The following is a 142,883-nucleotide window of genomic DNA, read 5'->3' as shown; positions in this document are numbered from 1 at the left end:
GGGGGCGAAAGCCCTAATAAGCAGGCATATACATAGAATGAAGGCTACTGCTAAGCTTGTAAGCCGCCCTGAGTCTTTGGAGAAGGGCGGGATATAAATGGAATTAAAATAAATTAATAATTAAATAGGTTTTCAGCTCTATTTCCCTTTGGTTGATGTGGTCAGGTTTTCCCCCACCCACCCAGATTTGGGGCTGAAGTCAGCAAGAACCTTTTCTTTCCTTTGTCCCATTTTCACTCTTTCTGCAAAGTGCTTGTAGCTTTCCTTTTTCCACGCAGGCCCTAAGGAATAACTGGAGCATCTAGCACGTCTCAGTATGATAAAGGGCAAGCTAACACATAGCATTTACATAACCCAAATGTTAATAGCTAAGAGTTGTGTAACAGCAAAGGCAATGAAAAACTATGAAAACTTCCTACTGCGGTTCAACCACAGAAGTGGCCCAGAGCCAGATTGGAGTCGAAATCCAAATTGCAAATTGAAAGTGGACTCAAGTCCACTTTTCATTGCAAGGATCAAATTGCACTTCATGATTCAGTTCTTAAAAGTATGCTTAAAGTACTTATTTTAAAAGGAATGAAAAGCAACTGTGGAATGGTATAGCCTTCGGACGAACTGCTCATTTTAAGGGACAAATGGAAAAGTGTGCTGGAAGATTTTTGAGCGGAGTGGGGTCCCAGATGTTTTTTCTTCAACATAGAAAAGTAGATGCTTTAATTACACCTTTTAAAACATCATTAATATGTCATAACATAGTTTTAGCCTCAGTCAAACAGACTAAGATTTGAATAAAGGCCTCCTTTCCAGATTCATTGAAAGGCAGAAATTAATTATTGAAGAATTTTTCTAAGTACAGGTAATCCTCGACTTAACAATAGTTCATTTAATGACTCTTTGAAGTTACAACAGCACTAAAAAAAGCGGCTTATGACCATTTTTCATACTTAGGACTATTGCAGAATCCCCATGGTCATGTGATCAAAATTCAGACACTTGGGAACCGACTCATATTTATGACAGTTGCATAAGGTCATGTGATCACCTTTTGCGACCTGACAAGCAAAGTCAATGGGGAAGCCAGATTCACTTAACAATCATGTTATTAACTTGACAACTGCAGTGATTCACTTAACAACTATGGCAAGAAAGGTCATTAAGTGGGGCATAATTAACTTAATGAGTGTCTCACTCAGCAACAGAAATTTTGGGCGCAATTGTGGTTATAAGTCGAGAACTACCTGTAATCATGCTCCACCATATTATGGTAATCATTTTTAAATAGTCGGAATATCTTTATGAATTCTATGAGGTTTGCTATTTTTAGTGTGGTAGGTGGTCCTCATTTAATGACCATGTCAATGCTACTAACATTGGATGTTTTGGCATTGACAACAGATGCAAATGTAGCCATCTTTTTCCTTTCACTTTTAGAATTAGATGATGCTGGAAGGGGGGATGTGAATGAGAGTTTAGCTAGACATACCAACACTAAACATAGCGTGAGAACCAAGGTTATTGAACTCAGAGCTGATAAAGAATTGGCAGGGCTGGAGAACTGGAGAGGAAGCCCGGGCTTCAAGCTAATTGGAGAATGTGATTTATGACTGTTAATTGGAGGAGGGAAATGTGCTTTGATACTAGGTACTTAGGGGAGGGGAATTCAGTTTTTGGCTTCGATTATGCAGTGCCGATGTTACGTTACTCAAATAAAAGATCCTTCAAGGTAAACAATGCCTCAAAGTTCTTTTGAAGAGTTTCATCTGTCGGAACCATGACATGTTCAGCGACCATTCGAACTTACAACTGTGCTTAAAGAGTAGTAGTAACAACCGGTCCTCATATTTATATAGGTTGCAGTGTCCTGGGATCATGTGATTTCCACTTGTGATCTTCTTTGTTAGCTTCCTATAAGCAAAGCCAATGGGAAAACCACAGGGTCTCAAATGGTGTCATGATGCCCTTGCTTAACAATCCAGTGACTCACTTAATGACAGCAACTGGGAATCCTGGAATTTCTGTTCCTAAGCAGTGCAGTCATGTGACAGTGTTTTAGGACAGTGTTGAAATTCTGATCCCAATTACCATTGTTAAGTATTATCTGTATTATCTATGAATGATTGATTTGAAGACCTCTGACATTTTTAAAATGAGATTGTAGGCTCTCTCCTTTATTTCAAATAGCTGCCTTTAAGGTTTACTTCATTTTTTTAATTTTCTTGGTTTTGCTCTTGTATTTCTTTTGATATGAAAATGATAAAACATAAACAAATTTAAACCATTTTTTTAAATCCTTATGAAACTTTTTCAGATTCGTCCCTTTTTCAGGTTTTCCCTCCCCCCCCCAAGAAAAAGATGGTCACTGCAGGTATTATATGCTTCAGGTAAGCTAAAGTTATGAGACATTATGTGTAATTCAAATTCAGGACCATATGCCCGGGAAGGTAAACACTGCGAAATCCAAATCCATTGTCTATTGAAACTTTTCATAATCTTCAAAGGGAGATTACACTACTTGGTAACACTTTTTGCAGTTCCTCACTGGGCAATTCTGGAAGTTGAAGTCTAAGCATCGTAAAGTTGCCAAGGCTCAAAAAACACTGATCGAGAGATTCACACAGAAGTATTATAAATATGGGAGTGACAGTCAATCTTATCTCCCCAACTCTTAGTCTCAGGAGGCTGTGAAACACTAGAATCACACCTGGAAGCAAAATTTAGGATGGGTGCAGATAAGCAAGCTGGAAGTTAATCCAAACAAAACAATTGTACTGGGGGCAAGCATGCAGCTTGTTCTGAAAGAGATTGCATTTTCCCCTCTCTGATTTGCTTTGATATTGAGATGGCTGTCAGCATAATTCCTGGGCAAGTCCATTTGGTTAAAGAAAAGGAGAAAACAGAAATAAAAGGTAGGAAGGTTATCTGCTCAATTGCTGGCAGGTCAGGAAACATGATAACATTTTGTAAAGGTAGAAATAGATTATAATTTTAAAAGCTTATTTATATTTTGCATAACTTATTAACTAAAATTCTATAAGAGCAAAAGAAAAAGGACAGTTTCAAAGAGGATTTTTAATCTGCATCTGTTTACCCAGAACAGAAATTACTATGCAAATCCAGAGGTTCTCCACTTGTTCTTGTTACTCAATGCGCCCTATCCAAGAAAATGAATTTTAATGGGGGGAAAAGCAAAATTTTACATTTAGGCAGGAAAAATGAAAGGTGTAAGTACAGATTAGGTGAGAACTAGCTCAAAAACAGTAAGTGTGAGAGGGACCTTGGAGTCCTAGTGGATGATCACTTGAATATGAGCCAGCAGTGTGCAGCAGCAGCCAAAAAAGCCAATACAATCCCGGGTTGTATAAACAGAGGCATAGAATCAAGATCACACAAAGTATTAGTACCCCTTTATAAAACCCTAGTAAGGCCACACCTGGAATACTGCAAACAGTTTTGGTCACCATACTACATAAAAGATGTTGAGACTGCAAAAAGTTCAGAGAAGAGCAACTAAGATGATCAAAGGCCTGGAGACTTGAACATACGAAGAACGGCTGCAGGACTTGGGTTTGGCTAGTCCAGGGGTAGGCAACCTCGGCTCTTTTATGACTCATGGACTTCAACTCCCAATTCCAGTATTTGAGGGGCTGCCACAAAGAAGAGGGGATCAAATTATTCTCCAAAGCACCAGAGGGCAGGTCAAGAAACAATGGTTGGAAACCAATCAAAGAGACAAGCAACCCGAAATTAAGGAGAAACTTCTAACAGTGAGGAGAATTAACCAGTGGAACAGCTTGCCTCCAGAAATCATGGGCGCTCCATTACTGGAGGTACTAGTACTACTAATAATTGTTATTTTTATTTAAATGTATGGGCTGTCGATTCTTTCCAACTCAGGGCACTTTACAACCTAAGGTCACTAAAAATACTTCTCAGAGATAATGCTTTCAAGCCATGAATCTCCTTTCTTGTATCTTTGCCCTGCATTTTAAATTGCTAAATATAATACCTCACACTTTTGCCTGTTGAAGGACATCTTCTTCCCCTCAGGGGTAGGCGACCTCGGCTCTTTTATGACTCATGGACTTCAACTCCCAGAATTCCTGAGTCAGCTATGCTGACTCAGGAATTCTGGGAGTTGAAGTCCATGAGTCATAAAAGAGCCGAGGTCGCCTACCCCTGCCTCAGTCCAATCATAAAAACCATTGGGACACACCAGGCAAAATGATCAAAGTGAGGGATGACACCTGATGCTTAGTAAATGTTCCATGCACCCATAGAAAAATCCTTACCCAAATCTTCCTAATATAATTCATTGAGTTAATCAGCAAACCATTTCCTGGCCTTTAATGAGTTTAAAAGGCCATGGGATAAAGTTCACTACTGTGGGAAGTCAGCCCCCCAGAGAAAGAAATATTAAAAGGGCAGAAAAAAATATATTTCCTAAAAGGATCTTAAAGAGGCAGAAAAGCATGCCCAGTTTTTCTTAATAGCCCCAAGTCTCCCTCCCCCAAGCAGAAACCAGCTCTGTAGAAATGCAGATACAGAAAGACTGGAATCAGGAAACTGGGATTAGGAAGAAAGATCCCTAGAATCAGGGCTTTTTTTGTCATAGAACGCTCAGAACGGAGTTCCGGCACCTTTTTTGGATGGAACCTTGTAGGCTAGGCAAGGTGGGTTGTATGACATGTGTGAGTTCTGGCACCTTTTTCTTTTACAAAAAAAGCACTGCCTAGAATCAACACCAAAAATCTAAGAGTCATCAGCCATAGCCCCAGGGAAGCAGGATATGACCCTTGGGACATAATAGGATTAACCCACCACCATCAGAATATCAGAATATCAGAAAGGCACACTCAGACTCAGGTCAAAGTTCATGCCACAGGAACAACTCCAAACAAAAAGCTTCAGAGGGTATAAAAGCCCACTCCCTACATGTGCTCACTCTTTTCTTCCAGAGCCATCTTTCTGTCTGGCTCTGCTCTTCAATAAACTACAACCTTCTTTCTAAAGCAGTCGCCATGTTGTTTATTCCCGGCTTGGACTGAACCATGATGAAGACTTTTCCTTCAACACTACCCAACCAAAAGAAATGGGGCTGACACAGACAATGAGAGAACGTTCGTTCTGGAATCAAGCAACGGGGAGGGGGGAAAAAAACTGGCTTCAAAGGAAAGCATATAAAGTTGCAGGGAGTAAACTCTTGGTATGCAGTACCAAGAGAAAAGTCCCAAAGCCAGCAAAATAGCAGTAGCCTTCCATTCTGGTGGTCTATTGATTTTATTCAGGGCAGCAACCCTGGATCACTTCTTCCCTCCCAATCATGCCTATCCTCTCATAGCCTCCTAAAACAAAACTGACACATTTGCAGATGACACCAAGCTGGCAGGAATAGCCAATACTCCAGAAGATAGGCTTAAGATACAGGAGGATCTGGACAGACTCGAACACTGGGCACTATCTAACAAAATGAAATTCAACTGTGAAAAAAGTAAGGTTCTACATTTAGGCAGGAAAAATCAAATGCACAGGTATAGTATAGGTGGTACCTTGCTCGATAGTAGTAACTGTGAGAGAGACCTTGGAGTCCTAGTGGACAATCACTTAAATATGAGCCAGCAGTGTGCTGCAGCTGCCAAAAAAGCCAACACAGTGCTAGGCTGCATTAACAGAGGGATAGAATCAAGATCACGTGAAGTACTAATACCACTTTACAATGCTTGGGTAAGGCTACACCTGGAATACTGCATCCAGTTTTGGTCACCACGATCTAAAAAAGATGTCGAGACTCTAGAAAGAGTACAGAGAAGAGCAACAAAGATGATTGGGGGACTGGAGGCTAAAACATATAGGGAACGGTTGCTGGAATTGGGTATGTGTAGTTTAATGAAGAGAAGGGTGAGGGGTGACATGGTAGCAGTGTCCCAATATCTCAGGGGCTGCCACAAAGAAGAAGGAGTCAAGCTATTCTCCAAAAGTGCCTGAAAGCAGGACAAGAAGCAATGGATGGAAACTAGTCAAGGAGAGAAGCAACCTAGAACTAAGGAGAAACTTCCTGACAGTTAGAACAATTAATCAGTGGAACAACCTGCCTCCAGAAGCGGTGAATGCTCCAACACTGGAAGTTTTTAAGAAGAGACTGGACAGCCATTTGTCTGAAATGGTATAGGGTTTCCTGCCTGAGCAGGGGGTTGGACTAGATGACCTCCAAGGTCCCTTCCAACTTATTATTATTATTATTATTATTATTATTATTATTATTATTATTATTATTATTATTATTATTATTATTATTATTATTATTATAAATGGTAGTAGGAGCCAGGTTTATTTGGTAAGATTTTGTTTATTCTGAGTTCAAGCTTGATCTATTGAGGAACATTGCGTCATGCACTTTTTCTCAATTTCCTCAAGAAGAAAAGGTCACACAAAACATTTACATGGCAGCTATTGTTTCTGTTCCTAAACAAAAAAAATCACTTCAAAAATTTGGTAGGTAAAAAAGCCATCTTTAGCTGACACCAACTAGAATTCATTTTTTTTTTAAATTTTCATCATCTCTTTAAAAAGAAACAACACTGTCCTTTTCCCCCCATTTTTCACTAAGTTGGTAAATATTTTTACTGGGCGAAATGTCTATGGAGATTCTTAATCATCCAGGTCATAGTTTCAAAAGGCAACTGGTTTTTCTTGGCCTTTTTCCCTTGAAAACATTTCTTCTCACCCAAGAAGCTTCTTCAGTTCTGAAGAAACTTCTTGGATGAGAAGTAAAACATTTTCAAGGAAAAAAACCCTACGATGTTTAAGGGTTCTCCTAAAATTGTCAGGGAAGAAGAAAGAAATCAAATGTTTATAATGTCCCCATTTCTGGAAATATAATTTTTAGTTCTATACTTCTTCCTAATGAATACTCTAGAGATTGAGGGCCACCATTATCTGGTCTTTGCACTTCCCAGTAACATTTTTAAAAATATTATATAGATACACTCTCCTTTGACATACTTCAAAAAACTGTTGATTGTGTAATTTCTACTGAAGCCACCAAGCAATTATCAAATGCATTATGAAGTTCTCTTCTTCATCACTAGTTTTTTAATTGGTAGTTACTTCTTTTCTACTTTGCTTTTGTATTTTTATTTTTGTGTGGTTTAAATGTTACAATTTGTGCAGTAAAGTGATGCAGTCTGTTCTTTTAAGACTAGTTCCAAGTCATCATACCGAGTTTTGAAAATGTTCCAATCCTGGGAATCAAATCCTATTGGAATTCTAGTCATATCAGAATAGTAACACTTTTAGTTTTTCTCGCAGTGATGAAATGAATAAAAGTGGCAATTGTGCAACACAAACAATTAGCAACATTATCTCACTCATTCTTTTCACCCCAAAATAATAAAAAAATTCCCCAACACCCTCCTACTTTCCTTTAGAAATTCACAAATTCAGGTCGAGAGTCTTTGTGTTTCAATTGCTGGATTTAATTCCAAATCTTTTCTTCACACAATCTTCTGCAATCTTCTTCACACAGGGGGAAAAAAAACCTGGGGGAAAAAAAAACTAAAGTATGCAGCACTTCATAGCAGCCTAAGCTGAAATAACACAGCTGCAAGGGGGAAATTTTTTAAAAAAAATAACAGAAATCGACAAATAACAGACAAATTGCCTGTTCTTTACTCACAGAATTTTAGTTGGCTATTTCCAAAGCAGCTAACGATTCTTGCAAATAGCAGTTAACCTTTGTAAGTAATCATAGAATCGTTTCTCACAAAAGCTAACTACTGCCTGTGTTGCAACTGGAATGCAAAAGTCTTAGGTTAATAAATTAAATTCCTGCTCTGGTGGGTTTCTGCTTTATTTACTGTCCCTCTGCAGAAGTTCACCGGGACAGACCTTGTTCTTCACCAAGCTGCGGTTGGCAGGGCAACGTCACTTCTTCTTCGTTTCTTTGCAAGCCACAACGTAGCGCTGAGCTACGTTGAGAGGGGGAGAGTAGCCATCCGCATAGCTGGTATCTTCAAAGAGGACTGAGTAGTCGTCTTGCGGCTGAGGCCAAGAAAAAGAATGGATTTTGTTACCTCCCACAGGGGGATGGATGGCCATGCAGTCATGCTCTCCACTGGATTATTAAGCAGCTTTCTTTTCATTCTTCTCCTCACCTCGTCCTTTTCTGTCTCTCCTTCTTCTCCTTCTTCTTTCCCACTCTTCTAGCCACGTCCACATTGCACTCCTGACATACTGAACCGTCTTACTAAAAATAGACAACTGCATCTTGCTGATCCCTAAGGCTTTTTAGACCCTAATTATGAATGGATTGGGGAAATTTTGAAAGATGTTGAGCTTTCCTGCTTTCCTGTATCCAGAGCTAGGAAGAACATGCCCTGATACATGACTTCATAGCAGTCATTTACCAACCCTTGCTGGAAAAAAATTATTTGGTCTTTTAATCTATCTGATCTATCTATCTATCTATCTATCTATCTATCTATCTATCTATCTATCTATCTATCTATCTATCTATCTATCATCTATCTATCTATCTATCTATCTATCTATCTATCTATCTATCTATCTATCTATCTATCTATCTATCTATCTATCTATCTAATCTATCCATCCATCCATCCATCCATCCATGCTTCTAAGATGCTTAACTTGAAGTGTGTATGTGTGTGTGTGTCTATATATATATATATATATATCCCAAATTTCATAATTAGCATAAGATATGTAATGCATAACAATGAAGTAGCAACTCCAAACATATGCCTCTGTATTCACATATCTAAATATTTTTTTCCTTCCACATACTAGCAACTTAGCTACTTCACCATCATGTCTCAACACATTTAAAATAGTTGTAGTCTATCCAGAATGCAACATCTCCCATGGTTGCTACCAGCTAATTGTGATTTAGTCTCTTTTTTTTCCTTAGATAGCTTGACTTTCAAATCTATTTCCTTTCTATCTGCACTACTAATTGAAGACAGAGACTGATAATCTGGCTAAACTAGCAATACAGTAGCTAAGGGACAAAGCAATGTAACACTGACCAAGTGAAATCCCAGTGCTGAGTAAAACAATCAAGGATTTTGGATTTGGCAAAATGGGATGGAAAGAGAACAAATAACTTGAGAGCAAATTCTGTAAACAATTTCCAGAGGTAATTGATTTGGAGAGAAGTCAACCAAGCAAACCAGAGACAGGCAGAGATCCTGACTGATAATCTGTAGTTGTCAGGCTCCTTCTCTCATTCTCTATTAAATTACAATTTAACTTTCGTGAATAACGTTGATAGATTTCTTTTGTCTTTTTAAAACTTTTGCTCCATCCACACCTGGTTCTATCTAAGCCAAAAAACTCCTGACACGTTATTCCAGGGAAGACAAATTACCTTGCCTAATAAAAGAGACTAGGAGATATTAGCAACCTGTGGTTTGATGCTCTATTACAGTATTCCCCAACCTTTTCGGCTGGGTGGTCGAGTGGGGGAAGAGAAGGGATGGTTTTACATGTTTGTGCCACTTTCACAGATGCAGCTTTCTGCACGGGCACACGTGCGGACACACATGCCCACTTCCACAGCCTGGTTCCAAATGGGCTGTGGCCTGGCACTGGGCCATGGACCGGGGACCCTTGCTCTATTAGCATCAACAGAGTTACTCTGTAATTATTACCTAGAGAACAGCTCAGGAGAAAGAGCTACGGGCCAGACCAAGAGGTTCCTTGGCCCAGGACTCAAAGAACAGGTCAGCTTTTCCATAAGGTAGACCTGCATCAGCCATTCTATCACCAGCTGGAGAAGACTACAGTTTGGAGCATTTACTGAGGAAAACTCCTATGGTCTCTTTCTTACCCGCTGAGGTGGAGCGTGGATAAGGGCTCGGTAGAAGCAGGTCGTTTGTGGGTACAAGGCCAGGACCAACTGGTCCTTCTGGAACAAGGCCTCGGGGTCTGTTTCAGGATTGGCCTTCCACTGAGGTAGAGGGATGATGCGACGTCGACTCAAGGTATGACGCCTGCGGAAAAACAGAAGTCAAGATGAGCAGATTTCCCACAAACGTTCCCATAATTCAGGGCCAAAATATTTGGGGAGAGGGGCTGAGGGGCACAGGTGAAATTCGGGAAGCAGACTGGGGAACACTCAGGGCTAAAACCTGCAACATTCTCTTCTGAATATTTTCCCATCAAAGTATCAGGATGACTCCAATCCTGCTGGACTTTCACAAGGCCATGAAGACCTGGTTGTGTGCTGGGGCCTGGAGCCCCATGTGTTAAGGGCCCCATTTCTTGGCTATTCTATCTATCTATCTCTCTCAGTCTGTCTGTCTGTCTATCTATCTATCAATCACAATAGTTTTACTTGGCAACCATATTGAGCATTTTTTACTTGGCAATCATAGAGTATTCTTTTTATGCACCCTGTCGACCCAAATATGGGGAATATATATACATATACATACACATACACACACACACACGTATATATATATATATATATATATATATATATATATATATATATATATATATATATATATATATATATATGAAGGGATGCGGTGGCTCAGTGGGTTAGGACGCTGAGCTTGTCAATCAGAAGGTTTGGCGGGTCGAATCCTGAGTGCCGCGTAACAAAGTGAGCGCCTGTTACTCGTCCCAGCAGTTCAAAAGCACGTAGAAATGCAAGTAGAAAAATAGGGACCACTACGGTGGGAAGGTAACAGCGTTCCGTGCGCCTTTGGTGTCTAGTCATGCCGGCCACATGACCACGGAGATGTGTGTATATATATATATATATATATATATATATATATATATATATATATATATATATATATATATATATATATATATATATATATATATGTATGTATGTATGTATGTATGTATGTATGTATGTGTGTGTGTACACACACACACACATATATACATACACATACACGTTTCATTTAATTGTAAATATAATTAAGGTTAAATAAAGTGAATATAATGGCACTACTGACTACCTAATTCTCCCTTTAATCACTTTAGAAATTACAGGAAGGGTTTGGGAAATCTCTGGGTGCCTTGTTCAAAGCTTCTGGGCCTGGGGCCTGACACAGTGCACCTCTGCCTTTAGCAATCCCTTCATCACTTACTCTTTTCCTTCTTCATCAATGTCATCCACCTCATATCTGAAGAAGAGAAAATGGTGAATAAGAATTCGAAGAAAGCCATATAGAATGCCCACAAAGTAAAATTAACCAAGATGAACTCTCGCACATCCATTTGCATTCTTTTAGAATGATGACCAGCTGTCTGTAAGGAGTATAAATCCTTCCATTCCCCACCATCCAGTGAGAGCTGAAGAAGCTTCTTGCGAGAAGCAAAATGTCTTCAAAGAAAAACAAGAAAGTCCAGTTGCCTCATGAAAAAGCATCTTCGGGATAACTATGACCTGGATGACTGAGAATCTCCATAGACTTTTATGCTCAACAGGCATGAAGCACATATGCACCATGCATATACACATTCATACATACCGTAGTATCACCGAGTTTATTCTCTTTCAACTCTTGACAAGTCCTCCGGGCTTTGCATACCACAATTTTTTTAATGGTATTAATCATCATCATCAAGTAGGGCAGACTGATTTTGAATACGCACAAACTCTGGGTGACTATATGGGGGAAATCTATTGTTTTCTAAGCAACGTTTCTGGGAGTGGTTTGCCACTGCCTTCTTCTTGGGCTGAGAGGCAATGATAGCCTAGGGTCACTCAGTTGGCTTCTGTGCCCAAGGCAGGTGTGGAACTCCTAGTCCAGCACTTCATTAGACCAAGCTGGCCTTCAGTTATCGAATATACATACTTCAAAATGACTGTTTCCAAGACAAACAACCCGTTCTTAATTAGCAAAAGCAAGAGTCTCTATGACACTATCACAGTCCCCCGTATGCTCACTTGTTGGTGGCATGATTGTAGCTCACAGCCTCAGCCAAGATCCACTGTTCATCTCCATCAACAGCCTTGACGCGAGCTGCTACTTTATCTCCTGGTTTGGCCACATAATCACTAGAGGCGGGGATGGCACCGCAAAGGGGAGGCGGCCTGCACGAGAAACCAGACAAAAAGTGCCTCTTCCATGGCTGAAGAGGGACTTCAGGTTTTCAGGACCCACCGGACCTTCCCAACAATTACTTTTCTCCAGGCTTCCCAATCCACAATGGAAGAGTCATGGCGCTCTGCTGGAGAAGAGTCATCAGCACTCCACGGCGCATGGTTTTGCGTGGCGGTTCGGAGTCATTGTAGAGGCCAGCAATCTTGGCAGCTGTGTGAGGAGAGGGAAGCAGACCAGAAAGGTTTGGCTACATCTAACAAATTATTAAGGATGCAAGTATCTCAGCCAGAAGTCAATACTGATAGACAGATGACAAAACAGACAGAGAGAGACAGATGGTAGAAATCAATATTGATAGACAGAGAGACAGACAGACAATCCAAGGCAAAACCAGACTTATGGCTTAAGCTTAGAATGCAACACTTCCAATACTCCAAGGGAGTAAACTTTGCAGGTAGCCTTCCGGCCTTCAGATGAGCCTGTCAATCATATTCACTTCCATATCAAAAACATAGTAACTTTTATGTTCTACAACAATATGGAAGAAGAGAAAGCACCGTGTAGACAAATTTGAAGGGAAAGGGAGATATAATCTAAATACAAAAGTAAAAAAAAAAGAAGGAAGAAGAGCTGAGGTTGTAAAAACTTTTCATTCCCTCGTCACAGAAAATTGTGACTGTATCAGTACAACAAATTTCTCACTTTGTCTTTATGAACTGCACACTCCTGGCAGAAGCCAAGTTTATGGCAGTGAATTCCTTCTAAGTTTATTTCAGAGGTGTCCTTGAACTATCAGGGGTAAGTTCCAAATTCTGGGAAAGAATGTCCACTTTCAGTTATAAACTCTCACTTTCGCTCATCACCCAGTCTGATGGACAGCACAAAGCTTCCCGCCCAATTTAAAGTAAGATTTCTGAGAACCGTGGGCTTATCTCGGCCAGCTCAGCAGATGCTTAACTGGGAAGGCATCCCAGTGCAATTATTCATATTAGGAAAAGGGCTGGTGCGCCAGACATTCAAGAAGAATGCATTGAGCATCATTCCTTAACCTACCCAGGCTCTGTTTGGGTTTACATAATGCATATAATTTGTGAAATGTGGCACAATAGTTTGCCATGAGTCAGGTCCCTGTAGCTTGTTCCTAAAATATACTTAAGACAAACATTGGCTTAGAATGATTGCTTTAACTCAGCAACACAAGCCAATTAGCCTAATCAAAACACTTCATCTTTTCCCTATTTTTCTACCTATGTCTTGGAAGGAGCAAAGTATTCTTATTCAATTTCTTTCTGGCACAATCTGATTAGGATGACCAGAACTGGGCTGCAAAAATATAGAGAACTACTAAATGGCAGCAAGGCAATAAGGCATTATATATCTATATGCTACCATCTAGAGGATGACTAAATGTCTGCAGTCCCGATCTGACAGAACTAGATTTGTCTACAGGTAGTTCTTGACTACAAGACTTGGACTGCAAGGCGATCAAACCGGTCAGTCCTAGAGATCAACCCTGACTGCTCTTTAGAAGGCCAGATCCTGAAGCTGAAACTCAAATACTTTGGCCACCTAATGAGAAGGAAAGACTCACTGGAGAAGAGCCTCATGCTGGGAAAGATCGAGGGCAATAGAAGAAGGGGACGACAGAGAACGAGGTGGCTGGATGGAGTCACTGAAGCAGTAGGCGTGAGCCTAAATGGACTCCAGAAGATGGTAGAGGACAGGAAGGCCTGGAGGAACGTTGTCCATAGGGTCGCGATGGGTCGGACACGACTTCGCAGCTAACAACAACAAGTTCTTGACTTACAACCATTTGTTCAGTGACTGTCTGAAGTTTTGACAGTGCTGAATGAATAGTGGTTACGATTGTTCCAGGTATCCCAGCACCCTTGCAGCTATGTGATCTCAATCTGGGCTCTTGGCAACCAACTCATACTTACAGTTGGGTTGCTGCGCTGCGCAATCCAGGATTGCCATTTGTGACCTTCCCTAATGAGCTTCCCCATCAATGGAGAAGCCAGCAAGGAAGACTCCAAGTCCCTGGGATAAGTCTCCCCCACCCACATCATCTCCCCAATCTCGTATCTTCTCGTACACACTGGCATCCCTGCACACAAACCCCTCAAGCTTTGCCTCCCTTGCACCTCACCCCTCACCTGGAAGCAACCGCTCACCTACCTGTTTGCTTGCAAACCACTTGTGACTTGCAACCCCCTGCAGGCTTCCCCACTGACTTCAGTTATGGCAAGCCAGCTAGACGTTGCGAGAATATCCTTGCCTAACAATGGCTATCATTCCGTTAATGGAAATTAATGTAGAGATTTGTTGTCACTAAGCAACGCAGCCACAATTTATGACTGCGTCACTTAGCAACAGAAATTTGGGTCCCCATTGCTGCCGTAATTTGAGGACTACCTTTATTAACGGAAGACAAGTCCACACCAAAAATTCATATGCATCCTTTTCTTAAGGCCGCTTGAATAAATAAATAATTAAAACTCAATTGTTTAAAACTTTAAATCTTGGGATAGCACCCAGCATTTTTAAAACAGCTCAAGCATCCCCTTTTCTCACAGCTTGGCAACACTCACCAATTCGCCGTTCTTCCAGAAGAGACTTTATCTCAGCAATTTTGTCCAAGTCCTTGCGTAGGATGCTGGGTAAATAGGGCAAAGAAGCAACAAGAGTAATGAAAAGGAATCACTGTCTCTCATTAGAAGCAGGCAACTTGATTGATACCATCGACCATGGTATCTTGCTGCGTCGTCTTGAGGGGTTGGGAGTGGGAGGCACCGTTCTACGATGGTTCTCCTCCTACCTCTCGGGCCGTTCGCAGACGGTGTTGGCAGGAGGGCAGAGGTCAACCCCAAGGCCCCTTAGTTGTGGGGTGCCTCAGGGGTCAGTGCTCTCGCCCCTCCTGTTCAACATCTATATGAAGCCGCTGGGTGAAATCATTCGTGGTTTTGGGGTGAGGTATCACCAATATGCGGATGATACCCAGTTGTTCATCTCCACCCCAAACCACCCCAGTGATGCCCTCGATGTGATGTCCCGTTGCCTGGAAGCGGTACAGATTTGGATGGGAAAGAACAGGCTCCGGCTCAACCCGGCCAAAACTGAGTGGCTTTACGTACCAACATCTCGTTTAGTTCAAGAGGTTCCATCTTTGATTATAGGAGAGATATTACCTCCCGTTGATAGAGCATGCAACCTGGGCGTCCTCCTGGATTCACGACTCAGTTTTGAAGATCATATTGGAGTCGTGGCTAGGGGGGCATTTGCCCAGATTCGCCTGGTACACCAGTTGTGCCCCTTTCTAGACCGAGATGCCCTACGTACAGTCACCCACGCACTCGTTACCTCCCGTATAGACTACTGTAATGCTCTCTACATGGGGCTACCCTTGAAGACCACCCGGAGGCTTCAACTGGTGCAGAGTGCAGCTGCACGGGTAGTGATGGGAGCACCCCGATACTCCCATATTACAACCCTCTTGCGTGAGCTGCATTGGCTACCGGTTGCCCTCCGGGTGAGATTTAAGGTGCTGGTTCTTACCTTTAAAGCCCTACATGGCTTAGGCCCAGGATACTTGCAGGACCATCTGTTGCCGGGAACGAATTCCCATCGCCCAGTACGCTCACACAGAGAAGGCCTCCTCAGGGTACCGTCGGCTAGACAATGTCGGCTTGCGACCCCCAGGGGAAGAGCCTTCTCTGTGGGAGCGCCAGCCCTGTGGAACCAGCTCCCCCCTGAGCTTCGGATGGCCCAAGATCTCCAGTCCTTTCGCCGCGGCCTCAAAACACTCCTTTTCCACCTGGCTGACCTAGACTGACAGGGATTTTAATTATATTTACAATTCTAACTTTATTCTTTAATTTATTTCAAATTTTATTTTTAATTTACTGTACAGAGACCTTTAAGTTTTGATGTTGTTAGCCACCCTGAGTCCCTCGGGAGATAGGGTGGGATATAAATCCCATAAATAAATAAATAAATAAACTTAGATATACTCACTTGCATTCAGCTTCTGCATCAGCCTTAGCTGTTGTATAGAGGCCACGTAATTTCGTCCGATAATACGGAGAGACTAGACAGAAGAAATGCAGGTAATATTGAGTTCACAGAGAAATCTAGCTTGCCTATTGTTCTAAGCCAAGCTTGCCTCATCAAGTTTGTGGGAGTATATTAAAGCCGACTGGATTAACACAACACTGTGAGCCATAATCTAAAGTTTAGAAGTGACATACCAGGCTCACCTGACATATTAAGCTAAAATCAAATATAACACATTACATATACTAGGCAAAATCCTTTTTTAAAAAATCTCACATAGAACTGGGAAAGATCCAAGGCCTAAAGAATATAACCGACAATAAGGTCACTTGTTCTGAAATGTAGGAACAACCCAACTAGTTTAATTTTCTACAATAAGATGTAAGATGTTCATTGGGAAGCCGATTCAGTAGCCTAGAATTCAGGGGTAGGCAACCTTGGCTCTTTTATGACTCGTGGACTTCAACTCCCAGAATTCCTGAGCCTGCTAGCCTAGATGAAGCACTCTACATTATGTATAATTCTGTATATATTCAATCTGTTCTCTGTTTATCCTTTTTTTAATAATTAAAAAAGTTCCCTGTTTTATTACTCAGTGCAGGGTTAAGAGAGCCATAAATGAGGTGTGAGTAGGAAACAATAACAATATGTTTTGGACTAGGTATATATTTCAATGACATAATCATTCATTATTCATTATTGAAGGAGCCTTACTGTTTCGGTCTGCAAAATGTGCCATATTATTTTGTTGACCTAAAATCAGGGGGAAGCACAGATTGTGAATATGTGCAGATGGTCCCGTTATCTTAGGGTACTTGCAGAGTCATTGGATGCAGAGTCATGGAAGATCAGCAAGGAAAACATCCAATGTCCCAAGTCACCTTTAGGGAAACGCCCCAAAGGAACATTTTTAGCTGTTTCTGCTCTCTCCTTTCTTATCTGTGGTGAGCCAACCTTTCTGGGTGAAGTCTTTATCTTATGTGTGCCAGCTTTGCTGGGTGAATTGCTTATGTCAGGGGTGTCAAACTGCTGGCCCACGGGCCGGATGCGTCATGGCAAAACCGCACCCATCCCATTGCCAGAAATGGGGGGGAAAAAGTCTTGACACGTTGCAAGTTTGACACCCCTGGCTTATGTAATCAAAAAAGTATAATTACAAGGATTTCTTGCCATTCAGGGCTTCCCGCCCCCTTTTAGAGGCCCGTCTTTGTTCAGCTGAATAAACACGTAAAGCTTAAAAGGCAACTTCTGGTCTCTTGCATTTGTTACCAAGCCACACCTCAGATCCTGCACAACATTTTCATTTTCAAAACACACTTTGCAAGTTGGTCTCTTGTGAGGTAGAATGCAGGAATGAGTGAGGAGCCCTACCGAAGATGAATAAGGACTATCTTCTACCAATTAATTTCATATGTACAAGCAACTACTAGCCAGAACATTTTCCAACTCAAATTCTTCTAGAAAATTCTCACCCCTCCAAGGGAAAAAAATTAGCTTTAGCTCCAAACCTTTTGGAGTACAGCAACGAAATTGTTTAACACATTTCTCTAGCCTGTTGCCTTTTCGATGCAGCATACAATGGCTCCCACGGCCTACAAGCTTCAGAACATCCATGGCCATTGTCACTGTTGGCAGTTGTTAAACAATGGTAACTGAATACACTGGCTCAATTAGCAATAGCACTTAGACTTATATACCACTCCATAGTGTGTTACAGCCCTCTCTAAGCGGTTTACAGAGTCAGCCTATGGCCCCCAACAATCTGGGTCATTTTATTTATTTATTTATTTATTTATTTATTTGTTTGTTTGTTTTTATATACCGCCCTTCTCCCGAAGGACTCGGGGCGGTGTACAGAGCAAGGTAAGTATACAGTAAAACAATAGTAAAACAAATGAAACCCCAAAATCTATCAGGCCAGGCCGGCTTGCTGGAATAGGTAGGTTTTTAAGTCACGCCGGAAGGTGCGAAGGTTGGGGGCCATCCGGATTTCGGCAGGCAAGCCGTTCCAAAGGGTTGGTGCACCCACCGAGAATGCTCTCCCCCTGGGGGCCACCAGCCGGCATTCTCTGACCGGTGGCACCCTGAGGAGGCCCTCTCTGTGGGAGCGCACAGGACGGAGGGGAGTTGACGCTGGCAGTAGGTGCTCCTGTAGGTAATCCGGACCCATGCCATGTAGGGCTTTGTATGTCATCACTAGCACCTTGAATTTCACTCGGAAGGCAACTGGAAGCCAGTGCAGCTCACGGAGGAGAGGTATAATATGGGAGTATCGGGAAGCCCCCCAAAGTGTTCGTGCAGCTGCACTCTGTACCAGCTGAAGCTTCCGAGTGGCTCTCAAGGGCAGCCCCATGTAAAGAGCGTTGCAGTAGTCAAGGCGGGAGGTCACAAGTGCATGGGTGACTGTACGCAAGGCATCCAGGTCCAGATAGGGTCGTAGTTGGCACACCAGGCGAACCCGAGTGAAGGCCCCCCTGGTCACAGCTCCTATGTGATCTTCTAAGGAGAGCTGTGAATCTAGGAGGACACCCAGGTTGCGGGCCCTATCAACGGGGGGCAATAACTCACCCCCAATATTAAGGGATGGAATACTCTGAGTATCCTGGCATTTTACCTACTTCGGACGGATGGAAGGCTGAGTCAAGGTCAGGAACGAACCCCTGGCTATAGGCAGAGTTTGCCTACACTACTGCATTCTAACAACTGTGCCATCACTCTTTTTTATTTATTTATGAAAATGACTCTCTCATCTAGCAGCTGGGGAATGTGGTAGATTCAAAATGATGCCTCAGAAAAGGTTTCTAGGGAAGGGGTTACAAGATTGGCATTTTTTACTCACTCTTGTTCTCCGTCTGCATCCGTTCATGTGTTTTCTGGATATTCACAAGATTATGTTCACTTCTTGATCGTTCCTCCTAACAACAAGAGTGTTTCTGGTTAATTTTTTTTAAACAACAGGGTCTTTATTTTCGCACATAAAGTGTATTCCTTGAGGTTATCACACCACACCAGTTTCATGGCCTCCTCTCAGCATTATGGTACAGCCTCTTTGGTGCATTACTAAAATAAGATATAGCCCCAAATGTAAAAGACACCCTCCCTCTCCAAAAAAAGCCAAAGAATAGCCTTCTCCTTTTGTCTTCATTGGCCATGACAAGCTAAGTAGACTTCGTGTCACATACAGACCCAAATATTCCAGGAAGAAAAAAAATCATGTTACCTGGGTCTGTTTGATAAGCTGGTGCAATTCTCCTAGGAGTTCAGCAATCCTAGAATCGGCTGATACCAAAGCCATGTTGCTAAAAGAAATGTAGGGCAGGAGAAAGGAATTTCTCTCAAACCAATTGTCATTTTAAAATTCTGGACAGACTGTACTGCTAAATCTTAAAACATTAATAAAGGGAAGAATACAGTATTCTTGGCATGTCCTACATTTGGTGCAAATAACAAATGTCACAGAAATTTTGGACTCATTTGTGGTTGTAAGTCAAGGATTACCTGTTTGGACTTTAGAACACTGTCGAGAGGCCCTCCTTTATACAGGGAGATAGGCAGTCTAGAAACATGAAATATAAACAAACAAACAAATAAATAAATGTTTACAATTTGGGAAAGTTTCTATCTTTATTAAGCAAACTAGCCACGGGACCACCTTCACTTTATATTCCTGTGTTTATACTTGCAGAATAAACGGAATTAAATGTACTTATTTTCTGAATACTCAGCAGATGTGAGGTGCATATTTTAATCTAAGAGCAGAGTTTGCTATTTTTAATTGACCGTTTTAATGTCTTATTTGTTTTTAGCTGGAAGACCCATCCTTCTGGAAAGCAATTAATACCCACATGACTTCCAACCATTGTTTGTAAATCCAGTATGCATGCTTATAGGGTAAGATGCATTCGGACCACTGCGATTTATGTACTTTCTGTAAAAAATGTATAATAATAATAATAATAATAATAATAATAATAATAATAATAATAATAATAATAAGAAGAAGAAGAAGAAGAAGAAGAAGAAGAAGAAGAAGAAGAAGAAGAAGAAGAAGAAGTTGGAAGGGACTTTGGAGGTCATCTAGTCCAACCCCCTGCTCAGGCAGGAAACCCTATACCATTTCAGGCAAATGGCTGTCCAGTCTCTTCTTAAAAACTTCCAGTGTTGGAGCATTCACCACTTCTGGAGGCAGGTTGTTCCACTGGTTAATTGTTCTAACTGTCAGGAAGTTTCTCCTTAGTTCTAGGTTGTTTCTCTCCTTGACTAGTTTCCATCCGTTGCTTCTTGTCCTGCTTTCAGGTGCTTTGGAGAATAGCTTGACTCCCTCTTCTCTGTGGCAGCCTGAGATATTGGAACACTGCTATCATGTCACCCCTCACCCTTCTCTTCGTTAAACTACACATACCCAATTCCAGCAACCGTTCCCTATATGTTTTAGCCTCCAGCCCCCTAATCATCTTTGTTGCTCTTCTCTGTACCCTTTCTAGAGTCTCCACATCTTTTTTACATCGTGGTGACCAAAACTGGATGCAGTATTCCAGGTGTGGCCTTACCAAAGCATTGTAAAGTGGTATTAGTACTTCACGTGATCTTGATTCTATCCCTCTGTTAATGCAGCCTAGCACTGTGTTGGCTTTTTTGGCAGCTGCAGCACACTGCTGGCTCATATTGAAGTGATTGTCCACTAGGACTCCGAGCTCCTTTGAACATTTGAACATTTTCAATGAACAGTATGACCTTTCATTTCTTACACCCGAGGAAAATACGAGTATCTGGCATCTCCTTTAAGATAACAACTGTTGTGTCTGTAAATAGTTGCAAACAAGGAGAATAGCAGATTGCAATATAGCCTGGTTTAGAGCGGGAGATTCTGGTGCAATCATTGGTTACAATAAACAAGAAGCGGGAAAATAGACTCCGATGATTGGTTACAGTTCAAACAGTTCCACTATAAAAGCTTGCAACATTTGACAGTTGACAGTTGACTTATGTGTATTCAATAAACTCGTTCATTATAAAACCACTCTGAGTCCTCGTCTATCAGAACCAAACAATTGGCGACGAAGGTGGGATAGACAGAAGACCAGAGAATCGGCGAAATTGTTGCGCAAAGGCGGCAAATTCGAAAGCGTGTCACAGTCAACCGAGCGGCCGCGGCGGAATAAGAAAAATTCTCCGAATGGCGCAAATAGGGTCATTGAAAGAATTCGACCCAAACTTCCCAGAGGATTGGGAAGAATACATCGGTCAAGTCGAAGGGTTCCTGCTAGTGAACGGAATCACAGACGACCGGAAGAAGGCGGCAGCATTATTGACAATTTGCGGCACACCGGTTTATCGAATCGCTGTCGGACTGTGTCAACCGCAGCCGGTCTCAAGCGTGCCATATGCCGACCTCCTAGCCAAACTAAAGGTCCACTTCACACCTAGGAGATCTGAACTCTTCTGGCGGCGCATTTTCGAGAAAAGGAACCAGAGACCGGGAGAATCCATACAAAAATTCATTGCTGCCGTCAGGGAAGCCGCAGTACGATGTAAATACGACAATTTAGAAATTAGAATTTGGGACCGAGTAGTACTGGGCTTGCGAGACGAGCAGCTGCAAAACAGAATAATCGCCAAACCCACCGGCGATCTGCAGGAAGTGTTGGATGAACTTCTAACGTACGAATCCACCGGGTATCGCGACCCCCCCCCGCAGTAGCATGGCAGTGTCGGCCGAGATCAACCAAGAAGGCTATGTGGACTGCGGGGAGGTGGACCAGCAGTGGGAAGAAGATATCGCTGAAGTCTCCAGATGATTCGGAAAATTGGCGCCTAACCCATCCCGAAGTGAGGGGCCGGAACCTAACCGCCGTCACCAATCCGCAACACCGCAAAGACAAGCGATAGGGGCCCAACGACCATGGAGGGACACCACAACCAGACCGCGCGACAACGATATCCAAAACCGGTGTGGCAGCTGCGGAGGCAACCATCCCCGCGCCTCTTGCCGATTCCGTACCGCAAAATGCAGAGCGTGTGGGAAGACCGGCCACATCCAGGCCATCTGTAGGAGCCGGGCTCGCGACAACCGCCTTCACGAAGTCGATGTGTGGCCCGAAGGTAAGGTAACCCCTTACTTTAGTGGCAAAGAGACCCCTAGACCCAGGGTTAAAATTCCAAATCTAGGGGATGTGGCGCGTGTCAATCGCAGTAGGAAAGGAAAAAATAGCAATTTTCCAGAAGGAAAATTAAAAATCATAGTCCATCTGCAAGGGGTTCCTTGCAGAATGGAAATTGACTCAGGGGCTTCAGTGTCAATAATATCCAGTGAAACCCTTGAAAGGATTGAACAAATAAGTGGAAGGAAAATTCTACTTAGTTCAACAAAAATTCAATTAACCGATTTTCAAAAAACCCCAATAAAAATAAAAGGGAAGATTAGCCTTAGTGTTAAATTTAAGGGGTTTAAGGGGGTTTTAGATTTAATAGTCACTGAGGGACAAAGGACTAGTTTAATTGGCCTTAACTGGTTCCCAGCCCTGGGCATTTGGATCGGGGGAATAAATTCAGTAATTAAAAATAAGACCCTCGAATCAGTCTGCAATGAATTTGCAGACGTATTCGATGGATCTCTAGGTAAATACAAAGGGCCCCCAATTAAATTTAATCTAGACCCCTCAGTAAAACCTATCAGGCTTAAGGCCCGAAGGGTACCTTTCGCCCTGAAGGAAAAAATCGAGGCCGAGCTCGACAGGCTTGTAGGCCAAGGCGTCTTAGAACCTGTTGAGGGTGGTTTGTGGGAAACGCCAATTGTCACACCCCTCAAACCCAATGGGGATGTGAGAATCTGCGCTGACTACAAAGCCACCCTGAACATTGGAATGAAAAAACATGCTTACCCGGTCCCGACGGTGAAGCAGGTCCTCGCCACGATCCAGGACGGCGCCATGTTTGCCAAGCTAGACTTGGCGCATGCGTACTTACAATTGACTGTTTCTGAAGAGGCTGCAGAAGCACAGACGATTGTTACCCACAAGGGGGCGTTCCGAGTCCACAGACTGCAATTTGGTATTGCAGCAGCTCCAGGCATCTTTCAAGAAGTGATGGAGAGGACCTTAAAGGGCATACCTGGTGTATGCCCTTACTTTGATGATGTCTTGATAGCTGGAAAAAATGAGGAAATGTTAGTGGAGCGGCTTGAACAGGTATTGGGAAGATTTAGGAGGGCTGGATTGAAACTAAAAAGGGAAAAATGTTGTATTGGGGTTAAGTCCACTGATTTCTTGGGGTTCAGGATAGATAAAAGTGGAATCCATCCTACCCCTGACAAAATTAAAGCAATTAAATGGGCTCCTGAACCAAGGAACAAGGCTGAACTACAAGCCTTCCTTGGCTTAGTAAACTTCTACCATACATTTGTGCCACACAAGGCTGCCATTGCAGAACCCCTCCATAGACTCTTAGATAAAAAGACTCCTTGGCAGTGGCTGAATAAACATAGAGTTAGTTTCCAAACTTTAAAGGACATTCTTTCCAGCCAATCAACAGTAACCCATTTTATCGAAAATAAACCAATTTATCTAGCGTGTGATGCTTCACCTTATGGTGTGGGGGCTGTTATCAGCCACTTAGACAACCAAGGGATACAAAGACCAATCGCATATTATTCCCGGACGCTAACCAAAGCAGAGCGGAATTATGCTCAGATAGACAGGGAAGCATTAGCAATAGTGGCAGGAGTAAAAAAGTTCCATGACTACCTTTATGGTAGGAACTTTACCATACTGACTGACCACAAACCCCTATTGGGACTGTTTACCACGGATAAACAGACTCCCCAAATCATGTCACCCAGAATGCTGAGGTGGTCCATTTTCCTCTCGGCATATTCATTTTCTCTCCAATACAGACCGGGCAAGGACATGGGACATGCTGACGCCCTTAGCAGACTGCCATTAAACATCACTGAGGAAGACCCTGCCCCTGTGGGACAAATAATGTCCCTACAGGACATTCCTGACTGGCCTTTAACCGCTAAAGATATAGCTGTGGCAACAAATAATGACCATACTTTAAGGAGAATAATGGCCTGGGCCCTGAGTGGGTGGCCAAATGCCAACCCTGATGCCAAGTACATTCCCTATTTTAGAAGAAAAGATGAACTGTCAGTTCATTTGGGATGCTTACTGTGGGGAAACCGTGTGGTCATTCCCGAAATCCACAGACCAGCTATTTTATTAGAGTTACATGAAGGGCACCCAGGAATAGTACGTATGAAGGCGTTGGCTAGGAGCCACTTGTGGTGGCCAGGACTGGACAATGACATTGAGGAATGTGTTGCCAATTGCCATTTGTGCCAACGGTCTAGGCCGGAACAACAACACACTCGTACGCATAAGTGGGAGTTAGCTAGGAATCCTTGGTCCAGGATTCATATTGACTTTGCTGGACCTTTCCAAGGGTTAACATTCCTGGTAGTAGTGGACAGCTTCTCTAGATGGCTAGAGGTAGTACCAGTCAGTTCATTGACTTCAGGTAGAACAATACAGGTATTAAGGGGCCTCTTTGCCACTCATGGGTTACCGGATGTAATTGTGTCAGATAATGGGCCCCAATTCACCTCTGTTGAATTCCAGGATTTCCTCAAGGCCAACTCGATTAAACACAAGACATCAGCACCCTTCCACCCATCCACCAACGGCTTGGCTGAACGAAATGTGAGGACCACAAAAGACGCCTTAAAAAGAATCATTCGGGGCGACTGGCACCAAAGACTGGCCGAATTTTTGCTGACCCAACATACGACCCCATGTACAGCTACCGGCAAAAGTCCAGCTGAAATGAGGTGGGGAAGGAGACTAACCACCAAATTGGACAGATTACACCCTGACAGACTCCTACCAAGTGCTGAACTGGACATTCCAAGTAGAACATTTAAAGTGGGGGATTTAATCTGGGCCAGAAACTATGCACAAGGGGACAAATGGATCCCAGGGGTGGTTACTGAAATATTGGTTCCCCTGTCTTACACTATTGAGGGGGAAGGGAATAGGATCAGCAAGACACATAGATCAGCTGAGAAAGAGAACTAGTGGATGTTTGCCAGTAGATGGGGATCAAAGTATATTTGGGGGGAACTTTACATCCAGGTTCAGTGATAACAACACGCCAGATAGTGGGGTAGCAGAAACGCAAAATAACTCATTCCCTGGTAACCAACAACAACAATTTAGTCAAATTGACTGGGAAATACCCCTGCGGAGTAGGCCAGCGATAGCTGATCTTCAAACACAAACAAATCCACAGAACAGCAACAGGGAAGCGTCAGAGTCAGGTAGCCAAGAGTCCAGGTCCAACAGAGGCAATCAGCCTTGCAGACAATCAGAAAGAAGTGACCCTAGCAGCCAGAGCAATAGATACCCTTCAAGAGTCCATAGGCCACCAAAATATTTAAAGGATTTTGTATATAAATAACAACAACTGGGGGGTAAGGGGTGTTGTGTCTGTAAATAGTTGCAAACAAGGAGAATAGCAGATTGCAATATAGCCGGGTTTAGAGCGGGAGATTCTGGTGCAATCATTGGTTACAATAAACAAGAAGCGGGAAAATAGACTCCGATGATTGGTTACAGTTCAAACAGTTCCACTATAAAAGCTTGCAACATTTGACAGTTGACAGTTGACTTATGTGTATTCAATAAACTCGTTCATTATAAAACCACTCTGAGTCCTCGTCTATCAGAACCAAACAACAGCATGGATTTCTCATGATGAAAGAAGGGGCCATCACTACATGTTGCAATGAACCCGATCGACCACACGCCGCAGCATAGAATAAATCAGGGGTCTTCAAACTGGACCACTAAGACTTGTGGACTTCAACTCCCAGAATTCCTCAGCCAGCAGGGCTGGCTGAGGAATTCTGGGAGTTGAAGTCCACAAGTCTTAAAGTGGCCCAGTTTGAAGACCCCTGGAATAAATCCTCAACATGCAGAAGGAACCAGTAGGGGGCGACACGGTGCAATTATAATTCCCTGGATGCACGAACTTCTTCACCCCCTTACTCCAGTAAGTTCCCATTACCGCGACAAACACTTGATCCCCTACCGTTTAAAGTCCGTGCCGAGAGTGGCAGAACAACGCTTGACGCAGCCTTGCTAAACCATAAATAAATAAATGAAGGCGGCACGCGCGCCTAAAAATGACGCAGAAACCTCCGCACAGGGCATTTCCTACAGCTAGGCGTCTAGCGCATGCGCCCTAAGTTGTCGGAAGTGGACGCATGCGCAATTCACGGAAATCAATTTCCCCGTTTACGGGCTTTATTTTGCTCATGCGTTCGTAGACTGCCACCTAAAAAAAAAGTCACCCCACAATCCCCCCTCCTCCAAAAACAGTTCAATCCATTTCTGTTTTTCTTCCCATTTTTTTTAAACGGAATGTTTAAATGTGGAACATGGTCATGAGCAGGGGGTCTTCAAACTTGGCTCTTTTATGACTTGTGGACTTCAACTCCCAGAATTCCTCAGCCAGGCACAAGATGTAACCAAGGGGACCTCTAGGGCGGGACAATGAATTAAGCTGGGGGGGGGGAATCCATCAAAAAGCAGGAGTTTGATTTATTAACCTAAGCAGATTGCGTTCCAATGCAACACAGGCAGTTAAACTTTGTGGAAAATAATTAATTACTTCCAAAAGTTAACTACCATTGCAGGAAGCCTCCTGGGAATTGTAGTTTTTCTTGATCGACGCGTGCTGTTTACTTTCAAGCGTGGATTTGCTGCGGGCCGCACGGTGGCTTAAGTTTTCAAACTTTGAAGCTTTTGAGACGTGATCGCGGTTCATAGAATACTAATGTTTTCTAAAAAGTTGTTACTTCGTGTGCAAGTCCGAAGGAGAAGGTAGAAGGGGAAAGAATATACCTTTTCCTATGGGGTTTTCCTTAATACTCATTTAAGTTTATTTCCTAATAAGCGTTACAGAACTGCAAGAATGAAACCTAGTAGGGAATTAATATGAAAACAGAATTACAATAGCTAGTCGCAAAATCAAAATATTTTTTCCCTTACCTTCTAAAAAAAAGCTGGAAATTAAGTGTAAAAAATGAAGAAAGATTCCAACGGAAATCGGTTTTTTTTTCTTTTTTGTAGCAAGCATGAGTGCGGTGGATTAATGCAATCGTAAAACAAAACTAGCAACAAATACCAAGAGAGATTGAGATACATAACCGGTCAAACCACATTGTGGAACAGCTGGGACACCAACAAATCAACGTTGTTGGCACATGCCCTTCAGGATTATATTCCATGTATTGGATGAAATGGACTGTGGTCCACAAGAATTTATGCAGAATAAAGTTGCAGAGAACCTATTTGCAGCACACCTTCCTTATTTTTACAAATAACTCAAGGCAGTGAACATACCTTCCTCTTTTCTCCACAACAATAATGGGCGGGTTAGACAGAGAGAGAGAGAGAGAGAGACTGCCCCAAAGTCATGTTTATCTTTTGTTGAAGAGTTGATTAAACAGCTAGAAAAGTTCTTGACAGTGTCATTTAAAAAAAAAAAGACAAGCAGATGCAGGAATCCTCAAATTACCGTGACAATTTTATTAGCTGCACTTTCAAGCTTGGATTTGCTGCAGACCGCACGATGGCTTAACTTTTCAAACCTTGAAGCTTTTGAGACGTGATTGCGGTTCATAGAACTGGGTATGTCCAGTTTAATGAAGAGAAGGACGAGGGGGGGACATGAAAGCAGTCTTCCAATATCTCGGGTTGCCACAAAGAAGAGGGAACCAAGCTATTCTCCAAAGCGCCTGAAGGCAGGACAAGAAGCAACGGATGGAAACTAATCTAAGGAGAGAAGCAACCTAGAACTAAAGAGAAACTTCCAGACAGTTAGAACAATTAATCAGTGGAACAACCTGCCTCCAGAAGCAGTGAATGCTCCAACACTGGAAGTTGTTAAGAAGAGACTGGACAACCATTTGTCTGAAATGGTATAGGGTTTCTGCCTGAGCAGCGGATTGGACTAGATGACCTCCAATGTCCCTTCCAACATCATCATCATCATCTTCCTTCTTCTTCTTCTTCTTCTTCTTCTTCTTCTTCTTCTTCTTCTTCTTCTTCTTCTTCTTCTTCTTCTTCTTCTTCTTATTATTATTATTATTATTATTATTATTATTATTATTATTATTATTATTATTATTAATTATTTTATCTGCTCTGTTAACTTGGCAGGCTTAACTTGGCAGGCAGTTCCTGTCATTGGCCAGTATGATGCTTCCCTCCCCCCATTCAGGATAGTTTACAGCCATTACTCAATTCAGTATGTTCAGGAACAAACTGTACCAGCCCAGCACTATTGACGCTAGATAAGTTATTATGCTACAGCACTAGATGAACTGAAACTGGTAGTCGTCAGAGTCACAGGATGGCAGAGTTCACACCAGAAGTACTGTAGTTTGCTGCTGCTTTTATAGGTAGTTCCTCGGTTTACAACCATTCTTTTAGTGACCATTTGAAGTTGCAATGGTGCTTGTACAACTGGTCCTCGTGTGGTACTTACAACTGTCACAATATCCCCATGGTCACGTGATCAAAATTCAAGTTCTTGGCAACTGACATGCACCATATTTACAGTGATTTCAGCACCCCAAGGTCATTTGATAATAAAGTTGGAAGGGACCTTGGAGGTCATCTACTCTAGCCCCCTGCTCAGGCAGGAAACCCTATACCATTTCAGACAAATGGCTGTCCAGTCTCTTCTTAAAAACTTCCAGTGTTGGAGCATTCACCGCTTCTGGAGGCAGGTTGTTCCACTGGTTAATTGTTCTGTCAAGAAGTTTCTCCTTAGTTTTAGGTTGCTTCTCCTCGATTAGTTCCCATCTGTTGCTTCTTGTCCTGCCTTCAGGCGCTCTGGAGAATCACCATTTGCAACCTTCCCAGCTGACCTCTGACAAGCAGTCACCAGGGAAAACTGGATTCGCTTAAGGACCATGTGGTTCACTTAACAACGGCAGCGATTCGCTTATTAAGCATGGCGAAAAAAAGATCATTAAAATCAGGCACAATTCACTTAACAATCACTTTGCTTAGCAGCAGAAATTCTATTCCCAATTCTGGTTGTAAATTGAGGATTAACTGGAAAAACTGTTGCAGCAAAACCCTCTTTCTTTTAAAACATTGTCCAGATCAGTGGTTCTCAGCTGAGGGCCATATGGTCCGCCGGGGATTCTGGGATATTTCAAGAGAGTCATAGCCAGGAGAGGGAGCACAGAAAAGTAAATGTATTTTGCAAAATGCAAATAATGTCTTGTTCACCTCAGAAAATGTAGCTATTACTGTCCTATATTTGCATTCAGGAATAAAACCTGGGATGAGGGAAAAAGATTTGAGGAACACTGCTCTAAATGATTAACAATGCTGTCAGGTCTGTTTTTATAATGGGTGCTTGCTTCCATGAAGTATTATTGATTGGTGTGCATTTGTGTTAACTTATAAAGTATAACAGGTAGTCCTTGACTTATAACAGTGCATTTAGCGACCATTTGAAGTTACAACAGCACTGAAAAAAGTGACATAACCATTTTTCACACTTAATGACCATTGCAGCATCCCCAGGGTCACGTGATAAAAAATTGAGACGCTTGGTAACTGACTCATATTTATGACGGCTGCAGTGTCCTGGGGTCATGTGATCCCCTTTTGCGACCTTTTGACAAGCAAAGTCAATGGGGAAGCCAGATTCACTTAACAACTATGTTGCTAATTAAACAATTGCAGTGATTCACTTAACACCTGTGGCAAGAAAAGTCATAAAATGGGGCAAAACTCACTCAACACATTTCTCACTTAGTAACATAAATTTTGGGCTCCATTGTGGTCGTAAGTCAAGGGCTACCTGTAATGTGAATGAAAGAAATAACAGGAAAAGTAGTATAGAGCTATGACATGGGAACTGTGACTCTGCAGACGTACGCTTCAACTTTCATTGAAGACCCTCAATAGGGAGTTATACATTGGCTACATCTAGGATCTTGATATCTGTATTAAGGGGAAAAAAAGAAATACAAAACAATTGTCACATTCTGTATAAAATTACACTTTAACAGTTCTATCCGAAATGTATTTGTGCAAAGATCTCTTTTAGTTATCATGCATAGCAGCAAAAAATGCATGATTTCCAGAAGAAGAGACATATAAGCCAATCATATGTTATTACAACTGCTTTTGTATGTTCTTGATGACATATGTATTTAAACATGAATCTATACCAGGTTTGAAGGCTTGTCAGCAAAGAGTAGAAGCTGTACATTGTAGGATATAAGTAGGAAATTAATTTATATTCATTTAATTATATGAAGGCATGGAAACATTTTTTCTCTGTTATGAACTTTTTTTTAATATCTTGGAGGAGCGAAAGGAAAAGTGGAGTGAGGTATTTGAAAAACAATTCTACATCTTTCACTTTCTCCCTATGTATTTCCTTTTTTAACCTACTTTTGCAGCTATAAACTTGGGGTTATTTTTCTGAGTTTACTTTTTCTAGAGGATGGAAACATAAACAGAAAACATAAATCCAGAGGAGGGCTTTTAAAAATATATTTAGGTAAGACTACCTCACATCTTTGCTACATGCTTATAATTTTGTTTATTTGTTTATTTAAATTAGTTTGCTGCCCAGCAAACAACAGGGTAACTGGGCAGCAGCCTACAATTAGTTAGTTATACCTTTCTTCAGCCTATTGACTGCTAAAATGAATTTAAGTGTTACCTAAGCTTCATTCCTAGCATGCATATATATATATATATATATATATATATATATATATATATATATATATATATATATATATATATATATATATATATATATATATATATATATATATATATATATATATATATATATATATATATATATATATATATATATATATATATATATATATGGATCTTTGGTTATTCGGGTTTTTCCCCGCGTAGAACTAAAGGTGTAGGCGCAACGTTTCGACGGAATCCCATCCGTCATCATCAGGCTGGTGGCTTTAGCTTCTTTCTTCTGGGAGAAGCATGTGGCTCTTCTCCCAGAAGAAAGAAGCTAAAGCCACCAGCCTGATGATGACGGATGGGATTCCGTCGAAACGTTGCGCCTACACCTTTAGTTCTACGCGGGGAAAAACCCGAATAACCAAAGATCCACATACAAACACCCGCGAAAACATATATATATATATATATATATATATATATATATATATATATATATATATATATATATATATATATATATATATATATATATATATATATATATATATATATATATATATATATATATATATATATATATATATATATGTATCTTCCTGTGATTCTTTGCTTGAATGAAGTATTTTTGGCTACTTAAGCATAAACCCATTCTTCCAAAAGTTCAGTTTGGCGATACCTTAATTGTGATAATTATCATTGATTCACATAATCTTACTAGAAATAGAATGATACTCATTTTCCTTGCGTTTATTCCTGCAGATATTTTCATGAAGTAAAACAGGTGTAGGCAGAACTGTATTATGTAAATTTATGTGAAATGCAGTAGATCAGGGGTCTTCAACCCCCTGTCCATGGACCGACCCCAGTGTGCGGCATGCCAGAAACAGTCACCCCCATCCGCAGAATGTAGGCACCACACGAAACCATGCCCTTTCCAGTCTGCGGAAAACCTCTCTCTATGGAACTGGTTCCTGGTGCCCAAAAGGTTGGGGGCCACAGCAGTAGATCATCAGTTACTTCTGATTTCCAGTTGTGTAACAATATTTGCATGAATTCAGTTCATCTCAAATTCAGAAAATGAGCTCCTAGGTTCAGAATATGCTCAGAGGTACCCTGATCTTTAACTCAGGATTCACATTAACACATAGTCTGGATTGTTCGTTTGTTTACTGCAGGGAGATGTATAAATCCAGTCCTTGTGGTTTATAAATGATTATAAACCAGAAGGGTTGGCTCAACTAAAATCGAACAAACTGTATTATAACTTAATATAATCTGCAAACTCAGCCATTTGTGGCTTTGACAACAAAATTGGCTGAACATTGTCCATGTCTTTTGTACCCAATTCTGATTAGTGGATCTTGGACTTGTAATAAAATGAAATAAAATCAAATACATTTGTCAAGCATTCCATGAATTTTATAACATAATAAATAAAATAGTATGTTGATCTTAAGCTGTGATGGCCTTGTTAAGATAATTACAGTGATTAGCACTAATTATGGCTTTATTAGAGGCAACATAAGTCTGTACTTTGCTTCATTAAAATAAAATGTAGACTTAATGTTTTATATCTGCATCCACAAGAATGCAAATACAATTACAGTATATTATGCCATTCTCAAGAATCATGCAGGCAACGGTTTTCCCTGTGACCATCTATGGAAGAAAAAATTGTACTTTGAAGAGAATTTATGCATTTGAACTTTGGTATTGGAGAAGACTCCTGAGAATCCCAAGGATAGCCAGAAAAATAAACAAATGCATCCCGGGGAAAATGAATTCCAGAATTCCCACTCAAGACATAAATAATCCTATTTCAGACACATTATGCAAAGACCCAGCTCTCTGGAGAAGGCTCTTATACTGAGAAGGAAAGGAAGGAAGGAAGGAAGGAAGGAAGGACATAGTCAGTAACAAGATGGAATCCAGTAACAAGATGGAATGGACTATAGACCTGAAGGACCTGGTTACACTTGATTGTCCTGGAGAACATTGTCATTAACAGTTAATGCCAACTTGACAGCACATAAATTAATAATCAATCGCACCCTTCTCATACATGCTTATGAAAAACATGCTTATGGGCATACGTGATTCTGAAAAACCATGCACAAAAATATGCATTTATTACACATGCTGCATTGAAAAATCAGACATGTGGAGTCTTCCCCAGACTCCTTTCTCAACCTATCTCAAGCAAAACAATTGCTGCAAGAAAGAAGAATGAGGAAATGAAACTTTAAAAATGCAATTTCACTTTCTTTAGAGAAGAGAAAATGTAGATTGCCAACGGTAAGTATACTATTAATACACCAGTACAACTTTCTTGTGAAACAAAAGCAGAACTCAAAGAGCCGGAACTGGGGAAAGAAAGAAGGAACAATGAAAAAATGGTGATCAATGTTTTCTGATAAAGACCTCAGCTGCCCAATAAAAAACAAAACATCGCTGATCCCAATATTACTACACTGCAGGCTCTGATTATAAAATGGAGCTTGGATTTCTTTGTAGTGTTAACATTGTTAGGTGGTACAAAAGGAAGCCATGTTTACTCTGGGCTAGCTTTGCCAGTTTCCAGAAAGGACGCATCTGGTGAGAGCAATCAACCAATGGAATGGCTTAAACATAGAACAATAGAGTTGGAAGGGATCTTGGAGGTCTTCTAGTCCAACCCCTTCTTCAAGCAGGAGACCCTATACCATTTCAGACAAATGGTTATCCAGTCTCTTTTTGAAAACCTCTAGTGATGGAGCATCCATAACTTCTGAAGGCATACTGTTCCTTTGGTTGACTGTTCTCAGAGAAAAGACAGCTTGCCTTCGGAAGACCTCCAAAGTCCCTCCCAACTCTTATTATTCAATGTTCTATGTCCTAGGACAGCTTTCATTTGACTTCTGCGGAACCAACTGCTTAACAGCAACCATTCCTTCCCCTTCCCCTTTCTATAGCACCCATTCAGAAGCCCCTGGACAGCATACCATGTACTATTGACATAAAAGAAGCAACTCACAAAAATATTCCTCCCCCATTTTATTCATTTATGACATTTTTAAGGCTGCCCAACTGAACAATAAGGGACGCGGTGGCTCAGTGGGTTAGGACGCTGAGCTTGTCGATCAGAAGGTCGGCAGTTTGGCGGGTCGAATCCCGAGTGCCGCGTAACAGAGTGAGCGCCTGTTACTCGTCCCAGCTTCTGCCAACCTAGCAGTTCGAAAGCACATAAAAATGCAAGTAGAAAAATAGGGACCACTACGGTGGGAAGGTAACAGCGTTCCATGCGCCTTTGGCGTCTAGTCATGCCAGCCACATGACCACGGAGACGTCCTCGGACAAGCGCTGGCTCTTCGGCTTTGAAACGGAGATGAGCACCGGCCCCTAGAGTTGGAAACGACTAGCACGCATGTGCAGGGGAACCTTTACCTTTACCTTTAACCAGTGCTTTTTTTGTAAAAGAAAAAGGTGCCGGAACTCACACATATCATACAACCCACCTTGCCTATCCTACAAGGTTCCATCCAAAAAAGGTGCCGGAACTCCGTTCTGAGCGTATTATGAGAAAAAAAGCCCTGCCTTTAACTGAACAATTGCAACTCTGTGTGCAATCAAGGGGAAAAAAAACCCCACATAGGATTAACTGGAATATACCTTAAACTCCTCCAGATAGAAACTTCAATCAATTCGATCCCACCTTCTCAGGAAGACTATCAATAAAAACAAAGCTAATGCATTGCTTGCCCAATAATCACCAGCTTGGTGTCAGATGCTTGTTTTTAAAGATTTGCAATGCCTTCTGGAACATCTTGAATGAAGGAGCTACACACAGCTGCAGGGGTAGCATCTTCTATCACGTGAGGGACAACCACGGAGAAAGCTCCTTTCTGGACCTCTCATGGAGACAAGACCTTAAACAGGGCTTCTCAAGATGTCACCACAGGACAAATAGTGATTTTGGATACGGTTATTCCTAATGTATTTCAATTTTGCAAGCTTTAATGGTAGAAAATCTTGCTTAAATAAAGTTTGAAAAACACTGCTGTAGATGAACTGTATCTACATGGAGATGCAACACTGAAGTATAATTTGTGCACATAAGTGTAGTGTAGATCTGAATGGGGATGAGTAGTATCTAGATCAGCATCTAGCAACAGATCTCTGCATGATTAGCACCTATTTCAAACAATTAGTTGTTTGTTGTTGTTAGCTGCGAAGTCGTGTCCGACCCATCGCGACCCTATGGACAACATTCCTCCAGGACTTCCTGTCCTCTACCATCTTCTGGAGTCCATTTAAGCTCACGCCTACTGCTTCAGTAACTCCATCCAGCCACCTCATTCTCTGTCGTCCCCTTCTTCTATTGCCCTCAATCTTTCCCAGCATTAGGCTCTTCTCCAGTGAGTCCTTCCTTCTCATTAGGTGGCCAAAGTATTTGAGTTTTAGCTTCAGGATCTGGCCTTCTAAAGAGCAGTCAGGATTGATCTCCTCTAGGACTGACCTGTTTGATCGCCTTGCAGTCCAAGGGACTCGCAGGAGTCTTCTCCAGCACCATAGTTCAAAGGCCTCAATTCTTTGGCGCTCAGCCTTTCTTATGGTCCAACTTTCACTGCCATACATTGCAACTGGGAAGACCATAGCCTTGACTATACGCACTTTTGTTGACAGGGTGATGTCTCTGCTTTTTAGTGTGCTGTCTAGATTTGCCATGGCTTTCCTCCCCAGGAGCAAGCGTCTTTTAATTTCTTGGCTACAGTCCCCATCTGCAGTGATCTTGGAGCCCAGGAAAATAAAATCTGTCACTACCTCCATTTCTTCCCCATCTATTTGCCAGGAATTGAGAGGGCCAGATGCCATGATATTGGTTTTCTTAATGTTAAGTTTCAACCCAAGTTTTGCACTCTCCTTCTTCACCCGCAACAAGAGGCTCTTTAGTTCTTCTTCACTTTCTGCCATTAGAGTGGTATCATCTGCGTATCTTAGGTTGTTGATATTTCTTCCGGCAATCTTAATTCCAACTTTTGATTCATCTAGCCCTGCCTTTCTCATGATGTGCTCTGCATATAAGTTAAATAGGCAGGGCGACAGTATACAGCCTTGCCGGACTCCTTTCCCAATTTTGAACCAATCAGTGGTTCCGTGTCCAGTTCTCACTGTTGCTTCTTGACCCGCATATAGGTTTCTTAGGAGACAAATAAGATGGTCTGGTACTCCCATCTCTTTAAGAACTTGCCACAGTTTAGTTGTTTACCAATAGTAATACAGTAACCTCCTAAAATCGCACTACTGAAAACTTTTGGATACGCCCAGAGTGTTTTATGTATAGTCATATTCCATACAGGGTTGCATACATGCCTATATAATGGGCATCCACAGGGTGTCAAAATATTCAAAATGGTGGCTGCAACTGCAATTGAAGTCCAATTGCTTTTTACATACATATGTGACACACATATATGATTCATATATCTAATTTGACTCCCTCTCAACTGGAAAATAGGGGTATGCCATCCAACACCTTTCAATTTTTTCTCTATTACATGAGCAACAGCAGCTCCAAGGTGAGATTTTAGACAAACTGGAGAAAGTTTGAGTATCAGAAGTTACCTTTCATTCTCTCAAGTAGAGTCTGCTCAAAATGCTTCCCCTTTCTTCTTTTCCTGTGCCTGATCAAACTGTTTATTTGTTCAGTTATGTAATAAAGAAATTGATGCACCATGATTGGTTTGCACTGGGAACAAAATACCTGTGCCCCTAGACCAGGGGTCTTCAAACTTGGCCCTTTTATGACTGGTGGACTTCAACTCCCAGAATTCCTCAGCCAGCATTCCTGGCTGAGGAATTCTGGGAGTTGAAATCCACCAGTCATAAAAGGGCCAAGTTTGAAGACCCCTGCCCTAGACTCTAGATTTCTATTGAATTCGGGAGGTAAAACCTCACAAATTATCTTTTGATGGGACTACTCAAAATGACCCAGATTTGATGCGTCCAAATTAATACCTAGGTTAGAGAAATTAGTAATGGATTTTTTTTAAAAAAATTGCTGAACAGTTCCTGATGGAGGTGGGTGAGAAAAGACAGTGTTTGTAGAGAGAGAAAAAAAAAACTCACGAGTAAGTCACCTTGGAGCTTAGCGATAACATTGACTCAGTCTGTCCTTGTGATTTTATTTGTTTGTCTTGGACATAGTCCAGACCAGAGCAAATATCTTAATAGCCAATGGAAAATGTAAAAAAAAAATAAAGCAGCAGACAAAGGGGGCCCTGTCCAGGGGGACTGCAAAGTCCAAATGGGGCAGACACTCCTAGTGACAGGAGTATCACAATAAAAAGAAGACAACTCAAGGATGTTGCTGTGCCAAGGAATTTGGTTCTATGATGGTAGTGGTGAGGTATCTCTGTTGAACGTTTTTTACATTTCAGAAGATTTAAAATCCAATTTTTTGACAGCTGTTTCTTTGGATGACTTGGATTGAAAGCACCACGATTCCCATTCAGCACTCCAGTGGTAGGAAGATGAGAGTTGTAGTGAAATTTCTGCCTGGTTTGAAAGCTTACATAAAATGCAAAATGCATCCATGGTTTATATTACTAACACCATTTTGCAGCAGTACTGCAATGAATAAGAATTTGATAGGCTTAAAACTCAACACTCCAAGCCCAGAATAATAATCCAGTGCATGCCTCTCAGTCCAAATAACAATAACAATAACAATAACAATATTTTGTTAGCAAATGGAAGTTTAAGCAAAAGACTTTTACAGTTCACAACCGTTTTTTTCACATGTACTTTTGAAAACAAAACAGGAAATAGAATAATTTTGCTCAAGGTGCTACAAATTTTAAATTGATCTTTGTTTCTAACAAAGCTACCCTTCTGGAAGCCCACCTCGTATATCCCTAGCCCCTTCCCCTTAACAAGTGTGAGTAGCCCATATTAAGGAATGGTGAATACATATTGAAACAGTGATGAGCAATTTCAATTTTCACCAAAGGCAGTAACGCCCAAAGGATGTAAACAGATTACATACATGTGGGATGTAAACAGATTACATACACGCCTAAACACCGCAGCACATGGAGGATTGCTTTCATTTATTTGCAAGACAAATCCACATAGCTCACAGCCAGTCAGAATCGGAAACTATGGTGTTATCTAATTGTTAGCACTACTTGTAGAGAGAGGCCTTACAGAAGAATCTTCCAATTGTTGTTATTCTCAAGCAAGGTCTTAATGAAACCCTAAAAAACGTCTGCTAGGCCAGGCTCAGGACCATTGTCTGAAGCTAAACTCCCATACAGTATTGGCTTGGCATCTGTTGATCAGCCGTTGCATCAGCTGTTTTCTTGCCTGCAGCTTTAAGGGGTGGGAAAAACTGATGCAATTGTGGGCGTTCTTGGAAAAAGAGATATATAGACCGAAATGCAGCCTTCCCCCACAAACAAACAACCTCGGAAGATCTGTTGCTGCTGCAGCAAAGCGTCGCGTCGCATCGCCCTGTTTTGATTTGTTTTTTTTTTTGTCTCTTCTCTACCATCTGGGACCAAGGGACGGGTCATCATGTCCACCTCTTTCGTCCAAGCCGAAAAGCTGCGCCCGACGGCTTTCGAGGTGGAATATTTTGACCAGTACGATTTCTATAGCTTGACCGACAGATACAGCGGTAGGTGCGCTGGCAAAGCTGCCAGATGTGGGGTCCAAAGAGGGGGAGGGGGAGGGAATTAAAGTAGGCTAGATTAAAAATCAAGAGGTTTTAAGGGACTATCAAATCAAGAAAAGGGCACAGGGAAAGAAAAAAAAGAGAGCAACTTGGGCGTTAGGAGGTGGGATGTGGCGTCGCTTAAGTTTGGATAGGGCAGCCGTGGGGCGTGGCAAGGAGGAGAGATAGGTGTACCATTGCACCATCGTGGCTTGCATTGCATGCCTGTGGTTAGATTGTAATCGCTCCCACGCTCGAGATTGCTTGTTTTGCAAACTGCATTAACGCGAAATTTATTTATTTATTTAATGGGACTTATATGCCGCCCTATTTCCCGAAGGACTCAGGGCGGCTAACAACAATAATTACCTATTAATCCCGAATTTGTCTTTCCGGTTAGATGTCTGATTTCACCTTCATGCGTGTATTGTAAGGAACGTCACTCCCGTAACACAGAAACGGGAATCACTGCAAAAGTGCTTTAATGCATACTGATCTAGATGAAAAAAATACTTGCGGCTCTACAATACACCGAGGAGGGGATTGAACGTACTCGCATAATCCATAACAAACTATTTCTGAAAGCTTGTGGGCCAGCCATATCTTGGCTTTACGATCTGACAGTTGTATAGTTTGCTAAATAACCCATGGCTTCACAAAATTTGTGAACCAAGACACTCTCCAGATTCTTGGATTTGGTTAGGTATGTTACGTAAATCCAGGCATTGTTAATTAACCAAATTTTCTGTTACTCAGTTACAAGCTGTTGAAAGTCTTATATCCACAGAAACAGCACTGCTTACACATTTATGTGTGCTTGGCACATGATTCTCGATATGACTGGCAAACATGGCTTTGGTAAAAATAAATACATAATTTATGTTTTAGCTCTAGTGGCTGAGAAAAAAAAAACCCAGTAACCTTCCAAGTGGTCTAATTCCTAACCAAAAACAAATAGGCTGTTTTTCATCTCATTATATATATATATATATATATATATATGTATGTATGTATGTATGTATGTATGTATGTATATATATATATGTATGTATGTATGTATATATATATATATGTATGTATGTATATATATATATATATATGTATGTATATATATATGTATATATATATATATGTATATATATGTATATATATATATATATATGTATATATATGTATATATATATATATATATGTATGTATATATATATATATATATGTATATATATGTATGTATATATATATATATATATGTATGTATATATATATATATATATGTATATATATGTGTGTATATATATATATATATATATATATATATATATATATATATATATATATATATATATATATATATATATATATATATATATATATATATATATATTTAAAAGGTCATAGCTTCCTGAATTTGCATTTTAAAAGAAGCTGTAGAAAAATCAACACTAGTGCACATCCGAGTTCCAGCCACTTTTTCCATCTAGGAACAGGCCTATATATGGCCAAAAATGAGTCCTTACAACTCATTTTCCTGGAAACTTTCAAAGCTATTATTATCCTTCCTAAAACATTATCCTCAAATTAGCGCTGGCTTGTAGAGTTTGGCAAGCGCACACCCTAAAAATAACCCTCTTAAAATCTGTTTTGAGTAGATATAGAGCCAAGTTTTTCTACAGAGCCACAGAACACTTGTTCATGCGGTCTGAAGTTTATGAACCAAAAGTTCGACAAAATTTCTTATTTTTTGCTAAGTCCGTGTGAAAAGGGAAGGTAGTTTTTTTTCAAGCTGATTGCAAAGGGAATAAAGTATGTAGTGCATGTAAAAAGCAGCTTTGAGTTTTGATCATGTGGTGATGGCTGCCCTCTTCACCTTGTTTTTTTGACATCCTCTGGCTCTTCTTGCTCCTCCTCCTTTGCTTAATAGACAGGGAGAGAGGCTGGAGTTGACATTCATCAACATCTAGTAGGAGTTGACGTTCAACAACATCTAGTAGACTATCGATTATCTTATTCCTGGGTTGAAACAAAAGCACATGTCAATGGCTCTAGGTAATTAAATGTTGTCCTGGGGTATCCTTAGGTGGCTCTTCACGCAAAGGCCGATCCAAGAAAGAGGCTGAGGACCATACAAATCGTCCAAATCCTGGTGGCCACGAGCGCAAGATCGTTTTGAAGCTGCAACGCACAGAACAGAAGCGAAAGGCGACAACCTCCAAAAAATGAAAAAATGCAGGTGAGAAGTCCAGTCTTGGGAAGCTTTAAGACTTGTGGACTTTAACTTCCAGAAACACCCCTCCCCCCCAGCCAGCCAGCCCTTTCTTAAACCATTTTTACCAGCCATTCGGACTTCACATGGAGGCTGCAAATATATATCCCTAGGTAGAAGTTGCACCCACTACTCACCATTTTCTCTTCTCTCCCGCCAGCTCTGAATCTGGTTCTCTACTCAGGTTCTGGACACCATGGCAATGTCAATGAGGATACGGAGACTGACGGATGGACGCCGTGTAATTTGGTGGTTCCTTGAATTACGGAAGATGGTAGACAGTCTTATGGCTCACATCAGGAGCGAGTGAAAATGAAGGCTGCAGTTCATCCCAAAATCATTAGGGGGAAAGAAAAAAAAACCAACCCAATGCCTTAACCATTTTTCACAATGGAAAAGCAAATGGAATAATTGTACTTAGGCTTGGAAAAGCAAATAGCCATCCTAAGCTTTTTTTTTCTTCAATATTCCTCCCCACTCCCAAAAATTCAGGATATTGTGATGTCTTAAATAATTATGAAATTTATCCTGAGGGAGGAATTGGCTCATCTACAAATGCTGTTAGAAATGCTAGACCATTTTGTGTCTTTCTCTTTAGGAAGGGGTGGAGATAGTAGATGAATAAACTTTATAGTATGGGGAAAAATGAGTTTGTAGCAATGTCAACTTCACAGAAATTAGGGGGGGCAGGAGAGTGGATCAAGAGAAACCTATATTGGGCTAAAGGGAATAGCATTAGTTCGTGAAAATGTGTGTTTGTGTTTTTCCATGCTAAATAAAATTGGCTTAACTGTTTTCTTGCAATTATGAGTGAAATGAAGCATAAACATTCAGTGAGCAGAAATAAACAAGGAAGAGAACCAAGGCAGATTTTACAATAAGCTTTTATTAAACACTCAGATCCCCCACCCCACCCCAAAAGTACCTTGGCAGTATTTGTTGGTGCACATGGCATAAAAAACGAGTCCTTTGATTTCAAGTCAGTCTGATGCCTCAGGAAGAGATGCACTTTAATAAATGATAAGTAACTTCTGACAAATAGATCTAACTTTGGTTTGTCAACCTTCATCTCTGTCACCCTCCAGAAGTTCACGCCAGCAAGATGAAAGAGCTTCCAGAGAAGCAAAGAGAATGCAAACCAATCCCCCTCCCCCCAATTTGATGGGAACAGGGAAAAAAGAGAGACCAAAATTATCTTAATGTATTACCAGAGCCAGGCTAATGTGAGTCAACTGTTTTCCTATCCCCAAATAGCAAATTCTTGCTTAGATTAAAGCCAGAGGTTAATGTTTTGTGGTTTTTTTGTTGCACTTACTATAAAGGACCCTGTTACCAGATCTGTACAGTAATGTCTCCTCCATAACATGATCAGTTACACTATTTTGCTTAAGGCTGATGGAAGCCAAAGTCCAGCTTCGGAAGGACTTAATACATAGCATCTCAGAAGAGTTAGCAAAGTGTTGTTTCTAGATGCAGCCATGATAATGGCGCTATCCCAGAATTAATGAATGTAGTGCAGTGAGATCAAGTGAGCTGAATTGGCCAAAACAGTGGCCTCTTTTCAACATAACTTATACTTCTTGGCATTGGAGGAAAAGCTGGCTTGGGGTTCCCAGTGTGTTCTGGGGCATGTTGAATAAATTATAAAGGTCAGAGGTCTGGGGAAATCTCACAGTGTTAAGTACTGAACTGGCATTGGTTGGACTATGACCAACCAAGGAAGAGACTGTTAACAAGGATCCAGGTCCCATCTTCCACTCCCAAGAGATGGTCACATAAAGGCACTTGTCATGTGAAATGGAAGGCAATACAGTCATCTGCATGCCCTTAGCATGCTGGTACATTTAGAAATATGAGGTATTGTACAAATGAGAGATAAAATTATGCTACGTTTAGCATAATAAGCTTATGTGAACTGTCACTTTAGATCACTGAGCGACTAAGGCAGCAATCCACAAGTGGTGCCCTTTACATCTTGATGCAACTACAACTGCCCATTATGATAGGAGCCAACAAAGCACATCTCTGGTTTATAATGTTGCCTATTTTAACATCAGGCAGGGCTCTGCCATCTCTAAAACCAGGAGCCAAGTTCAGCTGGATGCAGAATTGGGCTATGCCGCTACAGTCCCCTCGTAAGGTCTGAAAACATCATTCTATCCACAGGGCAGCAAACAGACCAGCAAAAATGATAACCAGTGAATCAACCCTTTCAGATGTAGGACATTAGAGGTAAGGTTAGTCGCAGTTCAAAAGGATCCAGGATGCCATCCCTATCCAACTGATCCTGTCCTACGTGAAAGAGATGGCAACTGGACTGGATCAACTGGACTTGCAAGGCTTGCCGTTGTAAATACTCTTCTCTAGGTATTGATAGGGGGCAGGGGGAGAAGAGGGGCGTGGAATCTCCTCAGAATAGGCTGCTTTCAGTTCAAGTCCTGTTCCCCAATGCTTTGTCGAAGGTATTCCTCATAGAGCTTTCTCTGCAAAGAAAGAGTGTAATTTTTTAAATTTCCTGTGCTAGTCAACCCGTTTCTCTGGTTACCACAGAATCCAAACAGGACTCCTATTCTTGACCACTTACCGTATTTTTTGGACCATAAGATACACTTCCCCCCCCAAAAGTGTGTGTGGGGGGAAATGAGGGTGCGTCTTATGGTCCGAAGGTGATCTGTATGACCAGCCCCAACCTCAGCAATGGAAAGCAAGGGAGATTTCCAGGAGCACGAATCGGCACGTGCTGATCTCGTGCTGCTGCAATCTCCCTCGCTCCGTTTCAACCTGCTTTCTGCAAGAGAAAGCCGGGCCGCAGGGCCGCCTCTGCGGGTACTGCTCTAACGCGGAGAGGGAAGGACAAAGAGGGAGGGAAGGAAGGAAAGAAGGGACAATGGGAGAGGGAGAGAGAGAGAGAAAAAGAGAAAGAGAGGGAGAGGGGGAGAGAGAGAAGGAGAAATAGGGAGGGAGAGAAATGGAGAAAGAGGGAGAGGGAAAGTGAGAGGAAGAGGGAGAGAGAGAGAAAGGGAGAGAGAGACAAGGAGAAAGAAAGAGGGAGGGAAATAGAGGGAGAGAAAAAGGGAGAAATAAAGGGAAGAGAAAGAGAGGAAGGGAGAGAGAGGAGAAAGAAAGGGAGGGAAATAGAGGGAGAGAGAGAAAGAGAGAACTAGAGGGAAAGAGAAAAATAGAGAGGGAGAGAAAGGGAGAGAGAGAGAAAGAGGGAAAGAGAGGAGAGAGAAAGAAAGAGGGAGGGGGACAGAAGGAGAGAAAGAGAAGGGGAGAGAGAGAAATTAAATTAGTAACATGGTTGTTAAGTGAATCTGGTTTCCCCACTAACTTTGCTTGTCAAAGGCTGCAAAAGGCGATCACATGACCCTGGAACAATGTGACCATCATAAATATGAATCGATTGCCAAGCATCCGAATGTAAATCATATGACCCTGGGGATGCTGCAATGGCCATAAGTGTGAAAAATGGTCATAAGTCACTTTTTTCAGTGCCGTCGTAACTTTGAACAGTCACTAAGTGAATTGTTGTAAGTCGAGGACTACCTGTACTTTATCATTTTTTTTCCTTTTTGGGGGGGAGGTGTCAAGTTTTTGACACCTTGCTGGGTGACTGGTGGTACTCGGACATTGCCTTGTCCTAAAAGTGGTGCAATGGATGAAAAGGTTGAAAAGCCCTGTTTTAGTATACTGGTACTATTTGGTTCAGAATATTTTTCTTCTTGTTTTCCTGCTCTACAAACTGGGTGCGTCTTATGGTCAGGTGCGTCTTATGGTCCGAAAAATACGGTAGGTCCTACAGAATAGAGACCAGTCGCCATGTGACAACTTCAAACCACCCCATCCAAGTTCCCAAAGCAGTAACCTTCTTAGCCAAGACCACATCCAATACGTAATCCTGTCGATCTTCCAGCTGCCGCTTCTGCTTTTTGGAGAGAGTGGGCTTCATTCTAAGTGGGACAAAAGAGACAAAGGAAGATTATAAGAAGTGTGGCGAACAGCCCTTCCCGGTAAACAGGAACATGTTCTGTTCCAGTGTCCTGTTTGTGTGTCAGGGACAACCCCTTTTTCCTTTTAATCAATAGGCTGGGGGAAAAAACCCAACCCAAATTTATTTACAGTTCCAAATAATAAAGTCTTTCAAACAAAAAAGCAGCAGAATATTTTCTTCAACCAAAAATACATGATTCAAAATATCCAACAAGAGTCAAACAAGAGTCAAACAGATTAGCAAGAACAGACCAGGATTCTCTTTGAATGTCTCCGAACGGTTGCCTTCAGCAACCAGCACCGCCCACGCCTTCCCCTTTTATTATCTGTCCCAAGACATGGCTTCTCAATGCCTTCTTCTCCTTTCACTGAGTTGCCTCATAGATTTTCTCTGCTCTGCTCTGCTGGATTGCCTTCTGCTTCTAGCGTCTCTGAGCAGATTCAGCTGTGACTCCTCTGAGTCCCACACCACCTCCTCACACAGCTGAGCCTCATGAGAAACATGACTGGAGGGGCCAGGCTGAGAGTCCTGGAGTGCATCAGAGTCTCCCTCCGACACCGAAGGCTCTCCAAACCCTTCCTCCTCCTCCTCCTCAGATTCCTCAGACTCAGCTGCTGGGAGCACAGGCTGACACTGAATCACAACAGAACGTTCTTACCTGAGAGTGTAGCTGGCCAAGAGCAGGAAGAGAATCGAGAGGAAGAGAAGACCAAAAAACACTGTTAAGGTTTGATCTTCAGGGACAAGCCTCCAGACTGATGCAACCGGTTGCTGAAAATTAGGATTAAGAATAAATGATATACTTGATATTAGCTGAGGAAAACGTAAGTTTATCCACTTGCACTTTTAAGAAAATACTAATATAAATAAATTTCTGCCAACAATGTCTGAATTCTATGGCAATAATGCACAGGTATCCTTGACTTACAACGGTTCATTTGGCGACCATTTGAAGTTACCGTGGCACTGAAAAAAGTGAATTATGACCATTTTCCACCCTTACAACCGTGGCAGCATCCCCATGGTCACATGATTTACATCTGGATGCTTGACAATGGACTCACATTTATGACGGTTGCAGTGTCCCAGGGTCATGTGCTCATCTTTAGCGACATTTTGACAAGCCAAGTCAACGGGGAATCCAGATTCGCTTAACAACTGTGTTACTAACTTAACAACTGCAGTGATTCACTTAACAAGTGTAGCAAGAAAGGTCGTAAAACGGGAGAAAACTCACTGAACAAATTTCTCAGCAACATAAATTCTGGGCTCAATTATGGTCGTAAGTCGAGGACTACCTGTATATATAATTAGCACACGCCTTAAATATAATTAAAGTAGTCAGCAAAGTACCTATAACAAATAGTCATTCTCTGCATGATTGTTTCTGGACTTCCCCATCCATAACCAAAACTTTCATTAACTTAGAGAAGGAAGACGAGATAAAAGAGAAGTAAAGGTTACTCAATTGTGGTTTTGCTAGTTACGCAAAGGGTCACAAAGTTATAATTTGGATTCTTATCCTATTACCCTAGGCTATCATCTGTTCTACTTACAGCAGGCTTTAGACCACGGGTCGGCAACCCGCGGCTCCGGAGCCGCATGCGGCTCTTTGAGCCGTCTCCTGCGGCTCCCAGCCGCCCGGTGCGCGCGCACCTCTTCGAACGGGCAGTGGTGCGCGCGCACCTCTCCAAATGGAGAGTGGCACCGCCCGTTCCGAGAGGTGCGCGCGCACCTCCCCGAATGGGCGGAGCTGCACGCGCACCTCCCCAAACCTTTGGAGAGGTGCACCTCTTCGAACGGGCAGTGGTGCGCGCGCACCTCTCCAAATGGAGAGTGGCACCGCCCGTTTGGAGAGGTGCGCGCGCACCTCCCCGAATGGGCGGAGGTGCGCGCGCACCTCCCCAAACCTTTGGAGAGGTGCACGCGTACCTCCGCGCGAACGGGCCGCGGCGTCGTTCTTTGAGGAAGCTGCCGCGGCCCGTCTGCAAAGCTGCCGAAAGCGGCAGCTTTGCAGATGGGCCACGGCAGCTTCCTGAAAGAGCGACGCCGCGGCCCGTTACGAGAGGTGCGCGCGCACCTCCCCGAATGGGCGGAGCTGCACGCGCACCTCCCCAAACCTTTGGAGAGGTGCACGCGTACCTCCGAGCGAACGGGCCGTGGCGTCGTTCTTTGAGGAAGCTGCCGCGGCCCGTCTGCAAAGCTGCCGAAAGCGGCAGCTTTGCAGATGGGCCACGGCAGCTTCCTGAAAGAGCGACGCCGCGGCCCGTTCCGAGAGGTGCGCGCGCACCTCCCCGAATGGGCGGAGCTGCACGCGCACCTCCCCAAACCTTTGGAGAGGTGCACGCGTACCTCCGCGCGAACGGGCCGCGGCGTCGTTCTTTGAGGACGCTGCCGCGGCCCGTCTGCAAAGCTGCCGAGATGGGCCAAGGCAGCTTTGCAGACGGGCTGTCGCCGTCGGGCAACCGGGAACCGGTTTCATCTCACTTTTTTAAAAAATGGCAACCGCGTGCGTCCGTGCATGCGCAAAAAACCGTTTTGCGCATGCGCAAAACGTTTTTTGCGCATGCGCGTGCATGGACACGCGCACGCGGCTCCCAGTTTTTTTAATTTGTGATGGAACCGGTTCCCGGTGGCTCTTTTGCTTTTTTAGGTTGCCGACCCCTGCTTTAGACAGTTCTATTTCTATTGGTGTAAGAATTAGAAACTTGATTATTACATATTTCTCCTGCAAAAAGAAAGAAAATGAAAGAAAAAGAGAGAGAAAAAGAAAAAGAAAGAAAGGAAAAGAAAGGAAAGAAAGGGAAGGAAGGAAGGAAGGAAGGAAGGAAGGAAGGAAGGAAGGAAGAAAGAAAGAAAGAAAGAAAGAAAGAAAGAAAGAAAGAAAGAAAGAAAGAAAGAAAGAAAGAAAGAAAGAAAGAAAGAAAGAAAAGAATCCTGAACTTTGCAATACTGGGCTATTCTTGGTCATTGGTGTATAACATATGTTCCTTAGGTTTTGTGCTGTTTTTTCTACAGCTTTTAGAAGCTGCATCAGCTTGTGTTGCTTTGTGGATGTAGAAACCTGTTTCCCACACCCTCAAGGCGTGAAAGCTGAGACTCTTAAGGATATGGAATCCAATGTCCTGCACCAATTTTTCTACGCAAAGCAAAACGAGGCTTAATTGGGGGGGGGGTACCTTTACTGTAAAGTGAGAAAAGGGTGCTTTGGGGACTCTAGGGAAAAAGACGCCAAGATACTCACTACGTATAGTTCCAGGGCCTGACTTTGCTTCTCCCCCAGGACCAAGGTCCACAGTTGGCGAGCAAATGTTGTGCCAAATATCAGTGTCAGAAGAAGAAAAGTAGGCAATAGGCAACCCACCATGCCCATAAGCATCCCACGGAGGAAAGCGCGGAAGTTGCTGTTTCTGGCCTTGCTGGGTAATAGAAAAAAGTGAAAAAGCAAGGACAGCATGTAGGATTCGGGAAGAAATTTAGCTGAATAGCATTAAATCCTGCACTGACCCCCAAAATAGCCTACTATCTTCAGCAGATGTTAGTTTCCTAGGATCTTCTCTTAACTATAATCTTCTCACCCCTTTTAAAGTGAAGGTCAATAGCCAGAACCTTCCAGTCCCAATTACATTTGAAATAACTGAATGTGTAACCATCCTTCCTTTAAAGGAGTCTAGATTATTCGTCTAAGAGGGACGCGGTGGCTCAGTGGGTTAGGACGCTGAGCTTGTCGATCAGAAGGTCGGCAGTTTGGCGGGTCGAATCCCGAGTGCCGCGTAACAGAGTGAGCGCCTGTTACTCGTCCCAGCTTCTGCCAACCTAGCAGTTCGAAAGCACGTAAAAATGCAAGTAGAAAAATAGGGACCACTCCGGTGGGAACATAACAGCGTTCCGTGCGCCTTTGGCGTCTAGTCATGCCGGCCACATGACCACGGAGACGTCCTCGGACAAGCGCTGGCTCTTTGGCTTTGAAACGGAGATGAGCACCGGCCCCTAGAGTCGGAAACGACTAGCACGCATGTGCGGGGGAACCTTTATCTTTACCTTTACCTTTTAGATTATTCGTCTACATTCAAATTCAAGGCACTTAAAGGTAAAGGTTCCCCCCGCGCATGCGTGCTCATCTCCGTTTCAAAGCCGAAGAGCCAGCGCTTGTCCGAGGACGTCTCCGTGGTCATGTGGCCGGAATGACTAGACGCCAAAGGCGCACGGAACGCTGTTACCTTCCCACCGGAGTGGTTCCTATTTTTTGACTTGCATTTTTTTATGTGCTTTCGAACTGCTAGGTTGGCAGAAGCTGGGACGAGTAACAGGCGCTCACTCTGCTACGCAGCACTCGGGATTCGACCCGCCAAACTGCCGACCTTCTGATCAACAAGCTCAGCGTCCTAACCCACTGAGCCACCGTGTCCCTTATTCAAGGCACTTACAATGCTCCATTTTTGTGGGATTTATTTCCAAGTAAATGTCCGCAGGACTTGTGCTGTAAGTTACCCAACAGTCCTTTGAGGCAGGTCAAGCAAGCAGCTTAAGAGCATGCTTTCAGTACATTTTCTACTCACTTTCTACTCATTTCCCCCCCACACACACACTGCAATCTTTTGTTTATCTCTCAACAGCTGTCAACTCAGAATCTGCCACTCCGTTATCTCAATTTATTTCATTATTACTTATTTATTTAAATTTATTTGCCACCCATCTCTCCACAAGGTGACTGAATTGGCCATCTTACGATACAAATTCACACTCCCGGTTTTCTACCCCGGATCTGATATCCCGTCCATCTTTGGTTGTAAATGTTGTAGAACCTGTCAGATGTTAAGTCTCCCACTCCCACAATGCTCTGTTCTTACCTGTCCTCTTCTAGCAAACGCTGTGTGGCCTCTTCAATGAGCCGGCAATCCCTTTCCAGGGCATTGAGTGTATGCTGCACAGTCTGGCTGATGGTCTTCTCAATTGTGCGACAGACCTCCTCAATCTGATTAACACACCGACTTGGCTAAGGGTGAGCGCATAACCCACAGTCATCTTTTTGCAGAGAATCTGTCGGCATTCTTTTTTCAGTCCCAATTTCTCTACCATCCATCCTAAGGTTCACCCATCCTTCCAGAAGCCTGGATTCCTCATGGCTTCTGCTTCAATCTTACATCTAAAAATCACTCCCAAGTTTATCACTCACCTTATTGGGGTTGGGAATGTAAATTGTAGGCATGTCAAACCCACACTTATTGAGGCCGGGACGTTTACAAAGTTCTTGAACAATTTGCATCAGCACCCTCTGTAAGACAAAAAGGGAAAAAAAAATCACACGCACACGATTTGACAAACCGCCATTCTCAATTCCTTCTGTTCCATGAGAGAGCCATTCCCCATCCCAATCTGTGCCCATTATCCATGGGAGACTTTCTACCTGTCGATCACCCTCAGCGCCTGCCTCATCGGCTTTGCTCAGATAAAAGCGTAACTTGTCTCCGTGCTCTTCATTGATCTTCTCCACTATGTTTAAGGTGCGTTTGCAAAGAGCCTGCCCCATGGGATCAAAGAAGACCAGGATGAGATCGCAGAGTTGGCCTGAACAAGATTGTAAGGGAAGGAGTTAGGTTGTTGCATACGTGGGGAGAAAATTTCCTACAGAGTCAATGCAGTCATCTACTAGGAGATTTTGGAGCACTTTGTGCTTCCTTCCGCAGACGAGCTTTATGGGGATGCTGACTTCATTTTCCAGCAGGACCTGGCACCTGCCCACACTGCCAAAAGCACCAAAACCTGGTTCAATGACCGTGGGATTACTGTGCTTGATTGGCCAGCAAACTCGACTGACCTGAACCCCATAGAGAATCTATGGGGCATTGCCAAGAGAAAGATGAGAGACATGAGACCGAACAATGCAGAAGAGCTGAAGGCTGCTATTGAAGCATCCTGGTCTTCCATAACACCTCAGTAGTGCCACAGGCTGATAGCTTCCGTGCCACGTCGCATTGAGGCAGTAATTGCTACAAAAGGGGCCCAAACCAAGTACTGAGTACATATGCATGCTTATACTTTCCAGAGGTCCGATATTGTTCTATGTACACTCCTTGTTTTATTGATTGCATGTAATATTCTAATTTTCTGAGATTGTGCATTTGGGGTTTTCATGAGCTGTATGCCATAATCATCACAATTATGACAAATCAGGGCTTGAACTCTCTTGCTTTGCATGTAATGAGTCTATCTCATATATTAGTTTCCCCTTTTAAGCTGCATTACTGAAATAAATGAACTTTTGCACGATATTCTAATTTTTCGAGTTTCACCTGTAATACACCAGTAGATCATTTCTTTCAAGCTAAGGGCTACTACAGTAGAAAATGCCCTAGGCTAAAATCTGTTCTCCCATTACCATGCCGGCATTTTCTTCCAAAACCCAAAATAGCTCTCTGGCACATTTTTCTTAAGACAGAAGCCATTCCTGGGTTACCTGTATTAATCCATCTTCTCTCGGGCACATCTATTCTCTTTTGAGGGCTAGATTGACTTGGCTATGCTCCAATTTAATAGAATTCCTCTTCAGGCACCAAGGCTATTTCCTGAAGATACACTCACCAAACCAGATCAGTGCTCCTTCCACATCAAAAGGGTATTTCATATCACCATCTACCAAGCCTGGAGTGTCAAGAAAAGTGATCAGAGGAAATTGTTTCTGCTTGGAGGTACAAATCTCAGTACTCAGGTATTCCGGCACTCCTAAATAAAGAGCAGAATGTGTGAAAATTTACTAGCAGCTTCTTGCCATTAAGAGATGACAAATACCATGTTCTCCTAATAATCCTAAAACCAGATACCATACTTCAAATTTCATTGCCAATATGAATTATTGCAGGCAAGCTGTCGATGATCAATTACCCCAACTTTTAAATACCAGCTTCCTGATCAAAGGCAATACTCATTGCCAGGGCACACAACACTGTTTTGAATTAAAAGCCAACCCTTGACTTATCTCCAGTTGCAACTAACCTTTGAAGTTCTGCAAGATCTGGAAGTGAGGATAGAGGTGGAGTGTAGCATTGCCCTGCAGGAAAGGAGTGGAAGAGCAGAAGGCTTTAGAATACATGACATTAGTATGGCTGTAGCAGATGGCTTTTAAAGTTCTTGTGAAGGTGAAGGTTCCCCCGCACATGCGTGCTAGTCGTTTCCGACTCTAGGGACCGGTGCTCATCTCCATTTCAAAGCTGAAGAGCCAGCGTTTGTCTCCGTGGTCATGTGGCCGGCATGACTAGACGTCAAAGCCGCACGGAACGCTGTTACCTTCCCACCATAGTGGTCCCTATTTTTCGACTTGCATTTTTACGTGCTTTCGAACTGCTAGGTTGGCAGAAGCTGGGACGAGTAACAGGCGCTCACTCTGCTACGAAGCACTCGGGATTCGACCCGCCAAACTGCCGACCTTCTGATCGACAAGCTCAGTGTCCTAACCCACTGAGCCACCGCGTCCCTTTAAAGTCCTTAGTCAAGTCCTATTGAGCAAGTGTGCACAACTATTTCAGGGCTGAAGGCTGCCCTTGATTTTTTTTTGTGGGGTACCATTGTGTATGCTCAAAAGTCAGATGGGCCCAGGACAAAAATAAGTGCAACTTATTACAATTGAATTAATTAAATATTATTAATTATATTGTGTCTCCTGCATTTTCCTCTCTGGACACCTGTTTGAAGCCATGTTTGGAAATCCAAACATCTGACTAACCCCAGGACTTAAGTCAAAAGCTTGCTCTAAACCACCAGCAAACTCATTGCATCATCTAGGTAGTGGGAAATCCGTGGCCCTCCAGATGTTGTGAAACACAACTTCCGGCGTTCTTCATCATTGCTTATTTTGATTAAAGATTGCTGGAATTATAGCTCCGCAACCAAATCTGCACTACCTGTGCACAGGAAGAAAACATCAGCAGGTTGGGAGAAACCTAAACCTGTTAAGGGGGGTGGGGAGAGAGGAAAAGGATGGGGAAAGAAACTTTTAAATATCTTTATATAAGCCTATTCAACAGTTCTATGTTGACTGGCTGCTGACAGGAAAACAAAACAAAGCAAAACAAAACTGGAGGAGAGGAAGAATTGACTGCCTGGAGGGAAGGGCAGTGGCTTTTGAAGAAAGGCAGGTCTTACTGGTTAAACAGCAGTAGCCATAACAGTGAAACATACAAAGCGATATTACAAATGAGCGTCTCTGTAATCTCACCGTGAGAGATTCTCGCTTCTTTCCACTAGTGATGAAAGTGAAACCCTGAGTCTCAATTGCAACCCCAGTACGTTGGATGTGTTCCTCCACATACCTGCACAAAAATATCAAGAAAACCCAAGACAAAATCTTTCTCTTCTTTGTGGGCAAGATCGTGGTTAAATCTGAACTGAAGATGGGAAGTGTAGTGTCACAACACGCTCAGACCCAATTTCCTGAAATGTCCTGGGTTGTTAAAATTGCTACAAGTGTCTCAACACCCATTTCTTCTTCCATTACATCAGCATCATTTGTGTCAATGACACAAGAAATTAGGCGTCTCTGGATTACAATCCCTTTCCATGTTTTAAAACTAGTTAGTAAAAATAGGAACTTTTACTGAAACCCAGTTCATATTCAGTATAATCAACAAACTGTATTCTTTCCCCAGTAGCCTTTAATCACTTCTTTTGACATAAAACTGGGCAGAAATACGAGAGGTTTTTTCCCCCCTCAGAGGAGCTATTTAGAGGTTCAGCTTCTCATGCTGACATCTTGCATAGAAGTCTTTCACTAGTATAATACACCCTTTCTTAAACACTGATGTTAACAAATAAATGATAACTTCACCGTTTTTTACCATACATTATAGTTAAAGTAAATTAGAAACAATTATTGCATGATCTGAACTCTCCCAAACCCCATAACCTACAGGTTGCCTGCAATTTCTTGTACAGGTAGTCCTTGATTTACAACAGTTCATTTAGTGACCATTCAAAGTTACAACGACCACTGCAGCATCCCCATGGTCACACAATCAAAATTCAGCCGCTTGGCAACTGACTTGTATTTATGATTGTTGCACTATCCCGGGGTCATGTGATCCCCTTTTGTGAACTTCTGACAAGCAAAGTCAATGGGGAAACCAGATTCACTTAATAACAGAGCCTTGGTGAAGCAGTGGGCTAATGCCTCCTTAAGTAACACCAGCTGCCTGCAATTAGTGCAGGTTCGCATCCCACCAGGCTCAAGGTTGACTCAGCCTTCCATCCTTCCGAGGTAGGTAAAATGAGGACCCAGATTGTTGGGGGCAATAAGCTGACTTTGTAATAATGCCACTTGGGGGGGGGGCAAAAGCCCTAATAAGCAGGCATATACATAGAATGAAGGCTATTGCTAAGCACATTGGTTTGTGCTTAGAGTGTAAGCCGCCCTGAGTCTTCGGAGAAGGGCGGGATATAAATGGGATTAAAATAAAAAATAATTAAAAAAAACAGTGTCCCTAACAACGGCTGGGATTCACTTAACAACGGTGGCAAGAAAGGTCGTAAAATGGGGCAAAGTTCCTTTAACAAATGTCACTCAATTAACAACATAAATTTGGGGCAAAATTGTGGTCGTAAGTCAAGGATTACCTGCACGATGGATAACTTTCTAGGATTTCCCCAGAATGCCTTGTGCCATACCACCCTCTCCCTTAAGATTTACCCAGAATGCCCTGCACTCACACCAACACCCCTTGGCTCTCTATCCTAATGACGCCATTCCCAGTTTTGACTTCCCTTGATTAATTTTCTGGCAGTCCCCTTCAGCTCACCAGTTGATAAAGCTGCTCTTCCCAGCACTGTGGTTGCCCATCACCATGACAGTCACTCTGCGGCGAGGGGGAAGCAGGGTTAGGCCCAGGCGCTCTCCTATGGTCACCAAACCTGGGAGCAGAGCGGGAAAATTATTATTTATTATTAAACTTATGGCCGACACTTGGCATATTGTTTCACCCCTAAAGAGAAAAACCCTCCCCTCCCCATTTCCCCCCCCCATCCTATCCCCTCAACTCTCACCCTGACCCGGGTGCACATAAAGCGAGTGGGCCTCCCGGAGGACTCGTTCTGTCACCGACTCCGTCCCACCCCCGACGGCGGGGTTGGCGGCTACTCGGGGCTTCCCACTCCGGCTGCCTGGCATAGTTTGTGGCGGCCAAACCGGCAACGGAATCAGCGAAGGCGACTGGGGAAGAGGGAAGGAAAGAACTACAACTCCCGAAAGGCATTTCGCGGAAAAAAGACAAGCGGGGCGCGCTCGCGCAAGCGTGCTTTTCGATCGACGTCTGTCGGCGCTACGTCGCAGAACTACAATTCCCGTGAAGCCTCGTAGCCACAAAAAAAAACCCGCGTATTTAAACCTTCCCGTCAGGATCTTAGGGGATGACGTGGCAATAGGTCTTTGCAGAAATTTGCAAATTTGTTCCCGATCGTACAGCGCTTGTTCTTGGACGCTTAGCGCGAATAAATGATGCAAATGTGGAAACATAAAGTCGTCCGGGCCAGTGTATTTAAATTGGTCCCCGCCCCCCTATTCTTCTTGGTTTTTTTTTCTCTCTTTAGAAGTCCTCTGAATCGTTTGAATGCAGGTAGTTGCGATTGTCCGAGTATTATTTTTTGGAGGGCAAAAGGAATCTAAAGAGAGAGAGGTTGGTGTGGTGGTTTAAGGCACTTGACAAAAGTCAGGAGACTGGGAGTCCGCCTTAGACCCAAAGCTAGCTGGATGATCTTGGGCTAATCACTCTTTCTCTAGGATTTATTTATTTATTTATTTATTTTTATTTTTATTCCATTTATATCCCGCCCTTCTCCGAAGACCCAGGGCGGCTTACAAGCAATGGCAATGGCAAAAAATTTCAAATATCTTGTCAAAAAACTAGTCCAGGCAGTTGTCAGGAGCCAATACTCGGGGAACCAAAAAAGAGAGAAAATCTTGGTTCTCTTGAAAACAATTTCTCTGACTTGATGCCTTCTAAATATGGTGAAATATATAAGATTTGGATTGGGGGTAAGGTAAGAACTGTATTAGTGTGTGCCAACAAGAGAGAACAGGTATAAGATCTATAAAGTGGAATGATAAATTGTAGCCTTGATTCTTTGACCATAGCACTAGCTTAAACAGATGCTTTGTTCTCACAGGCCAAATCTTAGGAATTCAGGCCAGTGTCATAAAATGTTTTATAAAACTTGCTAGGTTTCCACGGGAATTATGGATCTCAGATTTTGAATGCATTCTGTAAATTATTCTGTCCAAACAACTGAACACACTGTCATGGTGTTGTGTATTAATACGTTATGTTTAATGGTTGTGTTTCACATGTAAACAGTTATGAGGTAAAAACCCTTCGGCAGCTTTTGACAGCTGTCAAAAGCTGCCGGAAGCCACTGCGCAAGCGCAACCACTTGACAGCTCTCAGCTGTCGGAGCCGCTGGAAACTGCGCAGGCGTGACTCAGCTTGACAGCTCCTGGGCTGTCAAAGCTCACCATCGCCGATTGGTCCGCGCTGACAAGCGGGAAACCGGCACAGCCCTGATTGGTCGCCAGTCGGCCAGCTGGGGGTATAAATAGAGGCATTGCGAGGCTATTCCTCGCCCGGTTCTGTCAATAAAAGTTTTTGCAGTTAGCCAGCTGTCTCGCGTAATTCTTCGACGGACGAAGCACTGGCGACGAAGGTGGGATCTACTGCTTCGCATTGCTGAAGTCACTGGCCGAGGGAAAAGGAATTTTTTTTCTTTCCCCGGCTCTGAGCTAGTCACAGCTGAAGTCACTGGCGGGAAGTACAACTTCCTCAACGCCCGCGAAGCAGTACCCACTACCGGGACAGTATGGCCAACCTCGGCCACATCCGCGAGTTCAACATTCGCCATCCCGAGTGCTGGGAGTCGCATTGGGGCCAGGTCGAAGGGTTCCTTCTGGTCAACAAGATCACGGACGACCGGGCTGTCAAAAGCTGCCGGAAGCCACTGCGCAAGCGCAACCGCTTGACAGCTCTCCGCTGTCGGAGCCGCTGGAAACTGCGCAGGCGCGACTCAGCTTGACAGCTCCTGGGCTGTCCAAGCTCACCATCGCCGATTGGTCCGCGCGGACAAGCGGGAAACCGGCACAGCCCTGATTGGTTGCCAGTCGGCCAGCTGGGGGTATAAATAGAGGCATTGCGAGGCTATTCCTCGCCCGGTTCTGTCAATAAAAGTTTTTGCAGTTAGCCAGCTGTCTCGCGTAATTCTTCGTCGGACGAAGCACACACAAGACGCTTATGAGCTATAGAGAATAGGACAGTGATGGCGAACCTTTTAGAGACCGAGTGTCCAAACTGCAACCTAAAACCCACTTATTTATTGCAAAGTGCTAACACGGCAATTTAATCTGAATACTGAGGTTTTAGTTTAGAAAAAACAACTCCTACATTAACTTCTTTTGTCTTAAAGGAAAACACAATATCAAAGCTTTCAATGATACAAGCAACTTTTTACTGAAAGGTAAAAGTTTGCATTTGGCATGCTTTTGAACAATGAATGTGATTTTTGCTGTTGTATGTATGCTGATAATTTGTCTAACTTTGGCTTATACTTTGTAAGTTTGAGAACAACACATGCAGCACTCAGGTCATCTGTTAGTCTGTTTCTGGTGTCAGATTTCATATAATTCAAAGCTGAAAACCACTCTCTCTTCGGAGGCTTGTTTTGGCTAGGAAGGGGCTTGAGAAATGGCTTTTTCCTGCGAAATCTTAGCCAGAGTGAGGCGTATGTGCCCATAGAGAGGGCTGCAAGCGCCCCCTCTGGCACGCGTTCACCACCACTGGAATAGGTTCACCACCACTGGAATAGGACAAGCAAATCCTGCTGACAATGTTGCCTAGTTTGGTAACGAAACGTTCAGGAATTATATTAAAACAATCTTGGAGAACAAACCGCAGCCAAAATCTAAAACCCAAGCTACAAATATTTCCTATTTCAAAATTTTGTAAGTTAGCTCATTTGAGATACTTTGGTTCAAAAATTGTTTGCCCTTTGATGCACTATTTCATTTAGTTAAAGGTTATAGGAACAAAAGTGTTAGTAGCATACAGATGTCGTTTTTCACTTTAAGCCTCCAAGAAATGTTCTTTCCTGTCTCCTATAATGCCTGCTGTCCAAAAACAAGTCTCATCAATCCCGCCTTCTATTTCTTGGTAATCTAAAATCCACCAGATTTCAAATGTTCCTCCTAGAAAGAAAGTTTTTCCAACTCATTTTATCTAGTAAGGAGCCTGGCAAACATCACATTGCTAAGCACATTGATTTGTGCTTCTTAGATTGTAAGCCGCCCTGAGTCTTCGGAGAAGGGCGGGATATAAATGGGATTAAAATAAAAAATAAATAAAAATAATCCCAGACTGCTTCCAGAATAAAAGTTTCTGGGGCTTTAATTATTAATAGGTTTATAGTAAATCTTCTTGCATATTTTCTTAACAGGAAAAAAAGTTGAAGGGAAAATGCAGGGAAGATATAAAGGAAAGGTGATAATGTCTGGAACCCCTGTAAAAATTCTGTACTTAATGAGTTCAGTGTTGATTGTGGAATACACATTTTTTTGGAAGCATTTCCAGTTGCTTTGGAAAGGAGTTCGGGCGACGTTCAAATACAAATACTCATTGTGCCAGAGTCTCACTTGTCTTTTTAATCTCTCTGGCTGGAAAACAGGTATGGTGTTCCTGGAATTGCAAAATTAGGTATGGGGAAGATGGTATCTATTTTTTTTCTATTCTTAACTGAAAAACTCCTGTAAGCTTCAAAACAAACTGACATTCTGTGAAAAAGAGTTTTAAAAAATCAGCATTCATTTCAAAACTAATCTGGGCCAATATAATCAGGTGGTTTAGAACCTGCCTGATAGGTCAGTTTAAGGGTAGTTAATGATTTTGCCTTTCCAGTTCCATAAATGTACAACAGGGCAGTTATATCAAAAAGCCAAGATGGTGTGAAGGTGTAAATGAATGAATGAATAATAAAGATTAATAAAAATGCCTAGATACAGAAACCTAGGCCTTTTATCTAATCTCAGATGTAATCCCAGGCTTTCCTTTGATTGGTTGTTCAAGGAGCATTAATTTCTTGAAATGTTTTATTTGAACTTGAGGTTGTCCTCGAAATATAACCAGTAGCTTAGCAAATATTTGAAGTTACAGTGCAAACATTGTCATTCTGAAGCCTTTTTGTAAAAACACTTAAGAGGTTTCAAATCTTCCGTATGCTTTTAAACTAAATTAATTGGGCCAATGTCTTTAGGCCAGTCTTAAAGGCCCTTTGGGCTTTTGTTCAAATCCTTTTTAACAGTGGGAAAATAAATGTACAAAAGGGATAAGGTCTCCCTGAAGACAAAAACAATCTAGGATCAAATATCAGAGTAATAAAGTGGCAAAGTAACACCCATGGATACTTACAATACTTTCTTCTGCATCATCTGATTTTCAGTATTTAACATTCTTTTAGTTAAAAAATAAGGGACGCAGTGGCTCAGTGGGTTAGGACGCTGAGCTTGTCGATCAGAAGGTCGGCAGTTTGGCGGGTCGAATCCCGAGTGCCGCGTAACAGAGTGAGCACCTGTTACTCGTCCCAGCTTCTGCCAACCTAGCAGTTTGAAAGCACGTAAAAATGCAAATAGAAAAATAGGGACCACTACGGTGGGAAGGTAACAGTGTTCCGTGAGCCTTTGGTGTCTAGTCATGCCGGCCACATGACCACGGAGATGTCCTCGGACAAGCGCTGGCTCTTCGGCTTTGAAACAGAGATGAGCACCAGCCCCTAGAGTCGGAAACGACTAGCACGCATGTGCGGGGGGAACCTTTACCTTTACCTTTTAGTTAAAAAGCTATTACAGAGGAAGCAAAGTATTAACCTCTAGCATTTTATGTACAAAAGTAGCTCTCATATAACAATGTAGGCATTTTTTTTTAAAAAAAATAAACTTGACAAGCAGATACAGCCCAGAATTGTGAGCCTAGCTAGCTTCTTACAAAAAAAGAAAAAAAGAAAGTTTCAGCTATTGCAGGATAGAAATGATGTCAAAAAACAGCAGCGCCTCATCGTCTTCTGAAGACACTCGTGCTGATGAAGTGTGAGCCACCCGTTCCTCTGGACTCGGTGAAAAGACGAAGGCACATAACTTCTGGGCAGAAAAGTGCAAAAGAGGTACACACTTTGGAGAGAGGATTGTAAACCCTTCCTCTTTTTGCCTTCTTTCGTTCTACCCTTTCATTAATTGGCATTTTTTTTCTTTATACAGTACGTCCTTTTCATTCTGGGCATCCAATAATAATAATAATTAATAATAATAATAATAATAATAATAATAATAATAATAATAATAATAATAATAATAATAATAATAATAATAATAATAATAATAAGTTGGAAGGGACCTTGGAGGTCATCTAGTCCAACCCCCTGCTAAGGCAGGAAACCCTATACCATTTCAGACAAATGGCTGTCCAGTCTCTTCTTAAAAACTTCCAGTGTTGGAGCATTCACCACTTCTTGTTCTAACTGTCAGGAAATTTCTCCTTAGTTCTAGGTTGCTTCTCTCCTTAACTAGTTTCCATCCATTGCTTCTTGTCCTGCTCTCAGGTGCTCTGGAGAACAGCCTGGCTCCCTCTTCTTTGTGGCAGCCCATGAGATATTGGAACACCGCTATCATGTCACTCCTCACCCTTCTCTTCATTAAACTACACATACCCAATTCCAGCAACCGTTCCCTATATGTTTTAGCCTCCAGTCCCCCAATCATCTTTGTTGCTCTTCTCTGTACTCTTTCTAGAGTCTCGACTTCTTTTTTACACTGTGGTGACCAAAACTGGATGCAGTATTCCAGGTGTGGCCTTACCAAGGCATTGTAAAGTGGTATTAGTACTTCACGTGATCTTGATTCTATCCCTCTGTTAATGCAGCCTAGCACTGTGTTGGCTTTTTTGGCAGCTGCAGCACACTGCTGGCTCATATTTAAGTGATTGTCCACTAGGACTCCGAGATCCCTCTCACAGTTACTACTATCGAGCAAGGTACCACCTATACTATACCTGTGCATTTGATTTTTTATGCCTAAATGCAGAACCTTACTTTTTAACAATTGAATTTCATTTTGTTAGATAGTGCCCAGTGTTCGAGTCTGTCCAGATCCTCCTGTATCTTAAGCCTATCTTCTGGAGTATTGGCTATTCCTGCCAGCTTGGTGTCATCTGCAAATTTGATGAGTTCCCCATCTATCCCCTCATCCAAATCGTTGATGAAGATGTTGAAGAGCACTGGGCCCAGAACAGAGCCCTGGGGCACCCCACTACACACTTCCTTCCATGTAGATTGAGGACCACACGCTGAGTACGGCCTGTCAGCCAGCTACGAATCCATCTGGTGGTGATGCTATCTAACCCACATTTTTCTATCTTATCAAGTAGTAGGTTGTGATCTACTTTACCAAATGCCTTACTGAAATCCAAGTAAATTATATCTACAGCATTCCTCTGGTCCACTAGTTTTGTCACTTGATCAAAGAATGCAATAAGGTTTGTCTGGCACGATCTGTTTTTGACAAACCCATGTTGGCTTTTAGTGATAACTTTGTTCGCATCAAGGTGTTCGCTGATTTGTTGTTTGATTATCTTTTCCAGAATCTTCCCAGGTATTGAGGTCAGGCTGATAGGTTTGTAGTTTCCTGGATCTATTTTTTTCCCTTTTTTGAAGATGGGAACTACATCAGCTGTCTTCCAGTCCTCTGGTAGTTCCCCCGTGCTCCAGGATCTTTGAGAAATATAGTTCAGTGGTTCTGAGATCACGTCTGCTGAGAAGGAGCCCCAAGCAGAAATAAGGGTCATAAGTAGAAATTTCCAGTTCTTAACTCCTAAGAGGTCCTTAATTAATTAATTAATTAATTTCTATGCCATGTAGTCCTCTCTCTGTAGGAGCCAATCAGATTCTGCCTGTAGATAATTTTGGTCTTTCCTCTGACCAGGGGAAGAGGGGAGGGAGGCAAGGCACAGCATCCGTAACAGGAGATAGCTAAATGTCTTTTTCCATTATGTTTTCTTTCTTTCTTTCAGATTTAGGGTACAAGATAATTGCCTGTAGGGAAAGAGAGGGAAAGAAAAAAGACCCTTAGCTCTCAGGAGAGATCAGCAAGCAAAGATGCACAGCTTAAAACCAGAATTTACGCTTTTGCTCAGTCAGGAGTTGGCTATCACTTGCAAATGTGATTAAAAGACATAAGCTTTTGTGAGCTACAGCTCACTTCATCAGACACACTGATTAGAGCAGGGGTGTCAAACTCAATTTCATTGAGGGCCGCATCAGCATTGCGGTTGCCGTCAGGGGACCTGGTGGGTATGGCCAGGGTGGGCATGGCCTACTGGGTGGGAATGGCTAGAGTGCAAATGGCCTACTGGGTGGGTGTGGCCAGCTCTACATCGTTTGCATCAAGGGTGCCTATGGGGGCCTGGGCAGGAGTGGGACAGATCTGAGGGTCTCTGGCAGGAGGAGGGTCTCTGGGCCAGGGCCAAGGCAGTGGGGGCCGTTCCCTCACTGTTTCCGGGATGGCTTCATGGGCCGCATGAAACCACTTCACGGGCCGGATCCGGCCCCCGGGCCTTGTGTTTAACATGTCTGGATAGAGTGTCTACTAACCTGAATTTCATGAAGCTTTTCTTGGCATGATATGCATTTTTTTTTACAAATGAAATCCAGTCAGGATTTCAGATCAATATCATATTCAGATCAAATGTCTGTCCTCAACTTACAACCACTCATTTAGTAGCCATTCAAACTTATGATGCACTTACCACCGGTACTTGCACTTCGGGCTATCACACCAGCCCCATGGTCATGTGACTGCAGTTTGGGTGCTTGGCAACCATCTTGCATTTACAACTGGTTGCAGCGTCTTGAAGTTGCAATTTGTGTCCAAATGCCCATTCAGAAGACTAGGTTTACACTTAGAACTACAGTGTTGGCTTAATAAGCATGAATTCACTTAATGAGCATTGTAATAATGTAATAATTTTATACAGGGCTTTTTTTCTCATAGAACGCTCAGAACGGAGTTTCGGTACCTTTTTTTTGATGGAACCTTGTAGGGTAGGCAAGGCGGGTTGTATGACATGTGTGAGTTCCGGCACCTTTTTCTTTCACAAAAAAAGCACTGATTTTATAGTGGCTATAAAATCAGATCCAACTTGATTTACAACTACAATGACTTACGGTAGAAATTCAAATCCCAATTGTGGTTGCACGTTGAGGTCTGTACCTCTATTTGAACATAATTTGGCTTCCTTTGTGACAATCTGTAGCTATGTATTTTATTTTGTTTTATGCATTTAAGTATGTTTTTTTTTCTGAGAAAGGGTCTGTAGGTTTCACCAGACTCTCAAAGGACTCCATGGCACAAAAAGGTTAAGAACTCTAACAGATGTAGACTCCCATTCCTCAATGTGGGGCACCCCAAATATTTTGGAATAGCAATACATTCAGAGAGTATCAGATGGGGAAAGGTACAGTGTAAATGGCCCATCTGATTGATCCTAAGCTTGCAAGCTGGTAAGTTAAACCTCACTGTTCAGTTTATGTGGTTGGTACTTTTTTCTACAAAATCTAAACGGGGATAATAGAAGTACCGTAGCAGAGAAACTGAAATAAATTCATTTCCATTTACTTGTTAATGCCAAGATCATTAAAAGAAAAGGCATACACATAGTTTGCTTTGCTCTAGCTTTCAGTGTTATATTTTATTAGATACAAGGAAAAGCAAACATTTCAAGAGATGTGGTTTACAATTGAGTGTGGAATGTCAGGCCACTGTCTGCTAGTAAGTGGACACAGAGATCATCTAGCTGTTCACTTTGAGCCACAGTGAACTGTTTTTTCCAGTCACCAACAGTGCCTGCAGGTAAGAAAATAATCCAGAATATAAAACACAGCAATAATAATTAACTGATTAGATTGATTAATAAATTTAATTGACTAAAGCAGTGGTCGTGTAACATAGGTTGCATAAACACATACACACACACAAATACGGAGAGAGAGAGAGAGAGAGAGAGAGAGAGAGAGAGAGAGAGAGAGAGAGAGAGAGAGAGAGAGAGAGAGAGAGAGAGAGAGAGAGAGAGAGAGAGAGAGAGAGAGAGAGAGAGAGAGAGAGAGAGAGAGGAAAGTCACAGTCTGTCTTCCAGTCATTAACCCAACAGCATTTTGCAGAGTCCTGTAATACCTCTTATTATGAATTCACTGCTTGGAGAGTTAACTGTCCTGAATTTGGAATTATATGTAAGAAAGTCAGCATATCTGAGCATGCTTATGCTCACTCTGAAGCAACAGCCAACAATAACGATGCATTTAGTATTGAAGATAACACCTTTTCAGGGATGTGCCATTTTGGCGCATTGGTTAGAGCGCAGTATTGCAGGTTAATTCTGCTGACAGCAGTTCGGCAGTTTGATTCTCACTGGGCCAAGGTTGACTCAGCCTTCCATCCTTCCAAGGTCGGTCAAATGAGGGTCCACATTGTTGGGGGCAATATGCTGACTCTGTACACCACTTAGAGAGTGTTGTAAAGCACTGTGAAACCGTATAGAAGTCTAAGTGCCATTGCTATTAATGGCCCTTTTCTAAATATAAACATAAAGGAATTAGTTTTCACTACTGCACTCAACAACAGAACATGTGGCCAGAGTCAACATTACCTTTTCTCATGAATGGAGAGATGTCTTGGTCTAAAAGGGAACTAGGTATGGTGCTGTAATTAGCCATGGGGTTTGTCTTCATGCTCTCAAACTTTGTATGTTGCACAATCTCACCCACAACTGCTCCTGGGAGCTCTGATCCCAGGAATTGGGCGACCTTCTGGATTTCTCGGGCTGGATCCTATGAAGTTAGACAGAAAAGTAAGACTGTGAGTAAAATTCTTCCATTTGTGTGCATGATTCAGAGGCTAACTTTGAAATATTGTTGCACTTTTTGGGGGGGCTCATCTTTGATCACTGCTTGGAATACTGGTTCTGGGCAATTGACAAATCCTAATGTAGAATAAAAAGATTAAAATCCATCTAAAAATTATAAAACAGTTCTTTTAGGACTGGGAAAAATAAACATCTTAAGTCCTTTCCTAAATTGCAAGTCTCATCTCCATAGCAAGTTCTGTAGTTTAGGTCTTACCATGAGAAAGACAGAATTAGAATTACGATACATAATATAATATAATATAATATAATATAATATAATATAATATAATATAATATAATATAATGTAATGTAATGTAATGTAATGTAATGTAATGTAATGTAATAATATAATATAATATAATATAATATAATATAATATAATATAATATAATATAATATAATATAATATAATATAATATAATATAATATAATATAATATAATATAATATAATATAATATAATATAATATAATATAATATAATATAATATAATATAATATAATACGATGCGGCTGCTTTGATTTGCTTTACCCTCACATCTACACAAACAGAATCTACATGTCCAACTCCCTCCCCTGCTGCCTCACCCCAGTCTAAATCCCCCCTCTGGGGAATTCTGGGAGTTGAAGTCTACACCCAGGGCTTTTTTTGTCATAGAACGCTCAGAATGGAGTTCCGGCACCTTTTTTGGATGGAACCTTGTAGGGTAGGCAAGGCGGGTTGTATAACATGTGTGAGTTCCAGCACATTTTTCTTTTACAAAAAAAGCACTGTCTACACCTCTTCAAGTTGTCAAGGTTGGAGAACATTGGGCTACTCCAGGGGAAGGCAACCTCGGCTCTTTTATGACTCGTGGACCATGCAAAACTACTTGAATTTATTCTGGAAAGCAAGTGCCAATTATTGGCACTCTTTCAATGCCAGATGCAATATGTCCTTTTGCTGCCACATTCTGGGCCAATGACAATTTCCAGACTGTCTCCACCCCGCCCAAACAAAGATTAAACAGCATTTCATCATCTAGATACCTGATAAGCAATGTATGTATTACCAATTGCCCAATCTCAAACCTCTAAGAATGGGTACCACTGGTTTATAAACTGATGCCAATTCAAAGAACTTCCTCACCTACAATGGGACCATCTGCAGTCAGTACTGTACTAAATCCAGGAGCTTCCCTAAGTTTCCGTTAATGGGAATGTCAGCTTCCAGAATCAGCACCCCTTGTTTAGGCATTGTGTGTTTATGAGAGAGAGAGAGAGAGCACATGTGGAGGCCAAACATGAGGAAAGAGTACAATAGTCCAGGGCAGAGGACTCCAAACTTGGCAACTACCATATAAGACTTGTGGACTTCCACTCCAGAATTCCTCTGCTGGCTGAGGAGTTCTGGAAGTTGAAGTCCACAAGTCTTAAAGTTGCCAAGTTTGGAGACCCCTGGTCTAGTAGACCTTGCCTAGAGTAGAATTTCATTACCAGAAAGATGACAAAATAAGCCAAAATCAGGCTTGAGGATACTACTACTTTTATGCATCGTACCTATTGTCCAGATCTTATCATATTAACTGAAGCCAATCAAATCAGTATTAGCACAGAATTCCACATTTGGAGCCGCTGTATTGAGACGAGGTCCTTCTTATAAACCAAGGGAAAGTGCCGACAAAGTTAAACTAAGATTTATGAAGAAAAGAGCTCTTGAGTTTACTTATACAACACCCCCTATGAACAACTGCCCTCAGTGTCCCCTGTGATTCAGCAAGAAAGAGTAATAAAACAATTAGAGACATCAATACAAAGATAATGAGAATCAATGCCCCTGGAAGGATTTATAGCTCTAAAAGATATGCAAGTAAGACTACAATTTTATGGTTCCTGGGATAGCATTCAAGAGGCCATAAAATATATCATAACTCCCCTTAAAACATGTGGGAATCTCTCAACAAATTTTAATGTCTCCTTAGAAAGTTCTTAAGCACTTAATGCTCTGATTAGGAGCTCCAATGATGGGAGATAAAAAGGACGGATTAGGTGCATAGCTGGGGCAATTCAAATATTACTAGGAAGTTGTTGATCTGCCATCAATAATCCAGGGAACTGCTATTATGAGCCAGCCAGGGCTTTATATGTGTCAAAAGATCTGATTTTAGAACTTTCTAAAGGGGTTGATGAATTTCTTGTCATGACTGATTATAAAGAATAAAGTTAAATCCTGAGACGGTACAGATGAGATGGAATTGTGATATGTTTATGTCTGTGCACTGTGTCCCAAAACAAGTCATCTACCTTCTTTAAGTCTTCATAGAAGATATATAGAATTGGGTGACGATTTTTAGCTTCCCACCAACCTTGAACGTGATCAAACCAGGAGCCCCAGGCAACTGCAATAAAATAAAAAGAAATTCAAGGAATTAAACTTATCCTATGTTTCCTTCCATCTTTTAGTAGAGGTTGATTCATCTGGAGCCCTCTGTGATCCAGCCACCCACCCCATCTCCACCTTCCCTTTCTTTTTCTTTTCTCCATACCAATTCACTGTTCCTTTCCTTCCATCTGTTGCTTGTCTACTATCTCCTTATCAAGCAGCAGCATTAGCAGTTTCTTTTTAACTTTTAAAAGAATTGGATGTGTTGCCCACCCCAGACAAGCTATAGTCACTTCTGAACTTCTAGGATCTCTAGGAAAGAGAGGAAGATGTGGAAGGGAAAAGGACACAATCCCTGATTGTTTTGTAATACACACACGTACTGGAGGGGAATCATGGACTCCAAGACATTTAGAGGGCACCTACCTTGGGGAAGCTGATGATTGATAGAAAGATAGAAAGTCAGTCAGACTGACAGACACATGCTTATTTTCAGAATTGGAAGAAAAACACTGAAGGATTTGTAAGCTCACACCGAGCACAATTAATTGCATCTCACAGGCATTTCTAGCAAGTCCTTCTTCTTCCATAAAGGTAGTCAAAAGTCAAAAACTAGACCAAAGATACAGGGTCATTCCTGACTATAATCAGATATCCTGAACCTGCTGTGGTGCATCTGCTCTACTGTTTTCCACCTCTAATATCTACTCACTCTTTCCAGCAATAAATTTCTCCAGAAACTCATCCCAGTTTCCAGACTCTGGCATCAATTTGCTAATACGATGGAAGTGGAAATAGGAAACTGCGATGTCCTTGATGTTTCTGGCCACATAAATGATCTGGGGAAATAAAGCACTGAGGATGAAAATCCAGGAATTCTACCTTCTAGCTTTTCACTATTGAAGAGGCACAATTTTCAGCTGCAGATCTATCAGGTGGTGCAAACTTCTAGTTTGCCTTTCATGATGTTGGTGGTCAAAATATCTTGAGGGGTTTTGTCTAATACTTTGCTGAAAATCTATGACCACAACATTCCTGTTATGTGCTTACAGGGGAAGGAAACAGAATTGGACCTAACAAGCTTCCTTCCCCCACTCCACCTGCATGGGCCAAGCGATCTTGGAGATGGGGACAAAACTTTGCCATCACTTCATCCAGTTTCAGAAAGAAAGCAACAACTATGAAGCATCTCTTCCCAGGATGGCTGCATTAGCAAACATTCCAGCTGGGCAAGTTAGTAGTGCTTTGCTCGATTTTGACCACCTCGTGTGACCCACCCACCCTTTGGGTAGAAGACTTGCCCCTTGCCAAACCACCTGAAAATGTAGGTGTCATTATAGTTGGGAAGCAAGGAGCTTTACTTGAGGCATGGCAAGTAGGATCACCTTCTAGGACAGCCTGATTAAGCCTCTGGGCTAGAGATTACCATCCCTGACCTCCTACCTAAACTATAATTAAAGACATAAGATGTCAGTTTACCCATGGTAGATCTACAATGACAGCTGCTGACAGCTGCAAACTTACAAGCTGGCTCATGGGTATATTTTCCCATTAATTGCACCCATTCCAGACTTTACAGCTTGCAGAACTGTACTTTGAATGGATATAATCACAGTTAGATACGACAGGGATTTTTTTTTCAACCAGAGTAGAAAACCATGCCTCTGGTGCAGTGCACACTACCAGCACCCCTAGATAGCAACTGTGACAGTGATCGAAAATGCCCCAAATTCCTACCACTTTGGAACTTTCATGAATGAGAATTTCCCTTTTTCTTATGCCAGGGGTGGGGAACCATGACCCCTTTGATGACTTGTGGACTTCAACTCCCAGAATTCCTGAGCCAGCAGGAATAAGTCATAAAAGGGCGATGGCATAATTATCCCAAAGATGCTTTTTCATGAGGCACTTGACTTCCTTGTTTTTTTTTCTTGGAAGATGTTTCGCTTCTCATCCAAGAAGCTCCTTCAGCTCTGTTTCAGCTCTGAAAAGCTGACCCTTACCCCCAACTCAAGAATCCCTGCTCTTTCAGCTTATCGTTCATAAACAACACGAGGAGCAAGTCAGCCGAAGCAAACCAGGTTTGTTCTCTGTCGGGATGGCTTGCAATCCCAGAGGTTTTTAGAGTACGACAGAGCCCAATGTATCTTCCAAGGTTTGTCCAAGTCCCCTCAGATCTGACCACATCACTCAGGAGTCCTGACCTTGCAATTCTGCGCCCAGAAGGAAGGGGGTAGGAGATGAACTGGCAGGTGACTTTTGAGCGTGCGTGGGGAGGCCATTGCCTCTGCTTCTTCAAAACCTAAAAAAGTTTGAATGGTATCTTCAGCTCTCTGCACTTCCCATTTGCTCACAGTCTCTCCAAAGCCAAACTTTCTCCTCACCTGTGCGGATGGGTTTGGGGGGGCACATCTCTATGAATGGCATCCGTTCATAGATGGGAGCCCGAGCACATTTCTGAGGGTCCCCTCCCTGGTGGATCATGTCTACTATTTCTTGCATCCACGTTGTCCCTGCCAAGCAAGGGGCAAGAGATAAACAAGTTATGGAGGCAACCCATGGCTCTCGTTCTCCCTGGCTGTCCTCCCATTTCTACGTCCTGTTGTACCAATATTCCATGTCTCCTTTAATCATGCTTACCTGCTTTGGGATACGTGCAAATGAGAAGGTCATCGGGCCGAGCCTTAAAGCCCCATATAGCATCCCATTGCTCCACTAGGGTCTCAGGCAAAGGAACTCCTTCAATCTCCACCAACTGTAAGCGTTTGATAGATGCAGGATCCATATCTTCTATTCCCTTCTGAACGTCCATCTTCTGATGGGACAAGGGAAAATATTAATTTTAGCCCACCACCAGCCTCAGAAGCCAGCCCCCTTGATCTATTCCCTTGGGTGCCATCAGTTGGCACTAGAGTAATAAGACCTACCAAGTCTTCACGTATCTCTCCGTGAAGTCTGATGTCCTTCTTTGACTTGATCGCTCTGCCTCTCGTCCTGAAGTGATCTGTGGGTGTGCCGGCAGGAATGCAGGGCGTGTGCCTCTTCTCACATAGTCTTTAAGCCAGGGTTTTTGAATGAGTTCTCTGAATCTGAAGGAGTTAAACTTGGCATGGGTCTGAGTGGACCTCTTCTGTGTTGCAATTTTAAATATATATCTTAAATAGTCTCATTCTTTCTCTTTGGGAGACATGCCTAACTTGGATCAGGGGACAGTCCAAAGCATTTTATTCTGAAGTACATGACACAGTTTCCAGAACTGCTGATGTAATGTTTTCTGATGCAAGATCTGATCAAGGCTGAATGAAGTCCAGGGCTCTGCTGGCCCCTCCCTCCTCTGCCCCAAACGCAATTCCTAGAGCAGCTGTCTAAAAATTGTCAACTGAGCTGCACAGCTTCAGATGACCACCAGATGGTGGGAAAGCAATATGGAAAATTGTCTTTCCTGCCATGAAGGAGCTGTCCAGATTTTTGCAGGGAAGATCTGGTAGCCCAGGGGTGTCAAACTCAATTTCATTGAGGGCCGCATCAGCATTGCGGTTGCCCTCAAGGGGCCAGGTAGGTATGGCCAGGGTGGGCGTGGCTTACTGGGTGGGCGTGGCTAGAGTGTGTATGGCCTACTGGGTGGGCATGGCCAGCTCTACATCGTTCGCATCAAGGGTGCCTATGGGGGCCTGGGCAGGAGTGGGACAGATCTGAGGGTCTCTGGCAGAAGGAGGGTCTCTGGGCCAGGGCCAAGGCAGTGGGGGCCGTTCCCTCACTGTTTCCAGGATGGCTTCATGGGCCACATGAAACCACTTTGTGGGCCGGATCCGGCCCCCGGACCTTGTGTTTGACATGTCTGTGGTAGCCTATCCCATTTGTGCCCCTTCCCAATCAACAGGAATTGACTGACTGGCTTGTTGCCCAAGCCTGACATTGTGCACTGAGAGAGAGTGGGTGAAATTGGCCTAAAATAATCCAACTGGTTTTTAATGCCTAAAGTGGGACTAGAATTTACAGTCTTCTGGTTTCTAACCTGGAGCCTTAACCACTTTCCTTAAACTGTTTATATGGATATTGCCCATTGGTCATGCAATTTACAGCTGTCAGTCATACAGTTCTAAACCCCATGACGATTTGATTTCTGTCAAGTTGGACGAGAAAAACAAGTTTGCTCCAAACATTTATTTAGCTGACTATTAAAGACAAATCTCTGGGTGGGACTTTATTATAAATGAAGAAGGGGAAAAAATCCCTAACCCTGTCAGGACAAGCCACCAGTATGTAAAAATAAGAGCAAACCCCACTCCCTCCTAGCACTGATGAGGTTACTTAGTTTGGTAATGAAATGTCTGCAAGAAAACCACCAAGCTCAGAAAGCACCAAGGACCTCACAGTTCAACCCTGAGCTACAAATATTCTTTTCACAGATAGCTTCCCAGCAGACTAGCAGACAGGTTAAGGTCTAAGCAGGGTGGAGCGCAGAGTGACTTCTGTCACTCTGTGAGGTGGTACAAGCGATTTACCAGAGCAAACTGCCACCTTCCCCGAAGGCTTCCCCATTGATCTTGCTTGTGGAAAGGCTGCAGAGAAGGTGTCAAATGTCAGTCAGGTGGCCACGGGACTCTGCAACCATCGTCGGTGTGAGTTGGTTACCAAATGCCCAGATTGTGATTATGAGACCGAGTGGGTGCTCGGACAGTTGAACTTTGAACAAGATCAGAAGCACCACACTTTCAGCGCAGTTGTGACTTTGAAAGGTCACTGAATAAGTGGTTGTTAAAGGAGTGTTTAGTTAGCAGGGCCAACAGAGGAACAACTGGAGATTAATTGGGCAAGATTTATGGATAATGGCCATTTGCTGCAGGTTTTTCTCCCAACAGAGATCTGATCAGGGCATGGAGAGAGGGATATGCTACATTTGGTTATAATTTAGACCTTTGGCCATCTTTATTATCTTACTTTTCTTTTTCTTGTACAAGCCACAAACTGAATTCATGTTAAGGGTAAAATGTAAAATGCTGTATTGTGTGCCTCTCTGAGATCTTTGGAAACAGAACAAAGTGCAACGGCTATTCAAATAAATGTACTTTATCTGATCATTAAAGAGAGTGATTATGAGGCTAAGTCTCTTTCAATCCATATTAGGGCAATTCCATTCCAAGGGAAAGACTTATAAAATGGCAAGTACACGCACCACAAATTTGCAAATTTGAAGTTATTTCTTTAACTCCAATAGAAATCAACGGATAAAAAAGTCTTGCTTGAAGGCATCATCAATTTTGTTTATAACTCTGTACGGAATTTCAGGTCACTGTTGCCTAGTTGTTGAATGTAGAGTTCATCCAGCTGTTCACTTTGAGCCACTGTGAAGTGTTCCTTCCAGTTCCCTACGGTGCCTAGAGATGAGTAAAACAATTTAGACAAAGACAAGAAAAAAAACCTTAACAGTCTGGATTTCCACCATTTTTTTTTCAAGCCCCGTGGTTCTCACTCTTGACCATGTTGACATGTGCAGACCTCTGGGATTTGTAGTCCACACATCTTAATATGACCAAGGCTGAGAAACAATCTTCTGATTTGTTGTGTACATAGTTATGGGAGTGGTTTCCCTTCGGCGGGAAACCTGAGTGCAATCATTGGCTGCTACTTCCCGGCGGGAGATTCTAAGCCGGGGATTGGTTATGTTTGAATGGAGTTAGTATTTAAGGCAGGGTTCAACGGCTGCTAGCCAGTTGACCCATGTGAGTTCCAATAAACGTTCCTTGTGTGACATCGCTGTCTCCGCTCATCATTCCGGACTTAACATGATTCAACAGGTTTCAGAACTCTTTCTCAACCAGTTTGGCTGCTAAGAAGTCTTTCTACTTTTGTCAACTTTTTCTAGTTACTTTGGAAAATACTCTGGGCAGCAATGTAATATTTCCTCTTCACTTTTCCAACCACTCAGCACAATCCCACACAACTCGCTTTCCCTCAGATGCAGTTAGAAATTTGTTACTCTACCCACCTTTTCTCATAAAGGGTGACACAGTTTGGTCCATCAAAAATGAAGGTATGTTGCTGTAATTAGCCATTGGGTTGTCTTTCATGTTCTCAAACGTGGTGTGCTGCACAATCTTATCCAGGACTGATTCTGAAAGCTCTATATTTAGGAACTCAGCCACTTTTTGGATTTCCCGAGTTGGGTTCTGTGGAGGGAAAGAGAGTAGACAAGAAGTGTAGCGAATTAGGTTGTGAGAATCCAGTTTTATCTTATAGACAGTCTCACTGAGGAAGACATGTTTCTGTGTGCTCTTCACACCCCGTGTTTTGTTGACATAATTAGGAGCCTTTAGTTGATCAATTCCACTGATTTAGTTTTTCCCAAGGTAACTCATGTTCACATTGACCAATTAATAAGGCATTCAGATTTTCTATGACTTGTGATAGACTATAATAAAGCAGTGGATATAAGAGAATGAGGAAAAACAAATAACAGAGTAGATGCACCTTTTCCCTTCGAAATCCCAATCTGTTTAGCAAGCTATATTCATCTTTTAAAATTGTGATTGTATGGAATCCCAGAGTTCTGCGAGCAATGGCAATTGAACAAAAAACCAACAACAATTTTTTGAACTTTGCATGCCAAACAATGAGAGTACACTGAGTGCCGTGAATTTTTAGACACCGCGACTCTGATGGCAATCTGTCCCTTTATGGTTGGTGTGTGTATATATTTTGTCCCTAACAGGTCTGTATTTAAACCTGATCATAATCTGTAGGATTTGATTTTCAAAAAGTTGCATAAAATTGTGCTATATTTTTCCCCTAAAAATCACTACTAAAAATATTAGCAGAAAAAAATGTGAACCTTATTTGGTGAACATTAATAGTCAGAAGTCCTAAGGTTCTCTTTCGTGGAAAATACTACCTGAGCATGTCTGTAGGTATAAGTGTTTGAGAGATGCTTACCTCTTTTATATCTTCATAAAAAAGGTACAAAATTGGATGATGGTCTTTAGCCTCCCACCAACCACGAACATGGTCAAACCATGAGCCATATTCAACTGCAAAGAAAAATTCAGATTAAAAATTAGTACATGATATGTAGCATGGAAATTTGCTTCAGCCATTTTCCCCAATTATAAATCTAGAAAAAAATTTAGCATGGGATTTTCCTGTCTTTTTATCTTCTTTTTTTCCAGATTCTGGTCACTCCTCACCATGTGTGTTGTTAACCAGAAAGTTCCACATGTTTCCTGTATCAGGAAACTCAATGAAAGGGTTATCAACATCACCTGCTCCCCTAAAACGTGCAGGTAAGAAACTTTGTTCTTTACATAAATAGCCTCTACTTACCTTTCCCAGCAATGAATTTCTGCAGAAAATCTTCCCACTTCCCCGGATCTTCAATCATTTTAAGCATGCGATTGAAATAGAAGTAGGAGACAGCACAGTCCTTGGCATTTCTGGCCACATAAATTATCTGTGGAAAAAAAAACTTATGGGAAACATAAGTTGATGGAAACTCAACTTATGGGAACTACGTGATGTGTCCAGGCCATTGGTGAAGCCCAATGAGTTCCCAGATTTCTGGTGCTTGTTACGGACAAAATACAAGTATTATAACAATAAGGGGTCCTTGTTGCTCTCTGAGCGCTCTGTTTTCTTGCAGACATTTCATACTCAAACTAGGTAACATCATTAAGAAGTATTGTAACAGTCAAGGAAAAAAAGGAAAATGCCCTCATTCAGCTGCCACCTTATGCTTGCTTGTGCTTTGCTGCTATGTGGTGAGAGACTGCTATGAAATGTGGGGAGAGTGAACAAAGGGGGGAATACTTGGGGAAACGAAAGTAAACATTGTGCCTCCTCCAGACACTGCCTCAAGGTCTCTCAACTGGAAGTAGGAGGGGCTGCATACCAAGCTGTGCTTGGACCCACCATTATGGAAACATCTTGCTTGAACCTGATTAGTTACACCAGGGTGGACAGTGAGAGACACTTAAGGAAGGGAAAATAGAATTTAAGGATTTTGGCGCACAATTCTCAGTTCTGGCTTTGCAATACTGCAGGACACTTGATCTCTAATAAATTATACTTTTTTCAACAAATGGAGTTAAGGATCATTTCTATGTAGAGTGGAGTGCCTGGGCTGTAAGGTAGGAAAGCATTACATAATGAAACCCTACACCTTGCTGAACTTTGATACATGAGTAAAGAGCTCCAAATCTTTGAATACCCCCCCCCAATAAATCTAACCTTGCAATTTTGTTCCCAGAAGGAATTTGGCAGGAGTTGAACTGGGAGATGAGATTTGAGGGTTCGCGGGGAAGGCATTGCCAATGCCAATTCAAAGCCTGCAATATCAGGGGAGACAATCAGCCACACACTGCAGAATACAGTTTTTAATTCTACCATTTTCCTTCTGTCCCTGTGGGTCTCACCTGAAGGGATGGGCTTTGGAAGGATAAGTTCTATGTAGGGGCTCCGCTCATTAATGGGTGCCCGGGCACATTTCTGTGCATCTCCTCTATGCTGGACCATGTCCACAATTTCCTGTATCCACGTGGTCCCTACCAGGAAGGAAGGAGAAAAGGTACAGGGAATAGAGAGTTCAGCTGGTTGTCCTGTCTATCGACATTTCATGGTTATCCATAACTCTACCAACAACTCTCTTGGGCTCCTCTTTACCTGCTTTGGGATACGTGCAGAGAAGAAGGTCATCAGGCCGAGCTTGAAAACTACTTATTAGGTTCCAATTCTCTACCATTTCGCTGAGCATTGGGATTCCTTCAAATTCCACCTGTTTGAAGTGCTTGATAGACTTGGCTTCCAAGCTTTCCATCTCAGATTTGATGTCCATCCACAACACAGCAAAAGAGATATTATTGTATGGTACTTCTTAGTCACCTCTGCTTCCTTTAACAGAGTTGCCACAATGTACAGTACAATGTCAGATCCAGTTGCTTTTTCACTGCTGTAATGGACTTTCAGCTTTCCTTCTGCTCCTCCCTCTTAACAAACTGCGTAAATTGGGATCTGGGTGGAGCATATCTTTTGAGGCCGATTTGGAAATACTTCTAAGTTTGGGGTAGATATTTCTCATCTGTGAAAAGTGGGCAACCAGCTTCTATCTCCTTTTCAACTGAATGAGTGAATTGTACACATAAAATAATTTTGTGCAAAAGTTGCTGAGCAAGACTTCTGATTTCCACACCACAGCTCTTAACTATGCAAAGCATAAAGACGTGAACTGTATTTAATTTAAGCATATGAGCATAAGCACTGCTCTGCAGGATCAAACCCCTGGCCTCTAATCGAGCAGCCTGTTCTCATGGCGACCAACCAGCTGTGCAAGGAAGCCCACTAGTCTCCCAGCAGATGGCCTTCAGACAAGATTACTGTAATAATCTCCCATTTGCAGTGCTTTTTTTCTAAAAAAAGGTGCCAGAACTCAGAGGTGCTGTCACTGGGAGCGATGCCAGTGTCTTGTTACAGCGTCGCCACCCGTCCTTTGCACCCCCGCCCCTGCGGCTCGAAGCCACATGCCATGGGGATTCCCTTCCTCACAGCCGCCATAGGGATTCCCCTTCCCGCAGTTGCCATGCCACGGCCTGTGCTGAGCCCCCACCTGGAGCTGCTCTGAACCCCGACCCAGAGCTGTGTTCCTCATGGCAGTGGTCTCCGGTCCCAAACAGCCTCTTTCCAACCACATCCAGAAAAATTTGTAACAAACATTGGAATTCTCAAGGCCATGTTTGGTATTTTCCAGCAATCTTACTGGAAGGAAAAAGCAATCCCTGCTGCGTTACTAATTCCAGAGAAGCATATGCATGTATGCAGGTATCCTTAGGGTGCCATAGTTATGGATGAGAAATATTGGTTGCAAAGGTGGCATTTCTGGATGTAATACAGATATTTTGGACTTATTTTTGTTTCTTTGCATGTTTGATATTTTTTAAAAGGCATATGCTACTGACTACGCTTATGCACATATGTAACATCTTTTGCTAGGATACATGACCACTGCTTGTCCAGAATGTGAAAAGTGAAAGATTGTAACTAAACAAAATTTTAATGTACAGATACCACCAGAAATTATTTTAGCTTTTTAAATAAATGTTGTTATTGATGTTAAGCTCACCATGGAAAACATCATATATTGTTATGTATATACTAGGTCAGTGATGGCGAACCTTTTAGAGACCGAGTGCCCACACTGCAAACCAAAACCCACTTATGTATCATTGGGTGCCGGGTGGGTGTGGCCCATTGGGTGGGTGTGGCTCATTGGGTGAGTGTAGCCAATTGGGTGGGTGTGGCCCATTGGGTGGGCGTGGCTGCGGCAGAGTGAGTGGGACTAAAAAGTTCAATCAAGCAATTCCAACTTTGCAAGATCTTTTTTTTCCCCGCGAGAAGTTGAAATTAATTGATTGATTGAACCTTTTTTTTGCACACAACGGTAGAGGCCTAAAGCATACAGGTTTTATAAAACCCAGCTGAAGGCCTAGGACTGGGGCAACAGCGTGCGTGCCCACAGAGAGGGCTCTGTGTGCCACCTGTGGCATGCATGTCATAGGTTCGCCACTACGGTACTAGGTTAATTATTTAAAGACTGAAGTGCAACATAACTAGATTCTAAATAATCCATTTTTCAAAACACACAACAGTACAAACAGTAAAAGTAAAGTCCAAATTAAGAATATTTCATTCTTAAGAATTGTTTAATTTAAAGTGGTTTAGTTGTAATAGATGGTTATAGATTCAAAATAGTTTTCAAGAGTGTACAAAAGATAGGAACTTCCGGTGGCTGCGCGGCGACGGAGACAGCCTTCCCGGGCTGCCCGCGGCTCAGCTGAGTGATTTTCGCCCGAAACAGCGCCGATCAGCTGTTCGGGTGAATTTGAAGCCCCCTCCTCGGGAGAAGAGGAGGGGGTGAGGCCCCAGGTAGGGGTTGAGTTCTCCGGGGTCGCCTGAGCTTGCAGCTTGGGCGGCGGAAGGATCGAACTCCCCCGTAGCCTGGGTCGCTCCCAGCTGGCCAGCGCCTCTGCTCCTGACTTTATGGAGCAGAGCCAGGCGTCTGCGACCACCCCTGCCTGAAGGAAAGACTATGGAATAAAAAGAGCAGGCAGAGCGGTACAAGAGGAAAAGGTGAAGGGGATTATTTTATTCTACTCTCGAGCTTGATGGACTTTTTAAACTCTAAGTGAAAGTGCGTCACAATTGAAAGTAAAAGATGGCGGCTAAGCCTCCCCCTAAAACTCTTCGGAGTGCTGGAACTTCCCCGGTGCAACAATCATCATTGCAGGCATTATATCCTCCTGATGTAGTGACATCGAAGGATTTACGAGATGCTCTGGATAAACTTTTGGAATCAATTAATCAATCAATGGGTGATAAATTTGCACAGATGGAGGAGAAATTGGAGAAATTGGAGGAGAGAATAGAAGAGAGGATGGAGCAGAAGTTCAGCGTGATGAAGGTAGACATTTTGTCTTCAGTGTATAAAGTGGCTGAATGTGTGGAAGATTTGGATGAAAAAGTTAAAGATTTGACTCAAAAGAATGCCATATTAGAAGCAAAAGTATTGGAGAATGAAGATTTAAGAGACAAAATGGACAAAGAATTGAGTCTTGCTCAATATTTCCAGATGCAGTTTGCCATTAGAATCAGAGGTTTAAAGGAGAATATTAAGGAAGATCTAAAGCAGCTGGTTTCTGAGGCTCTCGAAGTGGTATTGAATCAGCCAGCATCTGAAATAAAAGGAGGCATGGATAAAGTGTATCGTGTGAACTCATGGATTGCTAGACAGAGAAAGTTGCCTAGAGATGTGGTGGTTTATTTTACAAAAAGGGAAATTAGAGATGAAGTTATACAAGCTGCCTATGATACTAAGGTCGTGATTGCTGATCAAGAAGTTCTGGTTCTAAAAGAAATTCCTCCAAAGATTTTAAGGAGAAGGAAGGATTTTACATTTCTTGTGCAAGAGCTCAAGCAACGAGATATAAGGTTCAGATGGGAGATTCCAGCTGGGTTGATGGTGATGCATGAAGGTAAAAGGTATCGTCTGGTTACTGTGATGCAAGCGCGTGATTTTTACAATAATGTTTTAAAAGCAACCCCATTAACACTTCTGGAAGCTGCAAAGGGATCTGGAGAAGGAGAATATCAAGAGGCTGAAGAAGGACAGACAGAGGAGAATGGTGCTGGAGGAGATCAAGTTATAACACTTTTGGATGATCCCAGAGAACAGAGGGTGACGCGTGCTGCTTTAAAACGATCAAAAAAGATAAAAGAACAAGATCAGCAGAAGTCTATGGAACTTTCACAACGTACTTACAGTCAAGTAGTGGGAGGTGGGAAAAGATTTGGGTGAGGAATGTAAAATTTATACAAGTTTGAAATCTAAGAGAGAATTTTTATAAAATGTTTTATAGATGGTATTTAGATTTTAAAAAGCTAAGCATGTATTTGAATTATTAGCCTAAATGTTGGAGGTGTGGTGATAAAGATGTAATATATTTTCATATTTTCATATATGGTAGACTTGTAAAAAGGTTAAGGCTTTTTGGATAAAAGTCTGATGGAATATACTAAGTTGATGTTGAATTTAATTACGGGGATAGTACTGGAAAGAGGAACTGCCGACTATAGAAGAGTGGATTTTAAAGGTTTCTGACCTGGTCGAAATGTTGAAGATTTCGGCCTATTTGAAAGATTACTCGCAGGAACGTTATATTATGGAAGGGAGAAAATGGCTTGGGTTTATCCAGAACAAGTATAGGGTTAAGAAGTTTTATATTTGAATAAGTCTTCTTTCTTTGTTTTTTCTTTCTATATTAGTTTTTTTTAAATATATATTTATATATATTTAATATTACTAAGGTTTGTTTTATCCTATATAAGCTAGAGAGTGATAGATTTTAGAGTTTATGGTTGTTAGTATATGGTTGTTTATGATTGTTTTTTTTATATATATACCTTGTATTTAGCTCTGGGAAGTCCGGGGGGGGGAGGGGGGAGGGGGGAGAGGAAGGGGGGGAGGGAGAAGGGGGGGAGGGGGGATTTTTTAAGGGAAAAATTGTATGTTAAAACTTTTCAATAAAAAAAAAGAGTGTACAAAAGATACTATTTTTTTCTAGCATCAACTAAATTAGACATATTACATTGAGAAAAATGTTTCTCATTTCTTTCCTGTTACCTTTATTGATTTCATTGCAGAGATGTTAACATAGGAAATAGATTATTTTGTTATCTAATTTTACCTTCCAAAAGACAGAAGCAGATGAAAAATGTGAAGTTCTTTCCTGTTGGCTTTTTTGAATTAGCTGTTTTAGATTCTGAAAGTTTAGTTCCTAAAGAAGTAACCTTGTAAATAATTTTAATGTCCTCCTCTAGTGCAGGATAGGCAACCTTGGCTCTTTTATGACTCAAGGACTTCAAGTCCCAGAATTCCTGAGCCAGCATGGCTCAGTTTGGAAACCTCTCTCTTTCCCCTCAGCGTGGCTGGCTCAGGATTTCTGGGAGTTGAACTCCACGAGTCATAAAAAAGAGCCAAGATTGCCTACTCCTAAAGCCAATAGAGGGAGCTTTTTTTTTGCAAAAAAAAAAAAGGGCCGGAACGCCATTCTGAGCGTTCTATGAGGAAAAAAAGCCCTGCCCATTTGAATGAAGTACGCAGTATATAAAATAAAATTTAATGTCGGTTCTGATCTTATGTCATTATAAGCAACCTAACGTCAACATTAATTTATCTCTTGCATATTTGCCCTGTTAGGTTCGAATGGACGAGCGACACAGTGAGGTTTATGCAAGAAACGTTTATTAACTCGCACATAAGTCAACTGGCAATTAACCGTTTAACTCCCACTTATATAGTCAGATACGTTCAAACAGTGGCCAATCCCCAGCCCAGAAACTCCCGCCTAAAATGCACCGACCAATAATTGCACTCAGAGTTTCCCGCTTCGAGGAAGGCCCATTTAATTAATCTACAGACACAACACCCCTTCCCCCCCACTAATGTTATTTATTAACATAGTCTTTCAGATATATTGGTGGCTTGTGAACCCTAGTAGGGTATCTATTACTCTTGTTGGCAACAGACTCATTCGCTGTCTGGCAATCGGCTATAGGCCCAGATGTTTGGGGCAAGGGCTCTGATGACGCAATGTTAGTGTTTTGTTGTTGTTGAACTGGACGTCTATGCGATACACTTGTGCTTCCCACTGGAAACAACTCCCAATCAGCATTGCCATGCTGTGGCACTGTTTCCGGTACCCTGATTTGCGTTTCCGCTCCTCCCTCTCCATTCCCACTAGTTGCTGAGCCAAGCTGGTCAGGATTGAATGTGACATCATGAGTCTGCGTGTATTGACCCACATCATCTTGCACAATTTCTGGGGCCCTTTTTCTTAATTGGTCTATATGTCTCTTAATTACTCTATTCCCTTCCCCCTCAATAGTGTAAGATAATGGCCCCGTGACATCAATGACCACTCCAGGTACCCATTTGTCCCCCAGACCATAGTTCCTGGCCCAAACTAAGTCCCCGATGTTGAGAGACCGGGTTGGGATAGCCGCCTCAGCTTCTGTGGGTAGTCTATCAGGGTGAAGCCTGTTCAGCTTTGTGGTTAATCTTCTTCCCCACCTCATTTCAGCCGGGCTCTTTCCTGTGGCTGTGCACGGTGTAGTATGCTGTGTCAGTAGGAATTGTGCCAATCTCTGTTGCCAGTTGCCGCGGATGATCCGTTTCAGAGCGTCTTTTGTTGTCCGGACGTTCCGTTCAGCCAAGCCATTGGTGGATGGGTGAAAGGGTGCCGAAGTCGTGTGCCTAATCCAATTGGCCTTGAGGAAATCCTGAAATTCAGCAGAGGTGAATTGGGGCCCATTGTCAGAGACAATTACGTCAGGTAACCCATGGGTGGCAAAGAGGCCCCTTAAAACCTGAATTGTTTTAGCTGAAGACATAGATTTAACAGGCACAACCTCCAACCACCGGGAAAAGCTGTCCACCACAACTAGGAATGTCAGGCCCTGAAATGGCCTTGCGAAGTCAATATGAATGCGTGACCATGGATTCCTAGCCACCTCCCACTTGTGAGTTGTTGTGTGAGCCTGTTCCGGCTTAGATCATTGACACTGATAACAACCAGCTACGCACTCTTCAATTGCTGTGTCTAACCCAGGCCACCACAAGTGGCTTCTAGCTAGAGCCTTCATGCGGACAATTCCCGGGTGACCTTCGTGTAGCTCTGCTATTACTGACTTCCTATGAGTCTCAGGAATAACCACTCGGCTGCCCCACAAAATGCATCCCAAATGAGATGATAATTCATCTTTTCTCCTAAAATAGGGTGTGAATTTAGGGTCCGGATTTTTATTGGGCCATCCCCCTTGAACCCAGGCCGAAATTCTGTTGAGTATTAGATCTTTCTTAGTGGCCGCTGCAATATCCTTTGCAGTTAACGGGCACTCAGGTATTTCGTGTAAGGACAAAATTTGGCCTGCTGGAGCGGGGTCGCCCTCAGTGTCAATTAGAGGCAGTCTGCTCAAAGCATCTGCATGGCCCATCTCTTTGCCTGGTCTATGTTTCAGGGAGAACGAGTATGCTGACAGGAAAATAGACCACCTAAGCATCCTAGGAGACATGATCTGAGGTGTCTGCTTATCCGTAGTAAACAATCCCAGTAAGGGCTTATGGTCAGTATATATAGTAAAGTTCCTACCATAAAGGTAATCATGGAACTTTTTTACACCTGCCACTATTGCTAAGGCTTCCCTGTCAATTTGGGCATAATTCCTTTCAGCTTTTGTAAGCATCCTGGAATAATATGCAATTGGCTTTTGTTGACCCTTGTCATCCATATGGCTGATGACAGCCCCAACACCATAAGGTGAAGCATCACACGCTAAATAAATTGGCTTATTTTCAATAAAGTTTGAAAACTGATTCTATGTTTTTCCTGCCATTGCCAAGGGGTTTTCTTGTCTAAAAGCCTATGTAATGGTTCAGCAATAGCAGCTTTATGTGGTAAAAATGTATGATAAAAATTAACTAATCCTAAAAAGGCTTGTAATTCAGCCTTGTTCTTTGGTTCAGGTGCCAATTTAATTGCTTTAATTTTTTCAGTTGTTGGGTGAATGCCCTTCTCATCAATTCTAAACCCTAAAAATTCTGTTGATTTAACCCCAATAAAACATTTTTCCCTTTTTAATTTAAGCCCTGCATCTCTAAATTTCCCCAATACCTGTTCCAACCGGTCAGCTAAAATTTCTTCAGTTTTTCCAGCAATCAGGACATCATCGAAGTAAGGGCATACACCAGGTATGCCCTTTAAGGTCCTCTCCATCACCTCCTGAAAGATGCCTGGAGCTGCTGCAATACCAAATTGAAGCCTGTGAACTCGAAACGCCCCCTTGTGGGTAACAATCGTTTGGGCCTCGGCGGCTTCCTTAGACACGGTAAGCTGTAAATACGCCTGCGCCAAGTCAAGCTTGGCAAAGATGGCGCCGTCCTGGATCGTCGCGAGGACCTGCTTCACCGTTGGGACCGGGTAAGCGTGTTTTTTCATTCCTAAATTTAGAGTGGCCTTATAATCGGCACAAATCCTCACATCCCCATTAGGTTTTAGGGGTGTGACGATTGGTGTCTCCCACAGGCCTCCCTCGACCGGTTCTAACACGCCTTGGCCTACAAGCTTATCGAGCTCGGCCTCGATTTTTTGTTTAACGGCAAAAGGCACCCTCCGGGCCTTCAATCTAATAGGTTTTACTGCAGGGTCCAAATTAAAATTGATGGGGGGCCCTTTATATTTACCTAAAGATCCATCAAACACGTCTGCGAATTCATCACAGACAGATTTGAGGGTCTTACTTTGAATTGTATTTATTCCCCCAACCCAAATTCCTAAAGCAGGGAACCAATTAAGGCCTACCAAGCTAGTTCTTTGGCCCTTGGTCACTAACAGGTCCAGTGACCCATTAAACCCCTTATATTTAACCCTAATGGTGATTTTTCCCTTAATTGCTATGGGAGATTTTTGGTAATCGGCTAACTGGATTTTAGTCGGCTTAAGTGGAATTTTGTGACCACTTTTGCGTTCAATGTGCTTCAGGGTTTCACAAGAAATTATTGATACTGAGGCCCCAGAATCTACCTCCATTTTGCAGGGTATTCCTTGCAATTGGACTACAATTTTTAATTTAGGCCTCAGTATGTGATTAATTTTTTGTTGTCCTATGTGGTTGACTCTCGCCACCTCCCCGCGGTTGGATTGTCGTGGTCTAGGGGTCTCTAGGTCTAGGGGTCTCTATGCCACGATACCTGGGGGTTACCTTACCTTCGGCCCAGACGTCGATTTCATGGATTCGGTTGTCTCGCGGCCGGCTGCGGCAAATGGCCTGGATGTGGCCCGTCTTTCCGCATGATCTGCATTTTGCTGAGCGGAATCTGCATGTTGATCTGGGGTGGTTACCCCCACAGCTACCACATCTGGTGTCCGAGTCTCTTGGTCTGGACTGGCTGTCCCTTGGTGATCTTTGCGCTGCTTGCGGTTGTTGTCTCCGGCCCTGATCTGGTCCTTCGGCGCGCGTCGGTCTAGCCGCCATTTTTCCGAATCTTCTGGTAATCTCGCCTATGTCGGCCTCCCATTGCTGATCCACCTCCCCGCTGTCCACATGGCTTTCAAGATTTATTTCGGCCGAAGTGCCCATGCTGTTACGGGGGGGGGGGTCCCGGGTCCCCGTTGATTCATAAGTCAGTAATTCATCGAGGACTTCCTGCAGATCTCCTGTGGGCTTAGCAATTATGCAATTTTGAAGATTTTCGTCCCGCAGGCCAAGCACCACTCGATCTCGAATTCTAATTTCGAGATTGTCATATTTGCATCGCAAAGCCGCTTCTCTCACCGCCGCCATGAACTGTGTAATCGATTCACCAGGTCTTTGATTCCTTTTTTCGGAAATCCGTCTCCAAAATAATTCAGACCTTTTTGGCGTGAAGTGAACCTTCAATTTTGCCAATAAGTCTGCGTAAGAGACACTGGACACCGGCAGCGGTTGACACAGGCCGACGGCGATCCGGTACACGGGCGTACCGCTGATGGTCAAAAGAGCTGCGGCTTTCTTTCGGTCGTCCGTAATGCCGTTTACTAACAGGAACCCTTCAACCTGGCCAACATATTCTTCCCAGTCTTCTGGGTATTGCGGATCGAACTCTTTCAGAGAGCCGACTTGTGCCATTACTAGTTTTATTCAGCAGCGTTATTTAGCGGTTGACTGTATTTTAAATGTTTCCGCCTTGCGCACAGCTGACTTTCGCCATTCCTTCACTGATCCGCCGTCGATCCCACCTTCGTCGCCAATTGTTAGGTTCGAATGGACGAGCGACACAGTGAGGTTTATGCAAGAAACGTTTATTAACTCGCACATAAGTCAACTGGCAATTAACCGTTTAACTCCCACTTATATAGTCAGATACGTTCAAACAGTGGCCAATCCCCAGCCCAGAAACTCCCGCCTAAAATGCACCGACCAATAATTGCACTCAGAGTTTCCCGCTTCGAGGAAGGCCCATTTAATTAATCTACAGACACAACATGCCCCACCTTATTTCTTTGAAATACTCATTTTGTTTTATTCCTAAAATGGCAACCATCTTGTGATGTGGATGCGCTGACAGAATATCCAATGAGCTAGATGGCTGAGTGAGGACAGGGTGGGTTTCCCCAGCTCCAATCCAACATATTAACAATTATTGCATACATTTTATTGTTAAAAATAGATTATTTTCAAACAGAAATATGCCAGGGTCCCCCATGTCGAAAGCAGGTCTTATTAATGTCACAATGGTGGTGCAGTGTGACAATAGTCCTCAGAGGTTCAGAGGCAAGCAGCCTGAAACTATACTACTCTATTGCTAAAACAATAACCTGGCCTTTTTGCCAAAAAAGAGACTGCTTTCAAATCTATGGCATTTCTTTATTGAAGCTGACAATAGAAAGAACCTCCTAATTTTAAACCTCCATTTCACAATAAATAGGGCTTGCATTTGTTACACTGAAGTCACTGAAATTCTACCATTATGACCTGAGAAGGTGGGGACTTTTGCTTTGTTTTTCACAAATACTGTACCATAACTCTACCTAAGATTTAGATTCTTGAAAGATCACTTGTGCAGCTTGGAATTCTGCTACGATCAAGGAAAGTGTGACAAATGGGATTAAAATATAATTATTTCTCTCTTTCTCACACTACCTTTCTATTGCACCCTGTCCATATATATTCTTTTAGGTTTTTTTTAAAGAAATATGTTAATGGCTGTGTGGAGTTTTAGTTATTTCATATGCAGGGGAGTTTAATTCTTGTTTTGGTCTCCAGAATAAAGAAATGAACTGAAAGTCGATACTGCTAACTTTGTCATGCGTTTAGTCTAGTAATTAAGTCCCAGGAAATTGTTGTGAGGTGGTTATGGTTAACTGAATCAACCCTGCCTCCTGGTGACTGAAGGAATAAGTACATGCTGGATTTTTTTTTAAATATTTTGGAAGTGGCTTGGTGGTATCTTCTTCCTAGGACTGGGAGAAAATTACTGGCCACAAATCACCCAGTTGGGTTTGTGTCTAAGGGAGAACTAGAACTCCTGGACTCCTGGCATCATCTTTAATCACTACACAAAGTTACTGCCCTGCAGAAGTCTCATCCAATACAGCTAAAGTAGGAGAGGTGGTTTGGTGTAGCAGTTAAAGCACCCACTCTAAAAACCAGGAGACCGATTTTTAGGTTCTCAGAAAGCCAGCTGGGTGGTGTTGGGCCAGTCACTTTCTCTTACCCCAGGAAGCAGGCACTGGCAAACTGCTTCTGAAATTCTTGCCAAGAAAACTACAGGAATCTATCCAGTCAGTTGCCATGAATTAACACTGACTCAAAGATCTCACCCCCTCCAACCCCCCCCCCCAGCTAAGGAAAGATGCTGGTGAAAAGGAAGGATTGGGGGCGACATAATGCCTGTTGCTTCAACCACTTCCCTTAAACTGTTTATAATAAGGTTGCCCATTGGTGGTACAATTTATAGCTGTCAGTCATAAAATTCTGAATCCCATGTTGAGTTGCTTTCCTTCTCTCAACTTAGACCAAACACAAGTTTGCTCCAAACGTTCAGCAGAATTTTTGGGGATTCTATACATACTGCTTTCCAGGCTTAAAAGAAAATTCCAAAATGGGACTCTATTAGGAAAAAGAAGTGAAAGCAACTGGATTTAGGGAATATAGGAGCCTCCTCAACCTTAGCAACTTTAAGACATGTGGCTGAGGAATTCTGGAAGCTGAGGTTCACACATCTTAAAGCTGCCAAGGATGAGAAACCCTGGTCTAATTGATGGAATCTTGGGGGGCAGACCAGATGCTAGGTAGAGCTGTTTTTCATTTCTCTTTTCCATCACTTTTTACATTCGTTTCCTTTTTTTTTTAAATCGGACTTTGAGGAGGAGAAACCTGCATCCTGTGTATTGATGGAAATCCTGAAGGAGGAAGTCTTTAGATCCTCTTGCTCTCGAGAAATATGGGGAGACTTTGCTATCATTTTTCATTATTTATTTTATTAGGGATAGTCCAGTAGATTCATATCAATGTGAAACTGGATGAGAGGACAGGTGCTGGTTTAGAGCTATTCTACCTGGGCAATGCAGGCTACATTTTAAGGATTAGGTTTGAGAAGAAGGGAAGAAAGAAAAGGTTGGTTAATTTGCTTAATCAATGGGGATTTACAATGGTAAATAACATATTCTTGCCTTCTTCCTGAATAAATGTTCTTGAGCCAGGGGTGGCTGCTCACAAGTGCTGGAGGGTGCAAGCAACTTACCAAAGCAACAGGCAACCTTCTCTGGCAGCTTCCCCATTGACTCTGCCAGTGGAATGCCTCCTGGGAAGGTCACAAATAGCAATCAGGTGACTGTGGAACATTGGAACTGTTGTAGGTACAAGCTGCTTGCCAATCAATCAGATTGTGATCACATGACCATGGGGATGGAGGGCCTTTAAGGATGGTCATAAGTACCACTCTTTCCATGTTGTAGTAACTTTGAAAGGTTACTGAATACGTGGTTGTTAAATGAGGACTACCTGTACAGTTACCAGGGCCAAAGGTGAGGCATAATTGGAGATTAATTTGGCAAGATTTGTGAATATTGGCCATTTGTTGCAAATTTCTCCCAAGAGACATCTGATTGGGGCAAGGAGAGAAGGATATGCTATGTTGGGTTATAATTTAGACCTTTGGCCATCTTTATTCCCTTACTCCTCTTTTTCCTGCACAATCCACAGGTTGAATTTATGTGAGGATAAAATTCGTATTATGTCGGCTTCTCTGAGATTTTTGGAAAAAGGACAACCTGCAAAGGTTATTCAGATAAAATGCATTCATTGTTTATCTCATCATCAGAGAGAGTGAGTCTGAGGCTAGGTCTCTTTCAACCCCTGATAGGGCAATTCCATCCCAAGGGAAAGGCTTATAAAATAGCAAGCCCACCCATCACAAAAGGACCTTCTGCCGTTGCTTGCAAATGTGCGGTTATTTCTTTAACTCCAATAGAAATCAACGGATAAAAAAGTCTTGCTTGAAGGTATGGTGAAGTGTGTTTATAACTCTGTGCGGAATTTCAAGCCACTGTTGCCTAGTTGTTGAATGCAGATTTCATCCAGCTGTTCACTTTGAGCCACTGTGAAGTGTTCCTTCCAGTTCCCTACGGTGCCTAGAGATGAGTAAAACAATTTAGACAAAGACAAGAAAAAAACCTCAACAGTCTGGATTTCCAGCAGTTTTTCTTCAAGCCCCGTGGTTCTCACTCTTGGCCATGTTGACATGTGCAGACCTCTGGGATTTGTAGTCCACACATCTCAATATGACCAAGGCTGAGAAACAATCTTCTGATTCAACAGGTTTCAGAACTCTTTCTCAACCAGTTTGGCTGCTAAGAAGTCCTTCTGCTTTTGTCAACTTTTTCTAGTTACTTTGGAAAATATTCTGGGCAGCAATACAATATTTCCTCAGTTTTCCAACCACTCAGCACAATCCCACACAACTCGCTTTCCCTCAGATGCAGTTAGAAATTTGTTACTCTCCCCACCTTTTCTCATAAAGGGTGACACAGTTTGGTCCATGAAAAATGAAGGCATGTTGCTGTAATTAGCCATTGGGTTGTCTTTCATGTTCTCAAATGTGGTGTGCCGCACAATCTTATCCAGGACTGGTTCTGAAAGCTCTATATTTAGGAACTCAGCCACTTTTTGGATTTCCCGAGTTGGGTTCTGTGGAGGGAAAGAAAGAGTAGACAAGAAGTGTAGCGAATTAGGTTGTGAGAATCCAGTTTTATCTTATAGACTGTCTCACTGAGGAAGACATGTTTCTGTGTGCTCTTCACACCCCGTGATTTGTTGACATAATTAGGAGCCTTTAGTTGATCAATTCCACTGATTTAGTTTTTCCCAAGATAACTCATGTTCACATGGACCAATTAATAAGGCATTCAGATTTTCTATGACTTGTGATAGACTATAATAAAGCAGTGGATATAAGAGAATGAGGAAAAACAAATAACAGAGAGTAGATGCACCTTTTCCCTTTGAAATCCCAATCTGTTTAGCAAGCTATATTCATCTTTTAAAATTGTGATTGTATAGAATCCCAGAGTTCTGCGAGCAATGGCAATTGAACAAAAAAACACACACATATTTTTTTGAACTTTGCACGCCAAACAATGAGAGTACACTGAGTGCCGTGAATTTTTAGACACCGCGACTCTGATGCCAATCTGTCCCTGTATGGTTGGTCTGTGTATGTATTTTGTGCCTAACAGGTCTGTATTTAAACCTGATCATAATCTATAGTAGTGATGGCAAACACAGACCGAGTGCCCAAACCGCAACCCAAAACCCACTTATTTATCGAAAGTGCCAGGTGTGCATTAGCATTGTGGTGCCCTGGGGGAGGGGGGCAGGGAGGCACCTCTGAGTGCCGCCTCTGGCATGCAAAAACTGGGGGCGCAAAAATGGGTACCATGCTGCAAGATGCAAAAACGGTTGCCACCACACTGTGGGGTGCAGATACAAGGCACTGCACCACGCAAGAATGCGGCAAGGCTAGTGAGTATCATGCAGGCACTCACCCTGCCCCATTTGTAGCACATGCGTGCTTGTGGCCCGGTGCACACATGCACGCATGTAAAATGCTTCCCCCTCCCTTTTCTTCCAATGGTTGGTGACCTCTGCTCTACCACCTCTACTCGAGCTTGTTAGTTGGCCGCTTCATCTCCTTTGTGCTAGGCGGAGCTCCTGCTCCAGGCTGATGGACCTGCTGCTGCTGGCGGGTGGTGTGTGTGTCAACAGAGAGGGCTCTGAGTGCCACCTCTGGCACGCGTGCCATAGTTTTGCCACCACTGATCTATAGGATTTGATTTTCAAAACGTTGCATAAAATTGTCCTATATTCTTTCCCCCTAAAAATCTCTACTAAAAATATTAGCAGGAAAAAAAATGTGAACCTTATTTGGTGAACATTAATAGTCAGAAGCCCTAAGGTTCTCTTTTGTGGAAAATACTACCTGAGCATGTCTGTAGGTATACTGTAAGTGTTTGAGAGGTGCTTACCTCTTTTATATCTTCATAAAAGAGGTAAAGAATTGGATGATGGTCTTTTGCCTCCCACCAACCACGAACATGGTCAAACCATGAGCCATAAAAAACTGCAAAGAAAAATTCAGATTAAAAATGAGGACATGATATATAGCATGCAAATTTGCTTCAGCCGTTTCCCCCAATTATAAATACAGAAAATAATTTAGCATGGGATTTTCCTGTCTTTTTATCTTCTTTTTTCCAGATTCTGGTCACTCCTCACCATGTGTGTTATCAACATCACCTGCTCCCCTAAAACGTGCAGGTAAGAAGCTTTGTTCTCTACATAAATAGCCTCTACTTACCTTTCCCAGCAATGAAATTTTCCAGAAAATCTTCCCACTTCCCCGGATCTTCAATCATTGTAAGCATGCGATGGAAATAGAAGTAGGAGACAGCACAGTCCTTGGCATTTCTGGCCACATAAATGATCTGTGGGGAAAAAAACAAAAACTTATGGAAAACATAAGTTGATGGAAACTCAACTTATGGGAACTACGTGATGTATCCAGGCCATTGGTGAAGCCCAATGAGTTCCCAGATTTCTGTTGCTTGTTACAGACAAAATACAAGTATTATAACAATGAGGGGGCTTGTCGCTCTCTAAGTTCTCTGTTTTCTTACAGACATTTCATTACCCAAATTAGGTAACATCATTAAGAAGTATTGTAACAGTCAAGGAAAAAAAGGAAAATGCCCTCATTCAGCTGCCACCTTATGCTTGCTAGTGCTTTGCCGCTATGTGGTGAGAGACTGCTATTAACTGTGGGGAGAGGGAACAAAGGGGGGAATACTTGGGGAAACGAAAGTAACCATTGTGCCTCCTCCAGACACTGCCTCAAGGTCTCTCAACCGGAAGTAGGAGGGGCTGCATACCAAGCTGTGCTTGGACCCACCATTATGGAAACATCTTGCTTGAACCTGATTAGTTACACCAGGGTGGACAGTGAGAGACACTTAAGGGAGGGAAAATAGAATTTAAGGATTTTGGTGCATGATTCTCAGTTCTGGCTTTGCAATACTGCAGTACACTTGATCTTTAATAAACTATACCTTTTTCAACAAATGGAGCTAAGGATCATTTCTATTTAGAGGTTTAAGTTGTGGCAGGTTCGACAGTGTTGTAGAACAGAACCCCCGGCAATGTAAATTCATTCCAAGATCAAACATGCATCAGATTAAATTCTGAGTCTGCTTAAGCTCGGCGACATAATCTTCTCCAAATTAAATGTTTACGAGAGAAGCAGAACATTTAGGAATTTTGGGCTGTTCAAACGTAGTTAATTTCTGTTTCCTTGAGCCATTCTTCAGATGCAGTCATCACCTATTACCATATTGTGCTGAATGGGGATGATGAGCACTGTAGTCCCACAAGTACCAAATTGGAAAACATACATCTAGTTCTCCCCGGGAACAAATGCTTACATTGAGGGGATTCTGAAAAAGTGGAATGCCTGGGCTGTAAGGTAGGAAAGCATTACATAATGAAACCCTACACCTTGCTGAACATTGATACATGAGTAGAGAGCTCCAAATCTTTGAATACCACCCCCCACCCCCCAATAAATCTAACCTTGCAATTTTGTTCCCAGAAGGAAGTTGGCAGGAGTTGAACTGGGAGATGACATTTGAGGGTTCGCGGGGAAGGCATTGCCAATGCCAATTCCAAGCCTGCAATATCAGGGGAGACAATTAGCCACACACTGCAGAATACAGGTTTTAATTCTACCGTTTTCCTTCTGTGCCTGTGGGTCTCACCTGAAGGGATGGGCTTTGGAAGGAAAAGTTCTATGTAAGGGATCCGCTCATTAATGGGTGCCCGGGCACATTTCTGTGCATCTCCTCTATGCTGGACCATGTCCACAATTTCCTGTATCCACGTGGTCCCTACCAGGAAGGAAGGAGAAAAAATACAGGAAATAGAGAGTCCAGCTGGTTGTCCTGTCTATCCACATTTCATGGTTATCCATAGCTCTACCAACAACTCTCTTGGGCTCCTCTTTACCTGCTTTGGGATAAGTGCAGAGAAGAAGGTCATCAGGCCGAGCTTGAAAATCACTTATTAGGTTCCAATTCTCTGCCATTTCGCTGAGCATTGGGATTCCCTCAAATTCCACCAGTTTGGAGTACTTGTTTGACTTGGCTTCCAAGGTTTCCATCTCGGATTTGAGGTCCATCCACAACACAGCAGAAGAGATTTTATTGTACAGTACTTCTTAGTCACCTCTGCTTCCTTTAACAGAGTTGCCACAATGTACAGTACAATGTCAGATCCAGTTGCTTTTTCACTGCTGTAATGGACTTTCAGCTTTCCTTCTGCTCCTCCCTCTTAACAAACTGCGTAAATTGGGATCTGGGTGGAGCATATCTGTTGAGGCCAATTTGGAAATACTTCTAAGTTTGGGGTAGATATTTCTCATATGTGAAAACTGGACAAACAGCTTGTATCTCCTTTTCAACTGAATGAGTGAATTGTACACATAAAATAATTTTGTGCAAAAGTTGCTGTGCAAGACTTCTGATTTCCACACCACAGCTCTTAACTATGCAAAGCATGAAGACATGAACTGTATTTAATTTAAACATATGAGCATAAGCACTGCTCTGCAGGATCAAACCCCTGGCCTATCTAATCGAACAGCCTGTTCTCATGGCGACCAACCAGCTGTGCAAGGAAACCCACTAGTCTCCCAGCAGATGGCCTTCAGACAAGATTACTGTAATAATCTCCCATTTGAATGAAGTACGCAGTATATAAAATAAAATTTAATGTCGGTTCTGATCTCATGTCATCGTCTGTTGGTGTACGGCTGCTACCATGTCCTTCTGTGGCCCAGAAGCAACCTAACATCAACATTAATTTATCTCTTGCATATTTGGGAAGGTGAGGAGATTTGGCATTTCTCTCAGGCTAGTTTAGCTGTTGGAATTGCTCACAAGATTGGAAGCTCTGTGTGTGTGTGTGTGTGTGTGTTTCTGTGTTTCACAGCCACATGAGTTTAATGAATTTATTCCTAGATATAGATTTGCAGGACTGGCGTCTTAAAAATAGCTATCCTCTCAGTGCACACATATTTGAAATGTTGGGTAGCGTTGGATAGATTAGATTTTTCCTTGTTGCTAAGGATGGCTTCAAGCAGGAATGAGGCAAGGAGCCCAATAATCTTCCCTCCTTTCTCTATTTTTGCAAGCAGAACCAGCCTTTTATGTTAAGGCCCTGCTCACTTTCCCAAACTCCAAACTCGTGCATTCTAGGGCTGCAGAGTGATTTCACTCCCCCCCCCCGCTGATCTGAGCAGCAGAAGCATTTTTAAAACTTCTGGAGCTCACATCCATGGCCATGAGGTGATTTTATGATGCTCCAGCAGCCCAATCTGGGTGTCGGAGGCCTGCAAAATGCCTCTGCTGCCCAGATCTAGGGCTGCAGAGCAATTTTGCTTCCCCCCCCAGCTGATTTGGGCAGCAGAAGCATTTTGCAGGCCTCCAAAGCCGGGATCGGGCTGCTGGAGCATTGCAAAATCGCCCCACGGCCATCGCTGCGAGCTCCAGAGGCTTCAAAAACACTTCTGCTGCCCAGATCGGCTGTGGGGGGGGGGGGGGTGGAGCGAAAGTGCTCTGCAGCTGTAGATCTGGGCGGCAGAGAGAAAGAGAGATTGAGCCAGCAGGGAAGCAAAAGTGTGGGGAAAGGAAAGCACTGCAAAGTAAGCAAACTTACAAAAAGGGAATTTCTCTGTCTCTCTCACACACTGTCTTCCCCCACCCCCTTTAATATCAGTGAGGCTCCTCCAATGGACCATGACCCAGCATTTGCCCCGGTCCCATCCCCCCTCCGGCAGAGACCCTCAGATTTGCCCCAGTCCTGCCCAGGTCCGAACAAGTGCCCCTGACGCAAGTGATGTTGAGGTGGCCACGCCCACACAGTAGGCCACGCCCATGCCAGATTAATAAGATGAGAGTTCCGGCACCTTTTTTTAAGAAAAAAAAGCACTGATAAATTGTACCACCAATGGGCAACCTTATTATAAACAGTTTAAGGGAAGTGGTTGAAGCAACAGGCATCATGTCGCCCCCCCCCCCAATCCTTCCTTTTCTTTTCACCAGCATCTTTCCTTAGCTGGTGGTGTCTGAGGTTTGTTTTTTGGGGGGGAGGGGGGTTGGAGGGGGTGAGATCTTTGAGTCAGTGTTAATTCATGGCAACTGACTGGATAGATTCCTGTAGTTTTCTTGGCAAGAATTTCAGAAGCAGTTTGCCATTGCCTGCTTCCTGGGGTAAGAGAAAGTGACTGGCCCAGCGCCACCCAGCTGGCTTTGTGAGCACTTAAAAATCGGTCTCCCGGTTTTGGGCGTGGGTGCTACACCAAACCACCTCTCTTACTTTAGCTGTATTGGATGAGAAAGCAAGCGAGAGAAGCAGGCTGTGAAACACAGAATGCACGCGTGCGCACACACACACACACACACACACACCAGCTGCCAAATGAACCTTGGTCTTCCTCTGCAGAGACAACCTCAGCACCTTGTCGGGGCCGTGGGGGTTTGTCATGCTGCAAGTTTGCTCAGCGTCTGCTAAGGGCTGGCCGATAGCAGAGGGAGCGGTAGCCTTGCCATGTGCTCCTCACCGGCCTGCTCCCATGCAAACTCTCGCTGACAGTGCTGAACCAGCAGTCGCCATCAGATGCCCGCCTTCCTAAACTCCAAATTCACGTGTCCTACTTTTCTCGCTCGCCTTCTCCAACTCCAAACTCGCGTGTCCTAGTTTGGAGTTTTGGAAGATGAGCGAGGAAAGTAGGACAGACGAGTTTGGAGGGAGTAGCATAGCTTGTGCAAAAGGACTGTGTGTGTGTCTCTCTGTGTGTGTGTGTGTGTGTGTGTGTGTGTGTGTGTAAAAAAAAGGTGCCGGAACGCCGTTCTGAGCGTTCTATGAGAAAAAAAGCCCTGCAATTTATAACTGTCAGTGATAAAATTCTGAATCCCATGTTGAGTTGCTTTCCTTCTCTCAACTTAGACCAGACACATGTTTGCTCCAAACGTTCAGCAGGCTTTTTGGGGATTCTATACATACTGCTTTCCAGGCTTAAGAGGAAATTCCAAAATGGGACTCTATTAGGAAAAAGAAGTGAAAGCAACTGGATTTAGGGAATATAGGAGCCTCCTCAACCTTAGCAACTTTAAGACATGTGGCTGAGGAATTCTGGAAGCTGAGGTTCACACATCTTAAAGCTGCCAAGGATGAGAAACCCTGGTCTAATTGATGGAATCTTGGGGGGCAGACCAGATGCTAGGTAGAGCTGTTTTTCATTTCTCTTTTCCATCACTTTTTACATTCGTTTCCTTTTTTTAAAAAAAAATCGAACTTTGAGGAGGAGAAACCTGCATCCTGTGTATTGATGGAAATCCTGAAGGAGGAAGTCTTTAGATCCTCTTGCTCTCGAGAAATATGGGGAGACTTTGCTATCATTTTTCATCATGACTGTGGAACATTGGAACTGTTGTAGGTACAAGCTGCTTGCCAATCAATCAGATTGTGATCACATGACCATGGGGATGGAGGGCCTTTAAGGATGGTCATAAGTACCACTCTTTCCATGTTGTAGTAACTTTGAAAGGTTACTGAATACGTGGTTGTTAAATGAGGACTACCTGTACAGTTACCAGGGCCAAAGGTGAGGCATAATTGGAGATTAATTTGGCAAGATTTGTGAATATTGGCCATTTGTTGCAAATTTCTCCCAAGAGAGATCTGACTGGGGCAAGGAGAGAAGGATATGCTATGTTTGGTTATAATTTAGACCTTTGGCCATCTTTATTCCCTTACTCCTCTTTTTCCTGCACAATCCACAGGTTGAATTTATGTGAGGATAAAGTTCGTATTATGTCGGCTTCTCTGGGATTTTTGGAAAAAGGACAACCTGCAAAGGTTATTCAAATAAAATGAATTCATTGTTTATCTCATCATCAGAGAGAGTGATTCTGAGGCTAGGTCTCTTTCAACCCCTATTAGGGCAATTCCATCCCAAGGCTTATAAGAGAAAGGCTTATAAAATAGCAAGCCCACCCATCACAAAAGGACTTTCTGCCATTGCTTGCAAATGTGCGGTTATTTCTTTAACTCAAGTAGAAATCAGCCAATGAAAAAGACTTGCTTGAAGGCATCGTGAAGTCTGTTTCTAACTCCGTGCGGAATTTCAACCCGCTGTTGCCTAGTTGTTGAATGCAGATTTCATCCAGCTGTTGGCTTTGAGCCACTGTGAAGTTTTCCTTCCAGTCCCCTACCATGCCTAGAGATGGGTAAAACATAGGGAGAAATATTAAAAAAAATCTCAGTGGTCTGGATTACAGCATTTTTCCCCTCACTCCTGTGCTTTTCAGTCTTGGCTATATTAAAATGAAAATTTTAGAGACCACTGGGAGTTGAAGTCCACTCATCTTAACATGGCCAGGCTTGAGAAACACTCAACTGACCAACAGGTTACAGCACTCCTCCTCAACCAGTTTGACTTCTAAGAAGTCTTTCCACGTTTGATAATTTGGAAACTTATAAAAGAGACATCCAAGCTAGACGTAAGGAGAACATTCTTGGCAGTGAGAACAATTAATCAGTTAAAGAGCTTGTCTTCAGGAGTTGTTGGTGCTCCATCACTGGAGGTTTTTAAGAAGAGATTGGACAGCCATTTGTCTGACATGGTACAGAGTTACCTGCTTGAGTAGAAGACATCCAAGGCTCCTTTCAACTCTGTTATTCTGTCACCTTTGTTCCAGTTACTTTGGAAAATATTTTGGACAGCAATGTAATAGCTCCTCTATTTTTCTCACTGTTCAGCACAAATGCTCCCTTTCCCACCAAATGTAGCTAGAACTTAGTTACTCTCCTCACCTTTTCTCATAAAGGGTGACACTGTCTGATCAAGGACAAATGAAGGCATGCTGCTGTAATTAGCCATTGGGTTATCTTTCATGCTCTCAAATCTGGTGTGCTGCACAATCTGATCCAGGACTGATCCTGAAAGCTCTATATTTAGGAACTCAGCCACTTTTTGGATTTCCCGAGTTGGGTTCTGTGGAGGGGAAAAAAAGAGATTAGAGCAAGAGGTGTAGTGAACTGGGTTGTGAGAATCCAGTTTTTATCTTACAGAAAGTCTGACTGAGAAAAACATGTTTCTGTGTGGTCTTCAGACCCTGTGTTTTGGTGACCTAATTAAGAACTTCTGGTTAATTAACTCTGCTCATTTAGCTTTTCTCAAAGTAACCCATGTTCACATTCACCTATTAATAAGGTTTTCAGATTTTCTATGACTTGGGATAGACTATAATAGAGCAGTGGATATAAGAGGAGGGAAAAAAATTAACAGAAAGTAGATGCACATTTTCCCTTTGAAATCCAAATCTGTGTAGCCATCTATCTCCAACTTTTCAACTGCAATTGCATGGAATCCCAGGGTTTTGGGAGTGATTAGGGTTAAAAAAAATAAAAAAATCTTTTTGGCCTTTGCATGCGAAGCAAACACGCACACCAGTGGTGTGAATTTTTACACACTGCGACTCAGATGCCACTCTCCTGCTTTGCAGTTACTGTATAAGTGTAATAATTTTGTGAATACTAGGTCTGTATTTGAATCAGATCATAATTTTTTTACGATAAATTTTTAAAAGGTAGGTAAAGTTTTTCCCCAAAAAATCTTATAAAAAATTGTGCTATATTTTTATTCCTATTGCTTAGGCTTCTGTTCTTTAATAAGTTTACTATTCAATATTGTCAGTTAATGTTCTTGGTTTATAGAAATTTATAGTCTTTATTTAGAAAGTCTGTTGGGCTTACCTTTAGAAAAATTGAAATCCCTTTGATTTAAACCAGTTATTTAACAGCAAGTTATTTCCATTTTGATGATACATTTTTCTTGTGTACCAACACAATATGATGATACAAAATGCAAAAAAAAAATTGAGAAAAAGATGTCGATTTGATTATGCAAATTAGAGGCATCCTCAGATAGGCAATTGGGTACAAAAAAGTTAAGATGGTGGATGTGACTGAGGGATCAAAGCTCTGCCCCTTTTTACATATGCAATTGAATCACACATTTGCAATCTTGACATTTTTGGCCTCCTCCAATACCTCTGATACAAATATAAACAAACATGTTGCTTTCCTTTGCTCAGGGATCTTAAAACAGAGGAAGTTTCTAAATTTTGAGAAGTAATTCTCTAATTTCCAGGATATTTTTATCTATACAATGGCAAGAATCCATTTTATTTTTCTTCCTCAGATTATTTCATTGGCCACAAATAGGTTGGTGAGAGGACCAGTGCTGGATATACAGCAAACTAAATACATCTCCATGGAGGGCTGAAACAACCACAGCAAAAACTCAAGAATTTGTATCAGATTGGTTCTTTGAAATCTTCCATACAAGGAGAGAATGGGGGATCACCAACACAGGCGCTAGACAGCTGCTCCTTATTTTTTTTTTTAACATTTGTATTATTGTCTTTTATTGTTGTTAGCCGCCCTGAGTCCTTCGGGAGATAGGGTAGCATATAAGTCCCCAAAATAAATAAATAAATTTGAATGCTAGGAGATGAAGGGAATCATCAATTACATAACTGCAGTAGATCCCTTTAAAGAACAGTGTTGTTTCTAATCACTTTCGGAAATTGCTTATCTAACCACCTTAAACCTCTTACAGATCTTTGAAACCACAAGTTTTAAAAGCTAAAAATCCCCATTGGGGAAGCTGTATTTGCTTAAAAACCACATGATTTGCCTAAAGGTAAAGGTAAAGGTTCCCCCGCACATGCGTGCTAGTCGTTTCCGACTCTAGGGGGCGGTGCTCATCTCCGTTTCAAAGCCGAAGAGCCAGCATTTGTCCGAGGACGTCTCCGTGGTCATGTGGCCGGCATGACTAGATGCCAAAGGCACACGGAACGCTGTTACCTTCCCACCGTAGTGGTCCCTATTTTTCTACTTGCATTTTTACGTGCTTTCGAACTGCTAGGTTGGCAGAAGCTGGGACGAGTAACAGGCGCTCACTCTGTTACGCGGCACTCGGGATTCGACCCGCCAAACTGCCGACCTTCCGATCGACAAGTTCAGCGTCCTAACCCACTGAGCCACTGCGTCCCTATTATGATTAACATTATGGTGCTTAACATTCACCATAAAAGTTGCTATAAAATCGGGTCAAAGTTCACTTACAGCCACAATGACTAACAATGGAAATTTCTATCCTAATTGTGGTTGTAAGTCAAGGTCCACCTGTAAAAAATATATATGTGAATCTTATTTGGTAAACACTAGTAGTAAAAAATCCTAAGGTTCTCTTTCTTGGAAAATATTACCTGAGTATGTCTATATGTATAAGTGTATGAGAGATGCTTACCTCTTTTATATCTTCATAAAAGAGGTACAAAATTGAATGATGGCCTTTAGCCTCCCACCAACCGCGAACATGGTCAAACCACGACCCATAACAAACTGCAAAGAGAAACTTAAATTAGAAAATAATGTATAGTGTCCAAATCTGCTTCAGCCACTTTTGTAAAAGTAAATCTAGAAAAAAAAAATAGCAGTGGTTTTTCCCCATTTTTTTTCTTTCTAAAAATCCTGATCACTCCTCACCATGTGTGCTGTTAACCAGAAAGTTGCCTCCTGTATCAGGAAACTCAATGAAAGGGTAATCAGCATCACCTACACCCATAAAACATGCAGGCAAGAAGCCTTTTCTTTACACAAATAGCCTCTTCTTACCTTTCCCAGTAATAAAATTCTCCAGAAAATCTCCCCACTTTCCTGGATCTGGAAGTATTTTATTCATGCGATGGAAATGAAAGAAGGAGACAGCACAGTCCTTAGCATTTCTGGCCACATAAATGATCTGTGAAAATAAAATGTATGGGGAACATATGCTGAAGGAAGTTCAACTTATGGGAACTATTTGATGTGTCCAGGCCATTGTTGAACCTCCTTCCAGATAGTAATTGACAGAGTTTATGTAGAATATCTCCTGAGCCAACAAGGAGAATGCACAGAAGAAGTGGTACTGAGAGTAGCCAGGTTTTGCACAGCAACCACACTGATACACTGAGGCGTGTAAAAAGGAAAAAAAAACTTTACTTTTAGGAGTAGCACAAGTCAAGAATAAACAGTCCAGGTCATACACAGGTACAGAGAAGATATCAACAGTTCAAGAGTTATCCAATACAAGTCATCTTACCAGTCCAAAAGTCAAAAACACAGTTCTTCGGGTTTAGCAAACAGTAGCAAAACCACAATCAACAATAATCAGCAAGCAATGTAACAGAATACCACAGAGAGAAAGAAGTTATGTCTCTAGCTCCCTCTTATGGCCATTGAAAGAACACAGCGTTGGCCAATCATTACACATTTAAAGGGATACAATACATTACAAATCATAGCTTATATATTGCCAACCCAAACAGTTAGGCTGTAATCATATGACTAACATTAATCAAATCTAATTCTACTTAATTTTTCAAGATCAGTCAAAGTTGATTAGGTGCTGTAACCTCACCTAAATCTGATCAAGTGGAAAGCAAAATTTAGTGTAGAAGTTTCAGGCTTTTCCTTCTTGATTGCTGAAACTTTTCTTTCTTGACTGGATCCTCTATGATTATTTTTTGTATTTTTGTATTTAATTAGCTGTATTAATGCTCGTCTATCAAATACTTGCATGTCTACTTAGAAATTAGACACACTGTAGGTTAGGAAAGTATTACAGAATGAAACTCTATGCCTTGATGAACACCGATACACTGAGTAAAGAGCTCCAAATCTTTGAATAACCCCCCCACCCCCCCGATAATTCTAACCTTGCAATTTTGCTCCCAGAAGGAAGTTGGCAGGAGTTGAACTGGGAGATGAGATTTGAGGGTTCGCGGGGAAGGCATTGCCAATGCCAGTTCAAAGCCTGCAATATCAGGGGAGACAATCAGCCACACACTGCAGAGTACAGTTTTTAATTTTACCATTTTCCCTCCATGCCTGTGGGTCTCACCTGAAGGGATGGGCTTTGGAGGGAAAAGTTCTATGTAGGGGCTCCGCTCATAAATGGGTGCCCGGGCACATTTCTGTGCATCTCCTCTATGCTGGACCATGTCCACAATTTCCTGTATCCACGTGGTCCCTACCAGGAAGGAAGGAGAAAAGGTACAGGGAATAGAGAGTTCAGCTGGTTGTCCTGTCTATCCACATTTCATGGTTATCCATAACTCTACCAACAACTCTCTTGGGCTCCTCTTTACCTGCTTTGGGATAAGTGCAAAGAAGAAGGTCATCAGGCCGAGCTTGAAAACCACTTATTAGGTTCCAATTCTCTACCATTTCGCTGAGCATTGGGATTCCCTCAAATTCCACCAGTTTGGGGCGCTTGATAGCATTCAAGGTTTCCATCTCGGATTTGAGGCCCATCCACAACACAGCAAAGGAGATATTATTGTACGGTACTTCTTGGTCACCTCTGCCAGGGCTCTCCTTCCTCTCTCACGGTTGTCACAACATACAATGTCAGATCCAGTTGCTTTTTCATTCCTGCTATGGATTTTCAGCTTTCCTTCTGCTCCTCCCTCTTAACAAAGTCCACTGATATGGGTGGAGCACATCTGTTGAGGCAGAATTGGAAATACTTGTACGTTTCAGGTAGATATTTCTCATATGTGTAAACTGGGCATTCAGCTTCTATTGTTTTTTTCAGCAGAATTAATGGAATGTACATATATAATACAATTTTGTGGAATAGTTGCTGATCAAGACCTCAGATTTCCACACCAGATGTCTTAACCATGCAAAGCAAAAGTAAGGCATCCAGAAGACATGAGTGGAAAGTTATGATACAAACTGTATTTAATCTGAACAGAAGCGGTGCTCTGCTGGATGAAACCCCTGGCCTCTCTAGCCCAGCAGTCTGTTCTTACCGTGGCCAACCAGTTTATTTATTTATTTATTTATTTATTTTAATTCCATTTATATCCCGCCCTTCTCCGAAGACTCAGGGTGGCTTACAAGCTTAGCAGTAGCCTTCATTCTATGTATATGCCTGCTTATTAGGGCTTTCACACAACCCCCAAGCAGCATTATTACAAAGTCAGCTTAATTGCCCCCAACAATCTGGGTCCTCATTTTACCTACCTCGGAAGGATGGAAGGGCAAAAAAAAAAGAAAAAAAAAAGATGTTGATTTGATTATGTGAACTAGGTGTTAGTTGCAAAGTCGTGTCCTACCAATTGCGACCCCATGAACAACGTTCCTCCAGGCCTTCCTGTCCTCTACCATCTTCTGGAGTCCATTTAGGCTCATGTCTACTGCTTCAGTGACTCCATCCAGCCACCTCATTCTCTGTCGTCCCCTTCTTCTATTGCCCTCAATCTTTCCCAGCATTAGGCTCTTCTCCAGTGAGTCCTTCCTTCTCATTAGGTGGCCAAAGTATTTGAGTTTCAACTTCAGGATCTGGCCTTCTAAAGAGCAGTCAGGGTTGATCTCCTCTAGGACTGACCGGTTTGATCGCCTTGCAGTCCAAGGGACTCGCAGGAGTCTTCTCCAGCACCATAGTTCAAAGGCCTCACTTCCCCCCAAGGTTCCTGTGGCTTCGACATTTTCTATCATTTCATCTCTGTTTGTGAGAATTAAATCCAATATGGCTAATCCCGTAGTTCCCTTCTCTACTTTTTGGGAGAGAAAGTTGTCTGCTAGGTTTGTCAGGAATCTGTTTGATCTTCTACTTGGTGCAGAGTTTGTCTCCCAGTGGATATCAGGGTAATTAAAGTCCCCCATTACTATTGTGATGTGCCTCTTACATACCTTAGTTAGCTGACTAGCAAAAGGTTCATCTACAGTATTTCCTTTGCTTGGTTGGGCGGCCTATAGTATACACCTATGGCAATGTCATTTCCCCCCCTTTTATATTGACCCAAATGCATTCAAGTTTACAGTTTTCATCTTATTTCATAACGACCTTGAGAGACATTGTTCCTCCTCCTTCCCAGCAATAACTAATTCTAGCTTTAACAGTAACACACAAGTTTAACATATGAAATAGCTGCTTCTTACGGGAGCACCTGCTGCCAGCGTCATCTTCCCTTCGTCCTGTGCGCTCCCACAGAGAGGGCCTCTTCAGGGTGCCGTCGGTCAGAGAGTGTCGGCTTGCGGCCCCCAGGGGGAGAGCATTCTCTGTGGGCGCGCCTGCCCTCTGGAATCAATTACCGGTTGACAGTGCTTTTTTTGTAAAAGAAAAAGGTGCCGGAACTCACAAATGTCATACAACCCGCCTTGCCTACCCTACAAGGTTCCACCCAAAAAAGGTGCCGGAACTCCATTCTGAGCATTCTATGAGAAAAAAAGCCCTGCCGGTTGAGCTCCTTCGCTCTTTCCGCCGTGATCTGAAAACCTATTTATTTGAACAGGCCGGCCTGGTTTAAGGGTTTGGGGTATTTTTAATTATTTACTGTTAGGGCTTAAATTAATTTAATATTACTTTTAACTTTTGTATGTAGTGCTTTTATTGCCCTGTACACTGCCCTGAGTCCTTCGGGAGAAGGGCGGTATAGAAATTCAAATAAATAAATAAATAAATAGCTGCTTCTTCATCTTTTGTCAAAGCAAGAACATTCGATGTTAGCAGGGTTGACACTAGACACTATAGGTAGAGCACAGGCCGTTACCTCACATAGGAGCAAGAGGGAGGGAATGGCTTGAGAATTGCTTTTGCATTCTTCCTTGTTTGCCCCTTTTGTTCATGTAATCTATATCGCCAGGAATGTCAAGGACACTGTGGTTTCGTATTTCCACTTTCATCACATGAACAAAACCGTGCCACATCCAGGAAACTGGGAAGAGTTTCTGGATAAGTTCCTTGCTGGGAAGGGTGAGTAAAACCTGGAGAGTAAAACCTGCCTCAGTGAATGCTCCAACACTGGAAGTTTTTAAGAAGAGACTGGACAGCCATTTGTCTGAAATGGTATAGGGTTTCCTGCCTGAGCAGGGGATTGGACTAGAAGACCTCCAAGGTCCCTTCCAACATTATTATTGTTGTTGTTGTTGTTAATAATAATAATAATAATAATAATAATAATAATAATAATAATAATAATAATAATAATAATAATAATAATAATAACTGGTCTAAAGAACTATAGCTAGTCCTCGATTTAACAGTTTGTTTAGTGACTGTTCAAAGTTACAATGGCACTGAAAAAAGTTACTTATGACCATTGCAGCATCCCTGTGGTCATACAATCAATATTCACATGCTATTTATGATGGTTGCAGTATCCCAGATTCACACGATCACTTTTTGCAACCTTCTGACAAGCAAAGTCGAAGAAGCCAGAATTGTTTAAGTGCAGTGATCCACTTAATAACTGTGGCAAGAAAGTTCGTAAAATGGGGCGAAACTCACTTAACAAATGTCTTGCCTAGCAACAGACATGTTGGCATAAACCGAGGATTACTTGCATTTCCTCCGAACTGTGCCACATTCCTGAAAAACCGTGTCATAGAATGGTTTATCAAACTATCCCAAATGTGTGGCCATTTGCGGGATTATGTTATTTTCAAATGTAGAATAGAATTGACAAAAAAACTCTTTATCAGGAAAATAAAAAGAGCCTTGGTGGAGCAGTGGGCTAATGCCTCCTTAAGTAACACCAGCTGCCTGCCATTAGTGCAGGTTAGAGTCCCACCAGGCTCAAGGTTGACTCAGCCTTCCATCCTTCCGAGGTAGGTAAAATGAGGACCCAGACTGTTGGGGGCAATAAGCTGACTTTGTAATAATGCCGCTTGGGCCCCCCTGAAAGCCCTAATAAGCAGGCGTATACATAGAATGAAGGCTATTGCTAAGCACATTGATTTGTGCTTCTTGGATTGTAAGCCACCCTGAGTCTTCGGAGAAGGGCGGGACATAAATGGGATTAAAATAAAAAAAAATATCCAGCAAAAAAGGGTGCACGGGTCGCTGATTTGGGGGCCATGACTAAAAAAGTTAACGAGTTGTGAGAGTCTTCAGTCTTGCACAATTAGTGCTAACTTATGAATAGATATATCAACTAGACTGTAGTAATTCCCTTAATTGCAAGATATGCACTTCAATGGATAGATGGCATGTTAGCCCTCTAAGGCGTGCAACACCTCATCACAGACAAAAGGAGTCCCTGTGCAAATATTTGTCTGCAATTTATCTGCAATTTGCAGTCAACATGCTGACCCTCACATTGTGTGGTATTGGGAGTGTTTATTTATAAGGTGCAAATAAGATTATCAGTGAATATGATAAGTCTTGTTCTATAGGTAGTCCTTGACTTATGACCACAATGGAGCCCAAAATTTCTGTTACTAAGTGAGACAGTTGTTAAGTGAATTTTGTCCCATTTTTATGATGTTTCTTGCCATAGTTGTTAAGTGAATCACCACAGTTGTTAAGTTAGTAATAGGGTTGTTAACTGAATCTGCCTTCCCCATTGATTTTGCTTGTCAGAAGATCGCAAAAGTTGATCACATGACCCCAGGACAGTGCAAGGGGATACTGCAACGGTCCTAAGTTTGAAAAACTATCACAAGTTGCTTTTTTCAGTGCTATTGCAACTTCGAACAGTCACATAGAATAGAATAGAATAGAATAGAATAGAATAGAATAGAATAGAATAGAATAGAATAGAATAGAATAGAATAGAATAGAATAGAATAGAATAGAATAGAATAGAATAGAATAGAATAGAATTTCGAAGGGACCTTGGAGGTCTTCTAGTCCAGCGCCCTGCTCAAGCAAAAGAACTTATGCCATTTCAGACAAGTGAATGTCTAGTCTCTTCTTAAAACCCTCCAGTGATAAAGGGCCCACAATTTCTGAAGGCAAGCTGTTTCACTGGTTAATTGTCCTCACTGTTAGGAAGTTTCTCCTTAATTCCAGGTTGCTTCTCTCTTTGATTAATTTCCAACCGTTGTTTCTTGTCCTGCCCTCTGGTGCTTTGGAGAATAATTTGACCCCCTCTTCTTTGTGGCAGCCCCTCAAATACTGGAATATTGCTATCATGTCACCCCTATTTTTTCTTTTCTTTAGATTAGCCAAACCCAACTCCTGCAGCCGTTCTTTGTATGTTCAAGTCTCCAGACCTTTGATCATCTTAGTTGCTCTTCTCTGAACTTTTTCCAGTCTCAACATCTTTTTTGTAGAATGGTGACAAAACTGGTTGCAGTATTCCTGGTATGGTCTCACTAGGGTTTTATAAAACGGTACTAATACTTCATGTGATTTTGATCCTATACCTCTGTTTATACAACCCAGGATTGTATCAGCTTTTTGGGCTGCTGCAGCAACTGCTAGCTCATATTCAAGTGATCATCCGCTAGGACTCCAAGGTCCCTCTCACAGTTACTGTTTTTGAGCCAGGTCTCACCTAATCTGTACTTATTATACCTTTGGTTTTTCTAGTCTAAACATAAAACTTTTCTCCACATTAAAATTCATTTTGTTGGATAGGGCCCATTGTTCAAGTTTGTCAAGATCTTTTTGGATCATGAGCTTGTCTTCTTTCCTGACTTCATCTTTGCATGTTCTGGCGGACTGCTGATAATCAGCCTTAGTTATGTCTCCCCCTTTCCTTTTTTTGTACTTGTCCTTTTTGTCTTTCAGTTTGTCTGAGAGATCTTTGTGGAGATCTGCTGGTTTCTTCTTGAATTTCTTGTTTTTCTTTTTCAGTGGTATTGTGCTGGAGTGGGTTTTTATGGTCGCATTTTTCAGAGTTTCCCACACTTCTTGAGTTATTTTCCTCTTTAGGATTTTCATCTTAAATGAACCATTCATCCTAATGAACTGTTGTAAGTTGAGGACTACTTGTATTTTCTTTCTTTCTCCTTGAGAATAGAGGTACAGGTAATTTTCCAGTGTTCTCTTATGTCTGTTTCTAGTTATCTGCGGCTCATGGTTTGACCATGTCTGTGGCTGGTGGGAGGCCAAGAAGCGTCACCCAATACTCTATCTCTTTTATGAAGACATGAAAGAGGTGAGAAGCTTCCCTTTCCTTAACAAAGATACTTGCTGCAAAAAAAAGAGAGCATCATTCAATGATACAGATCAGTCTTTCTCAATGTGGGTCCGTGGGATTTTAAGGTTCTGCAAGAGTTGATGATTAGAAAAATAATAAACTTTGTTTCTTGAACTTTATGCAATAGCAGCATTACCAGGAATGGGAATGCTTATGCACCACAACTTAGCTGCCTGCCTGTCATGTTGTTATTGTTGTAACTGGATGATAAATGTGAATCGTGTAATGAAATTTTCACTTTGTTTTTATTATTTTTATGCAATATTCCCCTGAGGCTTGAAAATAATTTTAATAATTCTTCCTAGCTAAACGTTTGAGAAAGGCCGACAAAGATTTTGGATTAAGATGTTCAAACAAACACGGCAAATCTCCTGCCAGTAACCTGGTCACATTTTTCCTTCCTGTTAACCATTTCAGCTTTTTCCCTAGGATCCAATTCGGGAAATGAGTAAAATAGCCCAGTTCCTGGGATTAGAGATTCAAGAACCAGTTCTGAATCAGATTTTGGAGCGTACCAAGTTTGAGACCATGAAAGGAAACACAATGGCTAATTTGGCTAATGTGTCGCCCTGTCTCATGAACCACACCGTGTCACCCTTCCTCAGAAAAGGTGAGGATGGAAACTAGATTGCAACTGACAAGGGGGCAGATGGGGAGAGTGAACAGAGCAATTAAACTTCAGCCTTTCAAAATGCGGCAGGGAGGGTCTTGGCTAGCAACTCTGGCAGAGACCTGATGTGATAGCATACAGTATGGGAAAGACTTTTGGAGGTTGGACAAAGAGATGCTGCCTAGGGAATGGTCAAAAGAGACAGTATAATCTGCAGCTGGACAGTGGGTAGGGCAAGAGGCTCAGGAGGGACTCATCCTGATATTCTTAAGCTGTAAAAGAGATGGCAGGAAGTTGTACTTTCAGACTAGCAAGATTCTGTCAGTGTAGCTTTAAATTAAGTAGAATGAGCTTATCTGGTCTTGTTTCATATCTGTCTACTCTACCTGGTAAGGCTGACACCTGGGGAGGCTTTAGTCCCAAATCCATGGTGGGTGTCAAATTTTGGAAAGGCGATCCTTGCAATGTTGAAATGCAACTGAGAGGTGTGGGAAACAAACAGGAAAGGTGAGCTCCTACAAAAAAACAAGTTATCTAAATCCTGCTGGGCTATAATGGCAGAAAAATAGCAGGGGAAACCTGGCAACAGAGTTTGTTTCTCCCCACCCCACCCCCCCTTCCCTCTGCAGGCATTGTTGGTGACTGGAAGGAGCACTTCACAGTGTCTCAAAGTGAGCAGCTGGATGGCATCTGTAGTCAGTTACTGGCAGGCAGTGGCCTGACTTTCCGCAGAGGGTTGTAAAAGCAGCTCTATCTCCTCCACGCAGCCTTCTCAATCAAGCTTGCTTAAATTATTAATCTTCCTTGCATTTGATAAAATAAGCCATGGGTACCACAAATTATAATCCAAGCTTTACTGTGCATGTCTTTAAAAAACTAATTCTTGTTCAAAAACATTTGTCATTGGCAATTCCATTTCCTTTTGCTGAAATTATCTTAATGGGTTGTTTGCTCCCTCTCTCTCTCTCTCTCTCTCTCTCTCTCTCTCTCTCTCTCTCTCTCTCTCTCTCTCTCTCTCTCTCTCTTTCTCTCTTCCTGTACTGTATGCTGGAAAAAGGAGGGTTGTCCAGTTTTTAATTTAAAAACATCTCTCTAATTTTTACTTAAATTTTCTTTTCAATTGCTCAAAAGAGCTGTTAGTAGAAAAAGCATTTCAAAAGGAAAGTGGGAGGAGAAGAAAAGAAGGCGAAATAACACTTTAAAAATGCAGTCACTTTTCTGAGATATTTTCCTGATATTTCAATCACATAGGGAAGGGGCAAATATGGCTCTCTTTCATATATTTTATGTTTATTTTGAAAGGGACACGGTGGCTCAGTGGGTTAGGACGCTGAGCTTGTCGATCAGAAGATCGGCAGTTTGGCGGTTCGAATCCCGAGTGCCGTGTAGCAGAGTGAGCGCCTGTTACTTGTCCCAGCTTCTGCTAACCTAGCAGTTCGAAAGCACATAAAAATGCAAGTAGAAAAATAGGGACCACTAAGGTGGGAAGGTAACAGCGTTCCGTGCGCCTTTGGCGTCTAGTCATGCCGGCCACATGACCACAGAGACGTCCTCGGACTAGCGCTGGCTCTTTGGCTTTGAAACGGAGATGAGCACCGGCCCCTAGAGTTGGAAATGACTAGCAAGCATGTGCGGGGGAACCTTTACCTTTATGTTTATTTTATTTACCCTTTTTATTTTATTTACTATACGTTTGACTGTTTTTATATTGTTATGGTGTTTTTAGTAGTTGTTATATTTATGTGCTACCCAGAATCATGATTTTGTGAAATGGAAGGCTTGATAAATATGCTAAATAAACAAACAGGTAATTACACATATATGTGCACACTACTCACTTACAAACACACGACATACTAGTACATACATTCCTCCAGACGGAGATGATAGATGAGGAGATCCAGTAGCAAAAACCCTACTACTGTATTGCTTATTCTATAATAGGAGTTTTGCCCAGCTAAATATGATTGCTGGCTCAGCTTCCTCCATGGAAACTGAAACTGGGAAGTATTTCTCTCCCTCCCCCTGACCACATATCTCTTATCCAGCATGCAGCAAGGAAACAAGTCAAACACATTTGTGTCATTTTGCAAGCACAAGGGAATTTATGTGGACTTAAAAAGAGAAAGATGTGCATGAATAGAGTGTTCCCCTGGTGATTTGCAACTGGCTGACAAATCACACTCAAGTGTTGTTAATGGTACTACACCTACATGGAGGGAAGTAAGCAGTGGGGTACCACAAGGTTCTGTCTTAGGCCCAGTACTCTTCAATATCTTCATAAATTACTTAGATGAGGGAATAGAAGGGGACACCAAGCTGGCAGGAACAGCCAATACCCCAGAAGATAAGCTCAGGATCTAAGAAGATCTTGACAGACTTGAACAATAGGTCCTATCCAGTGGTGGGATTCAAATATGTGAACAACCGGTTCTCTGTGTGGATGCCGCTTCCAGAAGTCTATTCTGGGCCTGGGCAACAAAAAAATTACCTACTGGTTCTGCCGAACTGGTGAGAACTGGCTGAATCCCACCACTGGTCCTATTCAACGACATGAAATTTAATGTGGAGAAAAACAAGGCTTTACACTTAGGCAGGAAAAACCAAAGTAAAGATTAGGCAATACCTGGCTCAAAAACAATAACTGTGAGAAGGACCTTGAAGTCCTATGAGTTGCTGAGGTTGAGAAACGCTGCTTTAGAGAAATGAGAAAGTTGCGAAATAACATTAATATATAAGAATTCCTCTGCTGGAATAGTGTACAGAGATACCCTGCTATAAATAACAGTGTGAAAGAGCAAATTCACCATCAGATTAAGTAGTCATTTGAATCCCTCCTGGGTTCCAGGCGGTTAAAACAGCCCCACTCTCTCCTTATAAGAAAAGGCAGGCACAGCCTCAGAAAAGGCAGGCACAGCCATACTTCTCTGTGTAATGACTGAGCTGTGGAGGTGGTTAGCAGCATCAAGTTTCTGGGTGTGCAGCTAACGAGTACATTTCCTTGGTCTCTCAACAGTGAGACACTGGTGAAGCGGGCACAGCAGCGCCTGCATTTTCTGTGTCGCTTGAGAAAAGCACTTCTTCCTTCCTCTGTCCTTACCACTTTCTACAGTGGGACGATCGAGAGCATCCTGTCATACAGCATCACACTCTGCTTTGGAAGTATCACTGCTTCAGACAGGAAGACGGTGCAGAGAGTGGTGAGGATGGCCGAAAAGATTGTTGGCATTTCCCTCCCTTCCATCCAGGACATAGCACATAAGCATTGCTTGAGCCGGGTCCGCAAGATTGTCTGGGACAATACACATCCTCTTCACAACCTGCTTTCCTTGTTAAGAGCAGGCAACAGAATTTCATTTTTAATGTGGGCCAGTGTGTTCACAGTAAAAAATGACAATAAAGATTATCTTATCTCATAGATGGTCCTCAACTTATGATCTAAATTGAGCCCAGAATTCCAGTTGTATGTTTTTTACATTTATGAATAGAGGCATCATGTAATCAGACCTAATTTTAGGACATTGCTTGCAGCAGGCACTAAATCAGTTTTCCCTAATGAATGGGTTTTTAGTGGGAACTGGTAGTAAATGTTGGAAATTGGCAAAAGAACAAACAAAAACAAATCGCAATTACAGTAAAAAAAGGACCCTTCTTTGTTAAAGTTTTGCCTTAACTTGCATATTACTGGTCTTTGGCAGGTATCCAGCTTGTTAGCTGGTAGCCAGAAGTGCTGGCACAGATGTTTTTCCAGGAAGCAGTATGTACCCAGAGGAAGTTGGACCTACTCCATTTTCATACAGTACATTCCCCCCCCCATGGTTTTGGCCCTGCTGCTCTGAAAATGTGGAGAGGGTGAGAGGGCGAGGAATGGGAGTAGCTTTGGATAGTGAGATGGCTGCCATATCAAATTAGTAAATACAGAAAATATTGTAAGCATATGTCCAGTGCTGCACCAATTTATTTCTGGGGCATTAAAGCAGCATGTGTCAAGCAGACGTTTGGGAGATTGATAAATATATGTTGAAAATGCCACTTGTAGCTTCAGTCCTGGAACATCTAAGTTGTGTGTGTGGGGGGGTAACCTTAATTCGTGGTGGTAGGAGAAGAGAAGAGAAAGGAAAAGAGGGAGAGTAACTCCTTTGCTGTTGGTCACGGAGGTCAGAGAACCGACCACAAAAGACCGTCGTGATTTTTCCGTTCTGTGGGAGAAAGTGGGACTTCTCAATTCCAGGAAAAAAGGCACCCCAAAGTACAGTGACAAATAAGGTATATGGACTTAAGCTGTATTTCAATAGCTTGTTTCATTGTGTTGAAAGAAAAATCTTCATCAGGGTCCAGTCCAAGCCAGGAATAAACAAAACTGAGACTTCTTTAGAAAGAAGATTGTAGTTTATTGAACAACAGAGCCAGACAGAAATTTGCCTCTGGGAAAGCTGACCACGTGTTGCTGGGAGTGGTAGGTTTTTATACCTTCTCGGGCTTTTGTATTTGGAGTTGTTCCTGTGGCATGAACGACCTGAGTTTCAGTGTGCCCTTTCTGATGGTGGTGGGTTAATCCTATTATACCCTAAAGGTCATATCCTGCTTCCCTGTGGCTGTGGCTGATGGCTATCTCCTGTGTTGGATTTTTTTGGCTAAGGGGTTGCTGGTTCTAGGCATCTTTGTCTTTCTAATCCCATCAGCTCTAAGATCCCTGGCTCCAATCATTCTGAAAGGATTATCAAATCTGCATTTCTACAGACCTGATTTCTGCTTGGGGCAGAGAGACTTGGGTTTGCTTTCCTTTGGGGAAATGCATTTAATATCCCCCCAAAATATTTCCTTCTCTAGGAGGGTGGGTGGGTGCTGACTTTCAACAATAATGATCTGGTCAGGGAGACTTGATAAACAACTTTTAAAGTGTTAATGCAAAAAGGGGAAGGCACTAATAGAGGCAGCAGAAAAAAGATCCCTGTAGTGGCTCCAAAAAGGGGGAGCTTCCAACCCATGGAGATCTAAAACCAGGGCAAAAGTTCTGTTAGATCAGGGACGTCAAACTCAATTTCATTGAGGGCCTCATCAGCATTGCCATTACCTTCAGGGGGCCGGGTGGGTGTGGCCAGGGTGAGCGCAGCCTACTGGGTGGGCGTGGCTGGAATTCGTGTGGCCTACTGGGTGGGCATGGCCAGCTCTACATCATTCGTGTCAAGGGTACCTATGGGGGCCTGGGCAGGAGTGGGACAGATGTGAGGGTCTCTGGCAGACAGAGATGGGACCGGGGCAAGTGCTAAGGCACGGTCCACTGGAGGAGCCTCACTGTTCCTCTCAGGCCATGCGGGGGGGGGGGGGGCTGGACGGTGGCACGGAGATCAAATGCCCAGCCCAGTCCTCAAACACCCACGGCACTAAGCCCAGCCCCACTTACCCAAGGGGGTGCCCAGCTGCACTTACCTCCTCCTCAAGGCTGCTTCTGCTATGTTTGTTCTCCTTAGCCAGGTTGCTCATGATGGGTACGAGAGCAAAGTCAAGAGGGAGACCCATTCCCTCTCCATGTGAGGAGACCTGGCTTTGTATCCAAAGCTTCCTTAGCAATAGGATGGGAGACCCCAGGAGGAGGGGGCAAGGGGATGGTGAAAGGGCAGCAGGGAAGTACTAAAGCAGGACTTCCCTCAGACCCTCCCTCTCCTTCCTTCCTTCTGTTGTGATTCAGGGTCAGCCTGTGGGTTCGGCAGTTGGGTCGGACAACTCAGAGGAGGAGGGGGGTGTTGAAGACCTTGCTGAGGGGGTTGAAGATCTTGCTGATGAGAGCCCTCAGCCAGGCCCCTCCCACTTGGTCACCACGGAGACCCAGCTGTGTGAGCCTGACAGCGTGGATGAAGATGACCCACAGCTGGCCCTGTTCAAGGACGCCCGACGCAGGAGGCAGTCAATTAGGCAATGGGGCTCCTCGGAAGGAGGCAGAGAGAAGCCACGCCCTGCACTCTATATAAGGGGAATGTGTGGGAGGGCTGGTTTGCTGAAGGCAACTGCTTGGATAGTTCCTGTTTCTTAAAGCTTCTGTTTCTTGGTTCGTGTCTTGTCTTGCTCTGTTTTATGTGAATAAATTTGGCAGGCTTTATTCCAGCCTCTTGCCGTTTGTAAAGGGGTTGTCCCTGCTTTTGCTGCAGGGCCGGTAGCAGGCTGGTACAGAACAGTTTGCCTTCAGCCTCCCACCCCTTAATATTCTTATGGAGCAGCTACGTGCTGAGAATGCCCAGCTCACCCAGCAACTCACTTTGCTGGCAGCTCAGGTGGCTCAACTGCAAGCTCAGGTTCATGCTGCACCCCCACCATCACCCCCACCCAGGAGAAAATGCCAAGTTGCAATGCCGGATAAATTTACTGGCAATCCAGAACTGTTTCCTGCTTTCCTGGGACAATGCCAGCTCTTTATCAGCGTGAGAGCAGCTGATTTCCCCACTGACCGGGATAAGGTGGGGTTTGTGTTAAGCCTTCTTTCGGGTGATGCAGCTCGTTGGGGCACGCCTCTGCTGGCTCAACCTAGCCCATTGTTGGACAACTTTGTGGGGTTTTGTGATCATATGCGTCTGATGTATGAGGACCCTATTAAGACGCAGACTGCTACTTGATGCCTGAAAGCTCTGAGGCAGGGTCAACGCCCCCTACAGGGCTATATCAGCGATTTTCGGCTGCTTAGCCAGCATTCCGCCTGGAATGAGGCTGCGCTTGTGGATGCCTTCCAGGATGGATTGTCGGAGGAGATGTTGGATGAGCTGGCCCGTGTGGATATTCCCTCAGACCTGAATGGGCTGATCCATCTCTGCCTGCGGATCGATGCTCGGTTGCAGCAGCGAAGGAGTCGCCGTGCCACCCCACAGACCCCTGCAGCCCCTGTTGTGCGTGAGTCCCCAGTTCAAAGGGAGGAGCCAATGGAGCTGGGTGCCGCCAGGTCTCGTCTATCGGTGACTGAAATGAACAGACGACGATCAGGGGGGGTGTGTGTTTTTACTGTGGGGACCCTGGGCATTTGGCTGCTTTTTGCCCAAAGAAGCGACAGCGGGCATCAGTGACCGAGTCTGCCCCAAGAAAGTCCCCTACTTTTCTGTCGGGAAATGCCCCGAGCCCGATCTAGACGGTGTGATAGATCGGGCGTCCCACAACAACACTGAGCGACGTCTTTCTGATGCTGCCTGTGGACCTCCACGACATCTGATATTGGAGGCACGTCTGATCCTTCCTGGCAAGCCAGAGGGGATAGCAGTCCATGCCTTAATTGACTCTGGGGCCACCACAAATTTTATGGACTCAGCATTTGTGGCCAAATGGGCTGTTCCCCAGTGCCCTGTGGATCCGCCCATGTTAGTGGAGACTATCAATGGTCGAGTGCTCCTGTCTGGGCCAATTACGGCCGCCACACAACCATTATGTATGGCCATCAGTTCCCATGTGGAGGCCATCCAGTTCTATATCATCTCAGATCTGCACTTCCCCGTGGTCTTGGGACTGGCGTGGCTCCGGGCGCATGACCCACAGATCTATTGGTCACAGAACTTGGTCACCTTTCCAAGCTTGCAGTGCGTGGACCACTCCCGCCATATCTGTGCCGGCCAGGTGGAGGGTTCCCCAGGGGTTTCCTTGCCTCCCGAACTGTCCGATTTTGCTGATGTGTTCAGCGAGACAGAGGCGGATCAATTACCCACGCACAGGCCCTATGACTGCCCCATTGATTTAGTCCCTGATGCACCACTCCCAGTGGGGAGTTTGTACTCCATGTTGGACCCCGAGTTGGCTGCATTGCGGGACTTTCTGGAGAAGAATTTGGCTCGCGGTTTCATCCGGCCCTCGTCCTCGCCAGCGTCTGCACCCGTGCTCTTCGTCAAAAAGAAGTCGGGCGAATTGCGGCTTTGCTGCGATTATAGGAAACTCAACGCCATCACGGTGCGCAATCGTTACCCGCTGCCCCTCATCCCCGAACTCTTGGACCGACTCCGGGAGGCTAAGATCTTCACGAAACTGGACCTGCGTGGAGCTTACAACCTCGTCAGGGTTCGGCCGGGTGATGAGTGGAAGATGGCGTTTGGTACTCGCTATGGACATTTTGAGTACACGGTGATGCCATTTGGCCTGACCAACGCCCCCGCCGTGTTTCAACATTTCATGAACGACATTTTCCGGGATTTGTTGGATCAGTTTGTCGTGATCTACTTGGATGACATCCTGATCTACTCCCCGTCGTGTGAGGTGCACCATCAGCATCTCCATCAGGTCCTGCAGCGACTCCGAGAACATTGGCTGTTTGCCAAGTTGGAGAAGTGCCAGTTCTACCGGGTGACCATCGATTTCCTGGGTCACCGCATTTCTCCTGAGGGCATCGCCATGGAGCCGAGTAAGGTTGAGTCTTTGCAGAGTTGGCAACCCCCGCATCGCGTGAAGGATGTTCAGCGACTTCTTGGGTTCGCCAACTATTACCGAACTTTCATCCCTGGGTTTGCTGCCTTGACAGCCCCCCTCACCCAGCTCCTGCAGAAGAAGACTCGGTTCCAGTGGAATGCTCCAGAACAACGGGCTTTCCAGACTTTGAAGGAAGCCTTCATGAAGGAGCCCATCTTGAAGCATCCTGACCCGCAACGGCCGTTTGTTGTGGAGGCGGACGCCTCCGACATTGCCATTGGGGCGGTGTTACTCCAGGCAACGACGCCCAGCGGTACCCTCTTCCCTTGCGCGTACCATTCACGAAAACTGAACCCTTCGGAGCGCAATTATACAATCTGGGAAAAGGAACTGCTGGCCATCAAAGTGGCGTTCGAGGCCTGGAGGCATCATCTGGAGGGAGCGCGGCATCAAATCGAGGTCCGGACGGACCATAAGAATTTGGAAAGCCTGCAGACCGCTCAGAATTTGAACCAACGCCAGATCCGGTGGTCTCTTTTCTTTGTGAGGTTTGACTTCTGGGTTCGGTACATACCTAGCGGGCACAATCAAAGAGCGGATGCTCTGTCCAGGAAGCCCGAATATTCCCGAGTGGAAGACAAGCTTCTGCCCAGGACAGTGATCCCCGTCGAGTCTTTTGCTGCGGTGCGGGAGCCGGTTGATATACGGGCTCGGATCCGGGAGGCACAGCAGCAGGAGGTGTGGGTGGCTCAGCGGAAGGAGGAGGTGGGGCCAGATTCTCCTTGGACGGTCACGGATGGACTCTTGTATTATCGTGACCGGCTCTACGTTCCGGGAGGGCCACTCAGGGGACTCATCCTCAGCCAGTGTCACGATAACCCGGCGGCGGGGCATTTTGGCCTGTTCAAGACCCTGAACCTGGTCTCCCGTACCTTCTGGTGGCCCCGGGTCCGACACGACGTCCAGTACTATGTCACTTCCTGCATCCCATGCAGGCAGGCCAAGTCAGCGACAGGGGCCCTGCCTGGACTACTGCAGCCCTTGCTGACACCCAAAAGACCCTGGGGGGCTGTGTCCATGGACTTTCTGATGGATTTACCCCCATCCTCTGGTTTTACGACAGTGTATGTGGTGGTGGACATGTTGACCAAGATGGCGCACTTCATCCCCTGTCGCGGCTTACCGTCAGCCCGCGCCACTAGTCGTATGTTCATTCAGCAGGTGTTTCGGCTGCACGGCCTCCCTGATAGAGTCGTCTCTGATAGGGGGGCCCAGTTTACAGCCCGCTTCTGGCAGGAGTTGATGCATGCGTTGGATATCAAGATTTGCCTCTCGTCCGCGCATCATCCTCAAACTGACGGGGGAACCGAGAAGGTCATTGGTATCCTGGAACAATATCTGCACTGCTACGTCAATCTGCAGCAAAACAATTGGGTGGACTATCTGGCCATAGCTGAGTTTGCATTTAACAATTCGCAGCACACCTCCACACAGATGACACCGTTCTTGGCCAATGTGGGATATCACCCCCGGTTTTTCCCCCTTTCTCCCGTGGACTCACTGGAGCCGGCAGTGAACGACTTCATGGCAGAGTTACAGGCGATCCATCGATTGGTGCGACGTCAGTTAGAGATGGCCAAGGCCGATTACAAAAGGTTTGCTGATCGGTCAAGACGGGATACGCCTCCACTATCGGTGGGAGATCGGGTCTGGTTGTCCACCAGGAACCTACCGTCAACACGGCCGGTGAGAAAGTTAGATCACCGATATTTAGGACCGTTCCCAGTCGAGGCTGTCATCAATCCGGTCGCCTATCGCTTAACTCTGCCACGTTCCCTGCGCGTGCACCCAGTCTTTCATCGGTCTCTGTTGGTCCCCGAGCAACCGGCCTGTCCACTCCACCGAGCGGAACCTCCCCCATCAGGACCTCGTGATGGAGGCAGCACCCCCGAGTACGAGGTCGCCAGCATCAGGGATTCCCGTTGGCTGAAAGGTCGTTTCCAGTACCTGATTGAATGGAAAGGTTACGGACCAGAGGACTTCACCTGGGAAGACGCGACCGCCGTTCATGCCACTGCGTTGGTGACCGCTTTCCATGAACAATTTCCATCCCGACCGCATACAGATCGGCAGACCTGGGGGAAGGGCCCTGCGGTGCGGGATAGTGTTGTGATTCAGGGTCAGCCTGTGGGTTCGGCAGTTGGGTCGGACGACTCAGCGGAGGAGGGGGGTGTTGAAGACCTTGCTGAGGGGGTTGAAGATCTTGCTGATGAGAGCCCTCAGCCAGGCCCCTCCCACTTGGTCACCACGGAGACCCAGCTGTGTGAGCCTGACAGCGTGGATGAAGATGACCCACAGCTGGCCCTGTTCAAGGACGCCCGACGCAGGAGGCAGTCAATTAGGAGTAAACAGAGGAAGGCAATGGGGCTCCTCGGAAGGAGGCAGAGAGAAGCCACGCCCTGAACTCTATATAAGGGGAATGTGTGGAAGGGCTGGTTTGCTGAAGGCAACCGCTTGGATAGTTCCTGTTTCTTAAAGCTCCTGTTTCTTGGTTCGTGTCTTGTCTTGCTCTGTTTTATGTGAATAAATTTGGCAGGCTTTATTCCAGCCTCTTGCCGTTTGTAAAGGGGTTGTCCCTGCTTTTGCTGCAGGGCCGGTAGCAGGCTGGTACAGAACACCTTCCTTCCTTCCTTCCTTCCTTCCTTCCTTCCTTCCTTCCTTCCTTCCTTCCTTCGAGTGGTGGGAAAATATTTGAGATGAGGAAGGGAGAAAAACAGGCAAGAAACACAGCTGGGGAAGTGTCATCCTTTGTGAGGAATGAAGAAATGCACCATCGCCTGGAAGTGGCCAGCACATGGCACTCGCCTACTTCACATATCCGGCTTGGTGGGCTCTGGGGGAGGGGATGCCATGAGCAGCATGAGAGTCGACGTTACCTGCGCAGTGCTGCCCAGCCCCCAGCCTGCCTGGTTTTGGCAGGCAGCGGGGTGCTTTCCTCACAGTGCAGAGAGGCTGAGCCGGGTGGCGTGAATCTGAAGAAAAGTGCAATGCTGCCCAGTCTCTAGCCTGCCCGAAGTAGGCAGGGCCATGTGCTTGCCACTTCCAGGCAATGGTGCATTTCTTCATTCCTCACAAAGGGTGATACCTCCCCAGTGTGCGCCCAGGGGGCGGGATTGACACGGCAGGGGCTGGTCCCTTGATGTGTCCAGATGGCCTTGTGGAGCTAAGACTGAATGTGTTTCAGCATAGATGGCCACCACAAAATTGTACATTGGCTCCCGGCCAGCCTGGGCCAGGGCCAAGGCAGCAGGGGCCGTTTCCTCACTGTTTCCAGGATGGGTTTGCGGGCCACATGAAACCACTTTGTGGGCCGCATCTGGCCCCCGGGCCTTGTGTTTGACATGTCTGTGTTAGATGGAAAATAAATTTATAATGTCCAATATTCTGTTCCAATTCTTTTAAATGTTTGGTGTCATTTTGAGCTTCCAGTCAGGTCTGCACATGCCTCCAAAATTCTTCACAGCCATGTTTATCCTCAGTACATAACCACTGGCTGCCCATTTTCAAGGGTTGTTTCCTGCCTTAGCTCTTAGTTTAGTGCATCCAGGTTTTTGTGATTTCCAATTAATAGTGGACAGTGTGCAAGCCAGGCTATTAATATTTCTTAAATTGCACACAGTGAGCCCTAGGACTCTAACTCTGAGTTCACCAGTGCAACATATTCAGGGCTTGGGTTTGGAGATCTCTTTCCTGCTACCTCCTCAGTGAGGGCATATGAATTGTAAATTGGATGAGGGGATTTGGTTCCCTCCCCCTTGGAATTTGTTGGAAGGTATGCATGCAAAGGCCTTAGCAAGAACCAGCCTGGGGAGCTTTACTGAAGGTAGGTGAAGGGGATAGTCTCAGTGTGATTCTGAATGGTGAGTGAGTGTGTGTGTGTGTGTGTGTGTGTGTGTGTGTGTGTGTGTGTTTGTGTGTGCAGCTACTTCTACAAGACATGCAATACAAATGTTCTGGACAAATTTTCCTCCCACCAGACAGAAGTCCAGGGTATTCAGTGCTTGCTGTGCCAACCATTCCCAAATGCCATCCCTCCATGAATTCATATAGCTACTTAATTACAAGGTAAATGAGGCAAGAAAGAAAACCTTACAATGAGTTTCCGCCCTCCCCCCATAGTTTTTCCAGCTATCTTCTGAGGATTCATGAGGGGGGCAATGTATCCAGGAGTCCATTCCTTTCTATGTAGCTTTCACAGGCATCTGGGTGATGTAGGGCTTGGGAAGATATGTTACACTCTGGCTGCATGGATGGCTGGATTCAAACCCAATTCTCTGGCTCAAATTAATGGAGGGTGTCCTCTGGAGGCAGTGTCTGGATTAGTGTGCTCTGCTTCCAAGGGTTGTGTAGGGCTGAAAGATACGAAACAGGGTCCCTTCTCCCCTTTGCGGGTGACTCTCCCAGGAGAGGCAAAGGCATGGAGAACAGAGGATAAGAAATGGAGCAGTGGAAGGGGTGGTGGTGGAAAGCTTGCAGGCAGGGTTTTGAAAAGACAGTAAGGTTAACATTGCAGATGTTAAGCTGACAGATGAAACCCACTTAAACACATACAGTAAGTGCAAGAATGAAACTTTTTCTGTGAATGAACTTAAAACATTCCCTCCTGATAACTTTGGGCCGTTCTTACAAATACAGAGAGGGAAGGACAAAAAAAAAAAGAATACAGTTCTCTTCATCCTGTTTTGCTGGACAGACAAATTGAGGTGAGAGAATATGAAATTCCTTCTCTTTGGATTATAGGCATTTAACATTTACTTTTATCTCACACACAAAGACTTTGACACACATGCACACATAAAGACAAGGGAAGAGAACAGCATAGGAAACAGAACTCTTAGTTTTACACATCCTGGTCATTCCCACCATAAATCTCAGTCAGTTTAAATTAGGGAAGGTACAAATCTTAACCCTATCACTTGGTTGCATAGAAAGAGAGAGAGAGAGAGGGAGAGGGAGAGAGAGGGAGAGAGAGAGAGAGAGAGAGAGAGAGAGAGGGAGAGGGAGGGAGGGAGGGAGGGAGGGAGGGAGGGAGAAATCACTATTCCTATATTTTATTTTCCTTTTCCTTTTAAGTACCTTTATTTAGCCAAATTGGTTTCCCAGCAAAGCCCATTCCTTACAAATTTCCCTTTATCATTTTTTTTCTTCATACCAGCTAGGATGGGCACTTGCCTCTCATCCATACCACCAAGAAATCTCCTAGAAGGAATCTGGCCTGATCCTTGAGCTAAGCCTCCCATGTTCCCCTTCTGATGTGGGGCTCAGGTGTCTTAGCCGGGTCTTCCCCCATAGCTAAACTTTCTGCTCTGCCTGTCAGTTTTCATTCCAAAAAATTAAAAATTGGTCTGGGAGGACTCTGGTTCTATAGCAGAATATGGGAACCTCCTTCAATGGAACACTGCCATGGTTTTTGGACCAAAAAGGGGTCCAGGAAGATCCGCTGCTCCCCTATGCTGTGAGTATGGACACCTCCTTCCAACAGCCTTTTCCTTGCTCACACTACTTTACACTTCCTGTTCACACTTTCCTGCTTTCACTTTTCCCAACACGTTTTTCAGACTCAGGAGAGTCTGGGAGAACCTGCTTCTTTTTCCAAGCAGTGACTTGCTCACTGACTTCCCAGCTGGTTGCCCAAATCCAATTCTCTCACTCACTTTTCCATTCCATTTTCACACAGCCTCTCCGTTCTCCCTTACAAAAGGTCCTGCACTCCAGCCAAACCCCCATGCTTTCCAGAATCTGTTGGTTGAACAGATATTTTGGCAGTTAGGAAAGGCCAGAGGAAGCAAGATCCAACTCTGTCTTCTCATTCACACACACAGCCATACATACATTTCCCTTGCTCCCCTGGGCTTTAAAGTTATAATTTAGAGGTATTCACCATCTTTCCAAAGCAGCCCTTGAGCTCAAACTCAAAATTCCCTTTACTACCCCTGGGCAGGGTCTGGTAAACCCATCCACAGACACAAGCGGTCTGCTGCCGGTAAGATGGAGGCTTACCCAGTCTCAATCCATTGGAGAGATTGCTTTAGAAAGAAGTGGTGGGTTTCAAATAATTTAACAACCGGTTCTTTACAGGGACGCAGTGGCTCAGTGGGTTAGGACGCTGAGCTTGTCGATCTGAAGGTCGGCAGTTTGGCGGGTTGAATCCCGAGTGCCGCGTAGCAGAGTGAGCGCCTGTTACTCGTCCCAGCTTCTGCCAACCTAGCAGTTCAAAAGCACGTCAAAATGCAAGTAGAAAAATAGGGACCACTAAGGTGGGAAGGTAACAGCGTTCTGTGCGCCTTTGGCGTCCAGTCATGCCGGCCACATGACCACGGAGACGTCCTCGGACAAGCGCTGGCTCTTCGGCTTTGAAACGGAGATGAGCACCGGCCCCTAGAGTCGGAAACGACTAGCATGCATGTGCGGGGGAACCTTTACCTTTACCTTTTACCTCTCTGCCTCACCTTCCCTCTGCTTTGATCAGGGTGGGCTTCTCAGGGGGTCAGCTGAGGTGGGGGCAGGAGGTCCCAGCAGAGTGGGGGCAGGAGGGTATGGTTGGGGGGCTGCAGAACTCTCGGACTGTGGTGGGTGGGGGGTCAGCAGGTCCTGGCTGGGAGAAGGCGAGGGGGTCTGGCTAGGGTGGGTGGGAGGGCCAGGACACCTCTGCAGAGGAAAGTCTCTCATCCACACCGTGGTCACGTAAGATTGCGTAGAATGGGCATGTCAGGGGGCTGGAGGGGGGGGAGGCTGGCAGGGGGGATCAGAGCCACTGCCATCTCCCTTCCACAGCACAGCCCCATCAGCATGGGCAGAGATGGCTCCGGGATGCCCAGAAGGGAGCCCTTGCCTGGCCCAGGCCTTGTCTGCTCAGTGGCTCTGACGGGGGTTGCAGCTGCTGCTGCTCCTGCTGTGCTGAGCCCCTCGACTGGCTACTCATGCAGGGAAGCAGGAGGAAATGGAGGGGCAGACAGGGGCCTAGAGCCACCTCAGCTGCCCACTGGCCACAGCCGGCTCTGCCTCAAGAGCCCAACAAGGCAGCAGATCTCACGCACCGGCTGCCCAGCCTCATGGGACAGCGGTGCCTGGACAATGGCAGGGCTGGGCAGAAGGAGGTGGTGGTGATGGTGGTGGTGGCAGCAATCCCTATATTGCCAGGCCCGGCTGGCAGCAGCTCTGGAAGCAAAGCTGTGCTGCCCATCCTTGCACTGGTGGGGGCGGCGTCGGGGGAAGGCAGGCTCTCTCTCACACACACACACCTCACCTCTGCCACTCCACATCATCCTGCGCATATCCTCAGCCCCTCACCACCATCTCCCTTCCACAGCACAGCATCTGCTGGGGCTGCTGCTGGCCAGGCCTGGCAATGCAGGGATTGCCACCTCCTTCTCCTCCTCCTCCTCCTGCTCAGCCTGTGTGTTGCCCAGGCTCTGCTGCCCCATGAGGCTGGGCAGCCAGTGCGTGAGATCCGCTGCCTCGTCAGGCTCCTGAGGTGGGGCTGGCTGTGGCCAGTGGGCAGCGGAGGTGGCTCCAGACCCCTGGCCACCTGCTTCCCTGCATGACTAGCCGGTTGAGGGGCTCAAAGCAGCAGGAACAGCAGCAGCAGCTGCCCCCATCAGAGCTACTGAGTGGATGGGGCCCGGGATGGGCAAGGGCCCCTTCCGACCATCCTGGGGCCATCTCTACCCGCAACGATGGGGCTCCATGGCTGGTTCTCCATGATGCAGGACAGCGCCTCTTAGGTTTTTGATTACAAGTGGTACCTTCCTCGACCATACAGTCTTCCTGAAAGCTATCAGTTCTAACACTGGTCACAGGTGGTTGGAGAAAAAATAATAAGTCGCCATTTGATACCTGGCTTCTTCCTATGGAACCAAAGTTAGAGGGTGGGTGGCTGAAGAGAGGGACGGTCGGGATTCTGCCTGCTTTATTACAGGGCAGGCTATTAACTAGCAACCCGCTCCATTTCGTTAAAAAAACCTTTTAAAATTTTTTGAATGAGATGGAGCGGGCTGCCTGTTAATAGACTGCTGCACAATAAAGCAGGCAGAACCGCAACTGTCCCCCTCTTCAACCTGTTGTCTGCTAACTCGCTAACATGGCCGGATGTATCCCGACACGGCTGGTTTCTCTTCCCTCCCCCGGGTCCCGGTCTTCCTGGCCTCACATGGTCTCTTTTTCCTGGGTATGACCCACTGTAGCACCTCCTCAGCTGTCGGCCATCCATCCACCTCAAAGGCAGTTTCTCTGAACTGTTGGTGGTGGGCGAGGTGAGGCTGCTTTTTGTCTTCTCCTCTGGATGGCTTTGGCAGACCCCCCTCACCTGCCCACCCACTCTTTTCTCTTTACTCCCCTTCCGAGCCCTCTTTGCAGATCTGCCCACACAGCCACTGAAGTGACAGGTGGAGTGCAGGAGATGGAAAGCATTTCTCCGCCACCACAGATCTGAAGAGCTTGCCCCACCTACCACCGCCCAGATGCCCTCGTTTCCCAAACCATTTCTTTTCTAGCCATCTTTCCAGCTCCTCTGTCACTTCCTCTGCCACCGTATGCGGTCCCAAAAACATTTAGGCAGGAAAAATCAAATGCACAGGTATAGTATAGGTGGTACCTTGCTCGATAGTAGTAACTGTGAGAGAGATCTCGGGAGTCCTAGTGGACAATTACTTAAATATGAGCCAGCAGTGTGCTGCAGCTGCCAAAAAAGCCAACAGAGTGCTAGGCTGCATTAACAGAGGGATAGAATCAAGATCACGTGAAGTACTAATACCACTTTACAATGCCTTGGTAAGGCCACACCTGGAATACTGCATCCAGTTTTGGTCACCACGATGTAAAAAAGATGTTGAGACTCTAGAAAGAGTACAGAGAAGAGCAACAAAGATGATTGGGGGACTGGAGGCTAAAACATATAGGGAACGGTTGCTGGAATTGGGTATGTGTAGTTTAATGAAGAGAAGGGTGAGGGGTGACATGATAGCAGTGTTCCAATATCTCAGGGGCTGCCACAAAGAAGAAGGAGTCAAGCTACTCTCCAAAGCACCTGGAAGCAGGACAAGAAGCAACGGATGGAAACTAGTCAAGGAGAGAAGCAACCTAGAACTAAGGAGAAACTTCCTGACAGTTAGAACAATTAACCAGTGGAACAGCCTGCCTCCAGAAGTGGTGAATGCTCCAACACTGGAAGTTTTTAAGAGGAGACTGGCCAGCCACTTGTCTGAAATGGTACAGGGTTTCCTGCCTGAGCAGGGGGTTGGACTAGATGACCTCCAAGGTCCCTTCCAACATTATTATTATTATAAAAGAAGTTTCTGATACTAAAAAAAAAAGTTCAGTCAATTCCAACTTCTTATAAAAAATATATCTCGTGAACTGATGAACGACTGCATTGGAGCTGGAAAGAAGTTGTCGCACGGGTCCGATCAGGGGTGGGAGGGGGGGGCGTTTCTGCCACGCATTAACCGGTTCTCCGAACTCAAAAGAAATTAGCTACCGATTCTACAGAACCAGTGTGAACCGGCTGAATCCTACTTCTAGGGATCTCTGTCTTTCTAATCCCATCAGCTCAAAGCTTCCTGGCTCCAATCTTTCTGAAAGGATTATCAAATCTGCATTTCTACAGACCTGGTTTCTGCTTGGGGCAGAGAGACTTGGGCTTGCTTTCCTTTGGGGAAATATAATATTATAATATAATATTCTGTCCTTTGTGGACTTCCGCTGGCGGCGCGGCGCTGAAGACAGCCTCCCCTGGCTGCCCGCGGCTCAGCTGTTTGTTTTTTTTGCCCGAAACAGCGCCGATCAGCTGTTCGGGCGAAATTGAAGCCCCCTCCTCGGGAGAAGAGGAGGGGGTGAGGCCCCAGGTAGGGGTAGAGTTCTCCGAGGCCGCCTGAGCTTTGAGCTTGGGCGGCTGAAGGATCGAACTCCCCCGAAGCCTGGGTTGCTCCCAGCTGGCCGTCGTCTCTGCTCCGAACTTCCTGGAGCAGAGCCAGGCGTCTGCGAACCAGCCCTGCCTGATGAAAGGACTATGATTTAAAGGAGCAGGCAGAGCGGTACAAGAGGAAAAGGTGAAGAGGACTATTTTACTGTACTCTCTAACTTGTTGGACTTTTTAAACTTTAATTGAAAGTGCGTCATAATTGAGGATTAAAAGATGGCGGCTAAACCTCCCTCTAAAACTCTTCGGAGTGGAGGATCCTCGCCGGTGCAACAATCATCACTACAGGCATTGCACCCTCCTGAAGTGCTGACATCGAAGGATTTGCGAGATGCCTTGGATAAACATGCCCAGGTACTTTTGGAATCAATTAATCAATCAATTGCTGATAAATTTGCACAGATGGAGGAGAAATTGGAGAAATTTGAGGAAAGAATGGAAGAGAGGATGGAACAGAAGTACAGCGTGATGAAGGTAGACATTTTGACTTCAGTGCATAAAGTGGCGGAATGTGTGGAAGATTTAGATGAAAAAGTGGATGATTTGGCTCAAAGGAATGCTATACTAGAAGTAAAAGCACGGGAGAATGAAATTGAAAGAGGCAAGTTGGAAAGGGAGTTAAGCCATGCCCAATATTACCAGATGCAGTTTGCTGTCAGAATTAGAGGCTTAAAAGAGAATGTTAAAGAAGATTTAAAGCAGCTGATCTCTGAGGCTCTCGAAGGGGTATTGAACCAGCCAGCATCTGAAATAAGAGCAGCTATGGATAAAGTGTTTCGGGTGAATTCATGGATTGCCAGACAGAGAAAGTTGCCTAGAGATGTGGTGGTTTATTTTGCAAAAAGAGAAATTAGAGATCAAGTTATACAAGCTGCCTATGATGCTAAGGTTGTGATTGCTGAACAAGAAGTCTTGGTTTTAAAAGAAATTCCTCCAAGGATTTTAAGGGGAAGAAAGGACTATACATTTCTTGTGCAAGAGCTCAAGCAAAGAGATATAAGGTTCAGATGGGAGATTCCAGAGGGGCTGATGGTGATGTATGAAGGTAAAAGGTATAGGCTGACTACTGTGAAACAAGCACGTGATTTCTACAATAATGTCTTAAAAGCAACCTCATTAACGCTCCTGGAAGCTGGAAAGGGATCTGGAGAAGAAGAACAACAAGAGGAGGAAACAGAGGAAAATGGTGCTGGAGGAGATCAAGCTACAATCTCTTTGGATGATCCTAGAGAGCAAAGAGTGACGCGTGCTGCTTTAAAACGAGCAAAGAAAATAAAAGAACAAGATCAGCAAAAGTCTTCAGATTCTTCACATCGCATTCATAGCCAAGCTGTGGGAGGAGCACGGCCTAAAGTAACCAGTCCTATCAAAGCTGTGGTCCAAGAGCTTCTCGAGGATATACATGGCAACTAAATTTTTAACCTGGAATGTTAATGGACTAAACTCACCGCAGAAGAGGAAGAAAGTTTTTCAATATTTAAAACAATTTAAGATAGATGTTATATGCCTGCAAGAAACGCATATTAGAGTTTTGGATCAAAAGTATTTATTGAACTCGAGGCTGGGTACGCAATTTGTTGCTTCTGCAGAGAATAAGAAAAATGGAGTGGTTGTTTATGTTAAAAGTGCCTTAACAGCGGACCTAATTGAAGCAGATAAGCATGGAAGATATGTTATGATCGAGCTGTTGTTTGAAGGTAAAAAGACGCTTTTAGTTGGATTATATGCTCCAAATCAACAACAAGCTGACTTTTTTAGTTTACTTCATACAAAGCTTACCCAGTTGGATTATAAATCCTTTATTTTTATGGGGGACTGGAATGGAGTTATGGATGTACAGTTGGATAAGGCTGGAGCCTTTAAACGCATTCCAAGTCACGCTAGACTGCCTAAATCTTTTTTTGAAATGAAGGATGACCTGGAATTGCGAGATATTTGGCGTGAGAGACATTTGCGGGAGAAGGATTATACATTTTATTCTGATAGACACCAATCTTTTTCGAGGATTGATTTTATTTTGTTGACTAATGATCTTCTTTTGAGAACTAAAAAGGTGAAAATCTGCGCAAGAATTATCTCTGATCACAGTCCAGTGTGGTTGGAGATTGATAAGGAAAGAGGAGATAGACGCTCATGGCGCGTAAATGAGAATTTGTTTAGAAATCAGAGAAATGTGGAAGAATGCAAACAGCGGATGAAGGATTTTTTTGAGATGAATATGAATAAGGGTACCTCTATGGATATGGTTTGGGATGCTAGCAAGGCCTATATGAGAGGGGTGTTGATATATATGAATAATAGACATAGACGTGCAGTGGAAACTAGAAGGAAAGAACTGGAGAATGAAATAAAGGAAAAAGAAAAGGCTTTGATTTTGAACCCAGAGGAGGTGAAGATCAAGGAGGCTATTAGACTGTTACGAGGACAATTTGATAAATTAATGGCTGATCAAGTGGCGACCAATCTGCGGTTTGCTAGGCATAATACTTTTTGCAATGCTAATAAGCCAGGCAGATGGTTGGCTTATAGACTGAGGAAAAAACAAAGGGCATCTAATATAGATAAGATTGAGCATAAAGGAAGGGTTGTGTATCAACAGAATCTTATTAAGGATGCCTTTGTGGATTTTTATTCGAAATTATATACTAAAGAGGACATTAATGCAAAAGATATTGATACGTATTTGGAGAAGGCTAGCATCCCGGTTCTTACGCAAGTACAAAAAGAGGGGATTAACCAACTGATTACAGAAGAAGAAATTTTTACAGCTATTAAGGAACTGAAGGTGGATAAAGCACCAGGCACTGATGGCTTGACTGCGGCCTATTATAAAAACTTACAATTAGAGATGATAAAACCGTTAAAGGAACTGTTCCAGACAATCCAGAGGGGGGGAAAGGTGCCCCCGTCTTGGAGAACAGCTTTTATCTCTTTGATTCCGAAGGAAGACCAGGATGCTACTTTAGTTAAAAATTACAGACCGATATCGCTTTTAAATACAGATTATAAGATATTTGCTAAGGTTTTGGCTAATAGACTGATGAGGGTTCTGCAACAGGTGATTCATGGGGACCAAACGGGGTTTATTAGTGGAAGACAAATGAAAACCAATGTGAGACATATAGTTGATGTGTTAGAGTTTTTGGAAAGGCACAACCAGATCTCTGCTGCGCTAATCTTTTTAGATGCTGAAAAGGCTTTTGATCAATTGAACTGGCAATTTTTGTTGAAAGTTTTAGACAAAATGGATTTTGGGGAAAAATTTTTACAACCGATTAGGGCATTATACCAAAAACAAACTGCCCGAATTATAGTTAACAATAGTTTGACAACAGTATGTAATATTGAGAAGGGCACAAGGCAAGGCTGTCCGCTATCGCCCTTGTTATTTATATTAACATTAGAGATACTATTGGTTAAGATTCGGAATTCGGAAAAAATTAAGGGGATACAAGTTGGAGATCAGGATTACAGATTGAGAGCATTTGCAGATGATCTGGTTGTTACAGTGACCCAGCCAGAGAACTCTGTTGTGGACCTGATGGAGATAATAACACAATATGGGAAGGTTTCTGGATTTAAAGTAAATATACAGAAAACTAAAATTTTGGCTAGAAATATGACAGTTTCGCAGAAGGCTCTCCTAGAAGGATTAACTGGATTTGAGATTGTTAAAAGGGTTAAATATTTGGGGGTGATTTTGTCGCCCTCTAATACAAAGCTATATAAAAATAATTATGAAAAGTTATGGGGGAAAATTCAAAAAGAACTGGAGAGTTGGGAAAAATTGCAATTGTCTTTGTTGGGACGGATTGCAGCAGTGAAAATGAATGTCCTGCCCAAATTTTTATTCTTATTTCAAATGATACCGATTCTTAAGAAAGACTCTAACTTGGAGGAATGGCAGCGTGGTATCAATAAATTTGTGTGGGCAGGGAAAAAGCCACGAGTTAAACTTAAGATTATGCAGGATACTCGTGAGAGAGGTGGCCTTAAAATGCCTAATTTTAAATTATATTATGAAGCTGCTGCACTAGTAGGAATAAGTGATTGGATTAATTTGACACAATCGAGGTTATTAAATCTTGAGGGCCATGATCTGTTGTTTGGCTGGCATGCATATTTGCTGTATGATAAGAAGGTAGATACTGTGTTTAGGATGCATATTTTAAGACAGGCATTGCTGAGAGTTTGGAAGAAGTATAGACATAAGTTAAGCAGCAAGATACCATTGTGGGCAATCCCAAAACACGCAATAGAAAATATACATGCTGGTTTCAAACATGATGAGACTACTTACAAGGAAATTTTAAGTTTGGAAAGGAATATTTGGTGCTTGAAATCATATAGTTTCTTGCGAGAAGAGAAGGTTGTTCAGACTTGGTTTCAATATATTCAGTTACAGGCCAGGTGGAAAGAAGATCAAAAAAATGGATTTGCAACGACTGATGAAAATTTGATAAAGCAAATTAGAAATCAAGGACCAGCACATATTAAACGGATATATCTTGCATTGATAGAGATCGATTCAGAAACAGAGCTTGTTAAGGATTGTATGATAAAATGGGCCCAAAACATTCAGGAAGTTATTACAATGGACACGTGGGAAAAGATCTGGGTGAGGAATGTAAAATTCACTCAAGCTCAAAGTTTAAGAGAGAACTTTTACAAAATGTTTTATAGATGGCATCTAGATCCTAAAAAGCTTGCAAGTATGTATCCGAATTATCAGCCTAAATGTTGGAGGTGTGGTGATGAAGAGGCAACATATTTTCACATATGGTGGACATGTAAAAAGGTCAAGGCTTTTTGGATAAAAGTCTGGTGGAATATGCAGAAGATTTTTAAACGGAGGATAAAGTTTTGTCCGCAATTTTTTTTGTTGGGAATAATTGTTGACGCTACAGTTGTGGACTCTAAGTTGATGTTGAATTTAGTTACGGCAGCAAGACTTTTGATAGGTCAATATTGGAAGAAAGAGGAACTGCCGACTATACAAGAGTGGATTTTAAAGGTTTCCGACTTGGCAGAGATGGCGAAGATTTCGGCCTATTTGAAAGATTACTCGCAAGAACATTATATTATGGAATGGAGAAAATGGATTGAGTTTATCCAGAATAAGTATAGGGTCAAGAAGTTTTATCTAGCATTTGAATAAGTCTTCTTTCGTTTTCTTTTTTCTTTTTTTATTTTGTCTTCTATATATATTTAATAATGCTAAGTTTTGTTTGATCCTATATAAGTTAGAGAGTGATGGATTTTAGAATTTATAGTTGTTAGTATATGGTTGTTTATGATTGCCTTTTTATATATATATACCTTGTATTTAGCTCTGGGAAGTCCGGGGGGGGGAGGGGGGTTAGGGGGAGGTGGGGGGGGAGGAGGGAGGGGGGGAGGGGGGGGGAAGGGGGGAGGTAGGGAGGGGAGGAGGGAGGGGGAAGGGGGTTTTTTAAAGGAAAACTGTATTTTTAAAACTTTTCAATAAAAAAAAAAATATTCTGTCCTTTGTAATATCCCCCACCCCAAATATTCCCTTCTCTATGAGGGTGGGTGGGTGTTGACTTCCAACAATTGCACACATGCAAATGACACAGGCAGGTATTAATAACATTATTCTCAAGCCTTACAGCTCAGTGCGGAAGACCAGGCCACTGCCTGCTAATAACCGGGAACAGATTTCATCGATCTTTTCATTTTGACCCACAGTAAGATGCTCCTTCCAGCCTCCTACGATGCCTATAGGTGGGAAACAATCCAAGAAAACAAAATCAGCGAATCCTGTTTTCTGAGCTCTTTTACGACTATTTTTTTTACTTCAGCAATGGAGTGCATTCTTCTTTCTTTCAGAGGGTCCCTACAGTTGGACCAACCGGTCCCCAGAGAGATTGAATATGAGGGGAGGAGGATTACAAATAGAACACCGGATCTGCGTGTCAATACGGATTGTTAATGAAATACAGGTAGTCTTCAATTTCTGTCAGAAATGGAGCCTGCCCTTTAAGGTCACAGGTTTTGATGGTAGTAATATAGGTCAGTCATGTGACTGACCCAATTTTACTATCTTTTTTGCAGCAATCATTAAGTAGCCATAGTAGTCGTAAAACAAATGCGATGGTCATTAAGCGAACACAGCAGTCCTTAAGTGTACCAGTGGTTTGTGATGGGTATGGTTTCGCCAACAAGCAGAAATAAATACCAGTTTGGGGCAAAATGTTGTAAAGTGTCCATGTGACCATGGAAAGCTTAAATGACCATAATTGTGGCCTGCTTGCCCACCTGAAGTTCAGTCATGTGACTGTGGGGAGGGGGGACTCCTGACCATCATGTCAGAAGAATAATTTGGGGTTCCAATTTGAGTCGGGGCTGCACAAGAATAAATAAAAATGAGATCCAGACAGTTGTGAGGAAAGAAGAAATATTTATTCCTAAATGCAAAACAGTTTGCATTTAGGGGCAGGCTGCAAAGAAATGGTGTATAGCAGAAGATTTTTTTATAGGGGGAGCTTGTCCGGAGTGTTACATGCTGATTGTAGGGTGACACTTGAGAGGTGCATCTGTGTGGGGATGTGTATGTGGGTGTGTTTATTCTTATGAATATGCAGTTCCCCTGGGAGACATTATTTAATTAACTCTGTGTTTGCAGACCTTAGCTTTTTGATATGTGGATTAGGTCTGGGTAACTTATTTTGGAGTTTGAGGAAGTTTGTTAATTTATTAACATGGAGACACTGATTTTTAGACCATTGTGGATTCTTTTAATAGAATAGAATTGAATAACAGAGTTGAAAGGGACCTTGGAGGTCATCTAGTCCAACCCCCTGGTTAGGCAGGAAACCCTATACCATTTCAGACAAATGGTTGTCCAATGTCTTCTTAAAAACATCCAGTGTTGGATGTTAACTCTGCGTTTAACTCAGATCCTAGCTACCATCTCAGAACAAAAAGTTTAACTTTTTACCTTCTTTTCTAAAAAATAATAATAATCACAAATTGTGACTGCCATCTAATGGACTAAGCAGAAAAAACCTCTTTCATGTACAACAGATTTCTGATTTGAAACTCTCCTGCTTTATATTTGATCCACATCCATTCTTCCCAACTATTTGGCACATTTTCCTCCTATTTTTGGCTGCATCCTTTGTGGTTGAAACAACACTATTTTATTTTTATTTTATTTTAATCCTATTTATATCCCGCCCTTCTCCGAAGACTCAGGGTGGCTTACAATTTAAGCACAAACAAATGTGCTTAGCAATAGCCTTCATTCTATGTATATGCCTGCTTATTAGGGCTTTCCCCCCCCCCAAGCGGCATTATTACAAAGTCAGCTTAATTGCCCCCAACAATCTGGGTCCTCATTTTACCTACCTCGGAAGGATGGAAGGCTGAGTCAACCTTGAGCCTGGTGGGATGCGAACCTGCACTAATTGCAGGCAGCTGGTGTTACTTAAGGAGGCATTAGCCCACTGCTCCACCAAGGCTCTTTACTAGCAGTAAAATATATAAGGAAAAATCCTGTCAACCATGTACAACCAGTTATTTCATCTCTGCTAATTCATGTATGCTGATAAATACTTAAAAATGAAGATACGCCCTAAAAATGCATCTATGGGCTCTTATTAATCGATCGAGTTAATCACTGCCAATTTCTCTTCTTCACTGTTCTATCCTGAAATGTCTAGATTTGCAAACTGGACAACTTAAGAGTGTTCCTTCGCAACTCTTCTGAAGTCGATGCTTGTGCTTTGCTTTTGTTTTTTCACCACAGGTCATCCTATTAACATTCAACTTCAGTTCTGTTCCTCACCTTTTCTTATGAAGGGCGACAAGTCTTGGTTCATCACGAAGGCAGGCAAAGTGCGGTAATTGGCCATGGAGTTGGCTTTCATCGTCTCAAATTTTGTATGTTCAACGACCTCCTTCAGAACTGGTTCTGGGAGTATGAAGTCGAGGAATTGAGCGACCTTCTGGATTTCTCTGGCCGGATCCTAGGACAAATATGGAGAGAATTCTTGCTATGTTTTGATGCTTTCTTGACTGAAATGGTTAGAAAACGGAGCTTGCTGTTTTCTCGTTTAGTCCAGAGGCAATCCACAATAAGCTCCGTTCTCCAACAAAACGAGCATTTTTATACCTCATCTTTGGGCCCTAACCGGAGCACCTTGTATAAATTTTCTCTTGTAATCTTTTGTATTTTATCTATATTTGCCTATTTTATACCCTCTACAGCAGACATGTCAAACACAAACACAAGTGGTTTCATGTGGCCCACAAAGCCATCCTGGAAACAGTGAGGGAATGGCCCCACTGCCTTGGCCTTGGCCCAGAGACCCTCCTTCTGCCAGAGACCCTCAGATCTGTCCCACTCCTGCCCAGGCCCCCATAGGCACCCTTGATGCAAACGATGTAGAGCTGGCCACACCCACCCAGTAGGCCATACGCACTCTAGCCACACCCACCCAGTAGGCCACGCCCACCCTGGCCATACCCACCTGGCCCCCTGAGGGCAACCGCAATGCTGATGCGGCCCTCAATGAAATTGAGTTTGACACCCCTGCTCTACAGTATAGCACTGGCTTCCAGTTTCTTTCAGGCTGTGATTCAGAGTGCTGATTATCATCTCTAAAACCCTGCATGTTACAGGGCCAGTTTATCTATGGGATCACCTTCCTATCCATCATGTCCAATAGGATGGGTGCATCCAGATCCCTTCCCGTACATGTCATCTAGTGGGTCCAGGAAGCATGCCTTCTGAGTAGCAGCCCCTGCCCTAGGAATCACCCTGCCACCCAAGATCTGGCAGGCCCCCCACCCTCCTAGCTTTCTGCAAGACTTAAAAAGCTTATTGCTCTTCTCTCCCCAGATATGAATCTGGTTATGGCTTCTTATATATTGGAGACTATTGGTTTAGGACACTAGGAATTGAGATCTTATTGTTTTGAGTTTTCTTAATGTTCCTGATACTGTTGTTCTGAGTTGCCGAGAGCTATGGCTCGTAAGATGGGCCATGCACAATGAACTTTCCTTAGGCCCTACCGCTTGTATTTGTTATCTCCTATCTCATGTTTGAAATTTGTTTGTTGTATCCTGTGTGTATGTGCGCACATAAGGAGCTTACTTCTTTTATGTCTTCATAAAAGATATACAGAATTGGGTGACGGCCCTTAGCCTCCCACCAGCCTCGGACATGCTCAAACCAAGAGCCCCAGGCAACTGCAAAAAAAAAAAAAAGACAAGAGAATCTTGATTTACCTTACTATTCTTTCTGCTTCATAACTCTAGGCTCTACCACCTTTGCCCTCCAAATGGTTGTCATGGGTGATGAACTATCTTGGTTGAGAATGATGGGAACTATAGTTCTTGGGGAAATGATGCCTTTCAGCTTCTCGGATTTAAGGGAAAAATCATTAACCATTTTTTTCCAGAAGTCACAAAATTATCTTTGGTACAGAGAGATCCCTACTTCTTTTTCAAGAATAGTTTGGTAACTATGCTTCATGTTTTCTGTAAGCCCAATGGTGACTGCCATCCAAAGTTTCCTTATGGCAACATGGGTGGCAAGTAAATTTAATAAATTAAATTGATCGTGATGGCATGATCACATATTGCTGCTGAGGATTCAGCAAACAATCGCCTCCCACATGCTTTTCATACCTATTATTTCTGTGGCTTCCACCTACTTTTTCCTGTAAGGAAGTTCTCTAAAAACTGATCCGAGTTCCCTGGCTCCGGCATCACCTGGTTCATGCGGTGAAAATGGTAATAGGAAACAATGGTGTCCTTAACATTCCTAGCGACATAAATGATCTGCAGAAAGGACAGAAAACCATAAAGACTATAGGATAACATTTTCATACGCATGCATATATATATCTATGTGGTTTCTAAGAGTTGACACTGACCTGATGGCACATAATCAAAATCATATATATACACATGCACATTCACACAAACACACATCTTGCTCTGTCTAATGTAATTCCTATTCACTGCCTCTTTTCCAGCACATAAAATTATCCTAAACTGTCCAAGCTTCAAACTCTGCCAAATTCAACCTATTAAGCCTCTCACTTTCATGTTCCTTGCAAGATTCTATTACCATAACTTTATAACAAAAGTAGGATTGGCCTGCATGACTTTTGTTTTCCTATCGGGTCTACCTTGAAAAACTGAGATTCCATCAACCATATTGCAGTTGTTCTAACCTTGCAATTCTGTTCCCAGAAGGAAGGTGGGAGAAGCTGGACTGGGAGGTGAGATTTCAGGGTGCGCGGGGAAGGCATTGCCTCTGCCATTTCCAAACCTGCAACATGGGGATGGGGGTGGGTGGGAGAGGGATGGACATTGTTCAGGTTCGTGGTAAGGAAAACCTTTCTCATCAGCCCCATGAAGCAGTACCGTGTTACTCACCTGAAGATATGGGTTTTATAGGAAAAAAGTCTATGAAGGGAATCCGTTCATATATGGGAGCCCTTGCACATTTCTGTTTGTCTCCTCCATGCTGTATCATGTCCACTATTTCTTGCATCCAGGTAGTCCCTGGTATGAGGAACGTGGAGAACAGATAGATCAATCTAAAGATTGGGTTCTTGTTCCTTGGTCTTTCTACTTTAAGCTTCGTACCTCTTCCCCCAAAACTATTTCATCATGCTCTTCCACATCTCCTCCCCACTTACCTGCTTTGGGATAAGTGCAAATGAGAAGGTCATCAGGCTGGGCTTTAAAATTCCTTAAGAGTTCCAGGTTTGCAGCAGTACTATCAAGTAAAGAGGTTCCTTCAACTTCCACCAGTTTTGAACGTTTGAGTAACCTCAGATCAAACTCTTCCAATGCCTTTCTTAAAAGCTCCATGATTGATTGGAAAAGCCAGGAGAAAGGAGTTTATAAGAGGAGGACCTGCAGAGATGTGATCACAAATTTTTGGGGTTCAGTGTTCCAGGTTTGCAAAGATTCTGCTCCAGAGTTCCCTTTGAATGAAAGAGTCACATTTTCATCCTGCACTATATAAATTCATGTCTGTCTCCACCCACTTTCTCTTTTGTTTACTAAAATTTCTGCAAGGGCTGGAAATTTGATGATGTGCATATATTCCAGGCAGCAGACACTCAGGAAAAACCTCCTGAATAAGTTCACATATTGTGAGGTGGGTTGGGCTGAGAGAGAGACAGAGCAACTGGCCCAACGTCACCCACCAGCTTTTACACCTGACGAAGACTAGAACTCAGGACATCCTTGTTTCTACCCCAACATTTTAACCATTACACCAAACTATCTCTACTTTTAATCTTAAGACTTTGTTTCTTATGTTCTTACTCCCCATCTTAAAATAGGATTGTCTGGTCACTTTTGGTCTCTTTCTTAAAACAATCTTATTTAATACACATTTTTTATACATATCGCTCTATATCTTGATTCTAGAATTCCTATTTCTAACATTTTGTACCTCTGTGGAGGTTTTTCCCCCCACCCTCCATCTTCAGCTTTTGTAGCCAAATCCATCCAATTTGAACATGAAGGCCCTTTTTTTTCTTATCCAAGGGCACTTGACCTGGGAGCATGCTGTCCTGGAGTTTATTTCTAGAATTTTCTCTAGTTCAGTGGTGGCGAACCTATAGCACGCATACCAGAGGCGGCACTCACAGCCCTCTCTGTGGGCATGTGTGCCATTGCCCCAGCTCTCTTCCCCTGCGGCCCCCTCCTCACCAGCAGCCCCGCGGAGGAGAGTTGTTCCCGGGCGTGACCCATGCTGAGCAGCGCAGCCAAGGACATGGCAGCTGGGCAGTGGGGACAAGACTCCAACCTCATGCCCTGTCGCGCACAGATGATGCTGTGGGGTGCGGGTGGAGGGCATGGCTGCCATGGCATTCCTGGGTGATCTGTGGCAGGTCGTGAAGGCAGTGGGTGGCCCAGTGGGTGGGGGGATGAGGGGCAGAGTTGGGGTGGAAGGCGGGGCGGGGGTGGTTTTTGGACACTCAGTCTCAAAAAGGATTGCCATCACTGCTCTAGTTGTAATATGCAGTTGGCCAACCTAGCAGACATTGTTCAGGCCCTTCCCGCCTTTTGGCTCTGCTTCACTTCTTTTTCTGTTGGGAGCCTGCTGCACATTTGTCACTCCCTTTTGACCGCCAAGCTGGGACTCTGAGTTTGCTTGGCACTGAATTGGAAGTTGTTGTGTTTTGTTTTTTCTGGGACTTTGCAAGCATTCTGGCCTAAATGGCCATAATTGTGGCCTGCTTGCCCACCTGAAGTTCAGTCATGTGACTGTGGGGAGGGGGGGCTCCTGACCATCATGTCAGAAGAATAATTTGGGGTTCCAATTCAAGTCGGGGCTGCGCAAGAATAAATAAAAATGAGATCCAGACAACTGCAAGAAAAGTAGAAATATTTATTCCTAAATGCAAAGCAGTTTGCATTTGGGGGCAGGCTGCAGAGAAATGGGGTACAGCAGCAGATTTTTATAGGGGGAGCTTGTTCGGAGTGTTACATGCTGATTGTAGGGTGACACTTGAGAGGTGCATCTGTGTAGGGATCTGTATGTGGGTGTGTTTATTCTTATGAATATGCAGTTCCCCTGGGAGACATTATTTAATTAACTCTGTGTTTGCAGACCTTATCCTTTGATATGTGGATTAAGTCTGGGTAACTTATTTTGGAGTTTGATGAAGTTTGCTAATTTAATTAACGTGGATACACTGATTCTTAGACCTTTGTAGATTCTTTTAATAGGACAGAATTGAATAACAGAGTTGAAAGGAACCTTGGAGGTCATCTAGTCCAACCCCCTGCTCAGGCAGGAAACCCTATACCATTTCAGACAAATTATTGTCCAATCTCCACTTAAAAAGATCCAGTGTTGGAGCACCCACAACTTCTGGAGGCAATTTGTTCCACTGATTAATTCTTGTAACTGTCAGGAAATTTCTCCTTAGTTCTAGGTTGCTTCTCTCCTTGACTAGTTTCCATCCGTTGCTTCTTATCCTGCGTTCAGGTGCTTTGGAGAATAGCTTGACTTCCTCTTCTTTGTGGCAACCCCTGACATATTGGAACACTGCTATCATGTCACCCTTAGTCCTTCCCTTCATTTCCAATACATGCTGGATGCCTCTGGCTGACGGTTTTTGTGCAGAAACCTGAGCTGCTGGGACAAAGAGAAAGCTGGCTTCCAGTCAAAATTCCCTCCCTGCACACTCTTATTGAAATGTCTGTGATGATGGTGTTGTTACGTGTTTTGTGCCAGCCATGGCAGTTCCCCAAATAGGTCATCAGATGAAGCAAAGAGGCTTCTTTGCTTCCCTGCAGCAGCCCCATTGGCGAGAGAGTTTTATGGCTAGGGAGGGGCCGAGACCCCCCATAAATACCTCTGCTCAGGGGCTGCCTCTTTGTTCAAGTTCTGCTTCTCTTTTCTATCTTCTCACTTGCATGCATTCTCTATCATACAAGCATGGATGCTTCCATGCCATATAGCTCTTTTTATATAACCTGTTGATGAATAAAGCTTCATAATGACTGCATTTCTGCATTCTGCCTATTTTACTTGGAAGCACCTTAACGTCCCATCGATCTCTTGTGAAAGCTGCTTCACAAGTTGGTAGCAGAGAGGATGGTTAAAGGGAACGCTTCCAAGCCTGCAGCTAATGCCTAGATTTGAAACTGAAATGGATGGCCGGAGATCCCAGATTGTGACCAGGAGTCTTCAATCAAAATCAACAGCTCTAGCCCCTGAAGCAAGCTCCGCTCCAGGTGAGAGCACAGATGGCTTCCTTCTGCACGCCACAGAGGGAAGCTTGGAAGTTTTACAGTCCGCCCAAGACTGTCAAGATGCAGCAGAAGTGCTCCGCGCCCAACGCAAGCAACGCGTGGATCAAATGTCTACACCGGAATGCAAGGAACTGCTTCTAAAACTCCTTGAAGTACAGGAGACCCCACAAGCCTCTCCACGAAGGACATCAGTGCAGAAGGACTGTGGATGCCGGGTAAGCCCCCCCTCAGCCACCACGAGGCCCCTCAATATGGCGCCTGCCACCCTGAGTAACCCCGGGACCCCAGGGCTTTCGGCGCGAAATCCCCTGCCTAACTGTGACCTACAGCTTCCTGGGGCAACAGGAAACAAAATGGCTGCGCCCAGGGAGACCACATGGCCCGGCACAGGAAGCAAGATGGCAGCCCCCTGTGCGCCCACATTTTCTAACAAAGAAAGGCCTCAACTAAGTCTGGAGGCCCAGCAACCCCTGGCATCCAGCCGTAGCAACATGCAAACTCCTGGGCTCTCTCCAGCAGAAACCCTCATGACCTATGATGGCAATAAGACTGCTCATTACCCTCCAAGGCCCCCGACCCTCTCTCCGGGCCCCCCAGTCTTCCTTTCGCCCCCACCCAGGCGCTCTCCTTACTTGGCCTTTGGGGGGGGTTGGCCCCCTCCTCCAGCATCGGCTTTAGCCATCCCCAAGGTTTTCAGGACCAGCGATGGGCTTCTCAAGGCAATCCAGGGCCGGGGGGGCTCCAGGAAGGTTTTCCAGAGCTTTTTCAAAACCAAGTGCCGGCCGGCAATCTTGGGCAATGCCCACCCCCTGATCACATGTTTTCCGGACATGCCCAGTACGGGCTTTTTAAGCCTGAAGGGGGGGCATCTGAAAATCAGAGAAAAATACCACCAACGCCCACTAGAGGGGTACCTTTACCTTTTTTTTCAATGCAAACCTCTCAAATGCTACAGGAACTGGACAAAACGTTTCTCCCTGCGTCCACGTTGCCTCCCAACTTTGAAAAACTGAAAATTGGGGGGGGAAAACTACCACAGTTGGAATAGAAATTTGCAGGTATGTCTATTAAAGGATGGGACTCTTGAAATGGTCCTGAACCCCCAACCTTTCCCGTGGAGCTCACGAGAAGAGTGGCTCCATAGACAGGCTTTTTCTACCCTGATGGCTTCTATGGATGATAATTTGTTCCCAAGCATCCCAGATGGACTCACAGCTTGCGCAGTTTGGCGGTTATTATACAATTTATTCAACAGCAAGAGCATGGGTTCCCTCACCAGACTCACAACTGAGTTTTACAACACAAGACTCAGGTTTGGGGCCAGCATGGCAGAACATCTCGGAAAATTAAAATCCCTCAGGGCGCAACTGATGTCCAAAAATTACCGAATACCTGAAGAGAACTTGGTCGCAGTTATCGTGGCTTCCCTGGACAAAAGTTGGAACAATTTTATTATTTCCCTGGAAGGGGGCAGGGATGAACCCATGCCTCTGTCCTATCTCGAGGGCAGACTCATTGACGAAGATAGCAGACGTAGACATACGGGAGAATACAACAGAGTCACCAGCCAGCCAGCCAGCAGATGACACCGCAACTCAGAGCAGGTTAATGCTCTACTCAAGTGTTTCACCTGTGGCTCTGAGGGGCACCTCAAGAAGGACTGCCCCCATTTTCAACAAGGCCCCAAGCGTGGTCCCAATCAAGGTAGGGGCAAGGGACAAGGAAGGGGCCGTGGCGGGGCCAAAAGTACTAACAATTTTGTGTCTACCTGTGCCCCCACCACAAGAGCTGATAGCTCCACTGACTTATGGTTACTGGACTCTGGAGCTTCTTCTCACATTACCAATATGAGTCAAGGTTTTAAAAGGTTAAAGAAAATTACCTCATCTGTCAAGGTGGCCAACGGTGATAAAGTTTTAGTTGTTGGTGAGGGGTTTGTCTCTGTACCTGGACTTGGAAAAGTTGAAGGTGTTTTACACGCCCCCTCCATTTCCAACAACCTATTGAGCATTATCAAGTTATGTGACGAAGACGGGGTGGAAGTTTTATTTCGCAAAGGGGGAGGTCATTTCACCCGGGACCAGAGGGTCATCGGAAATATTGACATCATAAATGATTTGCCATATTTTTCCCCACAACCAACCCCAAGGCTGCTTAACCAGCGCAAGGCTGAAGCGGTTGCATCCAAGACCCCACAGCAAGGCAGTGTGGATAAGAAATCCGAACCTCAGCTGTCACCTGAAGCACCGCTCAAGGCAACCAATGCCAAGAGGGTGTCAGTGGGGAAGCCATTGCACGATAAGTG

General features: G+C 43.5%; 7 protein-coding genes across 10 annotated transcripts; 1 reads left to right on the top strand and 6 right to left on the bottom strand.

Moving 5' to 3' along the window:
- Positions 1-7,450: 7,450 nt before the first annotated feature.
- LOC308678371 (SAGA-associated factor 29) lies at positions 7,451-26,361 on the bottom strand. 3 transcript variants are annotated; one of them, XM_081345517.1, is made up of 11 exons: positions 26,342-26,361; positions 19,644-19,701; positions 19,366-19,444; positions 18,985-19,060; positions 16,107-16,179; positions 14,684-14,748; positions 12,173-12,302; positions 11,936-12,082; positions 11,133-11,168; positions 9,848-10,010; positions 7,451-8,037 (listed from the first exon to the last, which is right to left on the bottom strand). In XM_081345517.1, exons 3-11 carry the CDS (start codon positions 19,438-19,440, stop codon positions 7,921-7,923), a joined length of 882 nt encoding a protein of 293 aa, XP_081201643.1. In that variant the 5' UTR covers positions 19,441-19,444; positions 19,644-19,701; positions 26,342-26,361; the 3' UTR covers positions 7,451-7,920. The 3 variants fall into 3 exon arrangements, with proteins under 3 accessions (XP_081201643.1, XP_081201642.1, XP_081201644.1); XM_081345516.1 differs by having other exon boundaries at positions 26,235-26,360; XM_081345518.1 differs by lacking the exon at positions 26,342-26,361 and adding an exon at positions 20,260-20,302.
- Positions 26,362-38,332: 11,971 nt separating this feature from the next.
- On the top strand, positions 38,333-41,655 carry LOC308678375 (nuclear protein 1-like). Its single transcript, XM_081345522.1, has 3 exons — positions 38,333-38,561; positions 40,675-40,827; positions 41,021-41,655. Exons 1-2 carry the CDS (start codon positions 38,459-38,461, stop codon positions 40,815-40,817), a joined length of 246 nt encoding a protein of 81 aa, XP_081201648.1. The 5' UTR covers positions 38,333-38,458; the 3' UTR covers positions 40,818-40,827; positions 41,021-41,655.
- Positions 41,656-41,760: 105 nt separating this feature from the next.
- LOC308678368 (uncharacterized protein) lies at positions 41,761-55,035 on the bottom strand. Of its 2 annotated transcripts, XM_081345512.1 has the most exons (12): positions 54,884-55,035; positions 54,640-54,751; positions 53,064-53,157; positions 51,845-51,899; positions 51,434-51,574; positions 50,259-50,419; positions 50,028-50,126; positions 49,702-49,847; positions 48,096-48,270; positions 45,510-45,622; positions 44,726-44,810; positions 41,761-43,343 (listed from the first exon to the last, which is right to left on the bottom strand). In XM_081345512.1, the coding sequence occupies exons 1-12, from the start codon at positions 55,005-55,007 to the stop codon at positions 43,287-43,289; spliced, it is 1,362 nt and encodes a 453-aa protein (XP_081201638.1). In that variant the 5' UTR covers positions 55,008-55,035; the 3' UTR covers positions 41,761-43,286. The 2 variants fall into 2 exon arrangements, with proteins under 2 accessions (XP_081201638.1, XP_081201639.1); XM_081345513.1 differs by lacking the exons at positions 41,761-43,343; positions 44,726-44,810; positions 45,510-45,622; positions 49,702-49,847 and having other exon boundaries at positions 47,171-48,270.
- Positions 55,036-63,595: 8,560 nt separating this feature from the next.
- LOC308678370 (sulfotransferase 1C2-like) lies at positions 63,596-70,259 on the bottom strand. Its single transcript, XM_081345515.1, has 8 exons — positions 70,110-70,259; positions 69,823-69,997; positions 69,567-69,695; positions 69,387-69,484; positions 67,895-68,021; positions 67,104-67,198; positions 64,564-64,744; positions 63,596-63,764 (listed from the first exon to the last, which is right to left on the bottom strand). The coding sequence occupies exons 2-8, from the start codon at positions 69,992-69,994 to the stop codon at positions 63,652-63,654; spliced, it is 915 nt and encodes a 304-aa protein (XP_081201641.1). The 5' UTR covers positions 69,995-69,997; positions 70,110-70,259; the 3' UTR covers positions 63,596-63,651.
- A 2,188-nt stretch (positions 70,260-72,447) lies between these two features.
- LOC308678692 (uncharacterized protein) lies at positions 72,448-92,974 on the bottom strand (the record flags this gene model as incomplete). The annotated part of the gene is made up of 15 exons (XM_081345929.1): positions 72,448-72,560; positions 73,172-73,352; positions 74,116-74,210; positions 74,503-74,629; positions 75,406-75,503; positions 75,591-75,719; positions 75,838-75,991; positions 84,489-84,745; positions 88,818-88,895; positions 89,271-89,451; positions 90,789-90,883; positions 91,121-91,247; positions 92,389-92,486; positions 92,574-92,702; positions 92,821-92,974. The coding sequence occupies 15 exons, from the start codon at positions 92,972-92,974 to the stop codon at positions 72,448-72,450; spliced, it is 2,016 nt and encodes a 671-aa protein (XP_081202055.1).
- Positions 92,975-96,920: 3,946 nt separating this feature from the next.
- LOC308678691 (sulfotransferase 1C2-like) lies at positions 96,921-102,222 on the bottom strand (the record flags this gene model as incomplete). The annotated part of the gene is made up of 7 exons (XM_081345928.1): positions 96,921-97,093; positions 97,690-97,870; positions 100,193-100,287; positions 100,561-100,687; positions 101,643-101,740; positions 101,828-101,956; positions 102,075-102,222. 7 exons carry the CDS (start codon positions 102,220-102,222, stop codon positions 96,921-96,923), a joined length of 951 nt encoding a protein of 316 aa, XP_081202054.1.
- A 30,221-nt stretch (positions 102,223-132,443) lies between these two features.
- On the bottom strand, positions 132,444-137,671 carry LOC308678373 (sulfotransferase 1C2-like; the record flags this gene model as incomplete). The annotated part of the gene is made up of 7 exons (XM_081345520.1): positions 132,444-132,556; positions 134,628-134,808; positions 135,939-136,033; positions 136,501-136,627; positions 137,026-137,123; positions 137,231-137,359; positions 137,497-137,671. 7 exons carry the CDS (start codon positions 137,669-137,671, stop codon positions 132,444-132,446), a joined length of 918 nt encoding a protein of 305 aa, XP_081201646.1.
- Positions 137,672-142,883: the final 5,212 nt, after the last annotated feature.

The sequence above is a fragment of the Vipera berus genome, assembly GCF_964194415.1.
Source record: "Vipera berus genome assembly, chromosome: Z".
Classification (NCBI taxonomy): Eukaryota; Metazoa; Chordata; class Lepidosauria; order Squamata; family Viperidae; genus Vipera; species Vipera berus.
Note: the sequence above shows the minus strand (reverse complement) of the source record. Positions and strands in the feature narration are given on the sequence as shown.

Bases quoted from the DNA above. Each gene is read 5' to 3' on its own strand.
- LOC308678371 (XM_081345517.1), bottom strand. From the start codon at position 19,440: ATGGCTTTGGTATCAGCCGATTCTAGGATTGCTGAACTCCTAGGAGAA. The intron at 16,180-18,984 runs GTGAGTAAAAAA...TCTTCTGTCTAG, and splicing joins GATGCAGACGGAGAACAAGA to TCTCTCCGTATTATCGGACG. The intron at 8,038-9,847 runs GTAAGAAAGAGA...TCTTGGCCTCAG, and splicing joins TCCACGCTCCACCTCAGCGG to CCGCAAGACGACTACTCAGT.
- LOC308678375 (XM_081345522.1), top strand. From the start codon at position 38,459: ATGTCCACCTCTTTCGTCCAAGCCGAAAAGCTGCGCCCGACGGCTTTC. The intron at 38,562-40,674 runs GTAGGTGCGCTG...GGGTATCCTTAG, and splicing joins CTTGACCGACAGATACAGCG to GTGGCTCTTCACGCAAAGGC.
- LOC308678368 (XM_081345512.1), bottom strand. From the start codon at position 55,007: ATGCCAGGCAGCCGGAGTGGGAAGCCCCGAGTAGCCGCCAACCCCGCC. The intron at 50,420-51,433 runs GTGAGTGTATCT...AATCTTGTTCAG, and splicing joins AGGAGCACTGATCTGGTTTG to GCCAACTCTGCGATCTCATC. The intron at 44,811-45,509 runs GTAAGAACGTTC...TGTCCCACTTAG, and splicing joins TTGGCCAGCTACACTCTCAG to AATGAAGCCCACTCTCTCCA.
- LOC308678370 (XM_081345515.1), bottom strand. From the start codon at position 69,994: ATGGACGTTCAGAAGGGAATAGAAGATATGGATCCTGCATCTATCAAA. The intron at 67,199-67,894 runs GTGAGTAGATAT...ATTTTATTGCAG, and splicing joins GAAATTTATTGCTGGAAAGA to TTGCCTGGGGCTCCTGGTTT. The intron at 63,765-64,563 runs GTAATGTTGACT...TCTTACCTGCAG, and splicing joins CTCTCCATTCATGAGAAAAG to GCACTGTTGGTGACTGGAAA.